This window comes from Pteronotus mesoamericanus, unplaced genomic scaffold (genome assembly GCF_021234165.1).
Source record: "Pteronotus mesoamericanus isolate MK-2021 breed Mesoamerican mustached bat unplaced genomic scaffold, CSHL_Meso_final contig_20, whole genome shotgun sequence".
Taxonomy (NCBI): domain Eukaryota; kingdom Metazoa; phylum Chordata; class Mammalia; order Chiroptera; family Mormoopidae; genus Pteronotus; species Pteronotus mesoamericanus.
This window is the reverse complement of record NW_026555085.1, coordinates 62,524,080-62,633,227: the sequence shown is the minus strand read 5'-3', so window position 1 is coordinate 62,633,227 and position 109,148 is coordinate 62,524,080. Positions and strand designations below refer to the sequence as shown.

Here is a 109,148-nt window from a genome sequence, read left to right as displayed (position 1 = left end):
GGAGGATCCCAGGCATGGCAATCTCCGTGGAAAAAGGGAGTGGGGGATCATTTGTCTTGAAGCTGAGGGTCTGTGGCAAATTCCCTGTGTATTACTAGATTGTATACCTACTAAGAGAGGCTTTGGGGAAATGTTGGATATTATGAAAGGGCTGAAGCTCTGCATGACAGCACTGCATGGCACACTTTGCCCACCATCTACTCAGGACTTATTCCTTGCTCCAACCCAACGTCTGAGAGAAAAGCAGCATGAGATGGGTATTTAACTATTTTGGCTCCTCCTTCTAGGTTTTATATACTTTGCATTCGGAGATTCTTTGTTCACTTTTTTCCTTCTGTCTCCTAATACCATAATAGATGGAATTATGGGAGCTGTCTTTCATTGGCTGTTGTCACTGAATCTTGTCACTGAACCTTTACTACTCATTCTATGTCTTTGAGACACCGGGGATAGGTGTTTAAATGGGCATTGCAGTTTAACGCTTGTAACCAACCCCATTATACTGAAAGTGACATAGAATGCAGTCTCCAACTTGGTCAGGTTCTAGAAAATTCTTTTTGGGATTGGGGTCCTTGCTTATTGATAGTCTGATTTCAAAAAGCATATCCACATCACTTCTGGCTCTCAAGTCCACCCCAGTTCTTTGCATCTAAGCCCTTATTTACTCTTGTTCACATAGTGCCACTATTTTTCGGAGCCTCAATTAGCTTCACCAACACCAAATATTCAAGTGACTTGATGGGATTATGATAAAGTCTAAGTTTTTCAGTACTTTAGAGAAATCACTCTGTTGCCTGCCGACTTGCAAAGTTTCTGATGAGAGGTCTACTATAGCTCTTACATTTGTTCTATATGTAATGTTTTTTATTTTATTGCTGCCTTCAAGATTTCCTATTAATTTTTGATTTTCAGCAGTTTTACTATGATTTCCAGCAGAGTCTAGGTATGTTTTCTTTGTATTTATTCTGCTTGGGATTCTCTGAGCCTCTTGGGTCTTTCTGTTGTGTGTCATTAATTTTGGAAAATTCTCAACCACTAATAGTATCAAATTATTATTTGCCCTGCTTTCTCTCTCTGTGTCTCTCCTCCTTCTGGTACTCCAGGTAAATTTATGTTAAGCAATTTGAGATTGTCTCACAGTTCTACTGGATGCACTGTTCTGTGTTATTCACTCTCGGTATTTCGCTTTGGATCATTTCTGTTGATCTTCAGGTTCATTGATTCTTTCCTGTGCTGTGTCCAGTCTACTGATTAGCATATCAAAGTGATTCTTCATCTCTTGATACTATATTTTTATTTCTAGCATTTTCATTTAAGCTTTTTATAGTTTTTATCTCTCCAATGAAATTCCCCATCAGTCTTTGCTTGCTATGTACCCATTCCACTGACTCCTTTAGCATTTTAATCACAAGTTGTTTTAATTTTTTTAAGTATTTTATTTATTTATTTTTAGAGAGAGGGGAAGGGAGGAAGAAACGGGGAGAGAGACATCGATGTGTGAGAGATACATCAATTGGTTGCCTCTCACATGTCCCCAACTGGGGACCTTGCCCACAACCCAAGCATGTGCCCTGACCAGGAGTTGGACTGGTGACCTTTTGGTTTGCAGGCCAGCACCCAGTCCACTGAGCCACACCAGCCAGAGCTAATCACAGTTATTTTAAAGTCCTTGTTGGATAGTATCAATATCTGGGCCATCTCTGGATCTAGTTTAATTGATATGTTACCTCTTAATAATGGGTTATTGTTTTTCTTGCTTTTTAATGTATCTTCTACTTTTTGATTGAATGCCAGACATTGCATTTAAAAGATCAGTAGAAACTGGAGGCATTATTTATACCTGAAAATGGGCAAGTCTCCTTCTATCAGCCATTAACATGGGAGGACCAAGGAACTCCCAACAGTAGTTGGTCTGGATTTGAGTTTTATTGCTGATGTCGTTACTTTCAGTGTAACAGATTTCAAGTTCCTTCAGTGGTGGACTGCTGCTACTTTTATGTTTAGTGTGTGGAATGCTAGAGTTTTTCTCAGTGTTCCTGCTTCACCCTCAGCTTTCAGCCGACTGTACACCTGTACTATAAGTGAGGTCTCTCTCTGATCCTGCCTATCTCCTAGCTGTAGAGATCTGTTGCTTGTTTCTTTGTGCAAGGCTTGTGGTTGGGACAGGCAGCGTTTTCCCTGCTCTAGGTTCAGTCTCATGCAGGTCCTGGGCCTTTTATTAAGCTTTAGACATGGTCCTTCCTTGCCTGTGGCAGTCAGATTCTGCATTGTAATGAGAGGGGTCTTAAATGAGAGCAGGTTTCCTGTGTCACTTGCAGCAGACCTCTGCTTGTATCAGCACAGGGCTCTGGTCACAAGTGCATTTCCTGTCCCCGCTACAGCATCTGATGACTTTTGCTTCAACTCCTCCACCATCACAACCAAGCTTTTTCTAGAACCAGGGGACAGGAAGATTTGGTACCACTCCTCTAAGTCCTGAGAGATTAAAAAAAATTAATAACTTTTGAAACCAAAAGGAACCAAGTCCCAAAGAAAAAATAGAGTGGTGAAATTAACTCACTGGAAGAGTTTTATAGCAAATAAGACATGGTTGAAGATATAATTAAGAATATATTAGAAGAATATCTCCAAAAGGAGACACTTAGGAAAATTTATAAATACAGATGGGGTGGAAGAGATATAAGGGATGCAGTAAGATTTAATATAAGCATATTTAGAGCCCAAAACAAAGTTGAGAGAAAATGGAACAGAAGCAATTTCTAAAAAAATAATAGCTGAGAATTTTTCCACTGGTGAAAAAGTCATAAATTAACAAAGTTCAAGCAGAATTTAAAACAAGCCAAAAACCAAAAGAAAACAAAAAGCAACAAAAAACCTAGTCGCATTCACAGTAAATGTAAAAAAAAAAAAATCCTACAAAACAGCTAGAGAAGAAAGACATTGCCTTCAAGGGGGCACTAATTAAACTTACTGCTTGGTTCTCAAAAGAAGTAGTGAGAGCTAGAAGACAAATAGGATGTTTTCAAAGTGCTAAAAGAAAGTAATGACAATTTAGAATTATATGCCCAGCAAAAATGTTCTTCAAAATTTAAAGGGAAATAAAGGCATTTCTGGACATTAAAACAATTATCACAAGCAGGCTTGCATTAAAGGAAATACTCAGGATAGGTCTTCAGGCAGAAGTAAAATGAATGTAGATGGAAAAATCACAGGGGCAAGAAGAAAAGATTGATGAAAAGGGTAAAATATATGGATAAAGCTAAATATTAAGTGTATATAACAATAATGCACTGTTTAACCAATCCTCCACCCCCCATTTCCTCTGACATCTGTCATTCTGTTCCATGTATCCATGCCTCTGGTTCTATTTTATTCATTAGTTTGTTTATTAGATTATACATATTAGTGAGGTCATACAGTATTTGCCTTTCTCTGACTGGCTTATTTTGCTTAGCATAATCATGTCCCGGTTCAGTCTCTCGCTCTCGCAAAGGGAAAGAGTTCCTTCTTTTTAACAGCTGTTGTGTAAATGTACCACAGCTTTTTATCCATTGATCTAGTGATGGGCACCTGGGCTGTTGCCAGATCTTGGCTGTTGTAAATAACGCTGCAATGAACATAGTGGTGTGTATATTCTTTCTGATTGTTGTTTTGGGATTCTTAGGATATATACCCAGAAATGAGATCACTGGGTCAAAAGGCAGTTTCATTCTTAATTTTTTGAGGAAACTCCATACTGTTTTCCACAGTGGCTACACCAGTCTGCATTCCCACCAACAGTGCAGTAGGGTTCCCTTTTCTCCACATCCCCACCAACACTTTTTGTTTGTAGATTTATTGATAGTAGCCATTCTGGCAGGTGTGAGGTGATACCTCACTGTAGTTTTAATTTGCATCTCTCTCATGATTTGAGCATCTTTTCACATGTCTGTTGGCCCTCTGTATGTCCTCTTTGGAAAAGTGTCTAATCAGGTCCTTTAACCACTTTTTAATTGGATTGTTGTCTTCCTGGTGTTAAGTTGTATAAGTTCTTTATATGTTTTGGAGATTAAACCCTTATTAGACATGTCATTGGCAAATATGTTCTCTTATGCAGTGGTTTCCCTTTTCATTTTGGTGATTGTTTTTTAGTTGTGCAGACGTTTTTTAGTTTGATGTAGTCCAATTTATTTTTTTTTCCTGTTTCCCTTACCCTAGCAGACATATCAGCAAAAATTTTGTTCCAAGAGATGTCTGAGATTTACTACCTATGTTTTCTTCTAGGAGTTTTATGGTTTCACAGCTTACATTAAGTCTGTTATTCATTTTAAATTAATTATTGTACATGGTGTAAGTTGGTGGTCTAGTTGCATATATTTGCATATACCTGCCCAGTTTTCGCAACACAATTTATTGAAGAGTCTGTTTTTACTTCATTGTATGTTCTTGCCTCCTTTATTTATCAATTGACCATAAAGGCATGGGTTTATTTCTGGGCTTCCTGTTTTGCTCCTCTGATCTGTATGCCTGTTTTTGTGCCAGTACCAAGCTGTTTTGATTATGATGGCTTTGTAGTATAGTTTGATGTCAGGTACTAAGATCCCTCCCACTTTGTTCTTGTACCTCAAGACTGGTGAGGCCATTTGGGGTCTTTTTTGTGATTCTATATAAATTTTTGGGAATTTTGTTCTAGATCTGTGAAATATGCCATTGGTATTTTAGTAAGAATTGCGTTTAATCTACAGATTACTTTGGGTAGTATGGGCATTTTAATGATGTTAATTTCTTCTAATCCATGAACGTGATATATGCCTCCACTTGTTGTATCTTCCTCTCTTTCTTTCTTCAGTGTCTTAGAGTTTTCTGAGTACATGGCCTTTTACCTCCTTGGTTAAGTTTATGCCTATGTACCTGATTTTTTGTTGTTGTTGCAATAGTAAATGGGATTGTTTTCTTAGTTTCTCTTTCTGAGAGTTTATTATTGGTATATAAAAATTCTACCAATTTATGGACATTGATTTTGTATCATGCTACTTTTTTGTGTATTCTGCTAGTATTTTGGTGCAATTTTCAATGTATAATATCATGTCATCGGCATATGACAGTTTTACTTCCTCCTTTCCAATTTGGATGCCTTTTATTTCTTCTTGTCTGATTGCTGTGGCTAAGACTTCCAGTACCATGTTGTATGAATGGTGAGAGCAGATCTCTCTGTCTTGTTTCTGATCTTAAGGGAAATGCTTTTAGTTTTTTGTCCATTGAGTATGGTGTTTGCTGTAGGTTTTGAATTTTGTTATTTTCAAATTGGATTGAAGGTATATTCTCACTCAGATCCATTTACACTTCTTTCATGACATTTTTTAATGACTTTCTTCTGCTTTTGACTTCTTTTTAAAGAAGCAGCTTACCATAAAGGATAAAGCAAGGGCTGTCGAGTCAGACTTGAGTTTAAACTCCTGCTTTTCCCTTTACTTGGACAAGGAATTTACTTCTTTCAGATTTCACTTTTAACACCTGTGAAATGGGAGGTAATAGTACTTGCCTTACAAGATTATTGTGCAAGTTAAATGAGATTAAGTTTACCAAGAGCCTGCATTGTAATGGCCAATACCTAGAATCCCAAACTGCTCAGTAAGTACTAGTCGTTTTCCTTATGCACTGCACTATGCACAAATTGCATGGTGCAGTATGGCACTTGATTACACAGCCTCTCACATTGTCTCCTGTGTTCCTATGTTTGTGATTATTATCCCTGACTAGATTGTAATCTTCTCCAGGTCAGGGATTCTATCTCCTTTTCCTCTTTTCCTAGTTCAGTGAATGGTTTTTGGAGTCCAGAGTAATACTTGTTTGGAAAAAACGTGTAAATGAGATAAAATACATTCCCGACTCACACATTGTTTTAGAAGGTGTCTTTGTAGCTGGTCATTACAAAAGAATGTTTGAGACCTTGAATTAAGGTCCTTCAGCTGCCCATGAAAACCATAAATGGTAAAAACATCACTAATTAATGAAAAGAGAACAGTGTTATCTTACCATTCAGGAACACTCTAGTTTAAGCACTAAAGATTCCAAGCAGAGCCATGCTGAGTATCATGGATTGTTGCTCTTAAAACTATCTCCATGAGTCATATATAATACCTTTTCTGGGCAAGAATCCCATCTGCTTAATCTCTGCTAAATGAGCATATTTTAGATCTGACTTGAAAAATGCCAAATTAAATCAGATAGTTAAAAAAATCAGCATGATGCCCATAACTGGTTTAATTTATCTTCCCTTTCAGTAATCCCGCATATTACCTATTTGCTGTAATGAACATGCCATTCAGCTAAAATAAGATTAACTGCTTAAACCGTGACATTACAGGCAGAGAAGTTTAATGCTGCTTTGTGCCTCATTCTAAGGTTCAGCAGTTGAACAATACGATGTTATCATTTCTTCCTTTGTAATCGAGATGGTTTCACTTAGGATTAGGGCTCCCCAGCCGATTCTCCTGATGGAACATTTGAAGCAGCAAATTTCTACGTCTAGGTTACAGCCTGGCAGTAATAACAACATTTGAAATCAAACCCGTGGGCCTCATCAGCCCTCAAACTGTGCTGCTCTTTGGGAAGCCCCCTCTGCTCTAATGGTGATGGAATCTCACCTGCCCTGCAGACTATGAAAGGAAAGGTAGAAGGGGGCTTGGCCATGGATGTGGAAAATGGCATTGTGATGACTCAGGTGGGATCAGCATTCAGAAAATTAACCCAAGTTCCACTCCCCCACCCCCTGGCTGCCGCAAATGAATGAACATTTACCTGTTCTCTGTGTCCAGGTCGAATCTCACTTCAGTGAAGCTTTCTAGACTTCCACTAATCGGTCTCTCTTTTTTTGAATTCTAATTGCAATTATAGTTGTCCCTACATAAGGCTGCTTGAAAGTTGACTTACATGAGTCATATCATTGTTCCATATATGCTAATGCTGTCTCTTCAGTTAGACTGCAAGCTCTCAGAAGTTGGGAACAACCATCTATGTGCTCATGGGCCTGTAAGAAGGGCCCCATAGTTGCACCTAGACTGAAGGAAATAGCCTCGGTGTGATTTGACCCATTATGACTCCGCCTGGATAGTCTGCAGTGGGGACAAGCAGCCTCAGTGGAGCCTTTAGGGAGCTCCTAAACCATATTGTGCCTTTCCTTCTATGGAGCATATTCCATTTTTGTGGTTTGTGAAAGGGAGTTAACCAACAGATTTGCCCATCAATTCATTGATTTATTAATAAATATTAAGTACCTACTGTGTGCCATGTCTCATTTCTCAGAACTCTAAAAACAGAAACTTCTTGCTGACCATTCTGGCAGAAATGGGGAAAACAATTTAAGAGAGAAGAAAATTCCTTTCTTCTCACACTACCCTTCAAACCCAACTTTTGATCAGGAGCACACTTTGATAGAGCTTCCTTTCCTTGTGTGTTTATTCACTACTTCCCCCCATTTTCACCTCTCCTTCTGCTTAAATCACTGTGGTAGATGAAACTGCCCCTTCTCTGTCTCCTAGGCTGTGACAATAGCAGGCTATTGAATTTTCCTGTGTGAAACTGGTTTGCTTAGGTCTCTTGCCAGGCAGGGTACACTTGCTCGGTTGGATGGGTTCCAAGTATGTTCCTCTGGCTAAGATTTAGTGAGGGTCAGGATTCCTCAGAGGGCAGGGAGAGGCTGGGGAGGGAAGAGGAATATTAAGTTGTTTCTGCTCACTCTGCCTAGGGAATTAGATCAATCATTTAATGACTTACAAACAAGGAGCCCTGTCTTAGGCCTGCCCTTATCCCTAACCCAGTAATCATTAACCATGTTCTGACTCCTCCAGGGAAAAATCAGAGCCTCAGTTGGCCATGGGACCCTCTGAGGCTGCTTTGAGGGTGTTGGAGCAGCTGCCATGTGAGCTGGACCTCTTGGGAAATCTGAGGTCACTCTTGACAGCGGTGAATCCAAGAGTGATGCACCCTATTCCCTTGCTTCCTTCATTTTCCTGCTGGAAGTAGGGGACTTGTTAGAATAATAGACTGTTAGAGGCCCCTTACTCATTCTTTATTCCAGGCCTCCTTATTTCTCAGGTGTAGAAATTACAATAAGTCAAAGTGGTTTATCCTAGCAGATAGAGCTGTTGTGGCAGAGCCGGGGCTGTGACGCAGGTCCTCTGCCTCCCAGACTGGAGCTCTCTGATAACCTCTTATCTCCCACCCTTCTCTCTCCATCATTCTGTTCCCGTACTTCCTTTTACTGCCCTCTCAGTGTATCCCCTCCTCTCTGACTCAATGTTTTTCTTCCTCTTACAATTTCTCTTTTTTAAAGATTTTATTTATTTTTAGAGAAAGGGGAAGGGAGGGAGAAAGACAGGGAGAGAAACGTTGATGTGGGAGAGAAACATTGATCTGTTGCCCCTCACACGCTCTCGACAAGGGACCTGGCTCGCAACCCAAGCATGCGCCCTGACCGGAATTGAATGGGAGACCTTTTGGTTTGCAGGACAATGCCCAACCCACTGAGCCACACCAGTCAGGGCTCTCTTATAATTTCAAAAACAAAACAAACAAAAAGAAAGTTTAAGCAGGAAATCAAAATGGGCAAAATTCGTTTCCTCAATATTCTAAACACCGTTGATATATCTAAGAAATAAAAAGTATTTCTTAGATAACAATCTAAGTATTCATTCCATTAATTGACAATGGACTCCTAGAAGTTTATTGCCTATTTCTAATAGGAAGAGCGTGTTCTTTAACTTTTTTTCTCAGTTCAGACTTGTTTTGGTTACAAGGGACAGAAATCCCACTCAAAACTAGCTTAAGCATAAAAGATTTATTGGATTACATATCTGGGAAGTTCAGGAATTGACCTAGCTTCTAGTTTGACTGGACTTAGGAACTCAAAGAAGTTTGCCGTATGCACCTTGACCCCCTTGTCTTCATTCTTTCCTACTGCAGTCATAGGAAATCATAGAAGACATCCATAGTGGTCTCTGCCTCCTAGCTTCTGGCGCAGAGCTCCATGTAGTGGGGGTCGGGGAGGCGGGGGGAAAACCCCTGGCAGTCCCTGTTCACGTCCTTCCAAACAGCAAGACCCCCTTTTCTCAAGTTTCACATTGAAAAAATCTCAGAAAAAGACTTTAATTGGCCTAAACTGAGACACATGCCCATCCCTGGACCAATTGTTGTACCTAAGAGAATGAGGTACTGTGACTGGACCTAAGGTTCTATGGCTGCTCCTGTCACTACACGCACATGTGCGCGTGTGTATGTGCTTGCGCACGCGTGCACACACACCGAGAAGAGGTCTAGAGGTGTCCTGGGCGCAGGAGCTTCTGTCCCTGTGGAGTTCAAGTGCGTCATCCTCCCCACATATGGATGTGTTCACCAACCTAGAAACTCTCTGAACCGCCCATGCTTGGGATTTTTATGAAGGCTTCATCACATGAGTGTGATCAATTATTCACTCAATCTCCAGCCCCTTTCCGAACCTTCCCAGAGGACAGAGGGCAGGGCTGAAAGTTCCAAGCTTCTAATCATAGTTGGCTCTTTTGGTAACCACTTCCCATCCTGAAGCTTATTCAGGAGCCCATCAAGAGCAGCCTTTTTAGAACAAAAGACATTCTTATCACCCAGGAAACTCTCAGGCCTTTAGGAGCTGTGTGTCAAAGACCAAATATTAGAACAAAAAAGATGCTCTCATTACTTAAGACATTACAAGGGTTTGAGCAGCTCTGTGCCAGGAGCTAGGAGGCAGAGACCAATATGGGTGTTTTCTATGATTTCACACAGCCCTTTCTCTTTCTCCCCTTCCTCCACCCTGCTGCTTGCAGTATGGCCGTGATGGCTGGAGCTCCATCTTGAAAGATACAACAAGAGCCACGCAAAGCTGAGCAAGAAGCTGAGTTCTTGACACCATGGAGACTCCTACCAACTCAGGACTGCCTTCTCAGGTTTTATGTGAAGGAGGAATACACCTCCATCTTGCTTAAGCTACCATTAATTTGAGTTTTGGTCATTCATAATTAAACCAATACCAATCGATTCAGTATATTTCAGGTGGAGTAGGTGAGAAGAGGAATTCTGTTTTGCACTAAGGGACAAGGTAACATGTTATATTGCCCAGGATGTGGTGAGTATGTGATAGCCTGATGTGAAAAGTTCAACATGAGGTTTTTTGTTTTGTTTTGTTTTTTGGCGATTGGTAGGAGCACTGCTACTCTTTAAAAGTAAATGAGGCCAAGGTTTTTGAACTCTCTTGTTTCTCTGCTTTTGATCCTTAATCTACCAATGCAAATCCCTTGGACATTCAATGCCCTTATTGGTAAAATAATACAGTAATAAGGTTTTGTAATGTATTTGGCTTTTAGTTTCGGCAATGAGAGCTATTGAACAATTAATAGAAAGATAAACATGTGTTCTCAGATAGCTTGAAAATTGAAATATACTTAAAAGTAAATAATGAAAAAGAAGGGCTCTATGTCTTCTGTGTTTCAAGCTCTGTACTGTGCTAAGTAATTTACAAACATTATCTCATTTAATCTTAACAATCTTAGGGGTTAAATAAATTAAATACTGTTTTTAGCTTCATTTTCTGGATGAGCAGACTGATACTTAGAAAAGTTAAACAAACCTAGAATCACAAAGTTATTAAGAACAGAATTGCATGACCGCGAAGTCCATACATTTAAGCAGTACTCTCACTGAAGCTGTGAAGAGAACATTCTATTAACTAAAGATCTCTTTCAGTAGCTTCATTTGGGAAAGGAGTGTCAGTTGGTGTATCAGTCATACTCCCCACAGGGAACAGAATTCATTACAGAGAGTTCAATAAAGAGACTTTAGTAAAGGGGCTACCTCCAGCAGTGTGGGTAGGGTTAAGGAAATGAACAAGGTATTTCTAGGCAACCGAATGTGGCACCAGCAGGAAGCCATTATTTCCCCTAGGGCTGAAGGAGCAGAGGGGGTGGGTTGGCGTTGGAGCCTGGTGAGAGCTGGAGCATGAAGAGGGACCACCTGAACATCACAGCTACCTAAGCAGGGAGGGCAGAAGAATATAGCCTGACCCCTCCTCCTGCCCTCCCCTCTGCAGGGGTCAGTATCCTTGGGTACAGAGCAGGGCTGGCAAAGATGGAGAACGGATCTGCAAGGCAAGCAGAGGAATTATAACTATCCAGCTCCCTGCTGAGCTACAACAGCTCTGTAATCCAGCCATCATGCAGACTTTTCTCAAAAACGGGTTGCTCTCAGAGCTCAGGACCCATTCACTTTCTTTCTCCGCTTTGCAAGGACAACAACCCTGCTGAGCGGAATCTGCAAGACAGCGAGGCGGTTCTGTCCTGCAGTCCCAGCATCCTCATTTCCTCCACAGCACCTGCTCAACCATCCTTAGGACAGGCTCGGCCTTCATTGCGGACTTCCTGCATGCCACAGGGAGGAGGAGCACCTGTCAGAGTACAGACAAGAGTAGTAGGTGCCGGTCAAGCAAAAAGCTGATTTAATGATTAAGACACATTTCTTACTTGGGCCTACTGCAGTCATCTATTTGTTTTTTTCTTGAAAATCCATGCCTATTATATCAGTAGGAACCAAATTTATTTCCAATTGCCGTAGACACCTCTTAAAGGACAAGCCATAATGGATCAAGGCTCATACCACTATCAGTTGTGTTTGTTTCATATTATTCACAATTTCCCATTAAAAGGAAGTAAGTGCGGTACAGGGAAATTTGTGGGAAAATACTTTGGGTGAAATGAAGGATAAATAAATGGATAATCTTTTGACTTCTTAAGAAGGAAAAATTCTAAAATTTGTAGCCTCCTCTTAGAGAATATTTTACACTCATTAACTCTAAACAAGTTTGTTATTGCAAAGAAAAGGAAAAGGTAAACCCTGATCGCATAAGCCCCCGGGAAGCACAGTGATTAAGTGACACTGCCGACCTAGAGTGCAATTTTGTTTTAATGAGGAAACATCTGAAAGAAACTTCAGCAGCCTACACAGTCCAAATCAAGCTCTTATAAGCAGTTTTTGCCACCTTTGGGGCCACTAGAAAATAAAATCAAATCCTTGGGCAAATTATAAAGTGGAACTCTTAGGAATTATGAAAATAATGAGCCATTTTGCCTTTAAATCATATAGTAATGAAATCATATTATATCTCTTTCTGTGGTTAAATTTGATTTAAAAGTATTTTTATATTTTGGTTATATTTTGGTAAATTGTTATTCTAGCTTCATGTTCTTTCACGAGGTAGTTTTCTTATATTTTTCTGTTTGTAAGGTCACTAAAGGACTATTTTATATATTTAAAAAAGAGGGGGGATAATACCAGTTCTGGCTTTAATAGGAAACAACTGAAAACTTAGAAGAAAAACATGTGTAGCTCTTACTGAAAAGATATATTTTGGGTCTTTAAGCCTTCATTTTGGCTTTTGCCCTGCCATAGAAGATGAAGTCCTTTGAAAAGTGTTGTTACTCATGGGGAATTTCTTTTAGCAAAGGAGTAGTAAGAGGAAAGTGGAATTATTGCCCATATCAAAACATGTTCTACAGACTTCTAGTCTTAAGAGATGCTACACACACACACAGATACAGACACACACACATTTTCTTGAGGACTCATAATGTGCACTAACATATTAAAAGCTCTGAGAATTACTATAAGAAAGAAATCTACTTAACATTTGTTTTACTCATTCTAATTTTCTTCCCGCAAACCCCTATTTAATCGCTGTGTAAGTTATTAAGAAAAAATGTACTTTGGAGGATGTGGCCTTGAGCTGAATGAGGTTCCCCTAACTACAGTATAACTCATTGTAAAGATTTTTGTTGTCAAATAGTTTTGAAATTTTAAGCCATCCCAGGCAGAGTCTGACTTCAAGAAAGGTTCTGTGGGAACCACATCTAAGTTTTAAGATGGAGGACCTGCCTGTATGACACATGACCAGCACCATCAAGAAGGACACCCAGGGACCTTCCTTTGTTCTGAACATATGAATCTTTTTAAAGAGATTTATTTATTTTGAGAGAGAGAGAAAGGGAGGGAGAAAGAGATGGAAAGAAACCTCAATATGTGAGAGAAACAGCAGTCGGTTGCCTCTGGCACGCCCCCAACCAGAGATCTGGCCCTCAACCTAGGCATATGCCCTGATGGAGAATTGAACTGGAGACCTTTCGGTTTGCAGGACAATGCTTAACCCACTGAGCCACACCAGCCAAGGATGACCATATGCACCTTTCACTTCTGTTTATACTACGAGTTCCTGAGTTCCTGACCTCCTCTGCCTGAACTTTCCCCTTATCTTTTATTTTTTGGCTTCATAAAAATCACTCGGGGGAAAAATCCCAAGCAAAGCACAGTTGATAGTTCCCTAGTGTTGGATTCCTTTCTCTGCTTTGATCACAGCTACATGTTAAATTCTACCTTTTTCGAGCCATTCCAGAAATAATTCAACCAGAGTCAATTTATCCTAGAGCCCTGGTACTGGATTGTGTCTATTTACTCATTTGCTGAAGAAATCATCCTGGTCCCCTGAGATGAGAGGCAGGCAGTGTTCCAGGCACCGGGGCTCCTGACTTCACAGAGCTTTTGATCTAATGATGACAACAATGAGGTAGTTTAGTGTCCAGGCCAGAACCTGGAAGGCCCCAGGTAAGATAACCATGGATTGTTAACTATTAGAGATCAGGGAGAATAGAATTTAATTGTATGTAGACAACTATATTTTATTTAAAATTAAAAATTGCATATCCTTTTAAATAGAATGGTTATTGTTTCTTTGGCCATCTGGATGTCTAGCTATGCTGTGTCTGAATCCTTTCATGCCTCATCCTTCTTCCTCCAGCTCCCTGCCTTTCTCCAGTGTGGTGTTCATTTGCATTTCCTCCTGTGCAGATGCACAGGAGAAGAGAAGAGAGGAAAACTCAGGAAAGTTGACTTAGCATTTCTGAAGTTTAACTGGGAACATGTGACTTTACAATGTCCAGGATGCTTGTTCTTCAAACCTTACTCTTCTTGCCTCTGTCATCTTCCATTTTATTTCCTTCATCCTTCCTCAGAAACATCTCCTTGCTCTCTAAAATCACAGACTCTTGGAGCTAGAAAGAAGTCAAAAGACTCCCCAGTATCTAGTGTAATATCTTCTAAGGGAAAGACAAACTCCTAGAGTTGAAACGATTTACCCAGAGCAGTTGGAAACCAAGTCCTTGACTTATGGTCCCAAATTCTTTCTACCATGTGTTGCTGCCTTGCTTCCCTGAGAGAATGGTAAGGAGAAAGAAGGCTCCAGTGCTTGCAGAAAAAAATTACTTATCTTTTACTTAGCAAAAAAAAAAAAAAAAAAAATCACACATGCAGTTGTGCTTTCAAAATATTAATTGCCTGCATTAAAGAGCTAAACCCATATAGTAAGAGAAATCCCAAATAAATTTTAAAATAAAAATACTTTGAGTATAAGTTTATCATTAGATTTATGATTTGTTTCTCCAGTTAATAACCAGTTAGCTGCCCAGTATTTGTTAAGTACAAAGCTTTGGTAACAACCTTACTATCACTCTCTTTCGATCAACGGAGACCCTTAGCCCTGAATGAACTCAAGCGGCATAGAACTCCCTTGTGTGCCTTACCTGTTTCTTTACTTTCTTTTCATCGATTTGGTTGACTATTGTTTTTCTACATTCTCAGATGTTTGAAAGGTACCCGTTCAAATGCCCTTTTACTTAGATGAATAAATATGAATTTGAAACAAAAATGAAATATTAAATATGTTACACTTGATAAAATGTTCCGTGGAGGGGCTGCTTCCAGCTCTGTCTTGAGGCATAGCTTGAGAACATTGGACCTGTGGCTCGTGGAGGCAGGTAAAGATTGATGAAGAGTAATTGCTCATAGCATAATGGGATTTGCAGAGATCCAGATCGCCCTCTTGGTACCCTGCAGAAGAGCCAGAGTGTACACAAATGGAAGGTATCCACCAGGCATCCGACGAGAGAATCCTGAGAACCACATGGTCAGCCTGCATGGTCTTCCTGAACTGACCCCGCCTACTTCTCCCAGGCTCGTGGCTGACCTCTCTCCCCTTGTTCACCATGCTTCAGCCCAGCTGCTTTTCATTCATGTTCTTCGAATTCCACCTGCCATTCTCTGCCCCTGCACTGACCTGTTTCCTTGACCTGGAATCATCTCCCTTCTCAGAACTGGCTCCTCATCCCACGGGTGGCCTCTCTGAGACTTCACCTGAAGGAGGCTCCACCTCTATCCACTCAGTCTCCAAAATAAGAATTTGCTTGTTTTGTTCAGCATATATGTCCCCAGCATCTTAGATAGCTCCTGACACATTGTAAATGCTTAATTAATATTTGTTCAATATATTAATTAACAAATAAAGCAAGCTGGAGGATTGTGCATTATTGTTCAAGGAGCAATGTGCTGTGCAATTACAATGTCCACCATGTTCAGAATTGCCTACCAGGCGTGAAGCCTCCAAGAATATCATTATGGTCAGTAAGACACATAGACTCATTGACCCAAGGAGATTGCTTCTTTAAAAAAAAAAAGAAAAGATTTTGTTTGTTTATTTTTAGAGAGAGGGGAAGAGAGGGAGAAAGAGAAGGAGAGAAACATCAATGTGTGGTTGCCTCTTGTGCACCCCCCACTGGGGACCTGGCCTGCAACCCATGCATGTGCCCTGACTGGGAATCGAACAGGCAACCCTTTGGTTCACAGGCCAGCAGTCACGCCAGCCAGGGCCAAGGAGATTGCTTCTCACCGGAACTTTTCCTAAACCTAGAATGCACTCTGCCAGTCCCTTGTAATGTTTCCCATCACACATCAGTCTAAATTCCTCAATGAGAGAATGCCCAAGCGGTAGTATTAGGAGTTGTGATGTACCTGTTAATGTAGGGTTCTGGAAACACAGAGATGAGAAAGTCTCCACTCCATTTCTAAAGGACCTTATAGTCTAATGGGACTACATTACCCAGACCGAAGGATTTTCATTGGCATATGAAGCAGTCTCAGCAGTGTTGTTCTACAGTGTACAATGTTAAAATGGTTCTGAATATTTCACCTTTTGAAGCCTAGGACACTTTGTATTCCACTAACGTGGTCAGTGTTCCAAAGCCAATAATGATACATTCTTGAAAAGCTATCCATTACTGAGCTCCTATTATGTGCTAAATAGACCTTGCCCTGGACAATTTTTAACATTTTTTTCCTCCCCAAATAGTTCTGACTCTATTTACATATGATGACGCTGAAAGTCAAGAAAATGCAGTGACTTAACTTGTTCAGGGTCACACAATTAGTAAGTGAGAGCCATGAAACAATCCAAGTGTTTCTAATGCCAGAGCCCTTGTTCCTTGCACTACACTACAAGCACTTGTTTCAAAGATTTCAGGACCCATTTCCTACATTTTTCACCTGCAATGGGTCTCTTCCCAACTTCCCTTCTCTACTCGTGACAGAGAACATCTCATACACACCAGGCAAAAAGCCAGTACACACAGGCAGGCTTCTTTACAAAGAGGGTGCAGTCCAATGGCACATTGCTCTGATAGAACCATTAAATAAGGTTTAGGAGCTCTAAGGATGCCTAGAAGTCACAGGGCAAAAATAACAACAGTCACTTACAGATGTGACTGACATCAGACCCTAATGGGCTCAGCTTCTGCTCCCCCTTCTGTAACTGCAGAGGACACCATTTATGCCCTGGGGCTGTCCAAGTTCCTCTCTAGCATAGGTGTTTTCAGTACCTCATGGTCACTTAAAAAGTATACATTGGCAAAAAGCAGCAGTGTCTTCCAAGGAGTATGGCTTCCCCAGTGAATGGGACACAGGGAGTGCTGGCCTCCCATGGAACCAAACTCTTTCTCCAGCTCAGGGAGGCAGTTCCGCTCCTCCCAGCCCCTGTGGTTATGGCTTTCATATTTTTTTTTCTTTCAGACATTACTACTTGGAAAATTGTGGTTTTATTCCTGTTCATTAAAGCTGATAACTATTATGATTTGGCATGGCACATCCCCCAGTGAATTTCCCCTTCATGAACTCTGGGCTGCTTGGACAGTCACAGAAACTGGGCAGGGAGGCATGAGTGGGCAGGAATGAAGGCCTCCCGCGCCCTCCCACCCGCCCCACCCCCCGCCTTCCCACACAGACCAGCCAGCCAGTGGCGGGGCACCACCGGGGAAGTGGGAGTATGAGGGAGGACAACTTAAGTGTAATTATTACCCTGGTGAGGAAATAAAACTGACTCTCCTTAAAACCACTTCTTTGGAGTATCAGGCAAATTTCTTTTAACCTCTGGAGTTTGAAATGGTTTTGTAGGTACACATCACAACAGACTTCAAAATAAAGGCTTTTGGAGGAGACAGGTCTCTAACTAGCTGCTCTCTTCTCTAACTGCGATTTATAAGAAGGCACATGTCCATGGAGAAGGAGGGGGGGTGGTGAGGAACTAGGGAAATAATGGACGAGAAAAAGAGGGGAGTTGGTGGGAAGACAGGAGAGAGGAAGCGTGAGAAACAAAGGACACGTGGCGTTCGTGTGCTCTGCCTCCCCTTCCCTTTCATTAGCACAAGCATTGGGGCTGCCCATGGATTCACACTCACTCAAGTTCTTCTTGGGAGCTGGTTGAGGCCTGAGGCACAGGCTGACTCTCAGGAGAGCCTGGCAGTAGCAGAGGCAGAAGCCAGACAGGAAGGTTCTGACACATGGCCTGTGGGGTGATGTCAACAATAGCTGACCTGTCCCAAGACCTTAGGAAGAAAACCATTGGGAATCTTGTTTCAGAGCGGCTGGTGCCCAGCTAGCTCCCTGCTAGGTGCTTGGAAACAGATTGACTAACATAATGGAGTGATTTGTAATCTGTCATAATACCATAAGCCACACATCCATAGACTTTGACCCCTCACAGGTATAATAAGCTCCTTTTTTCAGTGGCACATGTTCTCCCCGTGGGGAGGGAGGAAGGGGACCCTTTTTCTAATTACATATCCAAAGCAGATTTTTTTTTCTTCCTGGAGAACAAAGCATTATATTCATTAGCAGCAACCTTATAAACCGGGTTGTTTTTACTAGCCAGTTAACTAATTGACAGTTAAGAATTTGTATTAATAATACACTGCAGCCAGGCATTGCCTAATCTGACAGTTTTATTAAAAATGCAGGCAAGCTTTGCAAGCCAGCATGACTGTCAGCCTTTGTGCAGGAATCCTGCTTACCAAGGATCTTAACACTGCCTGGAAAACGATATCCCACTGGTAGAAAATTGTTCTCTCAGGTCAGAGTCCAGGAGTCAACAGAGTTGCTCGCTTGGATGATTTTTTGTTGTTGTTCCCTTGGTGACACATCTGAACAAGGAAGTGATTTTTGTCCCCATTTTCTTAAAATCTTATTGGCATGGCTCACATGTTCTGGACCAGATTATCCAGGTAGTGAATTATCCTGACTCTTTTTTTCTGCTTTTTGGTGTTGCTTGCTCTCTTTCAATTTTTTTTTAATTTATGGGGTATAGAAAGAATGATTTCTCAGGGTGTGAGCAACTCCATCAAAACTTTTATAAGTGATGGCAGAGATGGTGAAATTCAAAATCTATCCCATGACTGCCTTTTCCAGCCTTTGCCTTTGAAACTCTACCCAATTTTCAGGGTCCAGCTTAAATACTCCCCTCTCCACAAATCTTCTCTCATTTCCCCCACTGAGGGAAAGCAAGTATCTTCCCCTCTCACAGTCCCAGCCCTCGCACTCAACTTCTCTTGTGCCCTCCCTCCGCTCACCTTGGGGCGCAATCTGTCCTGCCTATGCTCTTGTCCTTCCTCCCGTGACCCCTTGCTTATACCAAATACCGAATATTTGCTAGGTCAGATTAAATCACCCTTTATTGCTAGCTCTAATCTCAGTCAGTCAGTCTGCAAACAGTCTTTTGATCTCTGTCCTTTCAATTAGCAATAATTGCACTTCAGATAAACCTCATTGGCTATGACACTGCCACTGTGCAAAGCTTAACCTCTGCTCTTTGTATAACTGTCTCTAGAATCTAGCCCTTCTCTGAGGCAAGACCTTTGATACCTCTTGCCCATCTTCCTGTTTTAGTCTCGGCCTCCTTGAGAGGAATGTCTCGAAGATATGAATGTGATCATGGAACTCCTTCACAGTTCTTTATTCACTTTTTCATTCATTCCCCAAAGCTTTACAGAGCACACACTGTGTGCCACGTACTGTGCTGGGAGCTGGACCTCCGGCAGTGAACAAACACTCCGAGATCCCGCACTTGTGGAGCTGGTCTTCTAGTGCAGGAGACAAACACTCAATAAACAAGTAAGGGTGTAGCAGCTATGGGAAAAACAGAACAAGTGAAGGAGGGGGATTTGGGGTGAATAAAAGGAAGGCCAGCACTATCCTGGGCTGGTCAGGAAAAGCTTCTGTGCAAAGGTGACTTGGAGCAGGGATTGGGGGATGTGAGGGGAGGAGCCAAGCGGACACCTGGGGGAAGAACTCACCAGGCAGAGGGAACAACAGTGGAAGGAAGGTCCTGTGGTGGCAAGGAGCATGCCAGCTCCCATGGTTGGAAAAGAGCAAGGGGCAGAGGTGGAGGTGGGGGGAGATCTTGTTGGATGTCGTGGGCATTATTAGGACTTCGGATTTTATTCTGAGCAGGATGAGGAGTTTAGACATTTTCAGCAGAGGAGAGTTTTGATCTAACTTCAGTTTTTAAAAGTCCACTCTGGCTATTATGTTGAGTAGAATGCTGGGGAGGGCGGAATAATGACAGAGGTAGGGAGACCTGTCCAGAGGCTATTGCAACCATCCAACTGAGCAATGACAGTTACCTGGACAAAGGTAGATTATGCAGGCAGAGAGAAGTGACTGGATTCCATGTTTTTTCAATATACAGCCACATGATGTGGAATGGAAGGGATGTAAGGAGGGAGGGAAGAAGGGACTGCAAGTTTTAAAATATTACTTATTGTAAGCAACTGGAAGAATGGCTTGTCCTATGACTCAATTTGGCCCATGTTCCAGAGTGATCAACTGTCTCTCCTTTTCTATATTCTAGGTTCTATTCACACCCAGCTCCTCTATGTTTCCTTCTCATGCCCAAGTCTTTGCTCATAACAGTCCCTCCTACTGGATTGCCAAAGTATGGCCATGTGTCCACCAGGTGAACCCTTCCAGACTTCTAAAACCATATGCGCATGCACACACTCACACATATCCCCTCATAACGGGACATATTTTCTTGCCTCTTTGATTACTTGATTTGAGTAGCTTCTTTGAATATTTGGTTTGATGGCAGGCATTGTACATTTTGCCTTGTTGGGTAATAGATATATTTGAAGTTTTATAAATATTTTTAAACATTGTTCTGAAATGAAGTTAAGTTACTTAAGAACCACTCAATCTTTTGGGGCCTTGTGTTTCAGATATTTTAGAGTGAACTAGAGCAGTGTTTAGTCCAGGGCTAATAATCATTTCTCATTATTGAAGCCAGATCCTTCTGTGGACTCCACCAGTGCTCCAGGAACCGAGGTTTTCTAGTCTGGCTGGTGGGAACAGACACTAATCTTAGACCTGTGCAGATAACCAGGTACTACTTTCTCTGCTCCAGTTAGAGAGCGCTTTTTCCAACCTTGGGTCACTTCCCCCCACTTATTTGTGCTGATAAGTCCCCTGTGGAATGTCTGCAGGCGGTTTCCTGCAGCTCCAGGAGCTCCTGCTGCGTGCGCTTCCTCCTCGCCGGCCCTCCCTGCTGTGAATCCTATCTGCCTTGGTCTCCCCAGACTTTTAGCCCCATCAGCTCAATTCAGAGAGTCCAAAAGGGCCCACTGGAGTGCCACTTGGCCACGGCCTGGAAACCTCTCAAGACAGAAAATTGGGACAATCATAGGACTCACCTCATTTGCTTCCTGATGACCATTGTGCCATACGTTTACTCTCATTTGTGTTGTTGTTTCAGGTGGGAGGGTAATCCAGTCCCTATTACTCCATCCTGGCTGGAAGCGGAAGTCCTCAATGTTCCTCGAATCTGCCCTGAAAAAGTTTAAAAGAAAGCATTGGAAGGATCAAACTCAAATAACTTAGCTGCATGTCAGAACAAAGTGCAAAACTCTTTAAGAATACAACAAAATCCAGTGTCCAACAATGTAAAATTCACAATGTCTGGCATCTAATAAAAATCACCAAGCGGGAAAAGATGACCCGCACCCAGGAGAAAAATCAACCAATAGTGAAAGATCCAGAAATGACAGAGGTAATGGAATTAGCAGACAAAGCACTTAAAACATCTATTGTAGATTGTGTAAGTATATCCGAGGCTGTAGATGAAAACATGAGCATGATGAGGACAGATAGGAAAGATATTTATTTGAAAAAGAACCCGAGGCTTGGATCCTAGTGTTGACGCTTCTACAGGCTGGCTGTGTGACCCTGGAGAATACCCCTCCCTTCTCTGGGCTAATGATGTTGCTTCCAATACTCTCTTCCTCTCAATCCCTTTCTCACTCCATGAGTTAGACACCCTAAGCATCTGCAGCTCTACTTCCCAATCATCTCTCCCCTAGCCTATGGCAAGTCTCCCTTTCTAACAACCACCACACCCAATTCTTTAAGTCCACAGTCCATTTTGCACACTCAAGGCCCTTTTCATCTGGTCCCACCCTGCTGGCTGCCTTGAACTTCCCCAGAAACCATTCTTCCCTTTCCCTCTCCTGCCCTTTTGTCTTGGAGCTTCCTGCCTGGAATCACCCACTGATTTTTTTCACTCAATTTCTGATTTTTCTTCAAATTCCCAGCTTAAACACCACTTCCTCAGAAGGCTTCCCTGACCCCCTACGTCCCTCCCCGTGACTCAGGTGCTGCCCCCGCTCTGCTCTCTCACGTTTCTCAGATTCAATGGTCACAGCACTTATTTCATCACTGTGCAAATGCTTACCTGTCTCTCCCCATCCCATCCTCTGTGCCTGCTCCCCGTGGTATCCCAGCACCTCACCCCGTGTCTGGCTCTGAAAAGAATGAATGAATGTTTATCCTCTGCAAGATAGTCCAGTTTTGCCCCTTCCATCCCATCCCCAGAGCCCTGGTCCAGGCCATGCCCCTATCGCCCTGGATCCTGAAACAGCCTCCAAACAGCCTCTCTGCCTGAGGGTCTTCTTCACTCAACTCACCCCACTCACAGCAGCAAGAACCATTGTCCTCAAGCGTCATTTTGATCCCATCACTGTCCTTGTTAGAAGCCCGCAGTAGTTCCAGCTGGGTCTTGACTTAAATTAAAACTCCTAATCACAGGTTTCCAGGGTCTCTACCAATTAGCTGTCCCCCCCCCCCGCCCAGGCACCGCTGCCCCCCTGCCCTGCAAATCCGTCCCCGGCCCTCCTCCCTCCCCAGCCGGTACCTGCGGCCTCTCTTCTCTTGTTTCAGTTCCCCCTCCTCTTTGTTTCTCCCAGATCATGTCTCTCCCCAAACTTTAGAAATACAAGGTGGGGCAAAGTAGGTTTACAGTTATTCATATGGAAGATAATAAATAATAATACAAGAATAAACTCTGTGTTTCGAGTACTTATAACTGTAAACCTACTTTTGCCCCACTTTGTATTGCACTATAATCATTTTGTTTCCTAAATTAACTCTTTTTGGCTTTGTCCTTTCTATCGAAACCTGTTTTAAGGTATGTAGGGTATCTGTGCTCAGATATACGTTGTTAACATCTCGTACCCTGTGGCTTCTGCTAAGTTAGTTTTGGTAGTCTGCCCTATTAGGGCTCAGCAACTCCAAGGACAGGGATGATGTCTTTTTGTCCCTTGTGACTCCCTGTGATCCTCAAGCATGTTCCGTGCCTGAGGTCCTTGCTTACCTTTGCAACAGAGATGGAGGGGAGATTGGAAAGTGGCAATTCCTAAAGGAAACCTCTTTTCCTTCAGGTTTCCCAGGCCAGGCTCCGGTCAGTATGACAGGTGCAGGGCCCGCTGAGCAGTAGTCGCTAGTCAGTAGTAAGCCTCACGGTCACGGGGGATCTCAGTGCGGTGGCGAAGAAGGGGGGCAACAGCACACCCTTCTGAGTGCCCACTGTTTGCCAAACACTGCGTGAGGAGCTTAACAGGCGTCATTTCATGTCAGCCTCCCCCAAGCTCCTCTGGAGTCATAGAGATGCACACAATCTGCTGTGTCACTGACAGATGTCGCCGCGGTCCCCAAGCCTGCTTCTGTTCTCACCCCGGGGAAGATGTGCCCGGGGAGTGGACCTCCCAGCACAGTGCCCCAAATCTAAACCGCACCTGACGACGTTGTGTCCACACGGCAGACACAACGTCGTCTCCCACTTCATGCCTGAGGAAGGCGCCCCGAGCCTGCCTGCCCCACATGGCTCTGCTCAACCTGTTTGCTTATCTAGCCCTGGTGAGACAGGACTCTTCTATAAGTACTTTTTAAATTTTAGTCAACGGTCAAAGATTCCTTTAAGAATTTGATGAAAGCCTTGGACTCTTTCCCCGGAGAAGGAGGGGGAGCCACGAACATAGGACATTCAGGTATAACCTCAGTGCGCAGACTCCCCTCTCCTCACGTGGCGCCAGCGGCTCATCCAGCGCTGGGACCTGCCGAGGGGACTGCGCTCTCCGATGCCTTTCCTGTGTGACCAACGGGAGCCCATTGAAGTTACATATTTGAGGATTCCACGTCAATGTTATTTATGTGCGTTTCCAGCGATGTGCTGCACGAATCGTGTTATTTAACAATGCAAGTACTAGCTTTAAAATGGACCCCTAAGAGAAAACCCAGGGACCGAAAAAGAAGTTAGAGAAGGGGCTCACGGGAAAGTAACCTGAAAGCGCCTCCCTTCTGGTCGTGCCCATGTTAATCTGTGGTCCCTGCCGTTGCTTTGAATCGCTCCTTTTCATTTCCACATGACTCTTCCCATGATGGTAGGTGACACTGTCATCCTGTTTCAGCTGAATTTTTGAAGCACTGTGCCAGGGTCGGCTCTCTTTACCAAGGGAAGCGCCTTTTCAAACAGTAAACTCGTTTTCCTGGGAAAGCTCTTTCTTTTGTAACTGGTCTTTTGGGAGGCTGTTTGAAGCTGAAGAGTGACATCTGTCGGTGGAGAGATGGAAAGGGCTTCTAATGAGGCCACTTTGAACGGGGACATGCAGGAGACCAAGCATCCATGGCTTCAGTGTCTGTGAACCCCCTACAGTTGTATGCAAAATTTGAGGTGTTAAATTTTAAGGGTTAGAGTCCGCTGGCTTGGGCCTGTTTTCTTCAAGGGCTTGAGATGGGAAGATGGCCTACAGCAGAACCACCGCGGGAGCTTGTTAGACAGTCAGAGGCCGAGGCCGAGGCCCCAATCTTCTGAGTCAGAATCTGGAGGGGTAGGACCTGGGACTCTGAATCTTTAACTGCCTCCCCAGGCAATGGGGTTGAATTTCTGAATTAGCTAGGAGGTTTCAATTGTTTAACATCACCTGTTAGAATAAGATCAGATCAACAATGATAACGTAGTGCTTACATTTACCCAGATAGGCTAGGTCCAAATCCCAGCTCAGCTATTTACTAGTTTTGTAACCTTGGCAAATTATGAATCTCTCTGAACCTGAGTGTTTTGATCTGTAAAAATGGGGCTAAATAATTTACCTGACATGACATAATATTGCCTAATACATAGTAGGAGTCCAAAAAGTATTATTTATTATTCTTAGCTCCTCTTACACACTGAGCATCCCTAAAACTTTTCAGGTCCAATCTTGTTTTAAAAAAAATGCTCCATGAAGATTTTTTTGTGAAAGATATTATCAGTAAAGAAAACAGATTAATCACTTTCTACAATGATCCATCAGCCATGAGTAAAAGGGTTTTGCTGTGCCATCAAATATGCCTGAACTATACATTATAAGCTGTAATTTCTTTGTCTTAACAAAGGCTCTACCACAGTGCAGCTCTCCCTTGGACTCACAGTGATTTTAGCAAATGGAAAGCATAAATACCAGAATTTACCAACAAGGACTAAATCTTTCATGCTTAATAGTCACATTATTGAGAATGTTTGATTTAATTGAGAATCCAGAAGGAGAAAAGCAGAAATTTCTATTTTTGTAAAGCGAGTTGTAAGAAGTTCTATGTTTGGTAAGACCCCGCTGGCAAGCCCCCTTTCCTTCCCCCATACGCACACACTGGATTGTTTTGAGCACATTCCTTCCTTCTGGTGATTTTGCATCCCTATTGTACTACAGCTGTATGTTTTCTATCATTGGAAAACCATTAACACAACTGTTCATTTTTACATACCAAAGAACATTTATGATGTTAGCAGAAAATCTAAAAGAAACACAATGCCTAAATAAAAACAACAAACTCTTCTAATTCCTTTTCAAGTAGAGTAACCAAAGTTCTCATTTGATTCAAGAATCTAAGAATTTGTCCCCGGTGCCTTTTTGAGATTAGACATTTCAGTCACTGGTGAAAAAATTGTTTGTTTTGAGCATAAGAAATTGTGGCTCTGTGAAGAACCAGTATTCAAGAAGTCTATTTACCTTAGATTTATCACCTTATCATTAAAAGTTTATCAAAATCTGTTTGAATACCATGAACTCAGGTTGTGTATTCTTTGATTGCCATCTGCTGGTGGTTCTCCATACTAGAGAATAAAAATTCCCAGGAAGATGGCAACCACCTGGCTATTTGATTTAAGTAGTTCTTACAGCCCCAGAGAGAATGATATTTTTAATACACATGATGATACCACAGAGCCGTGCCAAAGTTCCAGAGAGCATGCCTCTCAGAAACATATCTTGTGTAGTTGTTTCCTGGGAAGATGATTGCACGGCTACTAAGCATCATTCTAGGGCCAGTTGCTCATTCTCTCTCTTTTTTTAAAATATATTTTATTTTTTAGAGCAGTTTTAGGTTCACAGCAAAACTGAGTGGAGAAGTACAGCATTCCCATATAACCCCTGCCTCCGCATATCCGCAGCCTCCCCGACTAAATATTGGTTACAATTGATGAACCTACATTGACACATCATAATCACCCAAAGTCCCTAGTTTACATTGGGTTCACTCTTGATGCTGTACATTCTATGAGTTTGGACCATAGATGGATGATGATGTGTATTGAACATTATAGCATCATGGAGAATAGTTTCACTGCCCTAAAAATCCTCTGTGCTCTATCTGTTCATTCCTCCCTAACCCTCGACAACTACTGATCTTTTTACTGTCTCCATAGTTTTGCCTTTTCCAGAAGGACAGACAATTGGAATCATACAATATGTAGCCTCTTCAGATTCGCTTCTTTCACTCAGTAATATGCACCTAAGTTTCCTTCTTGTCTTTTCAGGAATTGATCGCTCATTTCTTTTTAGCACTGAATGATATTTCGTTGTCTGGATGCAACACAGTTTAGCCATTCACCTACTGAAGGACATCTTAGTTGCTTCCAAGTTTTGACAATTATGGATAAATCTTCTATAAACATCCATGTGCAGATTTTTGTGTGAACATAAGTTTTTAACTTACCTGGATAAATACCAAGGAGTAGAATTGTTAAATGGTCTGGTAAGAGTTGCTCATTTTTAAGAGGACCAAGTGGGCAGCACCGGCTGTGAACATCCATAGCAAGAGCACTTAACCTTTAGTCCTTGGGCCCATGATGAGCTTCAGGTGTTTAGGAATCCCACACAGATCTTACATGAACTGTTGGGTAAAGTCCATTCTTCTGGGGGCAGGGGAATGATTCATCATTTTCATCAGATGCTTAAAGAAACGTTAAAAGGAATATAGTCAAGGTGCCCACATAGGAAACATGGTTCTCTTTGCCACAGGGCATCCATTGTTAGAATTGGAATTAGAAAATAAGAAAACTAACATTCATTCATTGAGAACTTAACATGAGCCTCACTCTTAGCTCCCACATTAAAAAAAAAGGTATGATGCTAAACACATTATTGAGACATCACTAAGCTAAATAGTTTAACTTCATTACTATATCTTTTGTCTTTCAATAGCCCTATGCTGAGAGATTATTTCCAATTAAATGATGAAAGATCAGAAATATTACATTGTCCAAGTTTGTACAGCTAGTCATAGGACTGAAATTCAAATGCAGACCTGTTTAGACTCCACACTCTAATGAGAAAAACAATAATACAAAATTCCTTTATTTGATGGCTTCCATGAAGAAAGACAGAGCTGCATTCCACCTGTGTTGAAAAATGGGGCCCTGGCTCCCTCTCTGGGGGGAGACCTCGGGAACCCAACAAGAGGAAGAGAAAATGTCTGAACTAAGTGTTGAAGAGCAATAAAGACCTGGTTAGGCAGAGAGCATGGGGGAAGAGATGGAATTCCAAGGAAGGAAATAGCACATGCCATGACACAGAAGATAAGAAAGAGGCTGATTCAAAGTTCCAAGCTGGTGCTATGACGCTCATGAGAAATGAATCCTTGCCAGCTCTTGGGGCAACAGGACAAAGACCAATCATCTCTGATCTTATAAAGAAGAAAAAGGTTGTGGGTTCAATTCCTTGTAAAGGAACGTACCTAGGTTGCAGGTTCGATCCTCAATTGGGGTATGTATGAGAGGCAACTGACCGATGTTCCTCTCCACATTAATATCTCTCTTTCTATCTCTCCCTCCCTCCCCTCTCCCTGCCCTCCTCTCTCTCTAAAAAATATCTATAAACATATCCTCAGGAGAGGATTTTTTTTAAAAAAAGAAGAAATTTCAAAAGTGGATTCAAAATAAATAAACTGAACTTTATCAAAGTCAACCCATAGAATGAGAGAAAATACTTGTAAGTCATATACAAGTATCTGATATAGGACTTTTACCAGACTTATACAAAGAACTTTTACAACTCAACAATAAAAAGTCAAATAACCTAATTTTAAAAAGGGCAAAGGAGTTGGATAGACATATCTCTAAAGAGAACATACACATGGCCAATACTCGTAAGACAAGATGATCAATGTCATTAGTTATTAGGGACATGCAAATCAAAACCATAATTATATACCAGTTCATGCCCACTTGGATGGTTAAAATAAAAAAGACAATTAACTAATGTTGATGAGGATGTGAAGAAATTGTGACCCTCATACATTGTTGAAAGGATTATAAATGGTGCAAGCACTTTGAGAAAACAGTTTGACAATTCCTCAAAATGTTAAACAGAGTTTTTATATGACCTAGCAGTTCTACTCCTAGGTATATACCTAAGAGAATTGAAAACACATATCCACACAAAAATCTGCGCATGAGGGCTCGTAGGAGCATTCAGTCAAATGGTAGAAACAACCCACATGTCCATCAGCTGATGACTGGATAAACAAAATGTGGAACGATAAAAAGGAATGAAGTACTGATACATGTTATAACATGTATGAACCTTGAATTGAATGAAGCTAGTCACAAAAGACCACATGTTATATGGTTCTATGTTTATGACATACCTATCAAAAGCAAATCTATACAGACAGAAAGTAAGGTCAGGGGTTGCCCCAGGCTGGAGGGAGATGGGGGAGAATGAGGAGTGACTGGACTGGGTAAGGGTTTTTTTGGGTGATGAAATGTCCTGAGATTAGATAATGGTGATCGTTGCACAACTCTGTGAATATACTAAAACCCACTGAATTGTACACTTTAATAGGATGAATTTTATAGTACATGAATTATATCTCAATAAACCTGATGTTACCTCCCCCCCAAAAAAAACCAAAAAAGGAGGGCGGGGATCATTCCTGAAGCAGAGTTGTCCTGGGCATGGATCTGTATCAGAACAGGAAAAGCAGAAAGAAGGAACTCCTACCCTTTGTGACAGCAAGGATGGAACTGGAGAGCATTATGCTAAGTGAAATAAGCCAGGGGGCGAAAGACAAATACCATATGATCTCACCTATAAGTGGAACCTAATCAATAAAATAAACAAGCAAGCAAAATAGAACCAGAGGCAGGGAAATAAAGAACAAACAAACTGACAGTGACCAGAGGGGAGGGGGAGGGAGATAACAGGGAAAGGAAGGGGAAGGGTCAAGTCAAAGAACATGTATAAAGGACCCATGGACAAGGGCAATGGGTGGGAGGTTGAATTTGGGAGAGGGGAGTGCGTAGGGTGGGGGAGAGCAATGGGGGAAAAATGGGGACAACTGTAATTAAACAACAATAAAAAAGATTTTTAAATAAAAAACAGAAAGAAATTTAGCCATTTGTCTGTGGTTATGCAGGTAGTAAGGAGTAGAGCCAGGTTTTGAAGTTAAGCTGATCTGGAAGCCCAGGCTCTAACTTTCTATGGTACCCTGCTTTCCTCCAACTACCCTCTAGCCACATCTTTCAGCACTATGTTGTTGTACACATTCTTTAGTTCATCTCACGTCTACCTCATTGGTTTGATCTACAGTTCTTTCCACCTTTGTTTCCTCAAATGCTGCCTTTTATGCAGCTTAACAGGTTGTATAACATCCTGCTACAGGTGAGTCACAGTCACCATTCTCTTCTCTTTAGAGTATTTGCCATAACTATACACTCTTGCTGTTTTTATCTGTTGACACAAGATTTGGGGGAAGATCTATAGCTATGCAAAGTGTCGTTTATCAGCATAAGAATTGCTTGGAGCTTGTTAGAAACTTGGAGGCACACATCTCACCCCAGACCTAGTGAGTCACAACTTTCCCTTTAATAAGATCCCCAAGGGCTTCAGATGCACAGTAAAGCTGGAGAGGCACTACCTCACATAGCTCTGAGCAGAATTCCTAAAGCCATGAAGCTTTGGGAGAGTTGATCCAGTAAAGAGTTTTCAAAACTAATAGGCTGCTGGCCTTCGCAGATCAAAAGCCCTCAAGATCCCACGAACGGACCTCACCAGCCCCAACACTTAAGTGGGATATAAGTTTTCGTGGTGATAGGAGGCAACTGCAATGGGAAGAGACTGTGAAAGGTGCTTCAAGATGAAGAGGGGCTTAACTTACATAAGTGTACTGGATATAAAATTTGGCTGCCCATTGAAATCATAGGAGGAGGTGGGGAGGGAAATCCTGATAGAATTGATATAGAGAATGGCCTTGGCATTGGAAATTTCAGAAGTTCCTCAAGTAATTCCTATATGCAGCGAAGTGTGAGGAGCACTGAACTATTGTGAACACCTCCTTTTCAGTTAATATAATTCTGGGGTCTATGCTGGCTTCAGAGGTAGTTGAAAACAGTTTCCCATATTTATTTGATTTAAGGCTTACCTGGAATAATTGCTTAAAATACATCAATCAGGCCCCATCCGCAACTCACTGGTCAGAATGACCAAAGGTCTTGGGTACTTTTAACCAGCACCCAAGTGTTCTGTTCCTCCTCATGGAGGAGGTTTGGAAAACACTGCTTTCAGAGACCAGTGGATTAGGAGCTCTAAAACTTGCAGCAGTTGCCTGCTTTTGTCATTTCCCTGTTTCTGGAAGGACAACTGACCCACATACATCAGGAACTAAATGATTTTAAAAGCACAGAAAAATGATCTCACCATCCTTCTACAGTTTTCTGAAAGGGAAATGTTTTCTTATTTTTAGGGGGTGGTGGTACCAGGACCAGCAATCACCAGCTGCCCAAATACCAAAAAATTATGCTTTCGAAATCTCTTGATGTTGATTTTGCATGTACAGCAGTCAAGCTGCCCTACCTGTGCCGCTCACGGCAGAGGCCCTTTTTTAGGGAAATGTTTTCTTATAAAATACTCAGACTGGCTTTAATCTACAGCCTAGCACAGCTCTTGGCACAGGGTCTTAAATAAATGAACAAGTGGTTAAATAACTCTAAACAGGAGCACCAGAGTGGCTGGTGGAAGGAATCTACAAGCTGAATGTCTGTCTCCCTCAATTCTTGACTTTTGACCTCCTGCTCCAACACAAATTACATTTCATACATCCAACCAGTACAATATACTTTGCTTCAGTGAACTCAACATATGACAAACAATTTAGAAAATGGTTATGTATTGTGCTAAGGGGTTATTTGATTTACAAAAATGATTCACCTGAACAGTGTGTTTCCCAGACTGGCAGCATCAGCATCCCCTGGGAACTTGAAAGAAATGCAGACCTTCGGGTCATCCTGCGCTGCCTGAAGCAGAGACCCTGGGGTGGCGCCTAGCACTCTGAGTCTTGCAGGTGATTCTCCTGCAACTAAAGCTGAGAACTAGTACACCAGAAGAATTCTTTAAATAAGTTCCCCACCTGCTAATGCAAAAAAATGTTCAAGGACACTGTCTCGCTATCCATTAAACAAGGCAATAACCTGTATGGCAAGTTTATTCATTTATTTAATAGTTACGGGCAGCCTCTTGCCACCTTTCCAGTGAATCAGAAATTAAAATGAGGGTGAATCTAGTCAGCCTATAGGTCAAAGTGTCCCTTCTTTGATCTGACAAGTCAGTGTTGGCCGGAATGTCCTGTATCAATGTGCTTTTAGTGGATTGGAAATAACCGCTGATGTCGAAACATCTTGGCTGGCTATCAATCAGCTCGAGGGTGGCAACTCTGAGTGTGGGCCAACCGGAGTGAGCCATGAGAGCTGGGGGCCCCATCGTGACCGTGGTCATTCACCCTTCCGCAGCTCAGCAACAAAGCAGGCCCCCACCCCAGCTGCTGGCCCTGTCCAGGCTGCCATGGATGCTTTTCCTTGTTTCTGAAGTTACTTGTCTCTAGTCTTTGCTGGGATTGCTACAACCTCAGCAACACAGAGAGATCAAACTTCTAATATTCTCCTTTTTCTTTTTAAATACCTACTTTTTAAAAAGTTGAAGATTTTATTTATTTATTTATAGAGAGAGGAAGGGAGGGAGAATGAGAGGGAGAGAAACATCAATGTGTGGTTGCCTCTCACACACCCCCTACTGGGGACCCGGCCCACAACCCAGGCATGAGCCCTGACTTGGAATTGAACTGGTGACCCTTTGTTCACAGGCCGGCATTCAACCCACTGAGCCACACCAACCAGGGCTAATATTCTCCTTTTTCAACGAAGAGTCTCAGCCAGAGGCCAGCTGCAACCCATGAAGTACTGGCTAGAGGATCCCACCATTTATCCACCCAGTTACTGGGGAGCATTAACATTCCTAGTGGCATCTGCACCCCTTCCAAAATTTGGGGACCTCCCATCTTATGAGGCAGAACATTCAGACGTCTCATCACAGAAGATAAAAACACTACTCACTTTTGCAGGCTCCCCTGCAACCAGGCCATGGCTGTGACCCAGGCCCCACCACCTGGACACGCCTGTACCTGCCTTCAACTTCTTCTCTATGCAAATATAATAACCGCATGACATACTCTATTTCCCATTATCTACATCTTCTGATGTTTTATGGTGTGAACCAGCAAAAGTGAGGAGAAACAAGGGGAAAAAGAAAAGGGGAAAAAGGAGTCAGTGAAATTTGTTTAAAATGGATGATTCTGACCAGTTTTTTGCTCAAGATAAAGCAGAAAATCTAATTTCTGAAATTGTAACAATGTACATTCACCTAGCACCTATGGTAAGGGGATAGAACATAATAGAATATGACAAGCTTTAAAACAATTATAAAATGATACATCAAAAAATACTGCAGTATGGCAGTATAACTGAATATTCCCTCATTCAACAAATAACTTAATGTACACCTTAATGCCAGACACTATTCTAGGCGCTGGGGGTACAACAATGAACAAAACAAGACTCTAATTTTGTGGTGTTTCATTCTAGTGGGGAAGAAACCCAATAAATCAATGCATTAACATAGAATATATTACCTGGTGACAAATGCTCTGAAGAAAAATAAGAGCAAATCAGGAGACAGAAAAATGAAGGAGGATGCTACATTATAAAGAGATCAGGAAAGGCCTGTCTGAAGAAGTAACATTTGAAAAGAGACAAGAGGAAGAGTACCCCAGGGAGAGCTGGGGGAAGAATGTTCCTGGCAGAGGGGACTCACTGCGTGCAAAGGCCCCAGGAACAATAGGAGGCCAGTGCGGCTGGAGTGATACAATGAAGGGGAAGTGGTAGCAATGGACTTGGAGATGTAACGGGGAGGAAGGTGACTTAGGACCTTGCAGATCCAATCCCTTGGCTTTTGCTCTGAGTGAGATATGAAGAATGGAGAATTTTGAGCAAAGTTACTTAATCTTCTAGCTTTATTTATTTTTAAAAATTTATTGATTTGAGAGAGAGAGTAACATTGATTTGTTGTTCTATTTACTCATGCATTATTGGTTGACGCCTGCATGTGCGCTGACTGGATATCAAACCCCCAACCTTGGCATAGCAGGACACTGCTCTAACCAACTAAGATACCCTGCCAGGGCTCTTCTGGGCTTTAGAAGGATCACACCCACCCACCCACCCACACACACACACACGTGATATCTGAATAAGGCCTATGGATTGTACCAGTGTTAATTTTCTGAGTTTGAGATTGTGCTATAGTTATGTAAGATGTTGCCATTGGTGGGATGTAAAGGACAGCATAGGAAACACAGTTAATAATATTGCAACAACTATGTATGGTGCTCGTGCAGTTACTTGAAATATCTGGGGGATCATTTTGTAAAGTATATGATTGCCTAGCCAATATGCTGTACACTGGAAACTAAAACAAAATAACATTTAAATGTAAACTGTAATTGAAAAACATAGAGGCTGTGGCAGGGTAGCTCGTTAGTGTATTATCCCAATGTGCCAAGGTTAATGGTTCGATCCCCAGTCAGGGCACATACAAGAATCAATCAATGAATGTATAAATAATTTTATTAACCAATGTCACCCAAAAAATTCAATTAAAAAAATAAAAAGGGAAGAGTAGGGGAGGCAATAAAGATAGAGTAGCCCTTTTTTCTAAGAAGGGAGACTTCACTCCTCTATTGACTTTTCTCTTAAAATAGCAAATAAATAAGTAAGTAAATAAATAAGTAAACCAAATCAATGTTTTTCTTCCTCTCCTCCCTTCCTCTCTCTCTTTCTCTTTAAAATCAATCAATTAAAAATAGATGTTACCATTGGAGGAGACTGAGGGAAGTGTACGTAGATTCCCCTTTCTACTATTTTTGCAACTTTTTGCCAATCTATAATTATGTCAAAATAGAATGTTGAAAGAAGAAGGAGAAGGAAGAGGAGGAAGGAACAGATGTGAGGCAGGACAGAGGTGGGATAAAAAGATTGGAAGACAGAGTAGGACAGGATGTCAAATACAGGAGCCAGCAAAGCGAAGTAAGGTGTGTCTTTCTGGGGAAATAAGTTTTGTATTAGATCTTAAGAAGGTTGGGTTAAAACCACTCCCCCCCCCCCCCCCCGCCTTTTTAGGCATTCAAAAAAGATTACAATGTCTCCCGCTAATGGACTCCTTTAACAAAGCTCATTTTAAAGGAAATATTGCTAATGTGTAGCCTGTAACCTGGAAGCTGGACTTGAAAGTATTTTCCCACCTCTTATTCCCAGTCACAGCCAGGCTGGACTTCATGCTATTTTCCAAATGTGCTCTGAGATGATTCCACCTGAATTTTTTTTCTTTAATTTCTATTTAAGCTTCAAGACCTAACTCAATAGCCATCTCTTCTTTGAGGCCTTCTGATTCTCTCAGCCAAAGGAAATGACTCTTTCCTATAAACTTGCAAATAATTTTATGTTTATATCTCTTTTAACATTTATCAATTCCTTCTTTGGGTTTTGTCACTTATTAAAACAATTTGTTCTCCTCATTAGATTGTAGGAGAGTTTGTGTAGGTCAGAGACTCTGTCTTAAATGTTCTTGCCCTCCCCATGCTAATAGTGTGTGTGAGCTCACTGAATGGTAACTGTCAAATGACTGAATTTCTTCTTTATAATAACCTATATATTTGGAGGTTGGGAGTTACGTTCATTTTGGAGTTGGTGATGTTTTTATGTGATTCACAGTTATTTAATGTATAGGTATTACCACTTCCAGGAATACGCCTTCTATCTCCTCTCCTTGCGGCAAACGCACCCAGTGTTGAAAGATGAAAGAGCAACACACCCTCATTCCTGATACGAGTGTGTCTCACTAGGCCTGGCACCTGAAGTATGTAGGTAGTGGAGGAGAAACGTTGTTTGAAATATATGAAGTCAGAAACTACTCTGTAGAAAATTCTTCTACTCATTAGATTTTAAGATTGTAAGCAGAGGATTTGGTTTTCACTGAGCTTTGTCAAAAAGGAAAATCTCTTTTAGTAGGAATATACTTAATATGCAGGGTATACAATTATAAATGTATCATATTTTAAAAAATTGGATGGAAATCATGCAAAATAGTTTATCAGAATTCTTTTGTCTGTAAAACATAAATTTATAGCAGTTACAATTATTATAGATATTAACTTTTTCTAGTAGACTTTATTTTTTTGAGCAGATTTAGGTTCACAGAAAAAATGAAGTGGCAGGCACAGAGATTTCTCACATGCTCTCTGCCCCTACTCATGCCTACACCCCCTCATTATCAACATCCTCCACCAGAGGGGTGTATTTGCTACGACCGATGAACCTACATTGGTGCATCATTATCACCCGAAGTCCATAGTAAATACTAACTTTTGTATGTAATTTTTTTTTTCTTAATTAGGGGAACTCAATTCTATAAGCTTCAGGACCCAGAAATATTGGCTTTTCAACAAGATGACTTATGTTTTTCCTGAAGTTCTAACCTCTACCAAGGATTTTTTTTTTTCCTTCTTACTAAAAAATTTATACCTTTGAAATTGCCCTGAGTAAATTCTTCTGTTTATTTATGACAACTCTTCCAGGTTATAGTTCAATCTGGGTGAGAAATTTCACTAAGTGCTATTTTATGGCTTACTTTGCAATGTCAATCTTTTTTTACTAAGTAATTTAGAAGTGTCGGTGATACATAAAATTAATTCATAAAGTAATGACCTGAGTTTGTTGACACACCATTGACAGCTTGCTTTAGTACAATAAATTTTCAGCTTTGTAATCACAAAAGTAGGGATAGAAGAACAATAGGTATTAACAAATCCAACATACTCATGAAAAGTGAAGGGCCAAAATACAAACGTGCTCCCAACACTAAAGGAAAGCCACAGAGTTCATCTCCTCTTAAAACTGTTTTCATGGATTCAGAGTAGAGCATAATGTCTTTCTAAGCCACAGCTCCCTTCACATTCTCTCCAACTGTGAGACTGGGGTTTCATTGGGTCCCAAGGGCCTCAGGGGTCTAGGGAGTAAAAGAATTGCAATTGTTTAGTACCTTTAACCTAGTCAACACATGTAGGCTATGGTTCGAAATTGCAACTGAAATAATGTTATGGAAGCTTTGTGTCAATCATAAATGTTGTAGAAATGTTAGTTTGTTGATGATACTGTTGTCATTATGATGGGGGTTACATTTCATTTTTATTAAAGACAAATAAAAAAATGGTTAATTTATATCAGAAGAGATTTAGCTCTTAATGAAGAAAATCCTGACTCTGAAACAAAATAATAAAGGGTTTAACATTAGAGATAATTTGCTAGATTTCGGCAGTGGAGGTTATTGTAAGGTAGGGGAGCGGAAAAAGACTGGAAAAATTGTATATATCTACTTGATAATTCAATTCCTTCCAGTCTCTTTGAGGCTAATTCCATTAAGCAGAAAATTAATGCTGATTATGGCCACACAAATGTATTGTGATATCTATAAATGTAAGTCAACATGAGTAGTACAAGGATAACTTGCAATGAAGGAAAGATTCATTCTAAGGAAAAAGCAAATTATTAAGAGGAACCTAAAAATAGTCAGGTTTTCTACATTTGAGAGGAAATATCTATCTAGCAATTAAAATGAAATTGATTAAAATATTCATTTACAGACATATATAGAGACAATGCAAAAATGTCTTTTAACATGTACTATTAGAATAAAATATGGTTGTAGCTCTGGTTCTACCATACACATGTATTTCAAATACATGTATTTCATTAAAATAATCTCTTGAAAGAAACAATTGTGTCAGCTTAAAAACATCACAATGGCCCTGGCTGGTGTGGCTCAGTGGATTGAATGCTGGCCTGAAAACTGAAGGGTCAGTGGTTTGATTCCCAGTCAAGGGCACATGCCTGGGTTGCGGGCCAGGTCCCCATTTGGGGGTGTGACAGGCAACCACACATTGATGTTTGTCTCTTTCTATTTCTCCCTCTCTTCCCCTCTCTCTAGAAATAAATAAATAAAATCCTAACAAAAACACCACAATGAATCAGGAATTGTAATTAATTAAAGGTTTAATTCAGATTGGAGAATATGTGGGCGATTTGAGTTTTTCTATGTTCAATAATGTGAAATTGTAGAGTGAAATGTGTTTATATCTTTGAAAATAGAGAATACATTTTCAAATATTTAATCTGCTTTGGTGAAAAAAATCATTTTAGATTGTTTTGGAGTTTAGCAAATAAATGCTACTTGTTCAAAATGTTGTTTCATGGTTTAGTTCTGTTCAAGCCACTTTTATGCATGACCCCAAAAACTGCAATGAAAAGGCGATTACTGCAGAAAAAAAAGTCAGAAGTGAACTACTTATCATTAATAATTTATATTGCCACAAGATTATAAAACTGATGTATTATCTTCACACAAATGCTGAGAAAAACATGTAATGAGAGTAATAAAAAAAATAACCAGTTCAGCATTATTAAAACCTGGGAAGACTTAACAAATTCAACATAAACAAAAGAAACTTCAGGATCCTACGTACATCAGCTGAGGTGATTTTATGACTAATTTGTTTCTGAAGCAAGGCAAATTGTTCTGGGCACCTTAGCATTAGGTAATCACAATTCTGTGCTGACTTCAGAGTCCAGTCCTCTTCTTCTCATTTATATGTTTTATTCCCCCCCCTCTAAATTGTCTTTGAAAACTTTAAACAGAAAAAAGTGAGAAGGGAAATGCAGAGAAAATAATTTTTTGAAATTTCCTTTCAAAACGGGTGGGTAGGACATTTCAAAGGGAAGAGAGACTACATGTGAGTATAGTCTATCATAAAGGAAAGTATTACCAATAATGAGAGCACTAGTTTTGAGAACATGAGATAAAAGATGATACATGACCAGATTTCTCTTCCAACAACGGAAGGTGTATTAAAAAGAACTTAGTAAATAGAATATAAAGTCTTAAAATGACTTCTTGAAATATAGTGTAATATGTAGTATTTGCTTATTACATAGTTTTTGCTTTGAAAAGCATTTTCACTGTAATTCCTTTTAATCTTCACAACCACTCTTGGAGGTATGGGGTCGAGTGAGCCTTTCCTTTTCATCCGCAGAGGGGAGATGGAGACTCGGATTGGCCCCAGCCAGGGCTGCTGCGGGATCGCGGGGTCATTCCCAGATCAAGGACACCAGCCCTCTCCACTTCCAGCCCAGCTGACACCTGTCTCTGGGATCCCACAGCCAACGAAAGAAAGGCTTCTTAGAGCAACTGCTCCTCCAGCGGTTCCTCATCAAAGCGAATATTCCTGCTCACATCCCGCGGGGAGTGCCAGCCGCCCTCAGGGAAATCTTAAGGTCCACGACGAAGTGGTGGTCAAGGACGCTGGCTCTGTGGCGTCAGAGTGATCTGTGTTTGAACCCCTAGATTGCGTGATTTTAGGCAATCCCTCTAAGTCTTAATTTCCTCATTTGGAGAGCGGGACATGCTCTGATTTATTGCAAGGGATTTACTGACAATTAAATGATATAAAGCAATAAAGGTCTCAGCCTACTGCCTGGGTCGAAGAAATGCTGTTAGGAGGCTATATATATTAACTCTGGAATGGATAGGTAACAGTCTTTAACGGCTTGGGGAATGTCCATTTGCAAAATGGGCGCAGTGTACACCTCAGTCTTTTAATAGCAAACATTACTTTGCAAATAAAACCCCCACCAGCCTCCCCTGTGCAGCCCTGTTGGGGCTGGAGGAGCGGATCCGTAACCTAAGAAAACTATTATCCAACTAGGTGAATTCAAAAGCGAGAAGACAGGACAGGGTGAGGTAGGGATAGGAGAGAAGGGGGAGGTACGAAAGTTCTGCTCAGAATAGCTGCGACCCCAGTCCCAGCCAGGTGAACCGCCCGCACCCACTACACGGCGCAGAAGCCTCGGTTGGATCTCCACACACCGACCCTCTGGACCCGGGGTGGGTCACTGGGAAAGGAAGCAAAGAACCAAGGTAAGAGGACTCTTTGGCTAGAAACGTCCTAGGGGAAGAGCTAGAGAATCTTGAGGGGCGGGACTATGGTTTCGGGGGCGGGGTCAAGGGCGGGACCTCGCGGAGTTCAACGGCTGCGCGCGCCACGTCTCCCTTAGCGAGCGTGTGAAGGAGAGGCTGGGGTGGTACAAGCTGAGGGGGGCGGGATCTCTTTCTTCTCGCGAGAGCTGGCGACGGTAGCGGCGGTAGCGGCGGCGTGTCCGTGAGAGTAGCGTGGGGGTGGGGCGGAGAGGCGGCGTCGGCGTCCAAGCTACGCCACACCGGGCCGGGGCGCTCGGTGTCCGAGCGCTGAGTGGGGTCGTGAGGGCGGCGGTGAGACTGGGGAGGTAGAGGTGGGTGTGCCATGGCGGGGCAGCAGTTCCAGTACGATGACAGCGGGAACACCTTCTTCTACTTCCTCACCTCCTTCGTGGGGCTCATCGTGATCCCGGCCACATACTACCTCTGGCCCCGAGACCAGAATGCCGGTGAGTTCGTCTTGCAGCTGCCCGCCGATCTGCCCAGGCCCCGCCGGCCCCTCCGGGCCGCGCCACTCCCGTCCGTTCCGGCCCAGTTCAGCTCGCCGCGTCCGGGTAGATACCGCCGAGCCCGGGCCCCACCGGCGGCGGACGCCTGGACGCGAGACCGGGCCGCGCGGGCGGTGCTTCCCTCGGTGCCTCCCCGGGCTCCTCTCCACCACCCTTCATTGTCCTCTTCGGGAGTTTCGCTTCGCACTCTCTTTCCCCATTGTTTTGGACACTCTTTACAGCCTCCTCCTGTCTCTTTGTCTTCTCTGCCTATGGTATTATTATGTATTTTTCTTTATGGAGGAAGCAGGATGGGATGAGAGGATGGGAATTGTGAGAGAAGAGTTAGCAAAGGAGGAAACTGAGCGTGCAGGCACAACTCTGAGCCCCCCAGCCACAGTCCTTCCTTCGACAGCCCCGTTTCCCTGTTGCAGCTGTCGTTACAGATGTTCTGGGTACCGTCTGAGCTGGGTGGCATGTTTAGGATTCCAACTGAGCTCACCAGCCGCCCCACCCCCCGTCCCTTTCCCCGTTGCTTTCTCATTTGTTAACTCACACTTGTGGTGGTTATCCCCCTTAGTAAAAATAGGCTTTTCTCTATTTTCCTCTTCTTTGGCGTTTCCTGTTTATGGCGCAAAAAGTGCAAGCACGAAGGTTTAAGTCTTGTAAATAGTTCTTCCTGAAGGTAGTTACGAGGTAGCTGGGTTTTCTTTTGCATTTAGTTATGTCTTTTCCCATTAAATAACATCGGATTAGAACACAGAACACAGAATACTACAGATTTTTGTCAAGGCATTTTATGTTTGGGTAATCCTTGGATTCCATTTGTTTCACTGTACTAGGACATATGGTAGGTGATATACTTAAAACTGATGGAACTGTAAGACCCTAATAGGTTATTTATGGAAGTGCTACCAGTAACTAATAGGATTTGAGTATTAACAACATTTAGGGAAAGCTTCTACTTCACAGGAGCTAAGCTAACTTGATTTTATCTTCTCAAGTTGGGTGTGGTGGAGGTCTAGGTTATACAGTACTTTGGGGAAATAGGTAACACTGAAGCATTGAATCAGCTCAGAACTTGTGCTTTAAGGCTGATTCATTGCTTTGCAACATTCCTGAGTTACATAATGGAACTAAATTAAAATTGAATGTAGGATAAATAATAAAGGATTCCATCCTTTTGTACAGTTAACCACAATTTAAATTAGGCACAGAATTCTGACCAAAGTTACCAGTTTTCTCATTCAGTGGATAGTTTATGGAAATCGATTTTGGTCTGTTGGGCCCTTTTTGTCTATGTTTATTTAAATTGTCTGGATTCTTTGGGCAGTAGTTGTGTATAAGTGATGAAGTTTTAATACCATAATGGTTTCCCTTTATCTATAAAACCTAGGCCATTCTGGTAATTTTTTAAAAAAGATTTTATTTATTGTTTAGAGACAGAGGAAGAGAGAGAGAGAGAGAGAGAGAGAGAGTAGAAGGAAGCGTCTATCAGTTGCCTGTCGCAGGCCCCCAGCTGGGGACCTGGCCCACGACTCAGGCATGTGCCCCGAACGAACGGGAATCGAACTCTTGACCTTATGGTTCACAGGCTGTTGCTCAACCCACTGAGTCATGCCAGCCAGGGCACCATTCTGGTAATTTTATTTCAAGTAAAAATAGTGCATTTTTCAGTGTAGTAGTTTATTTTCACTTATCACCTACTTTGTGTGCAGTTGGTTGTGTGGAAGACAAAAAGGTATTGGAAGAGTAGGTAGGTTTGTTTTGAATGTGTTGCAAAAAGTTGCCCTGACTTCAGAAATTAGTCTTTAATGTTATATTTTGAAGTTATATTTTCATGGTGGGTTTTGTATTATAAAATTTGCCTGGTAACTTATATTAGCGATTTTCAACTTGTAGTACCTGACTGTTCAGTCAGGAACACTGAGCTGTTTTCCCTTAGATTGTCAGGTCACGAAATGACAACCAGTGTGAATGAATAAAAATTATAGCTATTTTTTTTAAATCAGATCAGTAGATACATTATTTTGCTGTGCTACAGGATTTTAATAATTAGCTTATGAGTGCCATGAGATGAAAAAGGTTGAAAATCGCTGACATATCATAGGCAGGTTATACTGTGCCCCTTCAACATATAGTTGGTCTTTGGAAAAGTGGTAGGGAATTAATGTTGAGTATAAGTCAATATGGACTTCGAATGTTAGTTTATTTAATTAATCCTCTTAAAAATACAAGGAAATAGGTACTATTATTATCACCTGCATTCTTACATGAAGAAACTGGTAGAGAGCTTAAGTAACTTTCCTATGTGATGGAGCCAGGTCTGCTTAGCTTCCAAGCCCTTTGTTGTTTCCATATTGCTAGACACAAAGTTAGGTGTTTATCTGTCCCTTCACATCTGGCTCTCTGCTTCAGACTTGAATTAGTCAGTAAATGTTGCATCTGTTGATGTATTTGTTTGGTCTTGTCCCATATTGCATTATAAAAATTAAGGTGGATTTAAATGCTGTTCTAATCATCATGAAAATTGGTGGACCCTGCTTGGATGTTTTTGTGTATCTAACATAATAGAGTTGTTTCTTTCGAATTACAGTAGTATTGAAGGGAAGTTTTGTCATAGTGCCTTTTTTTCACAAAGTCCAGTTGCAGTGTCTTGAATATCACAGAGAAATTTTTTTTTTAAAGCTATTTATTTAGTTACTGGATTTTTTGGGGGGTGACATTGGTTAATAAAATTATATAAGTTTCAGGTGTACAATTCTGTAATAATCATCCATTTGTTGTATTGTGTGTTCACTACCCCAAGTCAAGTCTTCTTCCATCACCATTTATTCCCATATACCATCTTGTAACTCTCCCAACCCCTCTTTCCTTCTGGTAATCACCATATCACTGAGAAATCTTGAATTATAGATTCACCAAAAACTCTGGGGAAAAAAGTTATTTCAGATGTTTGCTGAAAATAATCTAGTGACTTGTACCATTAAGAGGTTACTTACAATCTTTACTCTTCTCACTTAAAAAAAGTCATCATATTTTGCTGTTGTAGTATTTATTTATTTGTTTTTTGGAGCTGTTCTAGACTCTCCTGAGCTTTGTTACAGTAGAAACATACTGTCTTTCTAAAATCTGAGAAGTGCTGATGATATATCCATCCTCAAGGATTTTGAATACAAGATGATAATATTTTTCAGTAATAAATAGGGTGTTTTAATATTTGATTTTGAAGCTTATTTTGATTTTCCTGTGAAACTGAGTAGCCAATACAGAAATGTAGGCATATGATTTTGAGTTTCAGAGACCTTATGGTAATCTTGACTTTTCAGGGATATCCTCTGTATGAAGGCATGAAAAGATTTTCTTTGCCAGCAATTACACAACCTTAAAGTTATTTAAGTAATCTTTAGTTTAGTTTTGTTTTTTTCTTTTTTAAAAATGACATGTTTAGGGCTCTCAGTTTCATGGCTGATAGTTGTTTTAGTGTAGCTCATTTCAAATTATTGGGCTTTCAGAAAACATGGCACCATTTAAGAGATTGTAAAATCTTGTGTTTGAAAAATATAAATAGCTTGGTCATTGGCACATTTGACATATTAATTGAAGTTACTCTGTTATCCAAAACATTATCAGTGGAATCCTTTTGCCTTAATGTTTGTTCTTTTGGGCTAAGTGGTCTTTTAATTAATACCCTTTTATTAGTTGAAGGGTCCTTTTTATTTTACTCTCTTGGTTGTTTGCAAAATGGCTGGATAGCATGACTGAATACTTTTTCAGACAATTATGGACAAAAGCTCTGTGTGAAATAATAACATGGAGGGTTTAGATTTCCTTAGTGGTTCTCAATCTTGGCTACACATTAGAATCCTTGTTTAAAAATGCTTATACCTGTCCCCAAAATATTGTGTGTGTTTTAAAAGGTCCATATGTGATTGTAAATTGTAGCTAGCTCGAGAAGTGCTGCTAAGAGAACATCCTTTTGATGGAGTTGTCATTTTTGGGAGTTCGGTGTATTTCATTTGCTATATGCCATTTGCTTAAAAAACAAAACAAAACAAAAAACCCAAGCCCTCTAATGTTTTAACCTTTTTGTTTTAGAAAGCTAAGAAACACTTACTGTAGAATAATGCTGTAAAGTTTTGTAGTTGAAGCCAAATAGTTTTGTTAAAAAAAACTAATAGTGTAGGCTTACAGCGATATGTGCAAGAGAAAATAACCACTGGTAATTTTTAGAATTTCAAATAAGAGCATGCTTTTATTCTTTCATAGGTTAAGGATTATAGATCCTTTGATTTGAGATAAAATATATCATTGCTTTTTTCAAGTTATTAAAAAAATTATATTTTATTGATTATGCTATTACAGTTGTCCTGATTTTTTCCCCCTTAGCCCTCCTCCACCCAGCACCCCCACCACCTTGGGCAATCTCCCCATCATAGTTTATGTCCATGAACATGGGTCATGTGTAAAGTTCTTTGGCTGCTCCATTTCCTATACTGTACTTTATAGCCCCATGGCTATTCTCTAATTACCTCTTTGTACTTCTTAATCCTCTCACCTCCTCACCCATTTTTCCACACCCCGTCCCAGTCTGGCAACCATGAAAAGGCCTTCCTTATCCATGATTCTGTCTCTGTTCTTCTTTGCCTAGTTTGTTTTTTAGATTCAGTTGTGGATAGATATGAATTTTTGCCATTTGATTTATAGTTTTGATCTTCTTTTCCTTAAATAAGTCCCTTTAACATTTCGTACAATAATGCTTTGGTGATGATGAAGTACTTTAGTTTTTCTTTGTCCAGGAAGCTCTTTATCTGCCCTTTGATTCTAAATGATAGCTTTGCTGGGTAGAACAATCTTGGCTGTAGGTCCCTGCTTTTCATGACTTTGAATATTTCTTGCCAATCCCTTCTAGCCTGCAGAGTTTCTTTTGAGAAATCAGCTGACAGTCTTTGGGAACTCCCCTGCAGGCAACTAACTGCTTTTCTCTTTTTACTTTTAAGATTCTCTCTTTATCTTTAACCTTTGGCATTTTTATTATGATGTGTCTTGCAGTGGGCCTCTTTGCATCCATCTTGTTTGGGACTCTGTGCTTCCTGAACTTGCATGTCTATTTCCTTCACCAAATTATGGACATTTTCTTTCATTATTTTTTCAAATAGATTTCCAATATCTTGCTCTTGCTCTTCTCCTCCTGGCACTCCTATGATGCGAATGTTGGACCTCTTCAAATTGTCCCAGAGGCTGCTTATAACTATCCTCATTTCTTTGGATTCTTTTTCCTTCTTGTTCTGATTGGTTGCTTTTTGTTTCTTTGTGTTCCAACTCATTGATTTGATTCTTGGCTCATTCCTTCTATTGTTGTTTCCCTGTAAATTTTTCTTTATTTCAATTAGTGTATCTTTCGTTCCTGACTGAATCTTTTTTATGGTGCTGAGGTCCTCACTAAGTTCCTTGAGCATTCTTATAACCAGTGTTTTGAACTCTATATTGCTTGTCTCTATTTCATTTAGCTCTTTTTCTGGAGTTTTGATCTGTTCTTTCATTTGGGCCATGTTTTTTTGTCTCCCCGTTTTGTCTCCCCTGTGTTTGTTTCTATGTATTAGGGAGAGCTGCTTTGACTCTGTGTCTTGGTAGCGTCGCCTAATATAGTAGGTGTCCTGTAGGGTCCAGTGGCACAGCCACCCCTATCACCCAAGTTGGGCACTGGAGGTAAGCCCTATGTGTGGGCTGAGTACACCCTTCTCTTGTTGTTGAGCCCTGGTTGCTGTTGGCAGATCAATGGGAGGGATTTACCCAGGCCAATCAGCTGCAAGGATTGGGTATGACCACTGACCACCAACCTCTGCCCTCCCTGGAGGACCAGCTGTGCAGGAGCAGCATGGCGGTGCTCTGATGTGGTCTGTAGCTGTCCACGGGGTGCCCTGACCCTGGAGTTTCCCCAGGTGGTTCAGGCCAAGGTCAGCCCCCACCTGTGTTTTGCTCAGGGCCACCCTGCCTGAGCTATAAAGCAATCTGGGATGGCTGGTACTTGTGCTGGGCTTGGAGATTCCCAGGCAAAGCTAAGCCATGGATCTAGGCCGGCTGCTGCTAGTGCTGGGCTTGGGGCTCGCTGAGGCCAGCTGTTACTTGTTTGAGAAGATTTAGGAAGTTGTGAAACATGAGCAAAAATCAGGCATTGATATGGAAAAGCAGCGTGGGAGGGGGCTTAAGTTGGGTGTGGCGGAATCTCTTGGGATCTCCAAGGTTGGTCAAATAGTGTTAGCCAGTTTGATGGAGTCTCAGATACCACAGCAGCTTGCGGGCTCAGTGGCTCTTTGAGGGGAGGGCTAAGAAAAGGGACAATGGCCTCTTCTCACCTTGATGCCAGACACTCCAATTTTTCCCAGTATGCCACTGGTGCCTTTAAAGCTGCTATCCTGGTGCTGGAGCTCAGAGAGAGTGAGTCTGATGAGTAAGTGAGCCTGTGTGTGGGCTCTTTGAGAGTTAACTGCTTGGGGCTCCAGAAGTTTCTTACACCGACTCAATCCCCACTGGTTTTTGCACCCAGAAATTATGGGGAGTTATCTTCCTGGCACTGGAACCCTGGGCTGGGGGGTCTGGTGTGGGGCTGGGACTCCTTGCTCCTGAGATACCCCTCACGAATTTTTATCCACCGTATGTGGATATGGGACAAGCCGGCTCTGTGTCTGCGCCCCTCCAGTCTGAATGGATGAGGTTTCTTTAATTTTATAGTTGTCAGACTTACATTCAACTTGAAATTTGACAGTTCTGAGTGGTGGTGGTTCTATATTTTAGTTGTAATTTTGATGTGATTGTGTGAAGAGGTGAGCCATGTCTGCCTATGGTGCCGTCTTGACTGGAAGTCCCTCAAGTTTTTGTGTCTTATTTTTTAAATTTATTTTTCAATTATAGTTGATATGCAATATTATAGTAGTTTCAGATACATAGCATAGTGATTAGACGTTTATATATCTTATGAAGTGGTCGCCCCAGTAAGTCTAGTATCTGTTTGGCACCATAGTTATTGATACAATATTATTGACTGTATTCCCTATGTGTACTTTATATCCCTGACATTTTAGAACTGGCAATTCATGCTCCTTAATTCCTTCACCTTTTTCCTCTATCCAGCCTAACCCGGCTCCCATCTGGGGCCACCAGTTTGTTCCCTGTATCTATGAATTTGTTTCTGTTTTGTTTGTTCATTTATATATATTTTTTAGATTCCACATGTAAGTGAAATCATAGGGTACTTATCTTTTTCTTATTTCATGTAGCACAATGCCCTCTAGGTCCACCCACGTTATTGCAAAGGCAAGATTTCATTCTTTTTTCATGGCTGAGCCATATTCCATTGTATATACATACTACATCTTTTTTATCCATTTGTCAGCCAGTGGGTATTTAGGTTGCTTCTATATCTTGGCTATTGTAAATAGTGCTGTAATGAACATAGGGATGCATATATCTTTTCTAATTAGTTTTTTGGAATTCTTCAGATAAATATGCAGAAGTGAAAATGCTGAAAACTTATGAATGACCTTACTCCTTGATCATATTCAGTACTTACTGTGTGATTTTAGGCAAGTTATTTAACTTCTGTGTTTTAGTTTACTGCTCTGTAAAATGGAGATAGTTATCTGTTTCACAGAAATAAAGTGATGATTAAACAGATACATGTAAAGTGTTGGAGCAGTGTCTGGCATATAGTGGGGCTATTAGCTTCTATTATTTTTGCTGGTTACATAGTCTTTCTGGAGCAATTTCATTGGGAAATTAACTACTCAAATTTTTTCTTTTTTTATTGTTTGAAAGGATTAATCAGACTTTTAAAAAAAGTTACATGTCTTTATTTTTCTTTGCTTACTCCTTCTCAAGTGGTGTCAAGAGATTCGGCTCTCTGACCTGGGAATGCAAGTAGGAGTCCACTTTCAGTGATTAGTAGTAGGGTAAGAAAACTCTGAAAAGTTAGAAGGTTTGGTTTTAAGTTTCAGCCTAGCCCCTATTTAGTTATTTCTGAACTCTCAGCCTCATTTTGTGGGGGTTGTAATAATAACCTGCTTTACCTATCCAAGAAGTGATTATGAGAAGCAAAGAAATAGACACACATAAACAAGCTTGCAAAACTAAATGTAGTATAGAAGTTGCTTCATTTAGCAAATATTTATTGCGTATTAACTTCATACTAGATACAGCTTCTAGGTGATGGGTCAGATTTTTAAGTGCCTATAATTTTTTTTTTCTTAATAAGTGGCACATATCCAGTGTAGAAGAACACAAAGAAACACACTCAAAATTGCTTGTAATTTCATCACCAAAGGCTAATTCAGTATTTTGGTGTATGCAACCCCTGTGGGGATGACTTCCGACATAATTTCTCCTCTTGTGGGGGAAGGTCCTACATCCCCCTCCAGTCTGAGAGGGATAATTGAGATCCTCCATATTTCAGCTCCACTGGTATTCATTGAATGTTTACTAGCCTTAAGGTGCGTAGTACTAAATGCACTCACAGTAGCACTTTGAGCTAGATTCATGTATTATCCCAGTTTTATTAAAGAAAAAATGAAGCCCTATAGATGTTAACTAACTTGCCTTAAGCCATATAGGTACTAGGTAGAAGATTGGATGTTGGACCTAAATCTCTCTTAATGTCATTCTCTTGTTAGCCACTACTCTATACTGCCTCCTGTAATTAATATTAGATGTTATAATAAGTATTAAAATGGCAAGTGGAAAGTGCCCTGGGAGTACAGAAGGAGTGAATAATTAATTCTGTTTTGGGATTCAGGTGCTTCATGCAGAAGAGAGGTGATTTACAATAGGTCTTAAAAAGTAAATCGGTAAGAGCATTGTAGATGTGGGGCAAAGCATATGCAAAAACGAAGACATGTTCAGAAATAGTAAAAATTTAATATGATTGACTCTTAGGAGCAAGTGAACCATTTTAGAAAGTTAGCACTTTGTAAGTTATTGGGTAAACAATGGAGATTTTAAAGTAGGGTAACAACATGGTCACTTTTGCTTCTGTGGAGCACTGTGTGAAGAATGGTTTGGTAGAGGTGATGGAGGGTGGTGGTGGCTAGGTGGAGAAAAAGTAGATAGAGAAGGAATCCATTTAAGAGGCTTATTAGTACATTGAGATGTCAGGATGTAGGGTAATGGGCAGATTAGAAAGAGAATTCTAAGATTGCTCGGGCTGTTTATGGAATGTAAGTATCATGGAGAGAATGCGAGTAGAGTGCAGATTTTGAATTTTCACTCATCTCTGTCTTATTTCTCTCTTTCTTAAAAGTTGTTTGGTGATTGGCTCAATAATAACTTAATAACATCAGTTTTGAGGATTGAGTACAGGGAAAAAGATGGGGATAAACATTTTTATTTAAAATGAAATCTTGTGCTGGGTGGCTCAGCTGGTTGGAGCATTGTGCTGTACACCAAAAGGTTGTGGGTTTGATTCCCAGTCAGGGCACATGCCTAGGTTGCGGATTCCATCACAGGTCAGGGTATGTATGATCCTGGGTCTGGTGTGCGAGGCAACCAATTGATTTTTCTCTCCCTTCCTCTCTCTCTAAAAGCAATGAAAAACTGTCCTCAGGTGAGGATAAAAATAAAATAATAAATAAAATGAAATGTTGGTCTTAATGATTTAATTTATATAGGTGATTTTTAATTACAGTAGAGTTGATTATTTCAATCTCTTGAGTGGATTTGTGTGTTGTTGTTGTTTTTAAACACAAAAACTGGCCAGTATCAGCTTTGTGTTCAGAGGAGTAGATTTTATGAATGTGCATATTTAATTTAGAGCAGAAGGGATATTAGAGAGAAATTTGAGTCGTTTTAAAATAGAGTCACTCCCACTGTGCTCTATTCTGAAAGAAAGGGGTATCAGATATGTAGAATGGACACTCTTAAGTCCTACACAATAGAGGAAACCAGCTGGGGACTTGACAGTGTGCATTATAGTACCACATTTAGGCTTCATAGATGTGGTGCAGACATTGGATTAATAAATGCATCCTGTAAAGTTGTTTTTATTTAAAGGTCATATTGCATACTTGCTTGATCTTGAAGAACCTGAAAAACAAAAATAAGCTTTTTATTTTCGCAGGTATCTGTTCCATTAATCATAGTTTTTATTCAGACATAAATAAGGTCTTAACAAATATGTCCATATTGTACTTGAACTTCCTTTTTAAAAATGTTTCTTAATATTAACGCACTTTTGATAAGAAATGTTGTTGCCAGTCCCACCATCACATTGCTTCTTTGAAAAGTGTTGTTCATTCTCTTAAGAAGATGTTCCTTACATTTTGGAATTGTGTTTGTGTCAGTATGGATAGAGGAATTTTTTCATGTAGATTCCAGGTCTTTTTGGCTTTAGATTTTTGCCTGTTTAGTTAAATCTGGTAGTTATTGATTGAGCATGTCAGTGTTTGCCTGTACAAACTGGGAGCAGCAGATGATAAAAAGATGAGTGTAATCTAGTCCTGTTCTGATAGCTTGTAATCTGGGTGGAGTGGGAAGATCGTAATTAGACAAGTACCTGAATTGTTAGATTCAGAGCACAACAGAATGTAAAGTCCTACATTTTTAGAAAGCTATAAAAATGTTTAAAAATTTAAACCTAATAGTTCTACTTCTGGGACTCTTCCGAGGATACAGTCCTTTTAATGACAATCTGGATGTTTGCTTTTCTTTTGGACCTTGACATTTCTATAGCAAATTGAGCTAAAAGAAACAAGAAGGAACTGGTTTGCCATCTCCGCCACCCTCCCCGCCCCCCGAAATTTATGTGCTGTGTTCCTTGTCCCACACACTTCAGTACTGAAATCCTTGCAGCAGCTTTATTTATAGCACTTTTTTTTTGTGTGTGTGTGTGTATACTTCTCTTTCACCAGACTTTTTGTTAGAGGTATCTAATCAGTCGTTGTTAGCTTCCCATCGTTCTTAATTTTTTTGACCTGGACTTTTTACATATTACGTTTTCTGCTTTGGAGATAATAGTTAGGATAGGTGTGATTAAATTTATGAGAAGAGGGACATGGTCTATTTTAGGCAATCTAGTTATTTTAGGGGAAGGCAGTTAAAATAAAGGGGTTAATTACTCAGGCCTATGAATTTGAACCTGCTCACAAGTCCTCTCTCATTTCTTTAGCGGTTGCTATTCTTTTGGTACCATCTGTAACTTTGGGCAAGTTACTTAACCTCTCTGAGCCTCATTTAAAAAAAAAAGTACAATAATACATTCATACCCCCAGAGTGATGAAGGGGTTGTCCTAAATGACACCCTCCTAAATACATTCTTATGTCCTAAGTACATTCAACAAATTTACTAAGCATCCACTATTTGCTAGACATTATGTGTTAGGCACTGGATTATCAGGGTGAACAATATAGACGAGATCCTCATTCTCTTGAAGCTTACATTCTAGTATGGGGAGACAATTGACATACCCCATATGAACAATAAAAAATATCAGATAGTGATAAATACTTTGTAGAGAAACAGAGTATTCAGAGAATATTCCTGAGAACATTTCTTCAAACTGAGTGACAAAAGAGAGTCAACCATTCAAAGACCTGAATTGGGTGGGAAAAGCCTATTTCAGGCTGGAGGAACAGTTGTGTACAAAAGCTTGTAAAGCAACGAGTTGGGCATATTCCAGGAACAGAGAAGACCAAAGTGGCATGTGTGTGGCAGATGAGAAGAATAATCTGGGATAAAGTCAGAGAGGAAGCTGGGATGCATCATGTCTTTTAAGTCAGGATGAGGCTTGGGTTTTATTTTAGATGCAGCGGGAAACTATTGAAGGTTCATGAGCAGAGATGTGACAAGATCTGACTTACTCTTCTATTTCTTCATGAGATGAAAAAGAGTTTTTGTGGCCAGTTTGAATATATATCCTTTTAAGGATGAAGTCATATCTACTTAAAATGTATAATTTTTAAGTTTTAGTTGTATATTTAAAAATCACATACTGTAAAATATAGTACTTTAAAAATAGTTTTATCCTTGCCCTGGCTGGGTAGCTCAGTTTGTTGGAGCGTTGTCCTGTGGGCCAAAAGGTTTCGGTTTGATCCCGGGTCAGGGCACATAGCCTAGGTTGCGGGTTGGGGCATGGTGCGTTCAGGAGGCAGTTGACTGATGTTTCTCTTTCACAGCGATGTTTCTCTCTCCCCCTTCCTCTCTCTAAAATCAGTAAACATATCCGAGGGTGAAGATTAAAAGCAGTTTTATCCCTTTATATTTCAGGAAACAGTTATTTCAAATTCTTCATGTATTCAACCTCAGTGTCTTTGTGATCACCAGAGCTATTTTTTGGTTACCTAACAGTTCTTCAGAATATGTATGTTTTGTTTACATTTGTTTAGGATATAGCACTTTTGGGTTCTAAATGTGATAGCATCACTGGATAGTTTATTCCAAGCCACAGGTGTGTCATTATGTAACATTTGGTATTTTGATCATACTGTAGTTATACATTTTTAATTTCCGTAATGTAGCCACTTGCTGTGTTTTTAAAGTGGCCTTTACAAAGGTTGTTTACAGTGATAACACTTGTAATTGTAAGATACACCTCACAGTGAGCTATGAATATGCCAAACTACCATTAATTGAGATTTGGTGGGTAGGGGAGGGCTGTCTTACCCAGCCTGTTTTTGTTGTTCTTTGGCGTTTTTGTTCTTTCATAATAAAGTAATTAAGCTCCCCAGCTTGATGGTCCCACCAGTAAGTGAGCCAGTATCATCATGGTGCAATACTATGTTATCAACTAGCTGCAGGTAGACTTGGGATAGGTAGAAAAAACTGATGTATAATGTTTTTTAGACTTTCTGGAATATTCAGTATAACCTTTTGATTCTTGGCACCACTTTCTTGGATCCTTTAGGATTTAGGAATAGTTTTAGGAGTCTATGAATTTTGGAAAGAGAAATGTGGTACATCTTTTTCTTTTAAATAAATTATCTGTATATCATTTGACTTTAATTTTAATAATTGACATTAAAAAGCATGCCCTAAAATTTATTTCCAAGTGATTTTTATAATCCTCAAGATATACAAATTTTTAGATATATTTATCTGTACTAAAAAATGAAATAAGAATTTTCTGACCAAGTTTCCTTTACTTAATTGGTTTAATAGTGAGGACTGCCTTGCCATAGGTTACACAGCATACATTTTCTGTAAATTGAGTGGTTTGAGGTAATTTGCAACTTCAAATTTTGGCAAGATATAGTTAAATTAGAAGATAAAAATTTTATCTTTTGTCACATAGGCAAAAGCACATTTTTTATTTTTAAAAATAAGTTACATTATTTAGGGTTTTAACTTTTTTAGAACATACAGGATATTTACAGGTTGCTTATAAGTGAAAGCATAACATTTTTTACTCTTTATTTTAATAATTTATGAATTTGTAATATTTCTGTTGCCTGGATAATATCAAAAAATGTAGTGGCAGAAATTTTAACATGTAAAACCTCATAGATGTAAAACTTATGGTGATATGTGCCAAAGCATTTAGGGGTGAAATGTCTTGATGTCTGCAACTTGCCCTAAAATAATTGAGGAAAAAAAAGGAGGGGGCAGGAAAGAGGAAGCTAGAGATAAAGCCACAGTTGCAAAATGTTAACAATTGGTTGAATTTAGGTGAAAGGTATTGTTCATTTAGTATTCTTTCAACTGTGCTGAAAGCTTGAAAAATTTTGAAATATAAAGTTGGGAAGATGTAATAGTCATAGTGATTTAAAAAATTAATTTTAAGAAGTGTGTGTTAGTATTGTAACAAATGCCTTACCAGGGTAAAAGTACATTAGGATAAAGTTATGTGGGGGAAGTAGAATGAAGGGCTTATTTATGAGTTGTTATAAATGGATGATGGTGGCTTTTTTAAAAAAAATATTTCATTGGTGCATTTAAAAGCAATGGAACTATTTTATTTTAAAATGTCAACTTTATATCAGAAATGGCATCTAATTGTAACTCTTCAAACAATGAAAATTTTTACTTTTAAAAATATGTTTATTGAGAGAGAGAGAGAGAAAGAGAGAGAGAGAGAGAGAAAGAAACAGAAATCGACTGGGTGCCTCCCATTTGTGCCTGGACTGGGTTTAACCCTCAACCTAGGTGTGTAGGTATGTGCTCTGGCTGGAAATCGAACCCCCAACCTTTTGGTGTATGGGATGACACTCCAGCCAACTGAGCCACACTGGCCAGATTTTATGATGAAAAATTTTAGATGGCAAATTAGAAATCTACAGGAAGGTACATGATTAAAAAAATTTTTTTGTGATAAGCAGGCTCACAGTTTTGAAGACTTCAGACCTGGCTGATAACTTTTTTAACTCTTTGGGTTCTAAGAATGTGGTGCTGTGAGTTCACTCAGTTTTGCTGCAGCCTGGCAGAATATCCTGGTATGGACAGATGGATGTGACTCTTTTAGCAAAGGCACCGTGCAGCTTATGAAGCATAACCATAATAACCTCCTCCCAAAACCTGGACTGCTCCCACAGACATGTAAACTTTATATTCAGCGGCTGAGAGCAACCGTAATATGTTATGTGGTTTTTCAAACTACAGAATTGTTTTATGACCTTGTAATTTCCCTCTTCCATAAATGTGGATAATTTAAGAAACTTTATTATATATTAATGATATTAACATAATTTTTACTGGCTATGAAACTAGTAATTCTATAAACCAGAAGTTTATTAACAAACTTCTTTTTATTCTTCTTAGAAGTTTATAAATGAACTTCTTTTTATTCTTTGAAGTGTCATGTAAAAATTGTCTGGAGGAACTTCTGATAACTTGGACAGATGTCATTCATGTAGAGATTTGGAATGTGTATTATGAATATTTAGTTGTGGTGGAAATCTAAATGCCATTGTGCTGTGGTATAAACCATACCCAGTAGTACTTACCGACTGACTTAAATTTTCTTCTAAAAGGTTAAGATACAATTTTTGATTTGGAAGAGTGAGGTATAATGTACACATTGTACAAGACTGTGGGGGCTGAAAACCATGTGTACTTTCTCTTGGCCAGGGACATCGAGAGAGTGTCATTTCTTTGAATAGATCAAGCTGTCTGGCTAATAGACTTCAGCTTTGTTCTTATAACCTTATCAACTGTTTCCTTGGTTTTGAACTTGAAAATGGGAGACTGTGAAGGCTTAGTTTAATGAAATACAGATTAAAAAATCTCCAGTGGTATTTTCAAAAGTGTCCATAATTTAACCATGAAAATCACATTACATTACTACCATTTCATTCTCAGATCCCATTCAAGTTTTTTCATGTGTTTCAATGATGTCCTTTATAGTAGTAGATCCAATTCATAATCACATATCACATTGAGTTAACACGTTTCTTTAGCCTCTTAAAGTCTGAAACAGTTCTTCGTTTTTTTTCTTGACTTTAAAGGTTACTGGCCAATTATTTTGTAGGATGAACCTGAATTTCGGTTGTCTGGGTTTTTGGTGTTTTTTTTTTTAATAATAACATTCAGGCAGGAATTTCACAAAACTGATTCTGACTGATTGCCTTCTGTCAGATTGTGTAATTGCAGTTTGTCCCATTGCTGGTGATGTTCACTGATAACATGATTAAGGTGGCGACTACCAGGTTTTTTGTATTAGTTTTATGTTGTTGCTGTAACAAACTGCCACAACTTTGGTGGCTTAATGCAACACAGATTCATTCTCTTATAGTTCAGGATGCCAGAAGTCCAAAATTCATTTCCCTGAACTAGTTAACAGTGTTGGCAGGGCTAGTTCTTTCTGGAGGCCCTAGAGTAGAATCTGTTTCCTTCCCTTCTCCATCTTCTAGAGATAGCCTATGTTCCTTGGCTTGTGGCCCCTCTCTACATCTTCAAAGGACATCTCTGTAGCCTCTGCTCCAAGTGTCTTTGATCCTTCTGCCTCCTTCTTATAAGGTCCCCTGTGATTATATTAGGCCCACCCAGATAATCTAGGATAATCTTATCTCAAGATCTTCAGTTTAGTCACATCTGTATAGTCCCATTTGCCATATAAATTAATATACCCACTGGTTCTGGGTATTAGGATGAAGACGTTTGGGAGAGGGGGTGGCAGGGGGTGGTGGAATTCAGCCTACCACACTTCCGTACTGTGAAATCATCCTTTTCTCTTTTGTAATGTTTTTGTGGGAAGATACTTTGATCCCTGGTTCTTATTAGCAGAGAATAGTAATTAGAAGTCAAGATCTGAGTGCCAGGTGTGCTCATTGTTATTGAGATGTCACTGTTCTAGTTTCATTTATTAGATAGAATTAGGGAATATGTATGTATGTGTATATAGCTACACCTATATTAAAAGATATTAGTTCATACTGATGCTTTTTTATCCAGTTTAACACCACGAGGTTCATTCTTATTTTGTATTTTATATATATATATATATATATAAAAGACCCTTGTCTGACTGAAAAACTGATTCCAGTTATCTTTAACATACAGGGATGGGCAAAAGTAGGTTAACAACAATAATAATACAATACTAAATAATAAAATAATTAATAAGTAATAATACAAGAGTAAACTCTGTTTCACATACAACTGTAAACCTATTGTTGCCCTCCCCTGTAGTTACTTATTTGATCAGTCCCCCTGCTTATTACCTTTTCTGCCACCACCCCTTCCCCTACATGGATCCTTCTGCACCACACCTGGCTCTGATACCTCCTGCCGTATGCTCTCCCATGTGGCTGTTTTTCTCAAAGCATGGTGGTAACAGGATAGTTGGGCTTCTTACATGGTGGCTTTGGAGCATTCTACTATATGTAAAGTTCTTTTACTTATCTGGCATCTCATTTAAGGACTGTGGTTCTCTAGTTTTTTAAAACCTGAAAAAATTTATATTGAGTATTAGCCAGCTGGACTCAGTTTAGATGATTTCAGTTTTGTTGGCAATATCCAAAGCATCATTTATAATCAGGAGCCAGTTGAACATATTTCTTCTTCTCAGCCTGAGCAGTGTCTGACCTTGGCCATGTCATTGTCATAGAACTTCTTCACAATCTGTTTGATCTGGTGCTTTTTGGCCTTATCATTTACAATGAACACAAATGTGCTTTTGTGTTGTATCTTCATGGCTGACTTCAGTGCTAAGGGGGAACCCGATGATGGAATAGTGGTCAGACTTGTTGTTCTTTTGAGGCTATTTGGCTGTCTTTGCACTGTCATGGGCCAGAAGGTGAATAAAATGTGGATCTCCTTTTTGTGTGTGTGGATGTCCTATAGTACTGCCTTCGTGGCCTGCTGAGCCTTTGTTTTGGCTTTGGCTTTGGGAGGGGTAGGTGCTTCTTTGTTCTTTGCTGTCTGCATGCCAGCTTTGTGGAAGGGTATTTTATTTTAAAACTTAAATATTTTTTTAACTTGGGAGTGTTAGTCAAACCAAGTGATTGTAGTTTTTTTTAAAAACTGTGATATTTTGGTTTTGGTTTAATTTCTTTTCAATTGAGTTGCAGGTTTTTCCTGGGAATTAAAATAATACCTTTTGTCATAACTCTTACATGAATCTATTTAACTTCTTACAGGTTTGGGTGACTTTGCTCATTAATATAATTTTCATGTTTGAAGAATATCATTTCTGCTTAGTTTCCTTAATAAACTACATGTTTCAACTGTTTTATAGTTTTTATTCCTTCTTCAGTAGAAGGGAGAGGAGGAGGGAACGTCTCAAGTTACTGATTATATGACTAAATATTTTGGGTACAAGTCAGTTACTACATTTTTCAGTTAGCAGTTATTGAAGCCTCACATGAAAAACGGTTCTTTGGTACCTTCAAATGTTGAATAAAAGTTGGCTATTCAAAAGTTGAATAAAATTTGCCAGATAGATTATTTGTTCTGAATGGCAGAAAATTTAACCTATCCTGTGAATTTTTCTTAAAGGTTATTTAAGTAGGCAGTACTTTCATGTTCCAGTAAAATATTAGCATGGTAATGAAGGTTAGTACAGTATTAAATATAATTTTGCTTTCACTGTGAAAAATGATTTAACTTACCACCTTTTATTTTTTGACAGAGCAAATTCGATTAAAGAATATCAGAAACGTATATGGAAGATGTATGTGGTATCGTTTACGGTTATTAAAACCTCAGCCAAATATTATACCTACAGTAAAGTAAGTAATTGATTTCAATTAAAAAAACACTTGGTGTTTACTTTTTGCTAGGTATCATCTAAAGTAAGGGTATAATAATGAATAAAACATGTTCTGTAAAGAAATTGTGGCCTTAGTAAGGGTAAGATGTGAATAGTAAATTTGAGAGCTGTCTGAACAGAATGGTTTATAAGTTCGAAGGAGAGAGAGTGTACTTCTGACTTGGGAGAAGGAGAAAAAGAGACGTTAAATTGGAGGGGAAGACGTTGTGCATCTTGGGTCAGGATTTGAATTTTTATTTTAAAGACTATAGAGGAATCTTTAAAAGAATATCAAAAGCTGGGAGGTGACATGATCAAGTTTGCATTTCATGGTGATAAAGTTTATTGAGCAGATACTGTATGCCAGGTTCTATACTAGTAGGGCTTTATATGTTATCTCATTAGTTCTATATTAACTTCAGGGTAGATGTTTTTGCTGCTTCTCTCTTAGACGATGAAACGGAGACTAAGAAAATGAGGTAACTTGACCAAAGTTGTGCAGCTAGAAGTGGTATTTGAGTTAAAAATTACTATTTTAAGTTATTTTTATTGTTCAATCAGGAGTTATTGTGCACCTACTATGTACACTATGCGTCAGGTATTAAACTAGGTGCTGGTATACTGTGATTAACAACTAGATATGTTTCAATTACTTAACGGTCATGGGAGCTACTTGCAAGTAAACAGATAATGATAGTAGAGTTTGGTAAGGGTTGTAAGGGGGATGCCATGAAAGACTGGAGGAATGGCCCTTAACTCAGTCTGGAGATGAGAAGCTTCTCTGAGTAAAGAGGTCTGAGCTGAGATTTGGGTGAGTTAACTAATAACAACTAGTAGCTAAAAGAAGTTGATCGTTTATTATCTCTGAGGCACTTTCTAGGTGCTCTAGATACCTAATCTCAGTTGATTCTCACACCTACCCTAAAAGTTGGAAACTGAATTTAAAAGACTAAGCAAGCCACTTGCTAAGATTTCTCAGTTAATGAGTGATGAGGCTGGGATTTGGCTTCAGGTAGTTTTGTTCTGGAGCCTGTGTTTGTGACAACCTCTCCCTAGATAGCCAGATAAAAATTGGAGTGCTTCAGGCGGGCTCCCTCTTCTTTAGGCAGGCAGACAGTGTGGAAAGCAGCTTACAGTATTTATTATGCCCTTAGTACGGTTTTGAGAATTATTTTGGCCAGATGGAGAGAAATTTGCATCTCAGTGTTTTGTTTAAGCTACTCTGAAGTTAGTCAAAACCGAAGTAAGATCCTGTCAAGGTGGTCAAGGAGCTTGCCATGAGTCTGAGGAAGAAAGATGTGGTATGTGCTTCTTTGTGACTGTAACCACAGTCTCTTCATTGATGAGGATTAAGGGTTGCTTCTTAGAAGGTGAATAATCAGAGTTGAGTTCTAAAAGGATGAATACAGTTTGGATAGGCAGAGGTGAGAAATGGGAATTCTAGGTAGTAAGTCCAAAGAGCAAAGCATGGTAGTGGGACAAGCTTAGGGAAGTTTGGAAGATGGGGATTTATTTTGTTTGAAAAATCAGGGTGATAAAGATAAGTAGGTGTGTTGGAACTGGATTTGAGAGTCTCATTCTAAAGCTAGGTTCCTAACGAGAGCCTAAACACATGGAACATTGTCTTTGAAAGCCGGTCACTCCAATATTATTTGATTAGGCCTCCTATGATCTGTTTTGTCTTTGTTTAACAGTTCCTATTTACTGTAATAAATTTTGGTACAAAGGGTATAAAAAAACAATTCAGTTTCATCACTTGATGATAGCCACTGTTAAGATGATTTGCCTTTCTTTGTTTTTATTTATAATAGACTTATTTAAAAATAGGATTATATTACATGTACATACAGCTTTGAAACCTGTTTTTTTAACTTAATAATATTAATACAAGGTAGACAATTTTCTACCACAAGTATTTTTAGCGGCTAGATCATATTTCACTGTATGGATATACTGTTAATTTATTTGTCTAGTACTCTATTAATAGGCACTTAAATGCATATTTTTTTTCTGCTGCTATTTATATATGTAACTATCCTTTTACACTTTATATAGTTAATTCTAGTTTATTGCTTTCTAAACTAGAGTTCTCTTACTTCAAGTTTCTTGAAGCAGATGGATAGTTAAAAGGGTATGTACTTCTTTAGGTCTTTTGATACCTTACTGTCAGATTTTCTTTCATAGTGTAATGTGTAAGAGAGTTCCTTTTTTTTTGTAGTTTATCTAAAAGTGTTATTGGAGGGTCAAGAACAATTTTCTTTTTACATTAAATGGTTTATGGAATACTTGGTATTAATATATTTTGATCAAATGTAATAGTCCAATAAGTTAATAAACTGAATTTACTTAAATAGTAGAAGGACTACTATTTAAAAGTAATAACTGAGAGAATATTAAAAGCCAGGCACTGTACAAGATTCTGGAGACTTCAAAAGTGAAAAAGATACTATTTTCTTGCTATCATGGGAGTTTAGAAGGTGAATCAATAGCATAACAATGTGAGACTACTTTAGATGGTTTTATATCTTGATCTTGCCATAAGGTCTCTTAAAGGAAAACCATATAGTTGTATTTATTTATACTTCACTTATCCTTTTTTTCTAAACAGGAAAGTAGTTCTGCTTGCGGGATGGGCATTATTCTTATTTCTTGCATACAAAGTTTCCAAAACAGACCGAGAATATCAAGAATACAATCCTTATGAAGTATTAAATTTGGATCCCGTAAGTAGTATTTTTATATAATGCACATTAGTTTAATGATCCCATGAAAGTACTATAAGTCCTCATCCTAAGAGAAATTGGCCTGTGCCTAAAAAATAAGTCTTCTGTCAGTTAAGTTTTTTACTAAAATAGGTACGTATCTAATCTATTATTTAGTATTTTAATGTACATGTGTTTTAAGCTGTAGATGTTGATTGCCATCCTATTAAGGATTGATTTGTAATTGCTAAATGTCATAGTATTTGAAGATCAGACAAGAGGTTAGTGAGTATATTTTTAAAGGACATGTGTAAGGTGGGTTTAATGCAAAGTTAAAACCAGGAAGTTTTTATGTGTTAGTTGGATGATTAAAAGTCTAATGACCCTGTCTTAGTTGACACTAAGGTAGAGTGTTAACTCTTTATGTCTTAAAAGAACTGGTTTCATTGTCATGGAAATTCAGGTTAACCTTGGTTATATCCTTTGGGTGATCTCTTGATTGAACTTGATTAATAAGTCCTAACCAAAAATTAGTCTGTTAGGTATATCATTGAGAAGTTAGAACTGAAACGAATGCTGGAGGTTATCTAGCCTTCTTTTTTTCTTTTTTAATTGCTTGTAGTATCATTTTATTTATTTATTTTTAGAAAGAGGGGAAGGGAGGGCGAAAAAGAGGGAGAGAAACATAGATGTGAGAGAGACACATCTCTTATATGTTTCCCAACTGGGGACTGAGCCCACAAACTAGGTATGTGTCCTAGTGTGACTGAAAATTGACCAGCAATCTTTCGCTTTGTGGAACAATGCCCAACCACCTGAGCCACACTGGTCAGGGCTAGCTTTTTTTTTTTTTTCTGATGGTGAAAATGAGGCCAGGAAAATTAGTATCTTGTCTGGGGTCCTAGGCAAACTAAATCTAGTGCTCTTTCCATTTTTTTTCTCCAAACCACTTTTAATTCTAGTCACTGCTTAGTAGATGGCTTGATCCAGAGACACATATAACACAAATAAGGAGTGTATTTATCTTCTGGTTTTCTGCTTTGTAGAAGAAAAGTATACCTATCATTTGCCTTTTCTTACTATGATAATCATGGTCATTGAGAGATTTTAAAGATTAAAAGGTTTAGGGGCAGTTTGATGCTCTGAAAAGTCAATATCAAATACTTACTAGAAAGTGAGTCTAATTAGAAAACAACCAAGGAAAGCTTATTAAGTATTTACTTAATATTAAAATATTGACAGGCAGATAAAACCAGACATTCTTCAGCATATATTCTTTAGATTATTTCTTACAAAGGAAATTATGATTGGAGGGTTTTTTCAGCCAGATTTAATTTACCTTGATCATTCTTTGATATTTGAATATCACTATCCTTTTATTTTATTTAAATACGCCATTATAGATGACCCTTGACAATGTAGGGGTTGGGGTGCCAGTCCTGCCTAGTCAAAAATTTGAGTATGGAAGACGGAGGCATCGGTAAACACGGCTGGCCTCCTCGCACAACCACATCAAAATTACAACTAAACTACAAACCAGAGATTACTCAGAACTGTCAGAAGTTGAATTGAATGGAAATCCAACAACTATGGAAGTAAAGAAACCACATCAATCCAGAAGGGTAGGAAACATGGAGACATGGAATGAGTGGGTCCCACACCTACATGTGGTAGATAAAAATTGGGGAGGAATATCTCAGGAGTGAGGAGTCCCAGCCCAGGGTACCAGTGCCAGGAAGAGAAGCCCCCATAACTTCTGGCTCTACAAACCAGCAGGATTGGAGTTGGTGAGAAAAACTACTGGACTCCCAAAGAGTTCCTTTTAAAGGGCCCATGCTGAACTTACTCAGATATACTCTCTCTGAGCTCCAGCACCACCATGGTAGCAATTTGAAAGGCACCAGTGGCATATGGGGAGGAACTGAAGAGTCTGGCATCAGGGTGAGAGCTGGGGGACAGCTCTCTTCCCAGACAGAAAGGCGGGCAGAGGCCATTGTGCCTTTATGAGTCCTCCCTCCACAGAGTCACAGAACTGGCAGGTGGGAGCCATATCTGAGACTCTTATCAACCTGGCTTACACTGTTTGCCCCACTCTGGTGATTAACTGATGCTCTGCCCCACCCAATTTATGGTCCCACCTCCAGCCCTGTACCTCCAGTTAAGCAGCCCCAGGCTGGGCACTAGCAGCAGCCAGCTTTGGATCACAGTTTGGCTCTGCCTGGGAACCTCCAAGCCCAGCACAGTTAGCAGCTATCAGCAGATTGCTTCGTAGCTCGTGCTGGGTGGTCCCAAGTGGAATATAGGTGTTGGCTGATCCTGACCTGCATCACCTGAGAAACCTCAGAGCCAGTGTGTGTACCCAATAGACAGCTATAGAGCACATCAGAGCACCACCGCTCTGCTCTGGCATAACTGATCCTCCATGGAGGGTGGACGTTGGTGGTCAGTGGTCACAGACAGTCCTTGCAGCTGTCTGGTCTGGGTAAATCCCTTCCATAGACATGCCAACAGCAAACAAGGCTCAACTACAAGAAGAGGGTGTATTCAGCCCACACAGGGTACATGACAAGTACCCAGCTTGGGTGATTGGGAAGGCTGTGCCACTGGATCCTACAGGTCATGCTGCCAAGTCAGGGATCCACAGTGTCTCTACCTAATACACAGAAACAAACACATGGAGGCTGCCAAAATGAGGAGACAAAGAAACTTGGCCCAAATGAAAAAACAGATGAAAACTCCAGAAAAAGAACTAAATAAAATAGAGGTAAGCGATCTATCAGATGCAGAGTTCAAAACACTGGTTTTAAGGATGCTTAAGTAACTCAGTGAATACTTCAACAGCATAAGAAGAAAACCAGGCAGAAATGAAGGACATACTAATGGAAATGAACAACTTAGCTGGAATCACCAGTAGAGTGGATTAAGCTGAGAATCAAATCAATGATTGGGAACACAAGGAAACAAAAAACAACCAAGCAGAGCAACAAGAAGAAAAAAGAATCCAAAAAATGCAGGAGAGTGTAAGAAGCTTCTGGGACAACTTCAAGCAAACCAACATTCACCTCATAGGGGTTCCAGAAGGAGAAGAGAAAGAGCAAGAAATTGGAAATCTATTAGAAAAATTAATGAAGGAAAACTTCCCTAATTTGTTGGAGGAAATATATATTTAAGTCCAGGAAGCACAAAGAATTCTAAACATGGTTGACGTAAACAGGTGCACACCAAGGCACATCATAATTAAAATGCCAAAGGTTAAAGATAAAGAGAGAATTTTAAAGCAGCGTGAGAAAAGAAGTTAGTTACCTACAGCGGATTTCTCATAAGGCTGTAAGTCAATTTCTCAAAAGAAACTTTGCAGGCTGGAAGGGATTAGCTGAAATACTCAAAGTCATGAAAAGCAGAGACCTATAACCAGGATTGCTCTACCCAGCAAAGCTATCATTTCGAATCAAAGGGCAGATAAAGAGCTTCCCAGACCAGAGAAAACTAAAGTACTTCATCATCTCCAAACCATTATTACATGAAATGTTAAAGGAACTTACTTAAGAAAAAGAAAATCAAAACTATGAATAATAAAATGGCAGTGAACACATACTTATCAACAGTTGAATCTAAAAAACAAACTAAGCAAATAAGAAAAACAGACAGAATTGTGGATATGAAGAGCGTTTTGATGGTTACCAGATTGTAGTGGGTTGTGGGGGAATTGGTGAAGGGGTAAAGGGGATTAAGAAGTAGAAATTGGTAGTCACAGAATAGTCATGGAGATGTAATAAAGTAAAACACAGGGAATAAAGTAGCCAAAGAATTTATACACACGACCCATAGACATGAACAAAGGTGTGGGGGGGTGCAAAGGAGGAAAAATTGGGACAGCTGTAACAGCACAATCAATAAAATATTTTTAAAAGTTCTAGTATAACTTCATACCATTGGATCAGAGGGAAAACAGTATTTTCAATTTATGGTAGGGAAACTGTGGTTGAGAACGCAAGAACTACTGTTTTCGATTTGCAGTTAGTTTTTGAATCTGATGTGAAACCCATGAATATCAAAAAATTTCATGTATAAATGGACCTGTGAATTCAAACCTCTGTTGTTCATAGTTTCATTCTTGTATCATTGGTGCCTAGTGTATTGCATGGGCATAATAGGTGCTCTATACAATAAATATATTGGACAAAATAAGTATATGTTAAATTTTTTTAAAAAATCCTTAATTTAGGATATGTTATTGATTTTTGCGGGGAGGGCAAGGGAGAGAGAAAGAGAAAGAAACATTGACTGGTTGCCTTCCATACATGGCCCAACTGAGATTGAACCTGCAGTCTAGGTATTTGCCCTGACCCGGAATCAAACCTGCAGACTTTTGCTGCATGAGACAATGCTCCAACCAACTGAGCCACCTGGCTAGGGCCAAATAATTATATTTTTATTTAAAATGTACATGGGGTGAAATTTATGGGATAAAATATATAGGATAAAAACTTCATTTTCTCTTGAAAATACTGAGTAGTTGATATTTTAAGTTCAAAATGGGATTTTGTATTTACAGCATTGTGCTTATTTTTACTAAAAATTTTTTTTTTCCTTTTAGGGGGCAACAGTAGCAGAAATTAAGAAACAATATCGTTTGCTGTCACTTAAATATCATCCAGATAAAGGAGGTGATGAAGTTATGTTCATGAGGATAGCAAAAGCTTACGCAGCGTAAGTGTCATAGGACTCATTACATATTTTTAAGAGTGGTAAAGATAATCTTCTGTTTGATTAAAATAGTAAATAAAATAGTTGTCATACCCTTTTATTAAATGCTGACCTCATATGCTGAGTGTGTCATTTATGGAACTGCCTGGCAACACTAAAATAATAATCTAACTAAACCTTAACTTTAAATTAGAGTAGTGCATTTGTGATACAAAGTTGGTTAAATTAAGTAGTGATAGGTGAATTGAGCCCTTTTCATTTCTAGGCTTTTTATTAGGCTAGATCTTTTTCTATTATTTAGGCAGTGAAGCTTATCTCATTAAACTCTTTAAAGACCATTTTAATTTTTGAGAAACAAAATAGAGTGTATAAAATTAGAAGGAATTATTCCTTGAATGTTACTGTTACAAGAGATAAAGGTTAGCTGGATTCTTTAGAACTCATGGTAGATATATCTCTATGCAGCTATTATGTTGAATTAAAGAGTAAAATATAGACAAGATGTCTGTTTTTTAAGGACTCAGTGATAATGTAATAACTTTGTGAGCTAATTTTACAAATATAAGTAAATAATAGGATACTCAGATAAAAATAGCAAACTGAAAAGTGGCATGTGAAGGACAGAAGTTGGGGAATTGTCTTCCTCACTTCTGTCCTTAATAAAAGTATGCTGTGTCTCCTCTTCCCCGCTTTCTGTGGATTGTTTGTTACCTATATGAATGTGATTCTGTAATTCAGGAGCTTCTGAAGTATGTACTGTATTTTCTATTCTGCAAAGCAGGTGTCCTCCAAATTAACATCTTTCTGTTGGTATCTCCTTTTACTCTTTTTAAATTGTGTCTCCTTCAGGCACATACTCTCATTGCACAAATATTATAGTGCCTTAGTTGCTGTTTTTGGGTTACTTAGGAAGAACTGAAGATTTCCAGAGAACGTTAGATAGACAAGATTACTTAAAATAGTTTTAATCTTAGTGAAGTTATTTTTTCCACCCTAGTCTTCAGGTACTATAACATTTTCAAGTTCATGAGTTTGTTCTCAGGTTACTGGAAATCTGACTCTTTGATGTATAGTTACTATTCTAAAAAGAACAGAATAAAATGTGGCCTTGAGTTTTAACTTAGTTACATGATGGAGATATAGAATATTTTGTATGTAAGATGTTTTAGTTGATGGTCCATATCACATGAAGAAGTAAATGATTATGAGACCAAGACTTTGATATCTTGTAACTTGTATAAGTATAACTAAATTAGATACGGCTGTACATTTTAGTAAATATAAGTTCTAACTAATTGAATTGAAGGTCCCATCTTTTATATAACTCTAGGAGCCTAAGTTTGACTGAAGTAACTTTTGGAATGTAAAAGTTATAGGCTTTGATAGACAAAGCTTTTTAGAATTTGCTTTGGTTATTCAGGATGTTGTCTCTTCCTTTATTTGTCCAGTTATAATAAACTAGGTCATTCCCATTTCTGCATACTAGATTTTAACTTAAGGGAAGGGAAGTCTGGTTATTTTTGAGGAGTTAGATCAACTGTTGAATTTTCTGGTTCATTCTTCTAGATATAGTTGGGATTTGTGTTTCAGGTGTAAAAATCCAACTTCAAGCTACTTTATTAACAAGTGGGCAGCAGAGATGTTACCTTAAAGCTAATTCGATTTGTAAAAATGTGTTCATGTGTTTGTACACATGAATATGTAACTTAGCATAGCAGGATATAGTTTATGTAGTTTAGTGAAAGCATTCTCTTAATTGGGATTTATAATCTGGGTCCCTGAAATTGTATATAGAATTTACATATATTTGTAAATATGTATATATTGCACAGCAAAAGGGGCACAGATTCCATTAGATCTGTGATATAGCCTCACACTTCCAAAGTTAAGGGATATAATCATGTTTAGGAAACTGTACACTCTTTGAATTTTAAAAAAAGTTATGTTAGCATCATTGGGTTTGCTTAAGCTTGTTATATATGAATTAACAAATCACCTCGCTTTTAAGTACTTTGTCTTAGGAATGGAATTATACTAAAGCATTAGTAAGTGGCAGAGAAATCACTGACTTTTTAAAAAGTTGATGAGTCCTTTTATTTGCTTGAGTATCCAGTATGGTGCCTGTCAGACAGCAGTTGTACAAGCTGGTTTAATGAAAGAGTTAATAGAACTATAATCAGATATGTGTGCCGGTTAAAAATCAAGTGCTTCTATGATATGAGCTGTGCTTTATTTTGCAAAATCTGAGGGCATTGTATAGAGAATAGAGCAACTTATTTTGCTGTCATCAGCAGAAAGGAGGAGGGGACAGATAATGATTTTGGGGAAAATAGTCTAATTAGAAGACAGAATGTTGAGAGAAAGAGTAGGTGAAGCTTTGGGTGGGGTATACAATTGTACAGGTAAACCGGGGCAAAATTTTTTGAGAAACATCCCTCAACAGAAAAGAATCTTAGCACCTCTTGTTAACTTGGAATGTCTCTAATAATGCATTCTGTTGGCTCCTGTGTTTTACTGTGGTCTTAGTTCAAATAGTTTAAGTAGAGGCACAGTTAAATAAGGACTAAAGATGTTAAGGTACTTATTTTTTATGAATGACCAAATCAATAAGTTTAAAAATATTTTCAAATTGTTGAAAATTTTTGCTATTTTACAAAGGTACTTCTGCATTCTATCTCAACCTGGAACTTGGTTGCGTAGAATCTACATTGTATCTTCAGTGCATATATTCTGGGAAATAAAAATATGGCTAAAATTAGATTTGGACATATAAATAATCTTTTGCCTGTATTGTATCTTAAGTGCTTATGTTCTGGGAAATAAAAATATGGCCAAAATTAGATTTGAACATGAACATAATATTTTGGTCTCCAGGAATGCCTTCCTTATTTTATTATTGGTCATTTTTGTGTGTGAGTGTCTGCCTTGTCTCCTTAACAACGTTGTAAAGTGTTTGAAGGAAATAAAATTTTCTTTCGTGTTTTCTTAACATCTATGCTGAGACCTGGAATAAAACCACTCTCACTTTGTGCCTTTAGCTATTCCCCAGGTCAGGGGTTATATTTATATCCGGGTGTTAAAAAAATAAAAAAATCATTGCATCATTTTCATATTGTCTGTGTTAGGAAGCTGTTGCTTTAGCAGGCTGTTTCTCTTTCTTTTTAAAAATTTTTTTAAGTATATTTTATTGATTATGCTATTACAGTTGTCCAAATTCCCCCCCACCCCTTTTACCCCTCTTCTGCCTGGTTCCCCCTTCCCTCCAGCAATCCCCCTCCTTAATTCATGTCCATAGATTATGCATGTAAATTATTTGGCTTCTCCATTGCCTATACTATTCTTAACTTAACCCCTCTCTATTCTGTCCCTACCCAATTATGCTTCTAAATTCCTATTCCTTTCCCCCATTCTCCCCTTTCCCTCTCCCAGCTGATAACCCTCCAAATAATCTCCATATCTATGATTGTGTTCCTTTTCTAGTTGTTTGCCTAGTTTCTTTTGTTTTTCTTTTTTAGATTGTTTTTGATAGCTGTGAGTTTGTCTTCACTTTAATGTTCATAGTTTTGATCTTCTTTTTCCTAAATGAGTCCCTTTAACATTTCATACAAGAAGGACTTGGTGATGATGAATTCCTTTAGCTTTACCTTGTTTGGGAAGTTCTTTGTCTGCCCTTCAATTCTAAATGATAGCTTTGAAGGTTAGAGTAATCTTGGTTTGCAATACTTCGAATAATTCCTGCCAGCCCCTTCTTGTAGTGGGCTATTTTCTAATTCTATGGGCAGTTGGCTTAGAAAACGTGTTCTCAGTACAATGTAAATGACCTTTTCCATAGCAATGGAGTTTATAGTTTTTTTTTTCTTTTTTTAAAAAATATGCCATTTTTGGAGTGGTTATTATTATGAATTAATTTTATATTTAGAAAATAGGTATAATATCATTATCGAAGTGTGAACATGCTCATTGAAGAAATTTTGGAAAATGTGTGAGCATGTAAGAAAAAAGACACCCATAATCTTCCCTGCCTTCTCAGGAAATATATAAGCCTCTAGAGTTTCATCTCCTGGCTTAAAGTGGCTAAACTTGAGGACCCATGGGGCAACCAGGAATTAGTTTCAAGTCTCAATAGTTGGCATTTTTTGTCAGTCCAGAATTCGTTGCTTCTTTCTTTCCCTTTTTTCCCCTGATTTCAGAGAGGGTTTTCTTGATTTTCTGAAATTAGTATCTTTAAGAAATGAGTTAGTTGGTTAATGGAGTTTGTAGGTATGAGTATTTATTTTTCAGATGCTGCTTTCTAACTATTAAACTTTGTTCTTTGATGCTAGCTTAACTGATGAAGAGTCCCGGAAAAATTGGGAAGAATTTGGAAATCCAGATGGACCTCAAGGTAGGTTAAATAATGATTAAAAAATACTGGGGATATGTATATATTATTAAAATGTTAATTGAATTGAAAAGAATATTTTGATTTTCTTAGTTTATGAGTAGGAAAATTACAACCACAGGGAGTTAAACAGATAAGTAAATTGAGTTCCCTTTAATAATTTTTAACTTTATTTTTCTTTCTAGAGACTAGTTTGGAAGATAGAACTTGGATTTGATGAGAAGAGTAGTCACGGTCATTCATCATTTCCAGTTAGTAGTTCATAAAAAACTGGATTAAAAAGAAGTTTTTCTTTGCTGACTTTAAACATTTTCTTACATATTCATAGTGTTCATGTAAACTCAGGAAATAGAAAAGAATTTAGTTTTTGGGTTTTTTTTTTTAGGAAGAAAGAATTCATTTACTTAGATTGAATTTTCTTTCCCCTGCTGGAAAAATTTAATTTCAGATAGTTTTAAACTATATCCATTAACTTTTGTAATGGGAACACACACAATAAGATGATCTTTCTCAGTTTTTTGTTGTTTTTTTTTTGTGGGGGATAGGAGGCAGAATTCTGGGATATAGATAAAATTGGAAGTACAGAAATATTCTTCTTATTTTAGCCACAAGCTTTGGAATTGCCTTGCCAGCTTGGATAGTTGACCAGAAAAATTCAATTTTGGTGAGTGCATCTAAATGAGACACATTATAATGTGTTTGACATATCTTGGGAATATAAAGAGAGCTATTACAATAAAAATACTGGTATGCTGTTTTTAACTTAACCATACTGTGAAACTTTTTATATAATGGAGAAAAGAATTGGTTCCCATTAATAGTTGCTGGTTTGGGGCACTGTGTTCTAAGAGTAGTTTTAAAACCTTAAAGTTGTGGTGATTCTCTTTTGGAGGCAGCCTCAGATTGGGTCTTACTCTTGGTTTGGGGAACTGCTGGTTTTTATGGTATCTATATTTATCCTAAGTTGTGCTCAAAATTTAAATTATCTTTTATTTCATATTTACCTAGGCTAAATTAATTTTAATGTATGCTAAATTAATGGTTTATATTCCATGTGGTACTTCAGAAGATACTTCAATCAGTTTTAGATGCTGAATTCTAAAACATCAGGAATTCTTGTTGTTCAGGAATAGATGATTCCCTACTTTCTTGAAAATAATTATCCAGGACCTGTCTTTGAAATAATAAAAATCAAAATCCATATAGTCTGATTTGTTTTGAAATGGCTATTTAATTTTATTTTATAGCAGGTTAACATTTGTTATCTTAGAGGGGGTATATAGCTGTTATATGTAATTGTGTTTATCATGTTTAGGGTTACTCTAGGAATGCTAGGGAAAAGAAAGAAAGATAGATTTGGGATCAAGAATAGGAGAAAAACCTGAGACCAGTAGACTTCAAATAGAACATTATGAAGTTACTCCTTGATGTTTAGACAAAGGAACCGGGCAGGATTCTATTATTTCCAAGGCACTAACCACTTGCCAAGTTATGGATATATAAATACGTGACTGGACGGGAAATATAATTTATAAAGCTGTTTTGTTGGTGGTATCTATAGCGCGAATGGAAAGATAATTATAGTGGAAAAGAACATAGATTCTAGATCTGGAATGCTAGGCCTGGCTCCCACCTATTAGCTGTGTGACCTAGGTCAAGCCATGTAACCTATATATGCTGCACACTCTATGTGCAAAAGGAAAATCATAATGGTGCCTTCCTCAGAGGGTCTGAAAATAAGAATTAAATGAAGTAATACACGAAGAGTGCTTTTAATAGTGCGTTCCCCATCTAAGCCTCAAAGTAAGTGTTCATGGATGTTGTTATTATTTGCCTGATGAAGGCCATAATTTTTTTCTCTTCTCTTCTAGGTTTTACTCGTATATGGATTGGCATTCATGGTTATCCTTCCAGTTGTTGTGGTAAGTTATAGCTCTTTTTATTAACATATTTGTGGAAAGGGAATTGATGACATGCTTTGTAGTCTCACTGTAAGATTGTAATTTGTTTTAGAATATAATTTATAGATCCTTGAATTTGAAGACTCTTATGTCCACTTATACTTTTAAAGGTCTTTTAAAGGTGACATCACTTGATATATTAAAGTATATTACTTCCCAATTCAAAAGTTACACACAACTGATAGAGTTTAAAAAGAGTTTTCCTTCACCACCTCCCTCAACTCCATTTCTCTGTCAGAAATAATCACTGCTTAAGTTTGGTGTTTTCCCTTTTATATACAGGGTGGAGAAAAAATAGGTTTACATTTGTGAGTACACAAAACAGTTTATTCTTTTATTTATTAATTATTGTATTTTTTCCATATGAACAACTGTAAACCTACTTTTGCCCCACCCTGTATTTTCTATGTATTATGTATACATATACATGTACAATAAAAGAATTTTATTATATGTATTGTTCTGTGACTTTTTTCTTCAGATATTAGGGGCACAGTGTATAGAGTAACTTCACTTTTAAAAACATCTGCATAGTACCTCAATATGGAGATACCATAAAGTTTATGATCTTACTGTTTATTATGTTTATGACTGGTGGTGTTCTTTCTGATCTTACAGTTCCTGAGTCCTATAGTGAGGCTAGTAATTTACCTGTTGTGCCTTCATCATAAGATTTTTGTGTGAGCATCCAGTTGTATGGAATAGTGTGAATGACAGTAGTCAATATCAGCTGTTAAATTGTTCCTACACTTATTTATTAAATAAATATTGAAGATATGTGTCAGGAGCCAGTTTGTTGCTTATAGTAATGGGTTGTTTCATTCCTATTTTGTCTTCAAACAATTTCTAGCTGAAACTTAATGCTTTAATTTTATATATATATAGATAAATATATATGTATATATGTATGTATGTATGTATGTCGTGAGGTAGGTTCAGACCATATGAATACATCAGGCAGTATGAATATTTGCTAAATAAATCATTTGAAATATGTAATAAAGGCATTCATTCTAAAACTGAGGTATTTTTATTGGTTTATGAACATTTATAAAATTTGATCATAAACATATTCTGTATCAAATGTAACATTTATTGTAGTTTTCATGATTTATTTCTTGTTAATTTTATTTGTATTTTAGGGGTCTTGGTGGTATCGCTCAATACGCTATAGTGGAGATCAGATTCTAATACGCACAACACAGATTTATACATATTTTGTTTATAAAACTCGAAATATGGACATGAAACGTAAGTAAATTTAAGTAATTGTGACATTAGATTATTTTCTGAGTCATTTATGTGGAGTTGATATACATTCAACTGCAGAAATTCTATTTTCATTTTATAGACACTCAGTTCGTGTAACTAAAGCTGGAGGAAAATGCTAATACCCTTTATCACATTTTTTTTTTAAATCCTCACCCAAGGACATTTTTTTCATTGCTTTGAGGGGGGGGAGAGCGAGACATTGATGTGAGAGAGAAACATTGATTGGTTGGCTTCTTGTATGCACCCTGACTGAGGCTCAAACCTGCAACCTGGGTATGTGCCCTGACCGGGAAGCTGTGACCCTTGGGTCTATGGGATGACACCCCAACCAACTGAGCCATACTGGCCAGGGCTTTATTACATTTATTGATATATTTCTATTATTCCCATTTACTCAGAGATTTTTTATATATATATATATATATATATATATATATTTTAATTCCATGTTAAAGCTTCATGTAGGCTAATTTTGTAATAATACCAGCTAATATTTCTTATTTGTTACATGCCAGGCATTACTAGGCACTATACATGCATTAACTCATTTAATCTTTGCCATGCCTCCATAAGTAAAAGTTTTTAAGCACATAATATAGATGAGGAAACTGAACCTAAGGATAGCACAGTAAGTGACAGAGCCAGGATTGATCTCAGGCAGTTTGGTTCCTGAGCCATAAACCAGTACATTATACTTTATTAATTGTAATAAAATAAGTAGAGTTCTTGGGTGTGTTGGAGAAAACTGCCAGAATATTTCATTCCCAGAGTCTTATTTTAAAATTTCTTATTAAAAAAAGTACAATCCTAAATACTTTCTTTGATACCATAAAGATAATGTAAATTTTATCTCTGGAATACATAGTATTTTCTTTTAGAATCACTATGCAGAAATCATAGACATCCTTCTTGCCCTACTTAAAAAGAAAAAAGAAGATACAAGTTTTAGATTGTGTCTCACTGGAATATGAACTTTTTGTTCCAAAACCTAAATGGAGTTTTCTGTATTTTGGATTTGCCAATTTTACTGTCTTTCTTGTTAACCAGAAAGAGAGTCCTCAGGATCAACTAACTGCGTGCTTATATTTCTGAGGAATGAGCAGATCTTTGATTCTGAGAAGTGAGTGCATGTTACTATCCCTTATGCACACATATCACTCTTCCTTATGCTAGATTGAAATATTAATATAGAACTTATTTTATTATGAAAGTATTTCATGTTTATAATATATTTGTGGTTTTTGCATCAGAGATCTTGATTTGTTTCATTTCTGGAAGTGGTACTTGGCGTTGTACAGTTAATTCTATTAAAACATTGTTTAGGTGGTGGGTTTGGTTATGTATCCTTGTTACTTTAGCATTTGCACCATTTATATAGCCATTCTAGGAACAATCTTCATGAAAACATTTGAAGGTAGTAATAATAATAACTCACGTTACTGTGCATCAGGCTCATATGAAGAAAGTAAGGATTAGAGAGAGGTGAAGACTATTTATCTAGGTCATTTAGCTAGGATGTGAAAACTCCAGGGTTTATGCACTAACTTCTATGCTGTCCTGCTTTTTGTGAATACAGCGCATGTATTTTCTGCTGTAACTAATGATAGTCGTTAAAGATCTTGTATAAGCTAACAAGAGTAACGCCAGTATGTGGGTTGGGCAAAAGTAGGTTTACAGTTGTTATATGTAAAATACAATAATTAATAAATAATAATACAGAAATAGAACCTGTGTTTCACGTACCCATAACTGTAAACCTGCTTTTTGCTCCACTTCCTATGTGGCTGTGAATCATGTGTATTTCAAGGGTTTTATAATAAAAGTTTCTGTAAATGACAGAAGGCTCTGAGAAGTCATAAAGTGAAGAAACCTAAAACTCTTTTTAACTCATTATTTTTCAGCCATATTTAACCAGAGAGCCTCCTGTTTTCAAATAACATTTATTAATATCAGTGGAATACTTCATGTGCTATAGAAAGCTTCTGTAGAACACATGCCTAGGTCTAGAAAACAGATGTTATTTGAGGTGATTTTAATGCACCCAGCTGCTTTGGGGCCCTTAATTTGATGTATATTTTATTCACTTGTAAAAAGTAGTATTGTGCACATTTTAAAAAGTGAGACTTTTTTATGGGAGAAATTAATGCCTGTTAGTAGTGGAATTCAGATGGTTTTAAGCATTGTGTGAGGTTGGAAAACTGCCTCACTCTAGGATTAATGAAGTATAGGAGGGGAAATTAATAGGTGAGCAAATATATTTATTTATCTTCATATTTCTTTTCTTAGGTCTTATCATGGTTTTAGCTGGAGCCTCTGAATTTGATCCTCAATATAATAAAGATGCCACAAGCAGACCAACAGATAATATTCTAATACCTCAGGTTAGGCCATCTTCAAAATTCCTTGATAAGCATTTAGTTATTAAAGTCAGTGCTTTTTTATATGTGTATTTTTGAATAATTATTTTATTTACTCTAGCTAATCAGAGAAATTGGCAGCATTAATTTAAAGAAGAATGAACCTCCACTTACCTGTCCATATAGCCTGAAGGCCAGAGTTCTTTTACTGTCTCATCTTGCTAGAATGAAAATTCCTGAGACCCTTGAAGAAGGTATTTGTGATTCTACTCTCTGCAGGATTTTAGTGATATGAAAGCAGTGGATTTAATTAGACCTCATGATGCAGTGTTTTCATCACTGTTGGTTTTTTTTTTTCCCTCAAATAATTATCCAAGGGTATTTTAAAAAGAAATCTATATACTACATGATTACTTCACAAATACTTTGAAGGTCTAAGTAAGTCAGATGTTATAGCAAATGTTAAAATTTAGTATTTCAAAGTGAGTGAATACTCTAAATGAGAAATGTTTAGTTAATTTCAGATTATGCAATAAGTCCTAATGACTTTTTAACAAAGGATTTTGTAAGCTTTTGCAGGGGAGAAAAAAGTGGATTTCTCAACAAATACGTGGATCAACTCCATTACTCCACCACCGCTACTCTTTAACCTTTATTTAAAGCTCCTTAAGTACTTGAAGTCATCTATTCTAATTAAAAGAAATGCAGTAAATTGAGACGGTAGTGTTTCGAGGGATGTCATGAAACTGAGTGTCATCTCTTCTTCACTTACATAATTTCAGTTGAAGTTTTAAAAGAAAGTATTCTTAGGGAATAAATATTCCTTCTGAGTGAACCCTCTTCCCTCTTTTAAGCCAATGACATGGTATAATACCTCTGAATAAAAGGCCAGTTGATGATCAGTGATTGGTGATAGGGTAGGATGCTTATGATGGAATTAAGGAGCACTATTTAAGCATTGTCATTAGAGTTTCAAGTTAACTATTTTATTCCTAATGTTTTGTAAAGATATGAAACCGTCTCCATTTTTACCAGTTATCTAAGAAATAGAGAACAAAATTTTTTAGGTTGAGTGTTAACCTAAAAATGGATGATCTTAATGGTTAACTATTATATGCAGTATAAAAGAATGAATCTTCCCCCAATTCCTCCCCATCCTCCTCTTATTCCTGTGTTACTCTTTGTGCATTTAGTTGACATTTATTTTCAATCTTAGCCTTTGGGTTTATCCATAATTATACCCTTAGAAAGTTTCATGCATAAGAAGAAAATTATTAAAGTTTTTAAATATAGTAAGATTAAGTTAAAGATTAGACTGTTTCTAAAAAAAAAAAAAAAAAAAAGGTAAGGAGTTAATTAATAAAGCCCACCACCATAATATTAAAAATTTGTCTTTGAAACATCTACTCTGAGTTAGGGTTTTCTAACTGATTTTTGGCATATTGCTACTGATTAGACACTGTTGCGTTCAACCTGTAAAATTCTGAGGTTATATGAGATATTTGTAGAATACCTTAAATTTGGTATTAGTTTTTGGACTATAAAGGTAGAATGATTTGTCAGGTTTTCTGTTGTTTTGCAGATCAGCAATTTATGCTGAAAAAATGCCCTGCCCTACTTCAAGAAATGGTTAATGTAATCTGCCAACTAATAATAATGGCCCGGAGTCGTGAAGGTGAGGAGGAGATATAATTAATTACGTTGTACTTTTTCTTGCAAGCATTTGCAGATCACACCTCATTGTTATAAGATTTTGTGGGTACTTAACTGTAATTCTGTATATAAGTTGAATCAGCTTACCTAGTCTTATTTATGGTTTTTGTTATTTCTTTCCTTATATTTTCCATTATGTAAACTGTTTTATCACAGCTTATGTTTTGAATTTAATTTTTTCATATTTTATTGTTTATTGTTATTTATTATTTGCAAAGATTTAAAATACCTTTTCCTTCCTCTGATTATTTTTAGAGTTAGGTTATTCTGTTATTTTAACAATGGGTTTAAAATAATTCTTTAAGTGATGTAATGATGATTCATCTGACATGTAGAGTTTTCTTGCATGAAAGGAAAAAGACTGAGGGAGTTTGTGGTCAGTAATGGACAGGGAGAGAGGGGCCCTTAAAAAGGAGAGTAGTGGTTGTGGTTTATTACTGTGGATGATGTCAGTTCTTGGCATGGTGTCAGTATGTTCTTGATACTGATAATATTTGATAACCTACTGTTTTTGGAGATCATGCAAAGAATTTTTCTGTTAAATCAGTGGTTGTTGCTGGATAATGTGCATTTGAGTGTGTGTGTGTGTGTGTGTGTTGTATTTTATCCGTGTGTGTGTGTGTGTGTGTGTTGTATTTTATCCGTGTGTGTGTGTGTTGTATTTTATCCGTGTGTGTGTGTGTGTTGTATTTTATCCGTGTGTGTGTGTGTTGTATTTTATCCGTGTGTGTGTGTGTGTGTGTTGTATTTTATCCGTGTGTGTGTGTGTGTTGTATTTTATCCGTGTGTGTGTGTGTGTGTTGTATTTTATCCGTGTGTGTGTGTGTGTGTGTGTGTGTTTTGTATTTTATCCAATAATTTCCAAAAGAAAACACTGCGGTTTTAAAATGTGAAGGATTAAAGATGCTCAGATAACTCCTTATTTTTGTCATGAATTATATCCTCCTGAACATATAAAAAGTCCAGCTCTGTTTTTTCTTTTCCTCCTATTCTTTCTAAGAAAGGGAGTTCCGTGCTCCAACTTTGGCATCCCTAGAAAACTGCATGAAGCTCTCTCAGATGGCTGTGCAAGGCCTTCAGCAGTTTAAGTCTCCCCTTCTGCAGCTCCCTCACATTGAAGAGGACAATCTTAGAAGGGTTTCTAATCATAAAAAGGTAATTCTTTGTATTTCAGAATCTCTTTGAAGCAGTTTTGTTATGTCACTTAAAGATAACATGAGTGAAAGTGTTCTATTTGAAATGGTTATTATGAATTATGATAGATTATGAATTACTTAGATTTAGAATATCTTAAACATTCTAAAACAATCTCTCAAGTGGTTATGTTAACATTTTCTTGATTAGGTAACTGTTTAATATCTTACAACTACAAGTGATATCACTATGGGGTCAGTACATTGATAGCAGTTAACGCTTTGTACTTTATATTATGTTACTGAAAATAAATGTACTAAGTAAAAAATATACTGTATACTTTCCATTAATTTTACTTTCCAGTAATTTTATTTGTGGCTTAAATGTTGGATGATGGTTGATTAGTTTAGTATGAACAGAATAAGCATTCAAAAATAAGTACATTAGCCCTGGCCAGTCAGCTCAGTTGGTTAAAGTATCGTGCTGATACACTAAGGTTGTGGGTTTGGTCCCCAGTCAGGGCACATTACAAGGAGCAACCAATGAATGCATAAGTAGATGGAGCAACTCTCTCTCCCCTTTCCTTCCCGCTTCCTCTCTCTTTAAATTAAAAAAAAAAAAAAAAAGACAAACCAAAAAAAAGTAGATTAAATAAAGATAATTCTTATTTAGAAAACAGAGTTTATAGTAAAGACATGATAAATGAAACACTTGAGGAAATGTAAGCAAACACTAAGTGAAATTGTAATTTTTTAGGAGATTTTTAACATTGCTTTGTATGTATTAGACAAAATAGGCAGAAGATAGACACTAGATTTGATAGTATATTAAGGTAAAACTAATAAACATAGATTAGAAATCTGCATCAGACTTCTCTTTTCAAGTAACTGTGTTATGCTTATAAAGTTGATCACATTTTAAGTTATAAATGAAAGTATCAGAATTCAAAAGCAGGCATTTCACATGCCTCATGATCTAACCCATGCCTGAGAAAGTAAAAATGAGTAACTGGCACAAAGCAGCTGAAAATTAAAATTACTCTCCTATGTACCCATTTAGCCAAGATGGATATTACTGTAATAATGGGTAGCTATATTTAGAAAATAACAAAAATGAGAGTATCCCATAGTAAGACCTTTAGGGTGCAGATGTACTTGGAGATAATTCACACTCTAAAGGTTTTTATCATTAAAATTGAAAATAAAGGTCAGTGAACTGAGCACATTGAATGACAATAGTTGTTGCTTGGATCAAGATTCTATATGAATACTGTTTTTTTCCTATAACTTTATTTTTCTTTCTTTTTTGTATTTTTTTAATTAAAATTTTTTAAGTTTTATGACTTGAGGCTTTATTTTCTCTCTCTCTTTTTAAATTCAGTACAAAATTAAGACTATCCAGGATTTGGTGAGTTTAAAAGAAGCAGATCGTCGCAGTCTACTGCATTTCCTTGAAGATGAAAAATATGAAGAGGTTATGGCTGTACTTGGGAGTTTTCCGTATGTGACTATGGACATAAAATCACAGGGTAAGTGGGAAGTTCCTCTTTGGAACACTGCTTCCCTTTTCATAGGATGGCTCTTGTTTGTTTGAGTCGGTTCTCAAAGTATTTTATTTAATAACATAACCTGTAATTAGACTTTGCAGAGCCATAGTTTGCCTGTCAGATTTACTGTGGTGGAAAATGGTGTATACTAATAGTTTTGAGAGCACTAATATTGTCCTACTTTTATTATCCTCATGATAGGATTAAGATTGAGGACTCTTCTGTATAGTTCAACTTTTAGGAATATCTTAACTTTTCAAAGAATGAAAGAGAGTTCCAGATGTCATGAAAGATACTTAAAATACATCTTTTGTCAATGTGAAAAACATAGCTGCTTAGTTCTAAAATTAATTTGAAAAACCCAACTTAATTTATGTTAAATAGGTCTTGAAAATGACCATATTCTCTGCTATATTTCATGTGTTTTTCTTGAATTCACTGCTGTCTTTGTTTGCTTGAAGTGAAAAAAAGAGATTTTTTTAGACCTACAAAATTGCCCTGTTTGATCCCATTTTAATAGCTGAATAATACCATAGAATGGCAGAATTAGAAATTATCTGCTCCATTTCTTCATTGTGGCATTGTTTCGAGCTTTGACATGTACTTACTTTTGTAGTAACATTCTTGTGGGACCAGGAATAAAAGATGCATTAGGAATGGTTTCTGTCTTTAAAGGGCTGATAGTCTAGCTGGGGAAATAGGCCATAAACATAGAATTAAAACAGGGAATCATAGGCTAAGTCTTAAGTGAATGACACAGACATTGTGCACTTACTCATTCAACAAATACGGAGGGACTCTCTTTCGGGCTGCTGGAAGCAGCAGTAAGACAAAGCCTCTGCCTTACTGAATTTGCATTCAAACTGGAATTGAGATAAATGGCTCAGGTTGCATGTTTGAGAAAGGAAAGTAAATTGCATTCTAGCTTCACTTTGTCTGGCATGTAGGATACATGTAGTGAAAACTGGGGCTTCTTTGATGGGGAATTAGGATTTCCTTGTGGGTCCGTGAGTTTTCAGACATTAAAAAGATAAGACTTCATTCAGGACCATAATAACTTAATCAAACTATTCAAAAATAGTTTGGGACCGAAGAGATAATCTCTGATGTAATCAAGGATTGTAAAAATGCATACTGCTTAAAAAAATGTTTGAGAGATTTTTTTATTAGATGCATAAGGTGAGATTACTTAGTCTCAGTGCGGATCATTAGGATATGTTTCATTCCGTAGTATTTTGTGTAGACCTTTTATTTTATATTTTTACAGTGCTATCCAAATGTGTCATATGAGTAGCATAGTTAATGGAGGGAAGTAGAAGAATGACAGAAGCAGGAAAGGGGCATCTTGATCCAGTGCTGGAGACGGTGGGTCCCTTTTCCCACATTGCTAGGGGATATATAGAATCTCTTGTAGGCTCTTCTTCACTTTTAAGCATCAAACGGGAGGTAGATGTTGTTAGAGCTGTTAATTCATGTGCAGTGCTCATGCACGTACATTTGCTCTGTTGATAAATATGTAGTTCAGATTTTACTTGAGGTAATGGAGACGTCCAGGTAGAAGAAAGGATGTTGCAGCCTTTTTCGATGCCCAGCTGTTGCACCTCACCGCCAGTAGTGGAGATAGTAGGAACAGATTATTGGAAGCTGTTCTTTTCCAACTGGTGGTGTGTCAGTGAAGGCCAGAACAGAGTGTGCTTATCTAAGTTTATGTAAAGCACAACAAACTTGGAAAAACCTGTAGGAAGAAATAGCGAAGAAAAACATTTACAGATAAAATCTGTAGAAAAAATTAATTATATCTACATTTGAATGGAAGATAGTGTTTTGTAAGTTACATTAATGTTAATTTATTTTAATGTAATTTTAATTTAAATTTGTTAGATGTTGGGGCTGTCGTGTGGCAAAACATAATTGCAAAAATATTTTTTAAAATATAAACTATTTTGAGGTTCTTTAAAAATAAATCCTTTTTATGTGGCTTAAAAATGCTAGTTTTGATTATTTTATTCTGATAGACAGGCACTGATCATACAGGTAAAACATTGTGAATATAAGGTTTGCACAGTTTAATAGAGTGACACAACCCTATTTTTAATGTCACTATTAGAGAAAGCTATGGTATGGTAGTCCTCACATTATATCTTATTTTTAAAAACGTTGGTTTGAAACTTTGGCATCGCACGTTGGTTTGAAATTTTGGCATAGCTGTTATGTCCCCTTGGGTATTTTACTTTATTTCTAAATCTCAGTTTATTCTTTAAAGTAGAAGTAGTAATAGTCCATCATAGAGCTAGTTTAAGGATATAAATGAGTACATTGCTAAAGGCAACTACTGGAGAACCTTATACAGAGTAGACAGTCAATAAATTAGTTTTTACTGAGTAAGTTTAAAGTGTAGTATATTTGACATGCTGAAGTACCAAATTTATTTTGGTAAATTAAATTTTGTTGTTTGTGTTGACATAGAGCTTAATTTTTATTTTTTAATCAACGTTTTCCTTTCATCTTACAGTTTTGGATGATGAAGATAGCAATAACATCACAGTAGGATCTCTAGTTACAGTGTTGGTTAAATTGACAAGGCAAACAATGGCAGTAAGTGATCTGTTTGTATTTTTATGCTTTAAGTCATGTATTATTTAACCTGTGTCACCTCAATACATTTATTTATTTATTTAAATATATTTTATGGATTATGCTATTAAGATTGTCCCAATTTTTCCCCCTTTGCCCCCCTCAGCCTGGTACCTCCATTCCCTTCAGCATTCCCCCAACCTGCCCCCCAGTTCATGTCCATGGGTCATGCATATAATTCTTGACTTCTCCATTTCCTATACTGTTTTAATAGCCCCCTGTCTATTTTGTACCTACCAATTTATGCTTCTCACTTAATTCTTGCACCTTTTCCCCCATTCTCCTTCTTTCCCCTCCCAGCTGATAACCCTCCAAGTGATCTCCATATCTGTGATTCTGATCCTGTTCTGGTTATTTGCTTAGTTTTTTTTTTTTTTTAGACTCAGTTGTTGATAGTTATGAATTTGGTGCCACTTTAATGTTCATAGTTTTGATCTTTTTCTTAAATAAGTCCCTTTAACATTTCATGTAATAGTGGCTTGGTAAATATGAACTCCTTTAGCTTCACCTTGTCTGGGAAGCACTTTATCTCCCTTTCCATTCTAAATGATAGCTTTGCTGGATAGAGTAATCTAGGTCGTAGGTCCTTGCTTTTCTTCACTTAGAATACTTCTTGGCAGTCCCTTCTAGGCTACAAAGTTTCTTTTGAGAAATCAGCTGATAGTCTTACCGGAACTCCCCAGTAGGTAACTCCTTTTCTCTTGCTGCTTTTAAGACTGTCTTTATCTTTAACCTTTGGCATATTAATTATGATGTGCTTTGATATCCTCCTTGGGGCCTTCTTGTTTTGGACTTTCTCTGCTTCCTGGACTTGTATGTCTATTTTCCTTTATTATTGGGGAAGTTTTCTTTCATTATTTTTTCAAATAAGTTTTTAATTTCTTGCTCTTCCTCCTCTTCTCCTTCTGGCATCCCTATGATTCGAATGTAGGTATGTTTGGAGATGTCCCAGGGCTTCCTAGACTGTTCTTGTTTATTTGAATTCTCTTTTCTTCTTGCTGTTTTGATTGAATGCTTTTTTCTTCCTTATGTTTCAAATTGTTGATTTGATTTAAGGGCTTTATCCCCCTGCACTGTTGGGTCCCTGTAGACTTTGTTTTATTTCACTAAATGTAACCTTCATTTCTGCCTGGGTCTTTTTTATGCTGTTACCATACTAAGTGAATTCTTTGAGCATCCTGATAAACGGTGTTTTGAACTCTGCATCTGATAGATTGGTTATCTCCATTTTGTTTAATTTTTTTTCTGGAGTTTTATTCCGTTCTTTCACTTGGGCCATGTTTCTTTGTCTCCTTAATTTGGCAGCCTCTCTGTGTTTGTTTCTGTGTATTATGTAGCACTGCTTTGACTCCTTGTCTTAGTAGGGTGGCCTATTGTAGAAGAGCAGACCTGTAAATTCCGTGGGGTGGAGCCTTAGGTGATCAACCAGGGCAGGCAACCTGTTTCATCACTTCGTGGCTTTGTGTGGGGGGAGGGCTAAGAGAGGGGACAGTCCTGCTGCGTGGCTTCTCGTGGTTTGCCTGGGAGGAAGCTGTCTCCCAGCACTCGCCTTGTTTCCAGTCACTTCACTTTCTCTCTCTATGCTACTTGTGCCCTAGTAGCTGTTGCCCTGCTGCTGAATCCCAGAGGCGGTGGGTCTGCATGAGTCCCAAGTCCTAAGTCTGCGCGGGCCCTTTAAGAAGAGTCTCCCGAGAATCGGGTAGTTTCTTGAGAATCGGGTAGTTTCTTGCGCTGATTCTTACAACCAGAAGTTGTGGGGGTTTATCTTCCTGGTGCGGGAACCCTGGGCTGCTGGGTGGTCTGATTTGGTGTTAGGATCCCTGGCTCCTGAGATATCTGTCCTCATTTTTATCCACCACCCATGAATGTGTATGGGGCCACATGTTCCGCTGCCTCTGCTCCTCTCCACCTCTCCTCACGTCTCTACCCATCTGGATGAATGTGGCCTCTTTAAATACTGACAGTTCAATTTTCTGACAGTTCTGGGTGATATTTTTTTTTGTAGTCTAGTTGTAATTTTTTCTGTAGTTGTGCAAGGACGTGAAGTGTGTTTACCTGTGCCTCCATCTTGACCAGAAGTTCCAATAAACTTAATAAAAAGAAAAAAGTTAATGTTTTAAGGTTTTTTTACTTAATTTCTCATTTTAAGTTAGAATGACATTCAATTTGACATTCTCAAATCGAAACTATTGAGTAGCAAAATTTAATTTTACAAGTTCTTTTCATTGTTTTGAAATTTTCAATGAACTCTCATAGTTTTTCACATTATTCTCGCTCACCTCCATGAGGAAACCCCTTGTCAGTCCCCAATGACCAGAGTTCCATCTTGCGTATACTCTTTAATGTTTCTCCAGGGTTGTATATATGTATATGCATATACCTAAGATTGGTATTTTTCTTATTCTTTTTGATTAAATCTAGTCATGTATATGTTTCCTACATCTTGTTTTTCTCAGTTTTTATTACATATTTATATTCCTTCCCAAGTTATAACTTTAGTTGTAACTTGTTTTTAATAGACTATAGTATTTCAAGTCAGTTTATTCACCTAGTAGTAGAATTTAGCCTGTTGTGCTCTGGGGTCTGTGAGCATCTGCAGGAAACGTCTGCTGCATTTAAACCCCATGTCTAAAACTTGTGGTAGGAAAAGCACCTTCTGTGGTGGGGTACATCAAATCAAAAGATGTTGATTTTTATGGTATCAAGTGGTAAGGGAATATTTGTGTCATGGATTCTGGATGAGAGTTGCCTCCTGGGAGAAGAGGAAACTCAGGAAAATCTACATCAGTGGTCAGGATTGTGTTTAGAATCTAAGTTTATATTACCTGCATGCTTTGGAATTTCCAGCCTGAGAAATGAACAAAGAATCAGTCTTGGGCTGTTGATACTTGGGAGTAATTGCCAGAAGAAAAAACAAAACTCTGGATGAAGGGAAAGAATCAAGTATTCATTGTTCAATTCTTGTGTGAACTGTACCTCAGAGTAATTAACTATTAGAACCCAGTAATAAAGAAATGAAGCAGAGATGATTGAATTAGACTAGAAGTTGGGAAATTTTTCTGTAAAGGTCTAGTTGGTAAATATTTTAGGTGTTCTAGGCCATGTCATCTCTGTAGCAACTACTGAACTCACAAATTGGCATGATTGTGTTTCAATACAACTTTGTTTAAAAAGCAGGCAGTGGAACATAGTTTGCTGACCCCTGGATTAGGCTAACATTTTAGACCTAACAGATGTCATTGTTTTGACTCGTTAGCTTTAATAATTCCAGGAAGATTATTAAGCACAACTCATATTGCTTGTTGTCATCTTTTTGTATAGATTCTTACTAGAATTTAAATGTTAAATGTACTGATTCTAAATGAATTATATTATAGATGGTATATGGATTTTCTTGGTGTTCCACTTCTTAGTTACAGACTCAATGAGAATATCACTGATGATAGTGAATAAACTAATATTGGTCTCATGAAGTTTTCATGTAATAATGAAAATAATATCACACTTTTATAACATTAAAATAGTCATGTCTGGTTACCATTAGAATACAAGTGAATAAACTATAAAATACTTTTGGGTTTATAAAGAGTTGACATATCTTAAGTCATTGCATTTGTAAACTTCAGTAGAGTGTACTTTCCAAGAATATTCAAGACAGATGTGAGATATTTCAGAAGGTACAGTCTGAATTATCATTTAGTAATTGGTAAATTTGCACATTTATCATTTAGTGATTGCTTAAGTTTCCTGTCCTCCCTATGCATCCCCCCATTTTCTCCAATTTAAAAACTTAGTGGTAATATATTTTGAAAGATTGTTTTGCTTATCTGAAAGGTAAATACAGGTTGACAGGCTTTATGTTTTTCTTTTCACTACCTCTAGGAAGTATTTGAAAAGGAGCAGTCCATCTGTGCTGCAGAGGAACAGCCAACAGAAGATGTGGTAAAAACTTGAGTTTTCTTACCTGTCTTTCTCAGTGATAGAAATATTTTGTTTAGTTCACTGATTTATATTGCTATGGGAGAATCATTCAGTTTATGAAAACTCATTTAGTTTAGCCATTTCCATCTAAAAATTACTAGGACTCCCAAATGAAACAGTTGCTGTAATTTGTGAGTGTGTATGTGTTTATGATTTATAGCAAGGTGATCCTAACAAGATCAGGACAAAAGGAGGATGGCAACAGAAGAGTAAAGGACCCAAGAAAACCACTAAATCAAAAAAAAAGAAAACTGTAAAAAAAAAACCTGTAGCTGTGCCCTTATCACAATCAAAGCAGCAGAAACAAAAGCAAGCAAATGGAGTCATTGGGAGCGTAAGTTTATTATTGTTATTATATGATTATCTTTATTGGGGTATAACATTAACTAAAATATTTAAATCTTACCATATAGCTCTTGAAGCTTTACATATGTGAGTACTCATGATACCCAGATCAAGTCATAAAGCCTTACCCTCTTCTTACCCTCTCCCCATTCTATTATTACCATAGATTTGTTTTGCCTATTCTTAAACTCCACGTTAAGTGGAATTATGTTTGGCTGCCTTGATTCAACATCATGTTTGTGATACTCATTTGTATTGAGTGTAGCAGCAGTTCATTCTTGCGTGTGTGTTAGCGTGTGGTATTCCATTGTATGGCTATACCACAATTTATCTATTTGTTCTGTGGTTGATGAACATTTGGGTTGTTTCTAGTTTTTGCCTATTATGAATAAAGGTGCTGTGCTTATTCCTGTGCATTTCATTTTGTGGACATTTTTCTTAGGTATGTACCTAGCAGTGGAATTGCTGGGTCATAAAATTGGGTGTAAGTTTAACTTGTTGAAAGAGCCCATTTTCCAAAGTTGTACTATTTTATGCTCCTGCCAGCAAATTATGAATCCAGTTTTTCCCCACCCTCACCAATATTCGGTTTTACCAGTCTTTTTTATTTTAGCCACTGTGGTAGATCTGGTGGTGTATTTCTGTGTGATTTTTACTTGTATTTACCTGATGACTAATGATATTGAGCACCTATTCATATGTTTACTGGTCATTTGGATATTCTCTTTTTCTCCTAAGTTGTTTGTCGTCTTAGGGATTTTTAAGATTCCCTTCTATATTCTATATTCTGGGTATGAGTCCTTTTTCATTCTTCATGGTAGATTTGGTGGTTCTTAATTTTAATGAAGTCTATTTCATCAGTCTTTTATAGTTAGTTTTTTTGTGTCCAGTCTAAGACATCTTTGCCTCCCAAGGACATGGAGATATTTTTCTGTTTTCTTTTATAAGTATTACTGTTTTACTTGTTATATTTAGCACTATGCTACATCTTGAATTAATTTTTATGAGTTGTATGAGGTAGGGGTTATGGATCACTTTATTCTAGCACCATTTGCTGAAAAGATCATACTTTTCTGTTTGAATTGCAATGGTGATTTGCTATAAAACAAGTGACCATAACAGTGGATGTGCAGGTGTGTTCCTGGAATTTTCACTCCATTTCATTGGTTATTCGTCTGTTCTTGTGCCAATACCACACTTTATTAATTATGATAGCTTTATGTTAAGTCTTGAACCATGTTAGTGTAAGTCCTTGAACTCTTATTTCATTTCTCAAATTGTTTTGACTATTTAGGTCATTTGCATTTCCAGCTAAATTTTTAGAAAAGCTCGACAATCCCCCCACCCCGCTCCAAAAAAAAAAAAGCTGCTCTGATTTAGACTGGTATTGTGTTGAATCTTTGGTTCAGGATGGGGAGGATTCACATGTTAACAATACTGAGTTTTTTTTATTCATAATCATGGTTTATCTTTATTAATTTGGATCTTTAATTTTTCTCAGCAGTGTTTGCTAATTTCCAGTGGCAGAGCTGTGGCTCATCTTTCATTAGATTTACTCCTATGTATTTGATGCTTTCTGGTGCTGTTGCTTCAATTAACATTAAAAAAAATCATTCTGCAATTTAATTGCTAATGTAGAGAAATATAGTTGCTTTCTAAACATTGATCTTGTATCAAGGAGTCTTGATGAATTAATAATAATTCTAACGATTTGTAGATATTTTAAAAAAGATTGTCTGCATACACAATGATGCCATCTGGGAATAAAGACAGTTTTGCCTTTTTTTTTTTTTTAATCTTTTTGCTCTTTCTTCCTTTCTGTCTTAATATGCTGGCTAGAACTTTCAGTGTAATGTTGATTAGAAGTGAAGGTGGTGACTATCCATGTCTTACTGATTTCAGGGAGAAAGCAAACTTTATTTCACTACGAAGTATGATGTTAGCTCTAGGGTTTTTGTAGATATTCTTTATCAGTTTAAGGAAGTGTTCCCCTCTATGTCCATGCTGAGAATTCTTATGAACAGATACTGAATTTTATTAAATGCTTTTTCTCCATCTGATGAGATCATTGTATACTATTTCTCCTTTTTGCTGATATGGTGTATTATATTAATGTGTTAAATTTCACACAATCATTGCATTACTGGAACAAATCTCATTTGTCATAACATAGTATCTTTTTTTTACATATATCTGGATTTGATCTTTTTTTTATGATTCCTAAATCTGTTTTCATGAGAGAATAATGTTTGTCATCCTCCTTTTGTATTGGATTTATGCTGGCCTCTTTAAACAAGTTAGGAAGTGGTCAGTCTTTCATTTTCCTGGAAGAGTTATGTGTAAGATTGGATTTGTTTCATTTTTATTTGGAAGGATTATCTATAGAAGCCATCTGGGCTTAGAGTTTTTAAAAAGGATTTAGTTAGAGAGTTGTTGTCCTCAACATATCCTACTTTCTTTCTTATATCAGGGATTTTCATGAAATTTGTCCATTTCTTCTTGAGTTGTCAACTTTATTGACATAAAGCTGTTCATAATCTCGTTTATTTTTAATGTCTTTGGATCTGTAGATATGTTTCTTTTATTCCTAATACTGGTAATTTGTGTTCTATATCTCTTTTCCCTCTGGTGAATTAGTCTTGCCTAATAGCATATATCAATTTTATTAATCTTTTCAAAGAACCAACTTTTGATTTTGTTTGTGTTTCCCTTTTGTGTATCTGCTTTCTCTTTGATTTCCACTCTGTTTTATTTCCACTTTCTTTGCGTTTAATTTGCTGTTCTTTTTCTTTCTTTTTGAAATGGACTGGTAAATATTTTGTCTGGGATATTGACTTTCCATACTGCATTGTACTCTATCAGTTATAGACAATAATATTAAACTCCCATAACAGTACTTTTCTATAAACTTCCTATTTTCCTTGAGCCATCTTAACCATTGTGGTAGTATATGTGACAAATGGGAATAAAGTATCTTTATTTTAAAATCTATGAAGAATGAGTAACATAACTAACAACAGATAGATAAGCCAAATGTTAAAGCTTTCAGCCTGACTTTCACATATTTATAAATAAGAATGTTTATAATTCTCTAAAATTCTATATGAATAGTGAAATTGTAATTTGAACTAGTTAAGTTACCATTAAGGACTCAGAATGATACAGCCATTGAGATACTCAGAACATTTTTTGTTGCTTTTTCCATTTAGGAAGCTGCAGTGAAGGAAGATGAAGAAGAAATTTCTGATAAAGGCAGTGATTCTGAAGAAGAAGAAACCAATAGAGACTCCCAGAGTGAAAAAGAGGACGGTAGTGACAGAGACTCTGATAGAGAGCAAGATGAAAAGCAAAACAAAGATGATGAGGCAGTAAGGCTTATAGATTTAAATAATTGGAATTATATGTCTGATGAGTTTTGGTTTTTTTATTGTTTATTTGCTTGCTTGCTTGCCAGTTTCCTTCCAGTATATTTTGTAATCCTGAATTGCTTTGTAATACTATTTTTGAGGAATAGTGGTCAGGATTAATAAAGAAAAATAGTTTCGAATAAGGATTGGAAATCCTAATTTTCTTAAAGCTTAAGATGCTAAATGGAGTAAGACTTGGGTTGAGGTGAAGTCAGTTTGGTCTTTCAAAGCAGTTTCCAGTGCTGGAGATGCTTCTGGAAGTATGAATGAGGAAAAGTGGGTTATGAAATAGGTAGCAGTTTACTTGTAAGAGTCTCAAAAATTCAGTGTGATTTTTAGGATAAAGAAACATTACTGTGAACTCTAAAGAGGTTGGTAAAGGGAAAAGCTAGCATTATTAGAATGCCACCTTGTTTCAAGAGGTATATAAGACATTAAGGAAAGAGAAATCTTTAAGCAATTTTTTAAAATTTGTGAGGGTAGAGAATAGAAAACAAAATCTCATGGCATGGCATTAAGTTGCACACGAATTGTGGGAAGACCCTAGAAAGAATATTTGGTGGACAAATAATGGTTCAGGAAAGAAGTTCCCTGGAGATGAACTCCAAACTGATATGCTGTTTCCTTTATGTTTCTGTGTTCTTTTTGACTGGGCTATTGATCTAAAGTAACCCTGGTGGTTTAGGAGAGAAAAAGAGATCCCTGAATAATCTCTGAGGCAAAAACAGAGACCAAAAAAAGGGGGAAAAGCCCATGCTGGTGTGGCTGAATGGACTGAATGCCAGCCTGTAAACTAAAGGGTCACCAGTTCGATTCCCGGTCAAGGCACATGCCTGAGTTGTGGGCCAGGTCCCCAGTAGGGAGCGTGCGAGAGGCAACCATACATTGATGTTTCTCTCCCAGTCTTTCTCCCTCCCCCTCTCTCTAAAAATAAATAAATAAAATCTTTTTTAAATTGGAGGGTGAGGAGTAAAGGGCAAAGGATAAAAGTAAAGGAAATAATGTTCCTGCCCTTGGGGAAAAAATAAGGATGGTTGTTTTTACAGCTACTGGCCTTTGACTGTTTTTGTATTTTGGGAATTAAGTTGATAGCCAGAAAATTAAAACCTATCAAAGACATTATCCACAGCCTTGCTTTGTGAAAGAGTTGACATATTCCTTTTTGACTTGATTCAGGTGCTGGAGGTGACTCTCAGGGTTTTGACAGATTAGTTTCTTCAGATGACCAAAACTACATTCATTCAATCAATAAAAAATTATACAAATAACAAATGATTATTCATTATCTGTCACGTTGCAAGCATGCTGCATTAGATGACAAGTATGAAATAGTTCTTCCCTTGAGTGACAGTAGGGTAGTGGGCAAAACAGATAAATAAACATTGTAGTACAAAAGAGATCATGTATATTTAGTGTAAGATGCAGTGATAGCACAAAGGAGAGAGTAGGGGGAAATGTGTGGAACTTAGGGGCTCATACTGTAGGCTTTAGATGCTCCTGAAAGAATAATGCGTAGGAATTTGACATTACTCAGCAGGAAGAGGAAGGGGAAAACAAAAATTGAAAAGGGTTTGGGAGGAGTGAAATAGTTTTGTGAGTTCAGAAATGTCTAGTAGTTTGAAATGACTAGAATGGAGAGTGCTAGGAGGAAGGCAGTGACAGGGGACTGGAGGGATAGGCCCTGGGCCAGGTCAGATCATGAGTGTCTTTGTAGTCATGCTAAATGGGTTAGATTTGATTTATAAAAAGTATTCTAAGTTTTGACCAGGTAAATGATCAGATTGTGGGAGTAAGCCTAAGCAGTAGTTAGCATTCTCAGGAATAATAGCTAGAAAAAGATAGAAACTCCTTAAAATGATAAAAAAACATGCTTGATTTCAAATATTTAATTTTTATTTTACTAGGAGTGGCAAGAATTACAACAAAGTATACAGCGAAAGGAGAGAGCCCTGCTGGAAACCAAATCTAAGATAACACATCCTGTTTATAGTCTGTACTTTCCTGAGGTGAGTTATACACGGCCCACTGTTTTCCTTATTCCATTTACTTTCCTTCAGGAATTTCTCAGTTGCCACTTACCTGTTTGTGGTGGGTACTGGCTCAAAGGTCACATTTTTGAAGGATATATTTCAATATGAATTATGTTCAGTGAACATGTTTAAAAAGAGGATTGTTAACTTTTAAAGAATTTTTGTGGCTTTCTATGCTTCATTTTTTGTGTGCCAGATTACTAAGGATTGTGCTTTATGATGATTTTCATTAGCAGTTCAGGCAGCTAATCATACAAATGTATATTTTGGCTCTGACTATGTGGCTATTGTGAATCTTTCACATCTATCAAGTTTCAAATAGGATGAAAAGTTCTTAAATTTTTCCCGTGAACTTTCGCTGAGGGCCCTGTGCTGGCCACCTGGAGCCACTAGACTTTGCTGTGGTTCCAGTAATTGCCCATGTCCTTGGGAATCATGGGACCAGCTAAGTTCATTAAGAGCTGAGTTTGGCTGAGCCCCTAGCTCAGGACAGATCACTGGAGTGCTGTTTATTCCCTTTCCTTGTTTACTTTGTGATTGTGGCCTGTTCAACTTTTGATCTCCTTGATAGGCTTTGTTTGTCTTTGAAATGAATTTGGGATTGGCTTGACATTTTACTTCTGTGGCTGATTCTGTCTGTGGCTTAGAGGTCAAGAACTGTTGCCTCAGTTCAGGGAAGCTGTTCCACAGGCTGCCTCACAGCTTTGCTATAGAACCTTCTGTTCGCACCACTCATGTTTGGCAGATGATTTCATGTATAAATCTGCTTTCTGCTCTAGAATGTCAATCCAGAGTTGCTGGGGGCTGCTGAAAGCAAATTCCTAAGCAATTTGGCTTTCTTAATAATAAATGAGTGGCTCTGCACAGACTGTTGTTTTGACTTGGAGAGACAGCAACCCAGGATTCCATCTTAATGCGCCTGCTGATATTCTGGCGTGTCCTGAGCATCAGCCCATCTGTTAAGGGCATTTTGCCCATTGCACTGGTAGTCCGCCAACACCAAGGCTCCTGAAATCAAGTGAATAAATTCCACTCAGTGATTGGTTTTTAAAAGTGCCACGGGATTCTATAAGTGTCATAATTTTTATACTTGTAATAGTTTCATTTTAGACCATGCTTAGTTAACAGGCAAAATATTCATTTTGGGACATTTTAGCAGTAAAAGTTCCCCTTTTTCAATTTAATCTGCACCTGCACATTAAACATTTTAAAGTACCATTTATCAGATAAAATTTTTTTAGGACTTTCCTAACGTCTGTTTACCTTCCCATGTACCTGCTCAACTACTCTACCACGCTACCTACCTAAAAATTTATGTTAATAATTGCCTTACATATTATTGAAACTCATTATATTTAATATGTTAAGAATGGTTAAGGATCACACACAAAAGAAAAACAATTTTGTTTTAAATGCAAATAACTCATGGTAAAACATCTTTCCCACTTCTACCATGTACATTAAGGAGTCTAGGCACATGTGCCATTCCATAGATTGATACTCACATGTTTCATAATAAATATTTTTGAATGAGTCTCATTTTAATCAAGTAGCCTGGGAGAGAGGAGGGAGAGACACTCTCTAAGTGGAGAGGTCAGGGAGAAATGCACATTCTTGAATGTATCCCTGTGCTTCTTAGGTAACATGCATGTTCTGATGGTGGTATTTCTGACAATGAAATGTCAGAACTACTTAACAGACATTTACCTCATTTCATTAATAATCATAACTTACTTATTACAGTCTATATGCTAGACATTCTAAAATATTTAACTCGTATTATCTCAGTTCCGCTTCACTGCACAGCCTGAGGTAGGCACTCATCATTTAACAGAGAAGAAAAGCAGTGGTTAGAGAAGTGAAATAATCCAGGTCTGTGTGGCTTTAAAAACGTCATTGGCAAACTGCAGCCTGCAACAAATCTACTTCCCTGTCTGTACTTGTGAAGGAAGTTTTATTTTAAATGTTTTATTGGAACACAGCCACGCTCATTCTTTTCGTGCTACAATGGTAGAGTTGAGTAGTTGCAACTCTATGACCCACAAAGCCCAGGTATTAATATTCCACTTTGAGTCCATGTTTTGTGTCTGCAAAACACACAGACAAACTTCTATATGTATACCTGTTGTAGTAGTCCTAACCCTTGGGTTAGGCTGAAGTTGGGGTAATCATGTACACTTGTGACTTATGTATTCTGCCTATTTATGTTGTATTGCTTTGCTGTATAAGTCATTTAAACAAAAGAGCCTGTAGTTGAATTTAGTGTAGCATTATTGGAAAGATAAAAGGAGAAAGTGCAAGTGATTTTGGCTTAAAAACACATTTTCTCCGTGAAACTTTTCAGTAGAAAATTATTTTTTTAAACATTCTTTTAGATCATTGAGAATTGAGAATAGCCTGGCATTATTTGGGCTACATTAGTATTTAGAACATACTAGTGTCTATTTTTGGTCCCAAAACATTTTTTAAGCCATTTTAGAAATACATCTTTCCGAGCATCTGACTAAGCAATTATTGATGTGCTGTAATATAGTGATGATCACTGACCAAGCATATTGAAGTTTGGTGTTTCCAGAATCCTTGGTCCTCTGACTTTTTTCTTTTTTCTTTTTTAATTTCCTGTCTCCTGTTGGTTCTCGCTGCTGTTCCTGCTATGCATTCTGGTGGCAGTTCTTTTCTTTCTTTTTCATTTTTTTTTTTTTTACCCAGATCTTTTTCGGTAACTAATCTTCTTTTGAAGAACAACTAAAAATGCTGAACTCATTAACAGTAAAATCGTGTGCAGTAAAAGGTATAAATACATTTCAAGATGGTCTCTTATGAGTAATGTGTTGTAATGTATTGATTTCTCATTTGGTTGCCCAAATCTCTTCCACTCCTACTTTCTGGCTTTTGCTTATTACAAGCTAAGATTACTAAGATTATTTGCTAGATGATCTTGTAATAGTTTATATTGTTTTCTTTTTTAGAGTATCTTTTGTCATTTAAGGTTAATCAGGGGTTTTTAATACTGAGACCCATCAATAGGGTTTAAGGGGCCATTTGAAACCCCAAACTTACATACAAAATTTTTTTGGAGAGCAAATCTACAAATGGGTAAGAAAAATTTATTTGTTAATATTTATTATACATTTGTTTTGTACAGTACAACAGTGAATAAAACAAAGATAATACCTCTTAAATGAAACAAGGTAAAACTCTGTTTCTCTGGTTCTTTCTGATTATTTATACTCCTTTTTTTTTTTCTTTTGCAGGAAAAACAAGAATGGTGGTGGCTTTACATCGCAGACAGGAAGGAACAGACATTAATATCTATGCCGTATCATGTGTGTACACTAAAAGATACAGAAGAGGTAATTATCCAACAATAGTGTTTCAGTTTTTACAAATGTACAGCATCTCATCATCTTGCTGCTTCATAAAATCTTCTTTAGAAGACAGTTTATCATATTTGGCATCTTTCATTTTAAGACATTTTGTTCTCTGATGCCTCTTGGGGAAGCTCATTTGAAATTTATAAAGTTTGAATTGCTAGAGGTGGGCAATTTGATCGGTCTTTTAAAAACTTTTTCTCAACTTATTTTTGGAGGTTTTCATTGTTAGTGTCTAAGAATATATGCCTTTCCTTCTCCCTAGAATTTAATTAAATTGTACAAAAAAGTGATTCTTATTCTCATTGGATTTGTGCTAAGACATATACCTTTCTTCCTAAAAACAAATGTAAGAATGAGTGATTAGCTATATAAAGATGGAATTTTTTATTATGTGGCATTGTCCGCTGTTAATGACATCACTACTCTACCATTCTGATGAACATATTTTAACCCTTGGGAACTCTTCTGTTTTCTTGTTTTTCTTCTCGGTTTTTAGGTTACTTTTCTAGGAAAAAAGGTCCTGTCTGCTTGGATTAGTTGACAAGAGCAAGGCTTTTGAATTTTGAGAGTTTTATGGTACTGATTTTTTTTCCATTAAAGACTTTTAATTTATTTTTTAGAGAGAGGGGAAGGGAGGGAGAGAAACATCCATGTGCGAGGGAAACATCGTCCATTGCCTCTTGCATGCCCCCGACTTGGGACCGGGGCTGCTACCCTGGCAAGTGCCCTGACCAGGAATTGAATCGGCAACCTTTTCGTTCCCAGACTGGCGCTCAACCCACTGAGCCACACCAGCCAGGCTGATACTGATTTTTAATCCAGAAAGTTTTTTATCCCCTTTATAGTCAATATAAATGAATGAAATAGATTGATTATTTGACAGTTAGAAGTAGAGCCAACTTAAGGGTATTTCTTTGACTGGACAATTTTTTAAAATGTAAATTTTACCTATTTTTGAATAGATAATGCATTCACCTAGTTAGAATTTCAGAAGATATACAAAAGTATACACATTGAAACATCATGCATCTCTGTGTCTCTCCCATTTCCCTTCCTGGAGACCATCACTGTTATCAAATTTTTATTCTTTGTGTGACGTTATAAGCAAATACATGTGTATTTTCCCCAGTTTTACACAAAACGTATCATACACCATCTTGTTCACCTTACCATTTTCTCTTAGAGATATAACGTGGAATTTGTTCCATGTTGATACAGAAAAAGCTTCCTCATCTGTTTTTATAGCTATGTGATACTCTTTCTCTGTGGGTTTTTATTTATTTGGTACCCTGCTATTTAATGGAATATTTAATTTTACCGGTTTCTTGTCTTTTGCAGCAGTAAATAATCCTCATATGTCATTTTGTACATGTGCAAACATTTCTGTAAGATGAATTCATAGAGGTAAAAATTCATGAATCACAGGCTCTATACATTTTTGGTTTGGATAGATACTGCTAGATACTTATTTCTCTATTAGGAGAATGAATGTTTAAGTGCACCCATTGCTTCTCAAGTATGCCAGACATTTTGAATGTCATTGCTAATTAGAAAGGTAAAAAATTACATCTCAATGGTATTTTTTTTCCTCTCTGATTTTTTATTTTGAAAATTTTAAAACCTAAAAATTTTGTAAACACAATATCATGAACCCCATAGACCCTCATCTAAATTGACTAATTGTTATTTTCCCATGTATGTTTTATAGTACTCTATATTGTGTACACACAAAGAAAATACACACACGTGTGTGTTTCCTCCCTCTTACTCACTTTAGGTACTTGTAGACATCATGACATTATACCCCTCAATACTTGAACATGTAGCTCCCAATATTAAGGTTATTCCTACATAAGCATAACAACATTATTATATTCAAGAAATTTAACATTGATATGGTATGATTTGTCTAATATGCAGTCTATTCAAATTTTGTCAAATATTTCACTAACATCTGTTACAGTTTTTGTTTTTAAATCAGGATTCAGTCAAGGATCACACATTGCATTTGGTTGCCATTCCTCTTTAAAACATTTCCTTGGTCTTTTTTATTTTTCATGCCATTGACATTTTTAAAGAGCCTGGGCAAAGGTATTTTGTAGAATATCCCTTAAGTTGAATGTGTCTCATTAGTTACTTGTGATTATATTCATCTTGAATATTTTTGGCAAAAATACTACCCTGGTGCTATAACATTCTAAGTGCATCACATCAGGGGCACAGTATATGTGTTTGCGCCATGTTGGTGATACTATGGTTGATTGTTCAATTGAGACTTTTCTCTCTTGTAAAAACTGTTTTCTTCTAACCTGTGGGCACTTGGGTGTTATATAAATGTACTGTTCTTCAGCGGTCTTTTGCCTGCGCATTTTAGCATACATTGATGATTCTTGCCTGCATCAGTTCTTACTACGCTAGTTGTATTAGTGCAGTTTTAATTTATATTTCTCTTAAGAATAAAATGGAAGATTGAAATTCAGTGTGTTTGAATTGTATTTCTTTCTGTATGTATTTGTGAACATTGTTTTTATTGGATTATTGATCTTTTAACTGGTTTTGGGAAGTTTTTTAATATTATGAAATCAGCCCTTCGTTATATGTAATGCAAATATTGCTCCAAAGTTTCACTATTGAGGTTGTTTTTACCAAGCAAAAATATAAATACTTGTTTTTCCATATATTTATTTGGGTTTTTTTAATAGTGATTAAGTAATTTTTCTTTTTTGATTTTTAGATTTTGTGTTGTAGCTATAAAGGCCAAACTGTGAGGTTAATTAAAAAAAAAAAAAAGATTCTCCCATGATTTTTTTCTAATTTGTTTTAATGGCATGCTATAATATACCGAGGTCTGTCCAGAAAAAGTGCAGCCATTGTTAATATAACAAGAATGCTTTCCATGACATGGATGAAACTTGGCAGCCCAGGAGAGTGCACTGGAATGCTCACATCTGAACAATGATGACTTCACTCTACTAGTCAGTGGGGCTGGTAGATGCCATTGAGTGAGCATGTGTACTGTGTGGCCATTACACTTAAAATGACTCAGTGAGTAGACCAATGAATCTGCATCAAATTTTGCGTTAAGCTTGAATGTTCCTCTGCAGAAACCATTCAGATGATTCGGAAGGCTTTTGGGGACAGTGCAATGAGTGCAGCACAAATAAAAAGTGTGGCACACATGCTTCAAAGATGATCAAGAATCTTTTGAATGTGATCCACGTTCTGGAAGGTCTCCAACAAGCAGACCACCTGAGAATGTTGAACATGTGTTGGCTGCAATCAACAAACAGTGGCAACTGACAGAGAACTAGAAGCTGATCTAGGGATTCCAAAAACTGTGCCTGAGATTTTGATGCAGGATCTTGGCATGAAACGTATCATGGCAAAATTCATTCTGCAGTTTCTGGTACCAGAGCAGAAGGAACATTGTGCTGCAATTACTAATGACTTCATTCAAACTGCTACCAATGAACCAGATTTCCTCAAGAAGCTCATAGCTGGAGATGAATGGTGGGTCTGTGGCTAGGATCCAGAAACGGAGGCCCAGTTGTCCCAATGGAAGTCTCCTGGTTCTCCACACCTGAAGAAGGCACAGCAAAGTTGCAGCAACATCAAGATCATGTTAACTGTGTTTTTTGATTGGGAAGCTGTTGTCCATCACAAGTATGCTTCTCTAGGCCAAATAATTAATAAGGAGGGCTACCTCAGTGTTCTTTGTTCGTTGAGAGCTACAATACGACGAAAATGGCTGCAACTCTGGGCATCTGGTGATTGGCAGCTTAATCACGACAACAAACACCTGCTCATGATTCACCTCTCGTTCTGAGTTTTTTGGTGAAACATCAAATCACCCAGGTGACTCAGCGCCCCCTGCAGTCCATATTAGAAGCACCCTGTGACTTGTAGCTTTTGCTGAAACTAAAATGACCTTCGAAAGGGAAGAGATTCAGACCTTTGATGAGATTCAGGAAGGTATTTATGGAGCAGCTGATGGCTGTTCCAAGATGGCTATTTTGCAAGAGTGTTTTGAATAGTGGAAGAAACTCTGGGAGAACTGTGTGAGGTCCCAAGGTACCTATTTTGAAGGGGACTGAGGTGTCATTGTCTTATGTACATTGTTGTATCTTCGTCAATAAATGTCTCTTTCTTGTAACACATGGCTGGATACTTTCTGGACAGACCTCATATAATTTTGCTTACAAAATAATGATTTTGGAGATCAGAGGCAGGTCACCAGAAATTCCAAATGCCGTCTTAAAAATGTATTCTTCCTTTGTCCGAGTAGAATGGAAACTTCTAAGACCTTATAACTCTGTATTTGAAGTTTATGATTTGATAGGAAATAAAAGACTTTCTTGACCTTTTAAGGCATTGGGCATATGTAAAGGTAAAACAACTTGTGTTTTTCTTTACTCTTAAATTACCAGCAACCTCACAACACTTATGACACCAATGTGTGGGCTTTCCCTGCCACACCAAGCAATTCTAGTCACACCAGCTAAGTGTCCTACAGTCAGCATTAATTAAATGCTGACATTGTCTACCTGGATAGTGTGAGATGCCACAGGTTAAGGTTTCAGTCCCACAAGGCCGCTGTCCCCCGCTCCCCGACTTCAGACACCAAATACAAGTCCCAGCTTGTCACCTATACCTCTGACCAAACAGTTTAAAATCAGGGTTCCCATGACTGTCTCCTTGGGTTCAGTAATTTGCCAGCATGGCTTACAGAACTCAGGGAAACACAAGAATTAGTTTATTACAAAATACGATCAAGGATATAAATGAACATTCATATGCAAGAGATAATATAGGGCGACGTATGTGGGAAGGGGCACAGAGCTTTCACGCTCCTTCCGAGCGTACCGTTCTCCCAGCACTATCCCATGTTGATCAACTCAGAAGCTCCCCATAACCCCTTGCTTTGGGAATTTTTTACGGAGGCTTCATTATGTAGGTGTGATTGACGATTAACTGAATTTCCGGCCCCTCCCTGGAGAATGGGAGGTGGGACTGAAAGTTTCAAGCTTCTCTAATCATGCTTGGTCTTCCGGGTGAACAGTTCTTGTCTAGGAGCCCACCAGGGGTCATGGCATTAGAACAAAACATTCTGTCATCCAGGAAATTCCAAGGCATTTGCAAACCTGGGTCAGAGAGCTGAGTGCTTACTGCCTAGGAAGGTATAGGGGTTTGAGGCCCTCTGTGCTGGGAACCAGGAGCTGAGACCAGTAGTCTGTATTTTCTGTGATCTCACAGCATTTATCTTAGAAGTCAGAAAGTTTGACAAGAATTATTACCTTTCTGGTGAAGTCTAGTTTATGATAAATTCCAGTATTTCATTATTTTATTTTATACCCTAACTTTATTTCTTCTAGTTGTCTAGGTGATGGTCAACATAGAACTTTGTCGCTTTAAATATGCTTCTTAAATTGTGGAGAGACAAATTACCCTTATCAATTCTGCCTCATTGTTTTCCTTTTGTATACTATATATAATATTTAACATAAATGTCATATATATTTGTTGTTGTTAGAACTTTTGTAACATTTGTTAGGATGTCTTGTGTCATCTGAGTAAACAAACACCTAGCTATTAAATACTCTGGTGAAGGAATTTTGGCAGTGACTATTGTTTTTCCCACTCCTCAAGATACAAAGTTTAAGGGCTGATTTTTTATCTTCTAGGTAGAACTGAAGTTTCCTGCACCAGGCAAACCTGGAAATTACCAGTATACAGTGTTTTTGAGATCAGACTCCTATATGGGTTTGGATCAGATAAAACCTTTGAAGGTAAGAATAGTGACTTTTCATTAAATATGGTTGTCTATTTGAATAATGCTTAATATATTAGGGAAGCATGTCTAGTTTTTAAATGTAGGGTAATAGAGGGAAAAAGTTTGTGTATGATATATTTGATGGACTACCTTTCAATAATAAACTGAAGTTGTTGAGATAAAGGAATGTTAACAATTTAGGACCTTAAATATAAATTACTATAATGATTTAGAACGTTGACTATAAATTACTTAAGTGATATGTTTTAATATGATGTAATATATTGTAACTGTTCAGGGGTTCTGTTTTCTTTACATATGTTTTCGCACAGATTCTGTTGGAGTGTTTACTAATTTTTTTAAGGAGATGATTTTATTTAGGTTATTGTAATAGGGAAAAGATTCCTTTCTATCAAACGAAAGAGGGTCTGAATAAACGGGTGTCATCCTCAAGTTTTATGGGAGTCATGAGGAAAGATGGAGACAAGCCGTACCTTGGCATTTGAGAGGACAGGTGATCATTTACACTGAGCTGTTTCCCAGAACACAAAAGAGTGGGTAAATTTCTCAGCTGGTACTGCTCAAAGATCACCATTGTCAAAATAAAGTATGGAAAGCATTTAGCACAGAGACGAAGAGCTCATAGTAGGCACTTCTAAGTGACAACGGTTGTTTAGAATAAACAGAAGGGTAAAAGCTACTCTCTCTCTTTTTTTTTAAGATTTTATTTATTATTAGAGTGGGAAAGAGAGGGAGAGAATCATCAATGTGTGGTTGCCTCTCACGTGCTCCCTACTGGAAACCTGGCCTGCAACCCAGGCACGTGCCCTGACGGAATCGAATTGGCGACCCTTTGGTTTACAGGCCAGCACTCAGTCTGCTGAGCCACACCAGCCAGGGCTAAAAGCTACTCTTTAAAGGACCCCGTGGCCAGAAGTTTCCTTATCAACACTTGTTTCCAGCAATGCTTGAGGTCGAGGGTTGCTTCTCACTTTCGGCTGCTGGCTAGGCTTCTGGTAACTTGATGGTCCCTCACAGGTCTCCTCCCATCACTCCCACTGCCTACTTATCAAGCCCTTTCCCTTGGAGACTGTCCCTATTCAGTACACTGCACAGCATGACTCACATAAACATAAACTAAATGAATGCATGACCAAGAGCCTGAGTGTCAGTACATGTAATGCCATACTTACCATAATAATTGTTTTCCCTCTTTTATTTTTTAAATTTATTTTTACTGAATCTATTGGAGTGACATTGGTTAATAAAATTTTATAGGTTTCAGATGTACAGTTCTATAATACATCATCTGTATGTTGTATTGTGTTCACCACCTCAAGTCTTCTTCCATCACAATTTATTCGCCCCATATACCCTCTTTAACCTCTACCTACCTCCCTTTCCCTTTGGTAATCACCATACTGTTGTGTCTATGAGTTGTTTTTTTTATTTTTTAATTTTCCTTAATCACTTCACCTGTTTCACTCAGCGCCACAGCCTTCCTACCCTTTGACAGCTGTCATTCTTTTCTCCGTCTGTGAGTCTGTTTCTGTTTTGTTTGTTAGTTTATTTTCATTAGACTCCACATAAGTGATATCATATGGTATTTGTCTTTCTCTGTCTGGCTTATTTCACTCAGTACAGTGCCCTCCAGGTCCATCCATGCTGTAGAAAAGAGTAAGATTTCCTTTTTTCTTTTTTTCCCAGCTGAGTAGTATTCCGTTGTGTGAATGTACCACAGCTTTTTAATCCACTCATCTACTGATGGACACTTGGGCTGCTTCCAAATCTTGGCTGTTGAAAATAGCACTGCAGTAAACATAGGGGTGCATATATTCTTTCCAATTAATGTGTTGTGTGTCTTTAGATATAGTCTCAGAAGTGGAATCCCTGGGTCATAAGGCAGTTCCTTTTTTAATTTTTTGAGGTAATTCCAGACTTTTCACAGTGGCTGCACCAGTCTGCATTCCTACCAGCAGTGCATGAGGGTTCCCTTTTCTCCACATCCTCACCAACACTTGTTGACTCTGACAGGTGTGAAGTGATATCTCATTGTGATTTTAATTTGCGTTTCTCTGATATTCAGTGATGGTGAGCATCTTTACATGTTTATTGGCCATCTATATGTCCTATTTGGAGAAGTGTCTATTCAGGTCCTTCGCCCATTTTTAAATTGGATTGTTTCTTTTTTTGCTGTTGAGTTTTTAAAGTTTTTTTCTTTTTTAACAAATTTTGGATGTTAACCTCGTATCAGATGTATCATTGGTGGATATGTTCTTCTATTCAGTGGATTGTCTTTTCATTTCATTGATGGTTTCCTTTGCTGTGCAAAAACTCTTTTGTTTAAAGTAGTCCCGTTTATGTTTTCTTTTGTTTCCCTTGTCCGAGGGGATACTTGGAAGAAAACATTGGTATGAGAAATGTCTGAGATTTTATTGCCTATGTTTTCTTCTAGGATTTTTATGGTTTCCAGCTACCACTTAAGTTTTTAATCTGTTTTTAGTTTATTCTTGTGTATGGTGTAAGTTAGTGGTCCAGTTTCTTTTTTTGCATGTATCTATTTTCCGAACACCCTTTATTGAATAGACTGTCTACTTCATTGTATAGCCTTACTTTCTTTGTTGAATATTAATTGACCGTAAAGGCATGGGTTTATTTCTGGGCTCTCTGTTCTGTTCCATTGATCTATGTGTCTGTTTTTATGCCAGTACTGTGCTGTTTTGATTACTATGGCCTTGCAATGTAGTTTGATATCATGTAGTGTGAGTCTTTCAACTTTGTTCTTCTTTCTCAAGATTGCTGTGACTATTTGGGGTCTTTTGTAGTCCCATATAAATTTTTGGAATATTTTTTCTAGTTCTGTGAAATATGTTATTGGCATCTTGATAGGAATTGCACTGAGTTTATAGATTGCTTTGGGTAGTATGGATGTTTAATGATGTTAAGTCTTCCTATCCTTGAGCGTGGTATATGCTTCCACTTATGTTTATCTTCAGTTTCTTTTTTCAGTATCTTATAATTTTTCTGGTTAAATTTATTCCCAGGTATATATTTTTTCTGATACAACTGTAAATGGAATTGTTTTCTTAATTTCCCTTTCTGTTTATTATTTGTTTATAAAAATATTGTTTATTAATTTTTTAAACTAATTTATTCTTTAGCATTTTAGAGTACATACTTCGTGTAAATATCACTTGAACCACACTCCATTAATGTTTACCTTTTAGAAGAACCTGAAGTGAAGTAATACTCCATTGGCTTAGGAGGACTGCACTGCAGTGTTACTTTGCTCTGTATGCAGTCCCAGAGTCAAGGGAGCCAGTACAGGCGTGTCTCTTTTCCCACAAGAGCACCATACCTCTTTCCCTTGGCTGTAGAATTTTACTTCATGAGTCTGGCGGCTACACAGTACCTCTTTGAAAGTCACATACGAGGTTTCCTTCCCTCAGCAGAAGACTTATTAAGACATCATTCATGGTTCTTGCTCCAGTATCTCAATTATTAATCTTTAATGCCACAGAATAAATAGTACAGGTTCTATAAAATCAAATACCAGTTAGAAAATTAACTATATTTACATATTAGTAGAGTTACCTTTTTATTTCTGGGGTGGATATCTATTCTAAATGAATGTTTCAAATTTAGAGTTACAACTATAAAATCTGTTTCTTTATAATTGCTTTGGTCAAAAAAAAAAACTTTATCAGATACTTCTTCAAATATATATCCCCAAATTTCTGATACCTACATTTACTCCTTTATAGCTGGAAGTTCATGAGGCTAAGCCTGTGCCAGAAAATCACCCCCAGTGGGATACGGCAATAGAGGGGGATGAAGACCAGGAGGACAGCGAGGGCTTTGAAGATAGCTTTGAGGAAGAGGAAGAAGAGGAGGAAGATGATGACTAAGCCGGACTACAAATGGACCATAATATTTGCACATACTTGCAAATTTTTGCTGTTTTGGAAATGTATAATAAACCAGAAACAGTGCGGAACTGATGTTGAGGGAGGTGTTAGTTCTTTCCTAGAAATGGGTGCATAATATAACTTAGGCAGTGCTGGTGCCTTGGTGCAGTCTGAAAAATGTGTAAGGTTGGTTAAAGCCTTTCAGGTATCGACGGCGCATTTATTTCATCTGCAAATGATAATAAACCCTTGTATAACTGTCCAAAAGTGTGGGCTATATATTATCTGATCAACTTACGGTCCCAGTAAAAGAAAAAGTACATGAGAAAACAACCTATAAATGAGCAACTTATTTGTTCAGCTTTAGTTTTAGCAAACATTGAAGTATGATAAATGTTGCAGGTATGTTTTAAGTAACATCTGCTCGTTTTAATCTTGGTAAGCTCTATCACTCATTTATTGACATTTTACAGTGATATAAGATTATTTATAACAGCTCCATTTATAGCTTTAAACCTTTTGTTTTTACCTATCATGGTCATAAGTTGGCATTCTCTCACATTCCACATAATATAGAGGGCTACATTTTGGGAGTTTCCTTAATTTCCCAGAGTTAATCGGACAGATTATAAAAATGGCTTTTAATGGTGTAAAACATTTTTAAGCCTCTATTTGAACAGATCAATGCAGGATCTAATTCTTTTTATAAGCTGTAGATCTAAAAATGATTGTGGGACCATATGTTCTCTGATGTTGGTGACTTATGTTATTAAACCTTTTTTAAAAGGTTCACTATAAAAGCTGAAACACATTCTTAGCTTTTAATCTACCTGACTATCAAAAGCCTTTTAAGGTAAAAAATATATAACATGCAAAGGAGACATTTTTTGTATTCATTTTGGACTCCTCTCAATAAAATAGAAGTTTGACTCCTTTTATGTTTGTAATTGTGTGTGTCTTTTTACTCCCAGAGAAAGGATATAATAGGATAATTCTTTTATTTTTTAACTAAAAATTTAATATTATTGTACATTACTGCTGAAGTGGCTGCTATTTCTATATACTAAAGAAAGACCCATGCGTGGGAGGGATTCCCCCTCATACAGTGCATCCCAGATGGAGAGCGCTTATAAAGAGTAGAAACGTCTCTGTGATGAGTCATTGAGGTAAGATGAGTATTTCTATGACAAGGTATAGAGGAAGCATAAGTCCGTAATATTATAGAACTGATTGTAATAATCCTCTCCTATCAAAATTCTCATAAGCCAAAATGCTATTGGAATACTAATTTGTGGCCTTGTTTATTTAAAAGGTTGCCACTTTCCATGCAGAATTATCACTGCAACACTACAGTGTATTTTGTTACTACAGCAGTTGGAAATAAAATTTGAAAATTACCAGGAACACGAATGGTTTTTTTGGTTCTAAATTGAGGATGTAGTATTTCCTATAATATAGTTAAAGTAGTTTTTTCATTGAAATTTCAGTTGCCTGTTTTTCTTTTTAAAGGCAGGAGACTGCAGGTTTGTTTCATTTTACTAGTAGGGAGTGGGTTTAATTTTTGAGTCAGGCTTTACTGGGAAGCTCCGGTGTCAGAGGAGGCAGCTGCTGGTCATCTGAGGGGCGAAAGGGGTGAGCCAGCCTGTAGCATCAAGTGAAAGGGGAGGTTAGAGAAAATGTGTGGTGTGAAGGCAAGGCAGGTGAACAAACAAAATCCTATAGCATGCAGGTGACCTGGTTGTCTTGCCCAATACTCATGAAGAAAGCTATTTCTAGTCTAGTGGCTATTTTATCTTAAAGAGGCTTTATAAGCTCATTAAAATAACTGGCTGCTTTTTGTTTGACCCCGGTGGGGATGACTTCACAACCCAGGTACTCACCACAGTGCTTAAAAAAACATCACCTCGACCCACCAGTCTGTTTTCCTTTGTCCTTTGTGCAACATACAGGGTGGAGCAAAAGCAGGCTTACAGTTGTTCGTGTGGAAAATAATACAATAACAATACAAGAATAAACTCCATGTTTCACTTACAACTGTAAGCCAACTTTTGCCCCACTCTATGTGTACTTCCTGATAAAATAAGTACATTTTCCTCTGAGTACTTCAGGTAAACTCTCTCCACACCACCATAGTGAAAGAATGGAGCCTTCAGTTTATGGTTCTCATCTCTCCAGTAAGTGTGTAAACTTTGCGTCCCAGTTTTTCTTTTGATTGAGATTAAAGAACTAACTTAACACTGGTTTGCATTTAACCTAGTGGAAACCTTTATCGAATGTAGTTTCTGTTTTGTTCCCATCAAGAAACTGACATTTTGTCAACAGAATAGATGAACATAAAAACTGTGTGTGTATACAAAGTGAAAGATTATGAAATTAAGTTACTTAAGTTGTGTAATACTTTTTATCTCTGTAAATTGGTGGAAATATTTATTAAAACGAAAGATAACTCTCCCAAGAGGAAGCCACAGTTGGAAGTCTAGCAGTTAAAATTTTAGTGTTATAAAATTTGAGGCCCCACCTTGTCTTCTATGTGCATATTTCAATCTCAGTCAGATACTCATGTCCTTTAAAAATGTTTGTCAACTTTTAAAAGGTAAGGAGCACATCAAATAAGGTACAGAAGAACAAATACTCCCGTATTTCTCCCAGCTTGCACTGAGGGGCGGAGAAGGAGTAGCATCTACTGCTCCACTGTGTGGTGGGAAGCTCAGGCCCTGGGTGGAGGCGGAGGGGGCAGAGGGTGGGTGGAAGAGGGGAGGGCGGGTGTTGAACATAATGAGGCTCCTTGAGCGTATTATTCTTGACCACAGTCTTTATCCAGTTACTTGTTTCAGCCAATGAAAACCAGATACTGGAGTGTTCTTTAGCAACAATTCTTATCTCAAATGTAATTCATCACTTCACATATTTGTTGAGGGGTTTTTCGTCATTCATTCCCTATTTACTGAGTGTTTGTGCCTAGGTCTGTGATTGGCTACTGGGCCTATAAAAACAAAAGAATTCGTTTTTTTAAGGACTCACTGGTATTTGGGCAGGCAGATATGTGGCAACGTATTTTAACTGTTTTGCATTGGCTAATTGCCAGTTTTAGAATGCCTTTTTATTTTTATTTTTATGAAGTCTTTATAGACAGACGGGTGTTTGTTTTTTTTTTGTTAGGAGCTATTTGTTGGCTTTTTTTTTTTTTAAATAGGCAAATCCTCATCCTTTATTTTTGTATTTCTTTAAACCAGTTTCCCCCCCAAATATTCTTACTCAGTTCCACGAAATCCCTATTATAGTCTGCCTTAAAGTGAAGGAGCTTATCAGTGAACCATAATGTGACGTTTTACCAGCTGTGCAGCGATTAGTCCAAATATGTCTTAAGAAGTAGCATCAAGCATCTTCACATATTTAAACGATGCTAGGGCTATTTTGCAAAACTTATAAAAAGCTGTGATCTTGTACATTTTCTTGTAACCTGAGCTAACAATCCAAATACAGCAAGCATTGGTCTGCTTTAGGGCTGTGGGGTCAGGTGGGATGTGTACATCCCAGGGGTATGCAGATGATCAGTCCATTGGGAAAATGTTAAGATGGTTATTTGTATTTAATCTCATCCTTTTAAATTTCTATTTTTGTGTGTTTTATAATGTACATAATATATTGTACAATTGTACACTTCTATAATTTATAAATAAAACATTTATTGGTGCATTATATATTCCTTCTGATTTCAGTGCATGATAAAAACATTTGGATACACTGTTTCTGAAGTACTGATAGGCTGACATTTAAGCTAAAATTAAGGTTTGGACCGTTGGCGCTCTCCGTTTGAGTTCCCAAGTTGATGGTACTCTGCTGGAGTCGAAGGGTTGGCATTCACCGTGTCCAGCCCTGCAGTAGCTCTCGGGAGCAAAGCGATACTTCCGGAGATGGAGCTGAGTAGATCTGCTGATGGGGGTTGCAGACGAGGGGCAGGATCTAAGCAGCTGCTGTCCATGGAATGGAAGTGGGTAGGGCGAGGGCGGAAGGGCTGGGTTGACTTCCAACAAGGCTACAGCTCTGTTCGTGGTCCCTGCAATCAGTGGCTGCTATAAT

General features: G+C 38.0%; 1 protein-coding gene and 1 non-coding gene across 2 annotated transcripts; one reads left to right on the top strand and one right to left on the bottom strand.

Moving 5' to 3' along the window:
• Positions 1 to 30,524: 30,524 nt before the first annotated feature.
• Positions 30,525 to 30,658, bottom strand: LOC129068045 (U11 spliceosomal RNA). Its single transcript, XR_008528862.1, has one exon. It is a non-coding gene; the product is annotated as a U11 spliceosomal RNA (small nuclear RNA).
• Positions 30,659 to 39,396: 8,738 nt separating this feature from the next.
• SEC63 (SEC63 homolog, protein translocation regulator) lies at positions 39,397 to 106,005 on the top strand. The gene is made up of 21 exons (XM_054569792.1): positions 39,397 to 39,637; positions 57,727 to 57,826; positions 60,455 to 60,569; positions 65,146 to 65,258; positions 69,578 to 69,639; positions 70,242 to 70,300; positions 71,508 to 71,558; positions 72,740 to 72,848; positions 75,156 to 75,250; positions 75,348 to 75,480; positions 76,809 to 76,901; positions 77,940 to 78,094; positions 79,454 to 79,601; positions 82,132 to 82,214; positions 86,136 to 86,195; positions 86,395 to 86,568; positions 89,789 to 89,947; positions 91,891 to 91,992; positions 95,271 to 95,369; positions 101,072 to 101,176; positions 104,925 to 106,005. The coding sequence occupies exons 1-21, from the start codon at positions 39,514 to 39,516 to the stop codon at positions 105,066 to 105,068; spliced, it is 2,283 nt and encodes a 760-aa protein (XP_054425767.1). The 5' UTR covers positions 39,397 to 39,513; the 3' UTR covers positions 105,069 to 106,005.
• The last annotated feature ends 3,143 nt before the right edge of the window (positions 106,006 to 109,148 follow it).

Bases quoted from the DNA above. Each gene is read 5' to 3' on its own strand.
- SEC63 (XM_054569792.1), top strand. From the start codon at position 39,514: ATGGCGGGGCAGCAGTTCCAGTACGATGACAGCGGGAACACCTTCTTC. The intron at 72,849-75,155 runs GTAAGTAAATTT...TTCTTTTCTTAG, and splicing joins TCGAAATATGGACATGAAAC to GTCTTATCATGGTTTTAGCT. The intron at 95,370-101,071 runs GTAATTATCCAA...TTTATCTTCTAG, and splicing joins CACTAAAAGATACAGAAGAG to GTAGAACTGAAGTTTCCTGC.